The sequence below is a fragment of the Pristiophorus japonicus genome, chromosome 14 (assembly GCF_044704955.1).
Source record: "Pristiophorus japonicus isolate sPriJap1 chromosome 14, sPriJap1.hap1, whole genome shotgun sequence".
NCBI lineage: Eukaryota > Metazoa > Chordata > Chondrichthyes > Pristiophoridae > Pristiophorus > Pristiophorus japonicus.
In genome coordinates, this window is record NC_091990.1 from 119,323,732 (window position 1) to 119,467,910 (window position 144,179).

Here is a 144,179-nt window from a genome sequence, read left to right on the forward strand (position 1 = left end):
TGGGGAAGTCCAGAACCAGGGGTCACAGTCTAAGGATAAGGGGTAAGCCATTTAGGACTGAGCCATTTAGGACTGAGCTAAGGAGAAACTTCTTCACTCAGAGAGTTATGAACTTGTGGAATTCTCTACCACAAAAAGTTGTTGAGGACAGTTCGTTAGATATATTCAAAACTTGAGTTAGATGTGGCCCTAAAGGGATCAAGGGGTATGGAGAGAAAGCAGGAATGGGATACTAAAGTTATGCTCATATTGAATGGTGGTGCAGGCTCGCAGGGCCGAATGGCTAACTCCAGCACCTATTTTCTATGTGAATTTTAAAATTGGCAATTGGCAGCAAGAAGTGAGCATATTGCCTTGTCGCGTCTCCTGCATTCTAATAGTGATCACACTTAAAAAGAAAAAGTGTATTGTGTGGAAGACGTCCTGACGTGGTATAATCAAGGGGCTGTGGAAATGAAAGTCTTTGTGATCGCTTAATGCTGGGAGTGGCCGCAAGGCGGCCTGCTCAAGGTTCCAATTGTAACCGGTCGACTTCCGGCTCCCCCCACCGGGCATGTACCATCGGGCGGCGGGGGCGGGAGAAGAAAAGGAGTGAAGTTATAGTACATGAGCAGGAATAAGACAGCAAGTTAACGGTTATAAATCAAAAAGTAGATTTATATAGATAAATAAATCTGTGTGTGTAAGTGCGATTAAGTTTATTTTGCGGGTGTTTTTTTATGCGTGTTGCTAACCTAGACCCCTCCCTCCCGTCTGTCTGTCTGTGTGTGTGTGTGTGTGTAGGCGGGTAGCGTCGACGACGTTGAGGGAGAGACAAACGCAGCCGAACGGCAGCGCAGCGCGGCGATTGTGGGCCGCCACGGCGTCGTTGTGGTAGTGAGGGAAGTCTGACTGACCGACTGAGCAAGCCGGCGTCGCGAGGAAAGGAAGTCTGACTGACCGACCCGGCGCCGTGAGGATAGAAAGCCTGACTGAGCCGGCCGGCGTCGTCGTGGTGAGGAAAGAAGATCTTGAGTGTCCGACCCGGCGTCGTGAGGAAAGAAAGCCTCCCTCTCTCCCTATATCTGACCGAGTGGCTGAGGCGGCACTGGCCCGGCCGGATGGCACCATGGCGCCGCCGGGCTGTGTGAGAGGCCGCGCCTCGGCCGAGCGGCTGCGCTCCTGGTGGGAGGTGCCGGCCGTCGCGCACTTCTGCTCCCTGTTCCGGGCCGCCTTTGCGCTGCCCGACTTCGAGATCGAGGTAAGAGCTTTTTTTAACCGAGTGTGTGTGTGCGGGGATCGGGGTGTGAGGGGAGGATCGGGAAACTTCACCGCCTTGGCCGACCATCGTGTGGAGCATTGGCCGCCGCTTTCACGCTCTTCGCTCGGCCAGTGTTTGAAGGCCTGAGGCCCACTCTTTCTCCTTTCATCCGTTCTCCTCGAGGTTGATTTTTCACAGTCCAGATCCCCGGCCTGGCTTTAACGTATGCCGCGGGGTTAAATCGCCCTGCTGTGGGTGTTGGGGGACAAAGACCGGCCGCGCTTTCAAAAATAAAATTGAAAGGGGGAATCCACCCGCCTCCCCGGCGGGCTGAGGTTTGCGTGTCATTGTTTTCATCATCTCCCTTACGGTTTGGTTTCATTATATCCCCCTTCCCGGGTGTGGGTTTAATTATTGCCCGCTTCACTCTTTGGGTTTACTTATTGTACCCCGCCTTGGATTTGTGAGTTATACTCTTAAACCCTTTGGTATTTGTTGCTTCTTCTCTCCCCTCGCCCCCCCCCCCCACCTTTGAGTTTAGGTTTGTTTATTGTCCTCTTCATTCTGAGTTTAATTGTTCCCCGACCTTGGGTGTGTTCGGCTAATTAATGATACGACCCCCTTTCGACTTATTTGTTGTCTTGCCCCCCCCCCCCCATTTGGGTTTAATTGTCTCTTTCCCTTTGAGTTTGGGTTTAATTGTTTCCTTCCCTTTGGGTCTGGATTTATTTACTGTCCTCTAATTGACTCTTTCTCTTTCTCTCACCCCCCCCCCCCCCTTTGTGTTTAAATGTTGCCCCTTGCCCTGGTGTGTGGTGTTGGGTTTAAAATTGTTGCCCCTCGCCCTGGTGTGTGTTGGGTTTAATTGTTGTGCCCTTCGCCCTTGGATCTGTTGAGTTTAATTATTGCCCCTCGCCCTTGGGTGTATTAGGTTTAATTATCATCCCAATCGCTCTCCAGTGCTGGTTTTACTCTTTCCCCAAGTTTGCATTTGGTTCCAGTTTAAGTAGGTTATGAAACCCAGTTAGTTTGTTGACTAATCTGGGTGGGCCAAACCATGACCCAAGTGGATTGGAACCACTAAACTGCTTATTTTGAAGTCTTATTTACATTTCTTCAGTGTTGATCGGTTTTGTTTGGTTAGTGTCAGATTTAGATGGCGCATAATGGTGGTGGAGTTTATGAATGCTATAATTGTTTGTTTTTAAAAAAAAAACTTGCTAAGTAAATTGTGTTAAGTGTGGTATTGTTGTGATTGTTCCTTTTAGTTGTTTTTGTTTGGCTATTGAGGCTCAGTGACTCATCTCTCCTTAATGTAAAGCATTACGTTATTGGTTTTAAAATGTCTCTGTGTAGGCGAGCTGTGGGAAATGGTGAAAACTACCTTGAACCCGATCCAGTGACGCAGTAATGTTTCCTTTTAAGCAAGGTGTTGTTGCGTAGTCTTACAGACGTATGTGGCAGTGAAAATTACTTTCATGAGCCTTGACCTAGAACCAGCTTATCATTATTCTGTTGCATTCAATATGATGGCGAATTCCAAAGTGAAAGGGGAAAGCTGAATAATTAAACCAGAAACAGGAAGAAATTATTTAACTTAAAAAAATATATACTTTTGAGAGCGCTCTGAATAACATCATGGTTTAGGTTTCTAGACGGTTTGGTTTAGTTTATCCTGTTTGGAATTTTAAAAGTTTTCATTCAATGTGAAATCAATGTTACTGTATCCCCTGAGACACTTGTATCCCAGGACAGATTGTAAATCATTCTGGTGCTGTCATAACAATGATACCAGCCATCTGATTGTGCCCTCCTAATCAGCTCTTTATGTGGGGTTGCACATGACCAAGCATACTAGTTATGCTACTGTTGTGCTCCATATAGACTTGCATTTATACAGCGCCTTTCACAACCTCGAGTTGACTCAAAGCGCTGTACAACCAATGAAGTACTTTTTGAAATGTAGTCACTATTGTAATGTGGGGAACCCGGCAGCTAATTTGCGCACAGCAAGGTCCCACAAACAGCAATATGATCAGCTAATCTGGGTTTTTTTGTGGTATTGGTTGAGGGATAGATATTAGCTAGGACACCGGAGAGAACACCCCTACTGCCATGGGATCTTTTACGTCCACGTGAGCGGGTAGATAGGGCCTCGGTTTAACATCGTATCTGAAAGATGGCACCTCTAGGTTCTGCACTGAATTTTGTGCTGAAGTCTCTGGAATGGGGCTAGAACCCATAATCTTCTGACTGAGGCGCGAGTGCTATACCACTGGCCAAGGCTCAGTTCCTTCAACTCACTGTCATTATCCTGCCCAGAAGTACAGCTAAACTTCTTCACTATGACTCTTATTGCTGATTCACTCATTTGCTGACTCATTCCTATACAGTAATTGTGTTTTTCTGTAAATTTAAAGAGAAGTCTTCATGAAGGTTACTTCTAAAGAGGAGATTAAATAATCCCAGTGTTTCGTTTTGTAAATTTTTAATTTAAAGATGAGCTTTGAAATGTTGCATCTAGCAATTGATGCACACAATAATATATTTAAAGTCTTTTAATCACAGAATAGCAAAATAATACCAGTCTGGATTAGTGCACCTTAACCTCTGAACTGGGTTAGAATCCATCTCCGAATGATGGCATGACCTATGTGAACTTAGTTTGAAGTACATGAAACCAGTTCTTGGTAGGTAAGTATGCAGTGCCAAGTGCCATTATAATGCCAATTTTATAGAATTATAGAGTAGTACAGCATAGAAGGAGGCCATTCGGTCCATCGAATCTGCGAGCTCTTTCGAAGAGCTGGCAGTTAGTTCCACTTCCTTGCTCCTTCCCCATATCCCTGAAACATTTTTTCTTAAAAGTATTTATCCAAATCCCTTTTGAAGGCTACTATTGAATCTTTGTCACCACTCTAGCAGGCAGTGCATTCCAAATCCTAACCACTCATTTTTTAACTATTTTTATAAATGTTACTTCAGTAAGGATTGTCAATATGAGCAGTGTGATAGTGTGGATATCTGAACGGAATATATGGAATTAAGAACAGTAAAGTAAACGGGATATATGAAAATGTATAAGCCATGGAAGAATAGCTGGGAGAATGTCAGATTGCAAATAGTGCAACATCAGCTTAGCTAACAGTCTGTCTCAAGGTTTCAAGTCACTAATCCTGCCAATAATATATAATTGTAACATGAAATACATCTGCAGAATTGCAAGGTCTCAGTAAATAAATAGTCACACCATTAGATTGAAACATTTGGAGGCAATACTTGAGCTTTCAAGAAGAACATCTCATATGGATTGACTAATGAGTGGCTGAGTTAGACTGTCAATCCATTTGTATTTTGTTATCTGATTTCAAAACTGTATAACTGTTAACGCTTTACGATGTAACTTCACCTATCCGTAGGGAGTGTGTACGCTCTATCCAGAGAGTATATCTTCTGTCTGATAGGTCTTACTGGCCGGTAATAAAGACTGCTTTGTTCAAAGCACAAGAGGTATTCGACTCAGTAATTTTACTGAACCAGATTGAGGTAAAAGAATCCAGGAATTAACAATAGTGGTGCAGTAGGGCGTGCTCTTCTGTGGTATAGGGTTATGGCACATTATAAGGTAGATGCTATAAGCCCTGCTGGACCTGAGGGGCTTGATGCACTGTATGAACATACAAACATGAAAATGATGGAGAGTAAAAGACCAGTTGGTCCATGGAGACTGTTTCACACAGTCACGATGCATTAAGCGTCATGATTCACAACACCCCCACCTGCATGTAATCTGTGAGAGGCAAGATAGATTAAAAATACCACGTCCAATTTAAGGTGGGGGGTGTTATGTCTGGAAAATTCCTTTCCGACCCATTTTAGGTGATCAAAACCAGTTCAGAAGACCACATTGACCATCATTTACATTAGCTTTCGTATTCTGTTGATCTCCACCCCTGCCAAGAACTGGTTCAGCTCTCCTTTGAGAGAGTTATGCAGGCGATTACCACTCCACGCATGAGCAGGCAGTGTGTTCCATAGCTCTATTATCCTCTGGGTAAAGAAGACCGGCCAACATCTGATCTACTACTGCTCGTGAGTAACTTGTACGCATAACCACTGGTCTCATTGAACCTATTTCATTGATATAATTTGTCAATATAATCTTTTCATTTTAAACACTGCATCAAATCACACTGGAATCTACGCATCGCTAAAATAAATAGCATAAGAACAAGAATTAGGAGCAGGAGTAGGCCATATGCCCCTCGAGCCTGCTCTGCCATTCAGTAAGATCGTGGCTGATCTTCGACCTCTACTCCACTCTCCCGATTGATCCCCATATCCCTTGATTTCCCCTAGAGTCCAAGAATCTATCTATCTCAGCCTGGAATGTACTCAACAATTCCATATCCATAGCCCTTTGGGGTAGTGAATTCCAAAGATTCACAACCCTCCGAGTGAAGAAATTCTTCCTCATCTCAGTCTTAAATTGCCGACCCCTTATCATGGGGCAATGCCCCCTAGCTCTAGACTCTCCAGCCATGTGCTTTGAGATGAGTATCATTCTGGTGGCCTTCCTCTGAACCTTTTGTGTCAGCTGTGGCTCAGTGGGTAGTACATTCGTCTCTTGAGTCATGAAGATTGTGTGTTCATACCCCACTCCAGGGACTTGAGCACAAAAATCTAGGCTGACACTCCAGTGCAGTGCTGAATTGGTGTGGAAGCAAGTTATCCTCTATACGAGGGACTGTCTGAGAGGGAGTGCTGCACTGTCGGAGGTGCTGTTTTTTAGATGAGATGTTAAACCGAGGCCCAGTCTGCCCTCGGGTGGGCATAAAAGATCCCGTGGCACTATTTTGAAGAAGAGCAGGTGAGTTACCCCCGGTGTCAATTATCACATTGCTTTTGGAGCTTGCTGTGCGCAAATTGGCTGCTGCGTGTCCCACATCACAACAGTGACTACACTCCAAAAGTACTCAATTGGCTGTAAAGCACTTTGGAACGTCCGGTGTTCATGAAAGGCACTATATAAATGTAAGTCTTTCTTTTCCAAAGCCTCCAATTTCACCCACCATGTAAAAGGAATGAATGTTCCATTCTCCATTGGGATAAAGAAAGATAAGGGTAATTATTGTCACTCAGAAACTTCAAGTGTAATAATTCTGTTTGAAGAGAAATGGCTGTTAAAAAACCTTCTCTCCTGCACAAAATAAACAGCCTACCTCCATGCAAAATGTCCTATGCTGAAAACTCAGTAAAAAGATACATTTCCTATGAGTTGATCACATTAGCCTGAGTCTGTACCAGAACCTTGTGAATTGCCCATCCCAGCCAGAGAGAGAGCGCGAGCGAGTAGAAGCTCCACAGTGAGCTCTTTGTTCGCAGAAAACATGTCGGGGTCCCTGCTCCTGGTTGCTGCTCGATAAGCGCATGTGTCTATTCGTAATAGCAAATCACAGAATAATCATGTTTGAGACAATCTGAGTTTCAGAAACAACGAGAACCAGACGGCAGCATAGAATTTCAAAACAGCCAACTTCAAAGATGTGCTTAAACAAATTTATTGTTGATGGGGTTGTTTTAACAGCATTTCAGTGGAGGGTAAGGGGAACTCCTTTAAAAGCGTAATGCTGAATATGCAGGATCAATACATATCCTAAAAGAAACAAACGTATGCTGATGAAGTATGACCTTAAGTTGATAAAACAATTTCTACAATTCCTGCAGCAAGAAGGATTACGGGGTTCACTGAGATAAATGTAAGAATGATGCACAAACATATTGAAAAGGTGGTCAGAGGTTAAAAAGGGGGACCTGACACAGGGTGCAACTGCAAACACACAACAGCAAGACATTCTTTCGGTGAGCGGGCAGTCGGAGAGAAGTGGTGCGAGCCCCTAAGATGCAGGCTGAGCTGAAACCAAGAATAGGCACAAAATAATTAACATATACTAAATGATTGCATTGTCCAAGTATTCATTCGAAGCAATATGGCCTCCTCAAATTGAGTAGAATTAACAAGATTGTTTGATTTTTTTTTTAAGTAGAATTGACAAGGCATTGAGCGAGACTAGAGAGCAGGTTTGTGAGGTGCTAATGCGTACTGTGAGGACATTGATGAATATTGGAAATAGGCTTAACGTGGTGTGTATTTTCCAAAAAGGTGGCAAAAAGCACAATCGATTAACTGGTATGAAATTGAGGATTATTTGTGCAATAATTACTTACGAACAGCAGTCAGAATGTGTTTAGAAGCTGATTGATGAATTTCCATGGCCTTTTTGAGGAAGTGATAGCCCAAGTGAACTGTGAAAAAACCTTCTGGCATTGTGTGCCTAGACTTCCAAAAAGCATTTGACAATAAAATCTTAAGCTTAAAGCAGAGGTAAAATTTGGGAATAAGTAAGGAATTGACTGAAGGGCACTAAACAGCTCGCCACAGATCAGTATTGAGATCCCTTCTGTTTCTATCAATGAATTGGAAACTCATTGAAAATTGGCAAAATTCACATGATACCACACTGCAAGGGAAGGCTGATTCTGATGAGGCAGTTCCACAACTGCAAAAGGAGTTGGACCAAATATGCAAGTGGGCAGAGCAATGGCAGATCAAATTTGAGACGGACAAATCTAAATCACACAGGAAGAAAATATTGCGCACTATAAATACACCATGAATGGTGTCAAAATAACTGAGGGTGAAGTGGAATGAAAGTTTAGGGATCCTGATAGATTTGATGATGAACATGTCTAAGCACTGTTAAACCACAACCAACAATGTTAATAGGATGTGGGACTATATCGCCAAAACAAGAGGAAATGGCTTTCAAAAGCCTCTGGAATCCCTGCCTCTGCTGCCAGCCCTCCTTGCTGGGTTGCTGAGGTTGCCACTTTCCAGCTCCATTTTAAAATGAAATGTTAAATACTGAGGACGTGTTTGAAAAATGATCTGAAGACAGGAACATGTTTTGCTGATGCTGTCTGCTGCTTCTGTTCATTTTCTGTCGGGTGCTGTTAAATTTAATTCTGATAGCCGGGAGGCAGTTATGCGTTCACTTTAGCCGTTGTACCAGCCATCGCGTCCGTTATAAGCGGTGGGGACTCTACTGTGTTCAGTTCTAGAGACTGAGACACGGGGGAGACGTTCAGGCCCTGGTAGCAGTCCGAATAGAGCCACAAAGCTGATCTCTCGTGGCAGTGGATGAATTATCAGAAGCGATCGGAGAGAATTGAGCTTCTCAGCTTTGAATGGAGGCATCTGAGGGTTGACTTTGTAGAGTTATACAAGATAGTAAACAAAATAAGGAAAGGTAGATTCAGAAATTTACTTAAAAGCTAAACCATGAGAGTTAGGACAAGGAGCCACAGGTTGAAACTAGTATGAGTCAAATTTAGGACTGACATCGGGAAGATTTTTGCCCAAGATTATCATAGAATAGAATCATTAACATATGGAATGGGCTTCCAGGTAGGGTAGTGGAGGTAAAATCTCTGGAATCATTTGAGAAGCAGTTGGTTGCCATGATTGGAGAATGTAAGGTCTTTCCAGAAGGAGGAGCTAAAATGGCCGAAGTGGCTTTCCTTGCTTGCATTTATTTTGTTGTATGTGTAGGAACGGCTGTGATGGCCCCAGTGAGATGATGCTCGCTGTTCAGGCTGGTGGATAAAACAAAGATGGGTACTTGGGCATGGTACTGGAGAGGGTCCATCTTTTGTAACTGGGGTTACAGAGTCATTTTTATTCAGGGGAGAAGATTCAGAAGAAAGAAGTGGGAAGCCCCTAATCTTGCTGTTATATAAGAGCCTTGGAGTGGGATGGGAAGCTGGTGGTGGTAAGCTAAGACTCCCAGTAAAACTTCAAAATTGAAACAAACCTGTTCAAGGCTGCAAAACACACATGATTTAGAGGCCATGTTAGTAGCTAGAGCTTTCATCTCACGATTTATGATGCCATCTGGATCCCTTGTCTATGTCACGGCCTTGAACGCATACCCAAGCGCTCTTATTTTCTATACCGATCCTTTAATTTGTTTATCTTTCTGGAGCCTTGTAAAGTACCCGCAGTCATGTGTGTTCCTTGTTTTGTTAATTATGGTGTAGCATTGCAGTATGAGTCGCTTGAGATAGTCACAGCCACAGGTGCCTGCCTTTCTGCTCAATTCTGCTTTGATTTTTCATAAAACTAAGTGCATTTCATTTGGCATTCTCACTAAGTCAGATGATGCATTCTATCTTGGGGAGAATGGAACTTTGTGCCATCTAATGTATTTATTCCGTTGCTACGATGAAGCTGTATCCCTGTATGGTTATAAAGTTTGATACTAAGTAAACACTTGGTGAGCTTGTTGATTGCTGTTTGGGCTGTAGGTTAAAAACCCTGGCTTTGTTTGCAGGAACTTAATTAAGAGGCTACAAGGCCGTGTGGCTTTTGTAGTTTCTGTTCATGGACAGTCTGCATATTCCAATTGTGTCTACAATTTAAACTCGTGTTCGGATGATGTCGATAAGCTGCTCAGTCTGTGGCGAATGAGGTCATTTGAATCTTTTATTACATTCTACCCAGCCGCATATAATAATTATGTGGAAGTAGTCAGATGGAAATATTTTCCATGTTTCCACATTCATAATAGTCAAAATATTAAATGGTTTGTCTTTAAAACTGATTATTATTTTACGATAAATGGAATATTGTATGGGAAGGACTTTTTATCCACGCGTTTGGGAAAATGTACCTAAAATTTCATACTCCATACAACAGGCTTTATCTGTACTGTGCAACTAATCCTGCCTTGCTCATAACCTCACAATAGAGTTTTGCTGAAGTGTGGAGATATGTCATTACTGTGCATGATGTATTCTTTTGATCAAACATGTCTCCTCAGATTGATGTGGATGGAATTTTTATTCCATTGTTACTCAGCTCAGTTACTTTCTCCGCATTAACATTTTTGCAATGAGCTTTTTTTAAAAAAAATCTCACATATAATTTAGGTTTAACTGTATATAGTCATACATGTTGCATTTATAAGTTGACCCATTCATTTTGCAGCCAAACAACCTTTCAGACAGCAGCACATTCAGATTTCAACTGGTGCTGCGCTGTAGCTGTTATCACAACACTCAGTTCTCCCCTTTCTGGCCCCTGTTTTCCCCCCCGCTCCCCCACTCACTGGGAAGCCCCGGTCTCTGGTAATCTCCTTTCCAGGGACCTTCTGTTAATTGTATTGTCTATATTGGCAATATCTGCTTTGAATTCTCTGTTGTGCATTGCTATCTTCAATGATGTCAGCTGGCCTGAAACTGCAGTAGCACAATAATTAAAGTGCAACCATGGAGAATGATGCACGGTCTCATGGGTCATAAACACACCTTGGTACAAGCTAAAGATAGAGATCTCTGCAGCACACCTGGCGAATACAAATAGCGTGCAGTTATAGTTTTGAGATGAAGCAAGAAGAGCAAAGTTCAAGAGGTTTTTAAATGTTGGATGAACTCTGGGATTGAATGTTTAATTCTATTTAGGATTTTTCAGATATTACTGTTGGAGTATTTTCATTGTATTAAATTTGGTAATGCTTCATGTAAGGTCTTGTATGTCATCATCATAGGTAGTCCCTTGAAATCGAGGAAGACTTGCTTCCACTCTAAAAGTGAGTTCTCAGGTGGCTGTACAGTCCAATATGGGAATTACAGTCTCAACAGGTGGGACAGACAGTGGTTGAAGGAAAGGGTGGGTGGAGAGCCTGGTTTTCCTTCCGTTGTCTGCGCTTGGTTTCTGCATGCTCTCAATGATGAGACTCGAGGTGCTCAGCGCCCTCTTGGATGCTCTTCCTGCACTTTGGGCAATCTTCGGCCAGGGATTCCTAGGTGCCGGTGGGGATGTTAACACTTAATCAAGGAGGCTTTGAGGGTTGTCCTTGAAGCGTTTCCTCTGTCTACCTGGCACTCGCTTGTCTGTACTTGAAGCATAGTAGGTATTTTCAACTGTCATTTTGACTAGATATTTCTATCGTGTATGGCCAGCTAAAACTAAACTGCACTATAATCATGGAAATCTTATTGTGGGTCAGTTTTACTTCCCCTCTTATATTTATTCTCAGGATGTGGGTGACACCAGCAAGATCACAATTAATGCTCATCCCTGCTGGGCCTTTGGGAACTTGGCAGCTGGAGCATTGACTGAAACATGTGTGGACAAGAGTCTCTCTCTTAGGTCAGACCGGGTAGGGGTGGAGGATTCCCTTCTCTGCAGGACATTACTGCTCCTGTTCGGTTTTTAATGGCAATCCAGTAACTTTCATATCATATGGAAATGACGGACAGGAAAAGATAATCATCATGACCTTCATCGTCCCTACCAGCAGCCACCATAATCTCCTGGGAGAGGCAAATTTTCCTGAATTCCTCTCCAACTCCCGAAGGCAACTAAAACAAGTTCATAGTGTTTCATCACATCCGATGCTCCACCTACCTTTCCAATCCCCCACCTCCTACCTTTTGTTTATTATGGTATCGCCCACAACTAGGAAATTATCCTGCTTTCCTTTGCGTGTGTGCAGTGAATCTACGTTAACTGCACAAGCCTACAACTTGTTCCAAAGTTCAATGACCTCTGCAAAAAGAGAAATTTCCTGACATCTAACCTAGTTCTATGTTTACAGTACTTGTAGGCATATCTCCTGGTTCTCCCTAACCTATCTAACTCAAATCCACGTGACAAAATCTAGTCCTTCCATTTATTTTAAAGACCTCAATCAAATCTTCCTGTAGTCTACATTTGTCTAGCGTTAGACGATCCAACTAAGCCTATCATGATAACTAAGGTTCTTTATGCTAGGTATCAATCTCTAGTGGAGCTCATTTGTGCCTTATTCATCAACTCTGTACCATCCACCATGTGAGGGTGCCAAAACTGGATAAAATGTTCGATATGATGGACAGTGTAATACATTTTGTTTTGTATTGACTTGTCCAAGTAACACATCCTAATACTGCATTTGCTTTTTCTATCTCCTTGAGGCAGTGGTGAGCCCATAGGGAACACACAAGTCTTTTTCCTGCTCAACCATCTATAGTTCGGAGCCCTGTATGATATACATGTTCTTGATGTTGTTTGTATGACATCTATCTGATGTAGGCACCCATCCCCTGTCACATCCAGATCTGATTGTAGTTGTTTTTCTCATTTAAGGTCCTAACAAGTACATAATTTTTTTTAATCATTCGTGGACTGGCAGACTGTCTCCCTAATGTCTTCATCCAGCTCAGTAGTAAAAAATGTAAATCATTCCTTAACCAACCCAAGATCTGCCTGCCAGTTCCACAGGGCTCTATCATATAACTCTTCCTGTTGTTTGGCACCTTGTTAGAAGCTTTTTGAATATCCAGGTATGTGATGTCTGGGCTCCGTCTATCCACCAGCTTGCTCAAAAAATTTTATTATATTGATAAGACATGACATTCTGGAAGCTGCGTTGAAAGTTTCTAATAACCCCCTACTCTGTTCAGGTTAATTGCACATAATGGGCCCAAGTTTTGGGCCGCGCCTAGAACGGCGCAGCCCCGACCTGGACGCCTGTTTTTCGCGCTGGAAAGTGTGCCGACAAAGTACTTGCATATTCTCCGGCTCCCTGCAGGTCTTCAGCAGCTTGGCGTGGCGCACACAGAACAGCGGGGGGCGGCGCAACAGACTCGCGCCGATTCTACAAGTAGTTGGGGGGTGGGGCTAATTTAAATAAGGCAACATCGTGCCGGCAACCATGCGCGTTGGAGCACCGCACACGCGGAGTGGCACATAAACATTGGCACTCGGTCATTTTTAAAGGGACTAGAGGAAAAGTGAAGATTTGTCTCATGGACCCCTGGAAAGGCTTGTGACTTAATTTTGGGGTTCAATGCCGAATGGCCTCAGTCCCCTTCCCAGCTCGAAAGCTGCTTGATGTTTCCTCAGCTGCCGTCCAGCCACTGACGCCACCCCTATCGCGTGGCCGAATGGCCTCAGTCCCCTTCGCAGCTCGAAAGCTGCTTGCTCTTTCTTCGGCTGCCGTCCAGCCACTGATGGAAGGAAGGCCTGCCTGAAGCACCGCAGCTTGAAGGCTGCTGCTGCTTCTCACAGGTAGGAACATGAAATATTTAATCTTTGCTTTCTTTATAAATTTTTATTCAGGTTAGATCTTTATTTGTATAAGTATGACTGTTGAATGATTGTAGAATTTAATTACTTCCCTTCACCCCCTCCCCCCTCGTTCCCTACGCCTAATTTGTAACCTACGCCTGATTTATAAAGTGTAGGCAAGGTTTTTCTGAGCGTACAAAAATCTTCACTTACTCCATTCTAAGTTAGTTTGGAGAAAGTTTTCACTGCCTAAACTTTCAAAACAGGCGTAAGTGGCCGGACACGCCCCCTTTTGAAAAAGAATTCTGTTCCAAAGTGAAACTGTTCTAACTGACTAGAACTGGAGCAAACTAAATGCTGAGAATTGCAATTTCTAAGATACTCCATTCCAAACAAGTTGCTCCAAAAAAACAGGAGCAACTCAGGCCGAAACTTGGGCCCTATCTCTACTGATCCCTTCTAGAAATTTGCTTAAAACAAATTCATGTTAATGGGCCTACAATGTTGTCACTGGTTGCCCACTTTGAATAAAACCAGTGCCTTGGGATGTTTTATTACATTTAAATGTGCTATATAAATGCAAGTTGTTGAAACTGCTGGAAACACTCAGCAGGTCAGGTAGCATCTAGGGAGAAGGAAGGAGAGTGAACGTTTCAGGTCAATGAAGTTTAGTTCTGCAATATTTTGGGCAACCAGTCACAACATTGTAGGCCCATTAACATGAATTTGCCCTTCTTTAATATTAGTACCGCATGGGCCTCCAGTCATTCCATAAGAACGATCCCAGACCTAAGTGAGTTGAATGCATTCACCAGAGGGTTTTCAAATAAATGCAATCAAGATCAGTAGCCTGATCTGTTTTGTGATACCTAATTCTATCGAGGGTTATATCCGCATCCACTTTGACACTTAAAACTTGAGTCAACTCTGCACTACATGAATAATAACTGAGCATCGTCAACTGGAGTGAAGACTGATGCCAAATAGTGTCATTTAAAACCTCTGCTATATCTTTGAGAGTCTTCCTGAATCTGTCCTGCGGAATCCTTGAACGGCCCTATATAGTTCTCAATGGCCCTCTGACTCCCAATGTAGTTAAAACATTTACTATTGCTACTGTAATTAACAACATCTTGCATTTATATAGCGTCACAGGAGTGCAATAAGACCAAAGTTGACGAGTCAAGGAAGGACAGGCAGTATAAATAGTTTTAAAGGGGGTTCAGGACAGAGTGACTTGGGGTGTATGTATACAAATCTTTGAAGGTAACAGGACAAGTTGAGAAGGCTGTTAAAATAAAATCCCCAAAAAAGTATGGGATCCATGGTTTTATTAAGAGACATAGAGTATAAAAGGAAGTGATGCTAAACCTTAATAAAACATTGGTTATGCCTTAGTTGGTGTATTGTGCTCAATTCTGGGCACCACACTTTAGGAAGAACGTCAAGGCTTTGGAGAAGGTCTAAGAGATTTACTAGAAGGGATGAGGGACTTCAGTTATGTGGGGAGACTAGTGAAACTGGTGGTTCTCCTTCGAGCAGAAAGGGTTATGGGGAGATTTGATAGAGGTTCAAAATCATAAACAGTTTTGATAGAGTAAATAAGGAGAAACTGTTTCCAGTTGCAGACGGGTAACATTTTTGTGTCTTTCTGCACATGTGCGTGGCTGGCTCAACCCCTTTTTTATGCATGTGCACCCCATCCCCTTCTGCGCACGCGTGCTGCCGCCGAGGTCCAGCCGAGCCCGTGCAGTACCCTATAGTTGCAGCTGCTGTACAGTGCAGGCCACGCTTTCCTCCGCTCCGTGGGAGAGGTCCCCCTCTCTGGCTCCGTGGGAGAGGTGCCCCTCTCTGGCTCCATGGGAGAGGTCCCCCTCGCGCATGGATCGGAGTGACAGAGGGGTGAAATCAGAGGGGTGAGGGGTGCTGCAGAGAGGAGGTCAAGAACTCTGGCAGGGAGGGTGGGGTAAAGAGTACGGAGATCACATTGTGGATGGCAGAAAAACATGATAAGAACATAAGAAATAGGAGCACAAGTAGGCCATGCGGCCCTTCGAGCTGCTCCGCAATGTAATACGATCATGGCTGATCCGATCATGGACACTGGTCCACTTCTCTGCCCGCTCCCCGTAGCCCCTTATTTCCTTATCAGTTAAGAAACTGTCTATCTATCTTAAATGACAACTCTCTGAGGCAGCGAATTCTACAGATTTACAACTCTCTGAGAAGAAATTCCTCCTCATTTCAGTTTTAAATGGGCGGCCGCTTATTCTAAGATTATGCCCTCTAGTTCTAGTCTCCCCCATCGTTGGAAACACCCTCTGTATCCACCTTGTCAAGCCCCCTCATAATCTTATACGTTTTGATAAGATCACCTCTCATTCTTCTGAATTCCAATGAGTAGAGGCCCAACCTACTCAACCTTTCCTCGTAAGTCGACGCCACATTTCCGGAATCAACCTAGTGAACCTTCTCTGAAATGCCTCCAAAGCAAGTATATCCTATCTTAAATGTGGAAACCAAAACTGTACACAGTATTCCAGGTGTGACCTCACCAATACAACTGTAGCAAGACCTCCCTGCTTTTATACTCCATCCCCTTTGCAATAAAGGCCAAGGTTCCATTGGCCTTCCTGATCACGTGCTGTATGTGCATACTAACCTTTTGTGTTTCATGCACTAGGACCCCCAGGTCTCGCTGTACTGTAGCACTTTGCAATTTTTCTCCATTTAAATAATAACTTGCTCTTCGATTTTTTTTCTTCCAAAGTGCATAACCTCACACTTTCCAACATTATACTCCATCTGCTAAATTTTTGCCCACTCACTTAGCATATCTATACCCTTTCGCAGGTTTTTTGTATCCTTCTCACACACTGCTTTTCCTCCCATCTTTGTATCGTCAGCAAACTTGGCTACGTTACACTCGGTCCCTTTATCCAAGTCGTTAATATAGATTGTAAATAGTTGGGATCCCAGCACTGATCCCTGCGGCACCCCACTAGTTACTGATTGCCAACCCGAGAATGAACCATTTATCCCGACTCTCTGTTTTCTGTTAGTTAGTCAATCCTCTATCCATGGTAATATATTACCCCGAACCCCGTGAACTTTTAACTTGTACAATTACCTTTTATGTGGCACCTTGTCAAACACCTTCTGGAAGTCCAAATATACCACATCCACTGGTTCCCCTTTATCCACCCTGTTCGTTACATCCTCAAAGAATTCCAGCAAATTTGTCAAACATGACTTCCTTTTCATAAATCCCCATGCTGACTCTGCCTGATTGAATTATGCTTTTCCAAATGCCCTGCTACTGCTTTAATAATGGACTCCAACATTTTCCCAACCACAGATGGTAGGCTAACTGGTCTATAGTTTCCTGCTTTTTGTCTGCCTCCTTTTTTAAATAGGGGCGTTACATTTGCAGTTTTCCAATCTACTGGGTCCTCCCCAGAATCCAGGGAATTTTGGTAAATTACAACCAATGCATCCAACTATCCCTGCTGCTACTCAAGACCTTAGGATGCAAGCCTTTGGATCCAGGTCTAAAGGGGGCTTTTAGAGCAAGAACGTGATCCAAATGGCAAGACTGGATGAAATCCAGAAGTCATGACACTGTCACTATTCACTTCATGCCCAATAAACTTGTTAACATTCCGTATCCCACACACAATGCCCCATCTATGGCTTGGGGGAGGGGGTAGGTGGAGTAGATTGGAAACTTTGGCTTGGAGGTTGGGGGGGAGGGGTGCGGGTGGGTGGGGGAAGAGTAGGTCAGGAACTTGGGCGGGGGAGTAGCTCGGCTGGTGGGTGAGTGGGCCAGGAACTTGTTTGGGGGGGTGGGAGAAAGTCTTGACGTGTGAGTGAGCTTTGTTCTGTCTGAAGTCAGCAGTCCGAATTGCACTTTGCAAAGTCACTGATTCCGTAGGCAGGGCGGTTCAGAGAAACTGCAGGGTGTGCCTTATCCTCCAAGGGGTCCAATCAGCAGTCAGGTCATATGATCAAGGCGACTCGAAGAGCTTTGTGTTGCAACTACAGCATTAAAACAATAAACAATGATATGATGTGGAATACACTGGCTGAAAGTGTGGTGGAAGCAAATTCAATAGTAACTTTCAAAAAAGGAATTGGATAAATGCTTGAAGGGAAAAGTTTTACAGGGCTATGGGGAAAGAGTGGAGGAGTGAGACTAATTGAATAGCTCTACCAAAGAACCAGCACAGGCATGAAGGCGCCGAATGGCTTGCTTCAGTGCTATATCATTTCATGATTCTAGATGACTAAAAGATTGGTCGAAGAGGTAAGTTTTATGGAAGGTCTTAAAGGAGAAGAGCGAGGTGCAGAGATTAGGGCCTCGGCAGCTGAAGGCATGACACCCCTAACTTATCCAATGACCTTTTGGCTGTTCCGATGGCAGTTTTTGTTGCCTTCATCTGAGCTTGATACCTTATCCCTGCTCTTCTGAGAACTAGATTATTTTAATCTGAAAAGTCGATTTGTCCTTGTACATGACCAGCTAGCTACTTTTTATTTGTTTTCATCATAGGCGGTCCCTCGTATCGAGGATTCTTTGCTTCCACGCCAAAAAGGGATGTGTTCACAGGTGTTTCACTGAAGGACCTAATATTCCAGATCCCGAACTACATGTTGAAGGGTGGAAGATGCCTGTGCATGGATTTTTTTAATGTGCGGTGGCCACCACACAGGCTTGACAGAGCTGGGTCTTGGTCCAGTGGTAAGGATTACCAAGACGACTGGAGACCAGCTCTGCTGCATGGACCTAGTACGCACACATATAGCAATGTGGGCTGGCCCATGCTGCCCCTGGGCCCTTGCCTCTTCTGGGCCCCGAATTTGTGTCTCTCCTAGGCCCCGATCATGTTGCTCAATGATCACTCGCTGCCCCTGCGCCCCAACTTCGCCGCTCCTGCTGTACCTGCCCATGCTCTAATCAGCAACCTGGACCTTGGTGACATCTAGTCTAATCGCCCTCTTCACAGCCGTCGCTCTCCAGCACGCGCTGTACCTTGAAGTGATGTGCTCCTTTTGAAGGGTTCAAAAAGACTCTCATCTCTATTCTGTATGTTTCATACAGCTTCTATCACACTCTCTCAGTATGCCTATCCTTGTTTTATTCCATTTTGTATATGCATTTTTAAATATTTGCAATTGTGACTTGTTGGTTTTATACAGTGTGCAACATCTGTACGATAGCATGGTGGTTATATACAGGACTACAAATCCAGAGGCCTGGACTAATGATCCGGTGATGCAAGTTCAAATCCCACCATGGCAGCTGGGGAATTTAAATTGTTAATTTAAATAAATCTGTAATGGTGACCATGAAACTACCAGATTGTTGTAAAAACCCATCTGGTTCACTAATCTCCTTTAGGGAAGGAAATCTGCCGTCCTTGTCTGGCCTGTATGTGACTGCAGACACACAGCAATGTGGTTGACTCTTAACTGCCCTCTGAAATGGCCCAGCAAGCCACTCAGTTGCAACAAACCGCTACAAAGACTGTTGCGGTTCATGGCGCCGGCTCACCGCCATCTTCTCGAGGGAAATTAAGGATGGGTAATAAATGCTGGCTTTGCCGTGAACAGATTAAAAAATATATATGCTGTTCCTTGATCCATTCTCTTGGGTTGAGATCATTTTAAAATGATTTCATCTCCCTTATTTTCATCACTTAATATCAAAATTGATCAAATACCTTCCATCACCTGACGAAAGGTCATGGACCTGAAACATTAACTCTGTTTCTCTCTCCACGGATGCTGCCTGACCTGCTGAGTGTTTCCAGCATTTTCTATTTTCATTATAAAAAGAACTTAATGGACTGATTGCAGTCATCCACTCATTTAGTTGCCCCTCAGATAATACTAGCAAGCTCTTACTGTGGCCCAACAGTCAGAACTATTCTCCGGGCCAAACAATCTGACTCATGTCTGTCTGCTTACCGCCCAAATACACAGTTCAAAGAGTAACACACCACTGTTAGAAATGATAACCAAAGTAACAAATGACATGTTACACTCACCAAAAGATTGCATATTTCTGTACTTCAAGTAGCTCTGCATCTCTTCTCCAACACCCCTCCTCCACCCCCAAGAAAATTGTTCCTTTTTGGTGATGAAGAAAAATTGGCATCAAATGAATTTTCACTTCCAACATTCAACAAACGAATTTATATATAATCCACTTTTTTGAGTTTTTTTCCTAATTGTCAGAGAAAATTGTAAATAAGGTTTGCAGTACTTCTTATAATCGCAAAGTTAAACAAATTCGAGAGGAAAAGTTGTTAAAAGTATAACTACCACTTTTTAAATAGTAATAGGCAAAACAGTTACTTTGTCTTCTTACAAAGGCCTTCTAGTATAACTACATACATGCCCTTCACACATAACCTTTTGCATGAGGAGAGTTTTAAAGGTGTTAAATTTTTCTGCTGTACAGGTGATATTCCCACCCAAATCCTCTGCCATCTTGGAAAATCCAGCGCTCTCGAAATCTGGAACTAGCATAACATTTTCAGAAACTTTGGTTTGGCTGACTTAGACTCTGTGTGTCTCAGCAAGGAGAATTCAATCTGGTTGAAGAGGCGCACTGTTGCTTGTTCTGTTCACACAGGTCCAAGATCCCCTGTAAAGGGCGCCGCGCTGGAGCGGACTCCCCATAACTAAGATGCCGCGCAAAAGCCCACAAAGTCTGCGGGTAGCTCTAAGTGCAATGAGCGGCGAGCACCTTTGTAGTCACTGTTGCCCAGGTGTTTCCCCAGATGGAGATTTGGTACTGCAATATTAAAACAGTATTAAGAACTAAATCAAGTACTCAATTACCTATAGTTTTCTCTAACAATAATTTATGATATCTACAAATCTTTTGGCTGTCCGGCCTTCAATACTAGATGACTCAGCATCTAGATAAATTGCTTGAAATTTAAATCCTCCTCCTCCTGCCCCCCCCCCCCCCACCTTTAACACAGACATTACCTGATTCATTTGTATTTGGATGCCCACAGATTACCAGATTTTATTGAATGTTATTTTAATTAAATCTTATGATTTGCCATGGGATTAGAACACTCCACCTGTGGGTTACTAGTCCAGTGTTACAACCATTGAGTATATTCAAGGCTGAGGTAGATAAATATTTGGACTCGAGGGGAATTGAGGGATATGGGGATTGGGTGGGAAAGTGCAGTTAAGGTCGAAGATCAGCCATGATCTTATTAAATGGCTGGGCAGGCTCGGAGGCTGTATGACCTAATCCTGCTCCTACTTATGTTCTAACTGCTTTATGACCATATCCTATTTAGAGGTTGCCTTTAAAAGTGACCTTGTGATGATTTCAGTTCTCTGCAACATTAGTGTGCTGTACAAGTGCCATTGGGGTTAGCAGACACGTTTGTTTAATATCTGTCTTGCAAAACAAATAATTCTATAAAAGTGGGGCTGGTTCAGTGATATTCAGCTTGGCACTGGCTATACATCATGTCTCCCATAATGTCTCTCTGAATGATTTTTTTAAATGTATGAAACTATTCAAAACAATTGCAGCTGCTTTATGTTGGATGCCTGAGTCAGCATAGTCTTTACGATTAATAGCTTCTGTTTACAGATTGTGTATGTATTGCATATTTTATATTTGCAGCATTTAGATCATTATAAGGGTTCTGAGGTTTTTGCCATATTATAATGAGTAATCGAGGACGAAATCTTGATGGCATTCCGAGAGAGTAGGATTGGAATGCCTTGTGTGATGCGCAGAGGAGAGCAGTGGTTTTTGGGGAAAGCAAATCACAGGATGATGATGGTATTCTTAAATCCTGAATGGTGCAGGTGCTAGTACAGGTACTGATACCATGTTCTTTCAACAGTTGGGCCTTGGAGAGGGCGTGAAGGAGATTTACCAGAGATGTGGAATTTTAGTTATGTTGAGATACTAGAGAAGCTGCGCTTTAGAGCAGAAAAGCTTATGAGGAAATTTAATAGAGATGTCTAAAATTATGAGGGGTTTAGAAAGAAAGACTTGCATTTATATAGTGCCTTCACCACCTCAGGACATCCCATCTTTACAGCCAATTAAGTACTTTTGAAGTATAGTCACTGTTGTAATGTAGGAAATGTGGCAGCCTATTTGGATAGTGTAAATAAGGTGAAACAGTTTTCACCGGTGGGTGAGTTATGAAATTAAAGATGATTGTCAAAAAGAACCGGAGGGGGAGATGAGAAATTTTGCTGCAGTGAGTTATGATATGGAATTCACTCTAATTTTCAAAAGAGAACTGGATATATGAAAAAGAAAAAATTGCAGGTTTGTGGGGAAAGAGCAGGAGAATGGGACTAATTGGATAGCTCTTTCAAAGATCCGCCAGAGACACGATGGGCCATATGGTCTCCTGTTTTGTAAGATTCTGAGAGTTTAAAATGAACACTGGAGGCTAGTGGTTTATGGAAATCGAACTGCTGAGTGGTGCTGGTCAGGCTGCATAACGTTAAGTGCTTCAGGTTCTAGTCAATGAGGTTTCAGCTGTTGTCATTATTTTCCACAAAAGACCTAACCCTGCAGTCTGTAATTAGTAATATTTTTAAATACCTTGAAATTTGGCTAGTTTACAATGCCATTTGGAACCTGCATTCTATGTAGAGGTCTGGAGGATGCGGTGCATCTATGTCTAGTTGGAATCAGCAGGTTACAATTACGTATCTGAGTGCGGGGGCAGTCGGGGTTTAATTTGCTTCGTGTGATCGCAGTTGCATCATTGTTTTTGACAGATTTTGGAGTGGGCGGTGGATGTGTATATTTGCACGATGCAGGCACTACTTGCGGGACATATTAATCACTGATTTAAAGACCGCATGTATGAAACTAGTTCACACGAACAGGAGTTTGATGAAGGGTGACGGCTGTATTCTCTATGGGGCAGTATTCCCTCTGGGGCCGTATTATGAGTGAACAGAGGCCACAGGTGGTATAAGATAATGCTGTAGTGTTGTTGCTAGGATTTCTCAAATTAAACGGCTGTGTTAAGCTTTCATTAGCTGTGGAAATACGCCCAACTGGACAATTATTGATTTTTGTCCTTCCAAACTGAGACTTTGCAGAAGGCATTTGGAGCCGCAAAGCACCAAAGTGAAGACTGTGGTTATGGGTCTGTCATTGTGTTGGCCATGGCTCAGTGGGTAGTACTGTCTCCTCTGAGTCAGAAGGTTCTACGTTGAAGTTTCACTCCAGAGACATGAGCACAAAATCCAGACTGACACTCCAGTGAGGGAGTGCTTCACTATTGGAAGTGCTGTCTTTCGGATGAGATGGATGAGTCTGCTCTCTGATGTCGACGTAAAAGATCCCATTGCATTGTTTTGAAGAAGAGTTCTCCCCGGTCTCCTGGCCAATATTTTTCCCTCGATCAACATCATTAAGAAAAACTGATTATCTGTTCATTATCACAATCCTGTTTGTGGTAGCTTGCTGTGTGCAAATTGACTGCCGGATTTCCTACATTACAACAGTGACTACACTTCGAACAGTACTTCATTGGCTGTAAAACGCTTTGGGGTGTCCTATGTGCATGTCTTTTTCTTCTTTATTGATGTTCCCAAATTAAATTGCATGTATGCTGTGCCTGTTTTTAAAGAAAAAAATCTAATTTTAATTGATGGCGTGTGGCCTAAATGTATACCAAACACGAAAGAGTATTACACAAGAAGGAAATTGCACAACATTACGATGTTGACACTGGTGCCATTTAAAAGCAATCATATAGTTTTTTTTAAATTACTATTTTAACTGTTAATTCAGTCATAAATGCGCTCGTTCGAATAGACTTGTTTTAGTTGCCAATACATTTTGCAGATTAAACTAACATTTCTGCCACAATATTTGCTGATGAGTCAAATTGCCTAAATCCTAAGTCGAGCTTCCTGTTTGTATGGAAAGAATGTACCACACCACTCTGACCAGAAGTATCAGTGCATTTAAACAATCGTGCAGTAAAATGTGCTCATTCGTCATTGGAATGCGCTGGATAAGAACTTTTAACAGGAAAATAGGTCACAATGCAGCAGAGCTTCTCTGGTGAGCTGTGAGCTTTCAGTTTGGTCACAGCTTGTTAGCAGTGCCTGTACCTTGAGATCAAATCAACTGGCTGTGCTAGGACAGGGCGCAGGAGTTTAGATTTTGTTTCCCCCCCGCTGTTCCTACTATTACTTTGATATTACTAAATTCAGCGCAGATGTAGATTATACACTGGTGTCAACTGGGGCCTTTGTGCCAGCCCCGAACAGTCAATCACTATGATGAAACTTGTGCTGTGGCAAGTTTTTCAGTTACCTGGCAGCATTGATGCTAACAGATGGTGTCACTGACATCATTCAGTTGGTGTCTTACACATCTCACTTGGCACGGAGGAGGGTTGTGATTTTACATTCTTAGTTAAAATACTGGAGTTATGATCGAAGGTAAAACTCGTGTCTCTTACATGAACTGACACATCAAGTCCATAATATTCTACATTGAGACCTCTCACTGATGTGTAGAGATGTCAGTCAGAAACACGAGCTCTTCTTTCCCCAATTCCAAGTTTCATGGTTTTCACAAAAATACGGTTTAAAGTTGTGAAATATGTAATTTATTCTAGTGGCTACACTGTGAAACAACAAAGGTAAACTATCCTTCTCGACATGTCTGCAGCCTTTGACACGGTTGACCCCTCGCTCCTCCAATGCCTTTCCACTGTCGTCCAGCAAAGTGGGACTGCACTCGCCTGGTTCCATTCTTGTCTATCTAATCATAGCCAAAGAATCACCTGCAATGACTTCGCTTCCTAGTCCCGCATCATTACCTCTGGTGTCCTCCAAGGATCTATCCTTGGCCCCCTCCTATTTCTTACCTACATGCTGCCCCTCGGCGACATCATCCAGAGATAGAACATTGAATGATGAGATTAGTAATGAGTTAACTTCATTTAAAATAAAATGAGATATACTAAATAAACAAATGGAAACTGAGGATAAAACCTCTGGTCTGGACGGATTACATCCGCACAGTTTAAAAGAATCTAGGGAAGAGATAGCACAGGCTTTACTACACATATTTTATAATTCTTTAGAAAAAGGTGTAGTGCCAGAGGACTGCCGAATAGCTAACGTAATACCTATATTTAAGAAAGGAGATAGAACATATGCAGGGAACTATAGGCCAGTCAGCTTAACATTGGTGGTAGGGAAAAATAATGGAATACCAACTAAAGGAGCAAATGGAAAAACATTTAGAAACCAAAAATATAGTACTAAATGGTCAGTGTGGATTTCAAAAGGGAAAGTCTTGCTTGACCAACCTCATTGAATTTTTTGAAGAGGTAACAGAAAATAAACATGGGTAATGCAGTAGATGTAATTTATCTAGATTTTCAAAAGTCCTTCGATAAAGTACCACATAATAGACTAATGAACAAGGTCAGGGAATGTGGAGTCCGGGGACAAGCAGATTGGATAGCTAGCTGGCTTGAAGACAGAAAGCAGAGAGTAGGGGTAAAGGAGAGCTTGTTCAGAGGGGCAGATGGTGGGAAGTGGTGTTTTCACAAGGATCAGTGCTGGGACCACTTGTTCACAATTTATATTAACATATTAGACTTTGAAATCAAAAACATAATTTCTAAATTTGCGCACATCACCAAATTTGGGGAATAGCCAATACCGAGGAGACTGCACTAAATTACAAGAAGATATTAATAAACTTGCATATAATTTGGCAAATGAAGTTCAACACACAAATGTGAGATATTACATTTTGGTGAGAAAAATAAAGAGGTCACTTTTATTACTTGGAAAATAAGAATCTAAATGAGGTAGAGAACAAGGGAATCTCGCAGTACAAGCACACAGATCACTAAATGTATCGACACAGGTTAACAAGGCCATAAAAAAGCAAACCAAGCACTAGGGTTTATTTCTAGAGGGATAGAATTGAAAAGTAGGGAAGTTATGCTAACCTTATATCAAATCTTGGTTAGACCACGTTTGGAGTATTGTGCAATTCTGGTCACCATATTATAAAAAGGGATATAGAGGCACTGGAGAAGGTGCAGAGATGGTTTGCAAGGATAATACCAGAAATGCAAGGGTACACCTATCGGAAAAGGATGAACAGGCAGGGTCTCTTTCCCCTTGAAAAGAGAAGGCTGAGGGGTGATCCAATAGAGCTCTTTCAAATTATGAAAGGTTTTGATAGAGCAGATACAGAGAGTGTTTTCACTTGTGGGACGAGCATAACTAGAAGCCATAGTCACCAAGAAATAAAATGGGAAATTCAGAAAAAACTTCTTTACCCAGAGAGTGATGATAATGTAGAACTAGGTACCACAGGGGGTAGTTGAAGTGATTGGAATAGATGCATTTAAGGGGTGGTTAGATAAGCAATTGAGGGAGAAGGGAATAGAGGGTTATGCTGATTGAGTTAGATGAGGAAAGATGGGAGGAGGCTCGAGTGGCACATAAGCACCGGATTAGTTGGGCCGAATGGCCTATTTCTGTGCTGTATATCCTATGTAAAAACAGTGTCTGTTTCCACATACACGCTGATGACTCCTAGCTCTACCTCACCACCAATTCTCTTGACCCCTCCACTGTCTCTAAATTGTCAGTGTTTGTCCAATATCCAGTACTGTTTGAGCAGAAATTTCCTCCAACTAAATATCAGGAAGACCGATGCCATTCTCTTCAGACCCCACCGCAAACTCCGTTCCGTAGCCACCGACTCCATCCCTCTCCCTCACATCTGTCTGAGGCTGAACCAGACACTTTGCAACCTTGGTGTCATATTTGACCCTGAAATGAACTTCCGACCACACATCCGTGTCATAACTAAAACCACCTGTTTTCATGTCCGTAACATTGCCCGTCTCTGCCCTCTGCTGAAATCCTCATCCATGCCTTTGTTACCTCTGGACTTGACTATTCCAGCGTACTCCTGGCTGGCCCACTCATTCTATCCTGCGCAAACTTAGGTCATTCAAAACTCGGCTGGCCATCCTCTAATTTGCACCAAATCCTGTTTGCCCATCACTCCTGGGTTCGCTGACTTCGGTTAAGCAATGCCTTGATTTTAAAACGCTCTTCCTTGTTTTCAAATCCCTCCATGGCCCACCCTTTCCTATCTCTGTAATCTTCTCCAGCCCCACAAACTCTTTCTTTCCCCCTCCCCCCACACCCCCCCCCCCTCCCCCAGATAGCTGTGCTCCTCTGATTCTGGCATTTTGAGCATCCCTGATTTTAATCACTCAACCATTGGTGGCCATGCCTTCAGCTGCTTAGGCCCTCAGCTCTGAAATTCCCTCTGTAAACTTCTCCGCCTCGCTACCGCTCTCTGCTCCTTCATGCCGTTCTTTAAAACCTATCTCTTTGACCAAGCTTTTGGTCACCTGCCTGAATTTCTTCTTCTGTGGCTCGGTGTTAAATTTTGTTTTATAATGCTCCCGTGAAGCACCTTGTGACATTTTACTATGTTAAAAGTGCTATATAAATGCTGCTTGTTGCCTTTTATATAAATATTTCATGTCCTGTACTACTTTTTGTAAATGAGAATGTAAAATAAAATGATTTTTATTTCCTCAGTGATGCTTGGTCTGCTGTGCAAGTTTGCTAATATTGAAGAGTCCATGCTGAGCACTCACACTCACACTCAGTGTTACAGTTAACAGATTATATCTTCTGGATATTCTCATAACACTGCGGTAACTGGACGAAAAAAAGACTTGGTTTTATATAGCGCCTTTCACGACCACTGGATATCCCAAAGCGCTTTATGGCCAATGAAGTACTTTTTTTTTGAAGAGGCACATCAATTCGTCAGGGCGTAACATCTTCAGGTCCAAACACCACTATGGGTATTGGTCTGTTCCTATGATGAGGTGGCACCATCCTCTCTATGATAGAAGAGCTGTTTTGTATTAAAGTTTGCATACATCTCCTAATTTGCATGTACTTAACAACATTCTTACTCAGACATTTTCATTCCATTATTTTCCATAAGCCTGTGTTATAGTGCCAGCTGTGGCTTAGTTGGGAGCACTCTCTTCTCAGTCAGAAGGTTGTGGGTTCAAGTACCACTCCAGAGACTTCAGCACAAAATCTAGGCTGACACTCCAATGCAGTACTGAGGGAGGGCTGTATTGTCAGTGCCGTCTTTCAGATGAGAAGTTAACCTGAGACCCTGTCTGCCCACTCGGGTGGATCTGTGGCACTATTTCGAAGAAGAGCAGAGGAGTTATCACTGGTGTCTTGGCCAATATTTATCAACCAACATCACTAAAACAGATTGTCTGCTCATTATTACATTGCTGTGTGTGGGAGCTTGCTGTGGGCAAATTGTCTGCTGTTTTTCCCACATTACAACAGTGAATACACTTCAAAGGCTGTAAAGCACTTTGGGACGTCTGGTTTTGGGTCTGCCTCAGATACATTGGGTACATTATTGTCTAGTCACTCTCATTAGTGGTCGGAGCATGTTCAGTTCAGGAGTGTGTATGGACTGGTCAGCATCTAATTATACAATAGCATAACTAGGCGGTGTGATTTAATTTCTCTCAAAATGGGTCATGGGGAAATAATTAACCATGTGCCCTGTCCCTTTTGTAGGCTGACATACTTTTTTTGCCATTACCTTTCTTTCTAGATCAATTCTAGCTACATGGGGTCAGTACTTGGACCCTTGTTTCTCATTTACATAAATGACCTGGATTCTGAAACCAACTTAAGATTGTTAAATAAGTGGATGACACGGAGAGCAGTAAAAACTGAGATGGAACTGATCATTTGCAGGAGGCTTTCTACTTCAAACTCTAGTTAAACCTTGGCCACACAGTGAAAGCTAGAGGGCAAACATGTCCAGTATCCAGGGATCATGGGGCCCAAGTTTCGGGCCGTGCCTAGAACGGCGCAGCCCCGACCTGGATGCCCCTTTTTCGCGCCACAAAGTGCGCCTAAAAAAAAAACTTACAGATTCTCCGGCTCCTTGCTGGTCCTCTGGAGTAGGGCACGGTGCAGCATGAGCTGTAGGGGGAAGAGCGAGGTCCCTGCGCTGAAAACAGTGCCGGGATAACTGCACATGCGCGCTACAGTGGGCGCACATTTGCAGTAGCTCCAGGTGCCCAAAACTGTGTGGGAGGGGCCCGAAGCACGCAGCCCCTAACCCTGGCCGAATGGCCTCACTGGGGCTGCGTGCATAAGGCTGCCTCCCACGCCCAGCTCCTGCTTCCTCCTGACCCCCCCCCCCCCCGGACCCAACCTGACCTCCCTCCCCCTGCCCCCGAACCGCGCTCCCAATGCCACCTACCTGTAAATCTGGTGCTGGGGACGGGCCCTGCCCGAAGTCTTGGGCCCGGTCCGTTCAACCTCCCGCCCCCTACCTTCTCCTTTCCCTCCCCCCCCCTTTCTCCTTTCCCCTTCTCCTTTCTCCCCCCCCTTCCCCTTTCCCTCCTCCCCCCCCCTTTCTCCTTTCCCCTTCTCCTTTCTCCCCCCCCCTTCCCCTTCTCTCCCCCCTTCCCCTTCTCTCCCCCCCTTCCCCTTCTCTCCCCCCCTTCCCCTTCTCTCCCCCCTTCCCCTTCTCTCCCCCCATCTCCTTCTCTCCTTCCATCTCCTTCCCTCCTTCCCCCCCCATCTCCTTCCCCCCCCATCTCCTTTCCCCCCCCATCTCCTTTCCCCCCCATCTCCTTCCCCCCCCCATCTCCTTCCCCCCCCATCTCCTTCCCCCCCCCATCTCCTTCCCCCCCCCATCTCCTTCTCCTTCCCCCCCCATCTCCTTCTCCTTCCCCCCCCATCTCCTTCCCCCCCCCCATCTCCTTCCCCCCCCCCATCTCCTTCCCCCCCCCCATCTCCTTCCCCCCCCCCATCCCCTTCCCCCCCCCCCATCTCCTTCCCCCCCCCATCTCCTTCCCCCCCCCATCTCCTTCCCCCCCCCATCTCCTTCCCCCCCCCCATCTCCTTCCCCCCCCCATCTCCTTCCCCCCCCCATCTCCTTCCCCCCCCCCATCTCCTTCCCCCCCCCATCTCCTTCCCCCCCCAATCTCCTTCCCCCCCCCCATCTCCTTCCCCCCCCCCATCTCCTTCCCCCCCCCCCATCTCCTTCCCCCCCCCCCATCTCCTCCCCCCCCCCCCATCTCCTTCCCCCCCCCCCCCATCTCCTTCCCCCCCCCATCTCCTTCCCCTTCCCCTCCTTCCCCATCTCCTTCTCCTTCCCCCCCCCCATCTCCTTCCCCCCCCCATCTCCTTCCCCCCCCCCATCTCCTTCCCCCCCCCCATCTCCTTCCCCCCCCCATCTCCTTCCCCCCCCCATCTCCTTCCCCCCCCCCCATCTCCTTCCCCCCCCCCCCATCTCCTTCCCCCCCCCCCATCTCCTTCCCCCCCCCCCATCTCCTTCCCCCCCCCCCATCTCCTTCCCCCCCCCCATCTCCTTCCCCCCCCCCATCTCCTTCCCCCCCCCATCTCCTTCCCCCCCCCATCTCCTTCCCCCCCCCATCTCCTTCCCCCCCCCCCCCATCTCCTTCCCCCCCCTTCCCCTTCTCCTACCCTCTCCTTCCCCCCTTCCCCTTCTCCTTCCCCCCCCCCTTCTCTCCCCCCCCATCCCTCCCCCTCCCCTCGCTGTCAGAAACACAGACACTGACAGACAGAGAGTGAGAGACACAGACAGACAGAGAGATAGAGACACTGACAGAGACACACTGGAGGGGGGGCATCCCAGCATGCTGTTGGAGGGCTCCCGGTGCTGCAGTCGGTAAGTAGAAAATGTTTTTTTTTAATTATTTCTTATTAATTTTTTTTGATTGATTTATTGGTTGATTTATTGATGTTTTTATCATTTATTATTGATGATGGCTCTTTATTTGTAAAACTGAAGTGTTTAATGTTTGTAAACTTCCCTTTAAACCCCCCCCCCCCCCCCCCATTCCTTACGCCTGATTTTCTAAAGTGTGGACAAGGTTTTTTCGTGCGTACAAAAATCTTCACTTACTCCATTCTAAGTTAGTTTGGAGTAAGTTTTCACTGCCGAAACTTTGCATGTCCCCTTTTGAAAAAAATCCAAAGTGAAACTGTTCTAACTGACTAGAACTGAAGCAAACTAAATGCCAAGAATTTGAATTTCTAAGATACTCTGTTCTGCACCAGTTGCTCCAAAAAATCAGGAGCAACTGAGGCCGAAACTTGGGCCCATGGTTTCTCAGTACACTTGGTTGTCATGGTGTACACAAAATATCCCCGTTATATTTACAATACTTATTAAAATCAATGAATATCATAAGTTGAATTTATTACCTTACAGTAACTGCCCAATCCTACAATAATGACTCTTAAAATGTTACATAGAATATACAACACAGAAACCGATCACTCGGCCCAATTAGACTGTACTGCTGTTTATACGCCACATGAGTCTCCTCCCATTCTACCTACCTCATTTCAGCCTTTCAGCATATCTTTCTATTCCCTTTTTCTCTCATGTACTTGTCTTCGAAAGCTTCTAAGTAAGCTATTCGACTCAAACACTTCTTGTGGTAGTGAGTTCCACATTCTAATTACACTCTTTCTTTCTACAGTAAAGACATTTCTCCTAATGTATTTATTAGTAACTCATAGAATCATAGAAATTTACAGCATGGAAGGAGACCATTTCAGCCCATCGTGTCCGTGCCGGCCAACAAAGAATTATCCAGCCTAATACCACTTTCCAGCTCTTGGTCCATAGTCCTGTAGGTTACGGCACTTCACATGCACATTCTAGTACTTTTTAAATGTGGTGAGGGTTTCTGCCTCTACCACCCTTTCAGGCAACGAGTTCCAGACCCCCACCACCCTCTGGCTAAATAAATTTCCCTTCGAATCTCCTCTAAACCTCCTACCAATTACTTTAAATCTATGCCCCCAGATTGTTGACCCCTCTGCAAAGGGAAATTGGGTCTTTCAAATCCACTCATAATTTTATACACCTTTAAGTTGTGTTTATGGTCCCTGGCTATGGATTGTCCCACAAGTGAACACATTCTCCCCACATCGACCTTGTCCAACCCATTCATAATTTTAAAGACCTCTATCAGGTCTTCTCTTTTTTTAAAGAAAAAAAGTCCTCCAACCTGTTCAATCTTTCCCGACAGCTGTAATCTCTCAGTTCTGGTACTATCCTGTAAATCTTCTTTGTTCTTTCTTCAGTAGCTGTGTTCTGTCGGATAAATTCTAGTAAGAGTTAATTCTCATTCTGGCTGACTGATCTCTGGAAGATATCCTTGTCTCGTGTGAGCGTGTAACACGTGGGAATCTCTCTAGAATTCTCGAAGTGCAGTCACAAGGTGTACAAAGCTGTCTGAGCCACAGGACATTTGATATGGTGTTAGCTTTAAGTATCTTAAGGTATTTTATGGATCTAAAGAAAACATTATATGTTTTATCCACTTTGCTTTTAAACCTGGGAAAAATGTACTAGACGAATTAACCCGGGCAAGCTCTGACCTGTCCAGAAAATTGATGAGTAAGTGACAATGAAGACTGGAAGTGAATATCTGACTGCTGTTTTAACTATTCACAAATATTAATTATATCTTGGGAGCCAGTTTATGGATGCATAAATCTGGTTTCTGTAAACTGAAGGTGACAATGAAAATCCAGGCTGTCTCCCCCACAAGCAGTTTGAGCAGATCTTGACTTTTGCCACGGAAGGGAGGGGAAAAGAGATTGGGAGAGCATCCTACTAGCCAGCAGGAGAAAATGGTTTATATTTGGACTACTTGTCCAGTTACCTGAAATATTTTTTAATTTAGGCTAAAATTGACTTCTGATGAAAGTAAAAAAGATTTGTTGGTCATTTTTTATTAATGCTTGTTTTTTGTTACTCCAGGAATTCGAAGACGCATTGCTGGTCGATAACTGGGATTTCTTAGAGGACTTGGTTTCCAAACTACTTCGAGGATGTTACCAACGCAAAGATATTAGGTAAGGCGTGTAGCTCGGCCTGACTATGGTTCATTAATTGCATGCATTTTAATTTGTTCGTGTTGGGATAATTGAGTTAATTACTGCCAGTTTGGTGGAAATGAGATGTCAGGGTCGCAGTCATTTCATACTGGTGTACAATAGTGAGTTACCTCTCTGTTTGTATCTCCATAATTAGCCAGACAGGATTAAGACCAATGTTCTCTCTAAGCTGCATGGCCACTGACGTTGCCTGAATTGTTTGCAACAATAATAAGCGTGGTGGTACTGTAATACATTTCATGTTTGTTTCACAGCACTGTAGGGATAGACTTGTGTTTTAGTTGAAGCTGTTTTGTGAAAGAGCTAATTTTTTTTTTTCATATATTTCGACCCCCGTACCACACTGAGGGGCAGGAAAGCAACCTCTCCAATCCTTTCAGTGTAACCTTGGCGGGTGTGTGTGATATTTCCTCCCTCCCATGGGAGAGCGGCTGCTCTGACTAAGGTCAGCTCACCAGCAGCAGGATATCTGGCTCAGTCTCAAGGCCAGCTCCTCATGGACTCTATCCGCATCTGAATTTACTGCAATGTGGGAAGCTGTTAATTGAGACCAACAGATAATGGAGTTTGGTCAGTCCTGGATTACGGTGTTCGGTAAACTGCCTCACCTCCGGGAAAACATAGAATCCATCTATGTCATTGTCACAAAAATACTCCTGTAACAGCTAACTGTCGAGTGTGAAGGTACTGATTTCATATGTGCAGTGGGACTCTTGTCATAGAAAACTGGGGCAAGAACTAAAGCTGATTTTAAATGGACAACAGTGTAATGTGTTGTGAGCCGTGTAATCACTGATGTTTCTTAGGCTTCCACTGCTTTCTGTTGAAAATGGAAAGTCTCTCAGCACTTAGTCAACTCACTGTGGTATGTTTCACAACCTTTGTAATTTCAACAACTGTGTCAAATTATGTTTGTGATCCTGCGCCAAACAGTTCTAAGCTGGCACCCCTCTCTGGAAAATTGGCGTCGCTGTCTGACATCTCATTTTCCTGATGGCATTCTGTTCCTTGTCAGAAAATAAACAAACACTAGGTAGTGACTTTCAAGACAATACTGCTTTCACGTAGTCCTTGTAGCAGGACATACTTATTTAGCAAAATACTGGGATGGGGAGTGACTTTTTGTACTCTTACAGTTGTGGATGTTCCCATTTGTGCTCTTGAGTTGACAGGATTGCAGCATTTATCATCCAATAATAAATTGCATTTATATAGCACCTTTAACATAGTGAAATGTCCCAAGGAGTTCCATAGGAGCATTATCAAACAAAATTTGGCACAGAGCCATATTTTATTTGTTCATGGGATGTGGGTGTCACTAGCAAGGCCAGGATTTATTATCCATCCCTAATTGCCCTTGAGAAGGTGGTGGTGAAGCGCCTTTTTTAACCACTGCAGTCCGTGTGGTGAAGGTACTCTCTGCTGTTAAGGAGACAGTTCCAGGATTTTGACCCAGCACGCTGAAGGAACGGCATATATTTCCAAGTCAGGATGGTGTGTGACTTGGAGGGGAACTTGGAGGTGGTGGTGTTCCCATTCGCCTGCTGCCCTTGTCTTTCTAGGTGGTAGAGGTCACGGGTTTGGGAGGTGCTGCTGAAGAAGCCTTGGCAAGTTGCTGCTGGACATCTTGTAAATGCTGCACACTGCAGCCAGGGTATGCCGACAGTGGAGGTAGTGAATGTTGAAAGTGGTGGATGGGGTGCTTTGTCTTGGATGGTGTCGAGCTTCTTGAGTGTTTATAGAAAACAGAGAAACATAGAAAATAGGTGCAGGAGTAGGCCATTCTGCCCTTCGAGCACGCACCACCATTCAATAAGATCAATGGCTGATCTTATTGAAGCTGCACTCACCTGGGTAAGTGGAGAGTATTCTATCGCACTCCTGACTTGTGCCTTGCAGATGGTGGAAAGGCTTTGAGGGGTCAGGTGAGACACTCGTGGCAGAATACCTAGCATCTGAACTCTTGTTGCCACAGTATATATATATGGCTGGTCCAGTTAAGTTTCTGGTCAATGGTGACCCCCAGGATGTTGATGGTGGGGGATTTGGCGATGGTAATGCTGTTGAATGTCATGGGGCGATGATTAGACCCGCTTGTTGGAGATAGTCATTGCCTGGCACTTGTGTGGTGCGAATGTTACATTGCCATTTATCAGCCCAAACCTACATGTCATCTAGGTCTTGCTGCATGCGGGCATGGACTGCTTCATTATTTGAGTAGCAGCAAATGGCACTGAACACTGCAATCATCAGCGAACATCCACAGTTCTGACCTTATGATGGAGGGAAGGTCATTGATGAAGCAGATGAACTTGGTTGGGCCTAGGACATTGCCCTGAGGAACTCCGACAGCGATGTCCAGGGACTGTGATGACTGATCTCCAACCACCACAACCATCTTCCTATGTGCTAGGTCTGCCTCCAGCCAATGGAGAGTTTTCCCACTGACTTCAGTTTTACTAGGGCTCCTTGATGCCACACTCTGTCAAATGCTGCCTTGATGTCAAGGGCAGTTACTCTCGCGTCACCTCTGAAATTCAGCTCTTTTGTCCATGTTTGGCCCAAGGCTGTAATGAGGTCTGGAGCCGAGTGGTCCTGGCGGAACCCAAACTGGACATCGGTGAGCAAGTGCCACTTGATAGCACTGTCGACAACACCTTCCATCACTTTGATGATTGAGTGTGCTGTGGTGGTAACTTACCGATTTGGATTTGTCCTGCTTTTTGTGGACTGGACATACCAGGGCAGTTTTCCACATTGTCAGATAGATGCCAGCGTTGTAGCTGTACTGGAACAGCTTGGCTAGAGGCACGGCTAGTTCTGGAGCGCAAGTCTTCAGCATGATAGCTGATGTTGTTGGGGCACATTGTCTTTGCTGTATCTAGAGCACTCAGCCATTCTTGATATCACGTGGAGTGAATTGAATTGGCTGAAGACTGACTTTTGTGATGGTGGTGACCTCAGGAGGAGGCCGATATAGATCATCCACTCGGCACTTCTAGCTTAAGATGGTTGCAAACACTTCAGCATTGTCTTTTGCTGTGCTCTGCTCTGCCATCATTGAGGATGGGGATATTCATGGTGCCTCCTCCTCCCGTTACTTGATTAATGGTCCACCACCACATAAGGAAATGTTAGGTCAGATAACCAAAAGCTTGATCAAAGGAATTGGTTTTAAGGAACATCTTGGAAGAGAGAGAGGCGGAAGATTTTAGAGGGGAATTCCAGAGCTTAGGACCTAGACAGCTGAAGGCAAGACCGGCCGCCAGTGGTGGAGTGATTTATATATATTTTTTTAAATCAAGAATGCACAAGTGGCCTGAATAGGAGGAGCATAGAGATCTTGGAGGGTTGTAGGGCTGGAGAAGTTTCTAAAGATAGGAAGCGGCAAGGCCATGGAGCAAATCGAAAATAAGAATGAGAATTTTTAAAATACAGATGTTGCCGAACAGGGAGCCAATGTAGGTCAGCGAGCAAAGTCTAATCCAGTCTTAAGTTATTGCAGTATTTCTACCTCTTAATCCTGTAGTTGTAGCCACATAATGCAAACTTGTAAAAAACTGTTTTATGGAGCCATTTCAGCTGTTTTGGGTTACAATTTTTGAGGTTGATCATGGAGCTTTACAGATGCGATCAACCTGACATTAAAATTAAAAGAGCCTTGGGAGAATTACTTTAACATTTTTTATAATACTTATAGAATTACAATGCATGTTACCACTCCAGTGTCTGGTTTTAACTTGCTAGCCTCAGATAATTGGGTGGGAGAATTTGTTGAGCTTGGTCATGTGCTGCAGCTGAATTAATATACAGTTGAAATAACGACAAGATCAGTGAATTGATTTCTCCCAGCACTTCCTGTGCAGATGTCAACACTGCATTCACCATTTAATCAAGACTCACTGGTTTTGATCCTTATTCTGTTTCTTAATCTTGTTATTAAGGTTTTGGATGTAAAACATGAACATCTGTACAATTGGCATATATAAGCATCTTCTGCAGTTTATCAATGCCCTTTTGAAGCCTGGGCCCCCCCAAATTTTGTTGAACCTGATGCCTCTGAGTGATATATTTTCCATTCACTATCACCATGTTTTTAAAAATTATTTGTTCCTGGGATGTGGGTGTTATTGCCTATCCCAATTGCCCTTGAGAAAGTGATGTTGAGCTGCCTTCTTGAACAGCTATAGTCCATGTGGTGAATGTACTCTCATAGGTGTCAAATTTCGGCCTGAGTTGCTGCTTTTTTTTTGGAGCAACTAGTTTAGAATGGAGTATCTTAGAAATTGCAATTTAGTTTGCTCCAGTTCTAGTGAGTTAGAACAGTTTCATTTTAGAACAGATTTGTTTTTCAAAAGGGGGCGTGTCCGGCCACTTACGCCTGTTTTGCAAGTTTAGGCAGCGAAAACTTACTCCAAACTAACTTAGAATGGAGTAAGTGTAGATTTTTGTACGCTCACAAAAACCTTGCCTACACTTAGAAAATCAGGCATAAGGAAGAGAGCTGGGGGGTGGTGGAGGGAGTTTACTAACATGAAACACATCACTTTTACAAAGAGAGCCATCATCAATAATAAATAATAAATAAATAAATAAATAAAAAATTAAAAATTAAAAATTTAAAAATCAATAAATAAAAAATTAAGTTTCTACTCACCGACTGCAGCACTGGGAGCCCTCCAACAGCGTGCTGGGATGGCCCCCTCCCCCCAGTTTGTCTGTCTGTCAGTGTCTCTGTCTGTCTGTCAGTGTCTCTCGCTCTGTGTCAGTATCTCTCTCTCTCTCTCTCTCTCTCTCTGTCAGTGTCTGTTTCTGACAGCGAGTGGGGTGGGAGGGAGGAGAAGGGGGAGGCTGAACGAGCCCAGCCGACGAGAAGAAGCCAGGCCGAAGACTTGGGGCGGGGCCCGCACCCAGCAAGATGCCGGGCGGGCGGGCCCCGCCGAAGACGTGGAGAGGGAGCGGACTGGACCTGAAAGGGAGGGGGGAAGAGAGAAGGAGGGGGGGGGAGGGAGGAAAGAGAGCAGGAGCGGGGGGGCGCGGCAGGCAGCGGAGCGGAAGCTGAATGGGGGGGGGGAGGGTGGTGGTGGTGCGGGAGAGAGTGAGAGCTGGGGGGTGGAGCCAGCGCAGGAGCTGAAGAGGAGGGAGGTCCAGTCTGGTCTTCGCCGCCTCAGTGATCCCATTTGGCCAGGGCTCGGGGCGGCATGCTTCGGGCCCCTCCCACACAGCCTCAGGCGCCTGGAGCTACTGCACCTGCACGCACACTGTAGCGTCCATGTGCAGAGGTGGCTCTGCCCCCCACAGCTTGTGTTGCGCTGTGCCGAGGGCCTGGATCGACCTGAGAGAGGGGAGAATACCGAGGTAAGTTTTCGGCGCAGTTTTGAGCGCGGAAATCAGGCGTGGCTGCGCCATTATAGGCGCGGCCTGAAACTTGACCCCATAGTTCTGTTGGGGAGGGAGTTCCAGGATTTTGCCCCAGTGATTATGAAGGAACTGTGATATATTTCCATCCGGATGGTGTGTAACTTGGAGAGGAACTTGCAGGTGATGGTGTTGCCCTTGTTGTTCTATGTTGCCCTTGTCCTTCTAGGTGGTAGAGGTCGTGGATTTGGAAGGTACTATCAAAAAAGCCTTGGCAAGTTGCTGCAGTGCATCTGTACACTGCAGGCTCGGTGTGCCAATAAGGTGGTGGATGTGATGCAGATCAAGCGGGCTGTTTGTCCTGGATGGGGTCGTGCTTCTTGTGTTGTGGGAGCTGCACTCATCCAGCCAAGTGGAGAGTATTCCATTACACTCCTAACTTGTGTCTTGTAGATGATGGAAAGGGGAGTCAGGAGGTGAGACACTGGCAGCAGAATACCTATCCTCTGATCTGCTCTTATAGCCATAATATTTATGTGGCTGGTCCAGTTAAATTTCTGGTCAATGGTGAAGCCAGGATGCTGATGGGGTATTTGGCGATGGTGATGCTGTTGAATGACAAATGGCGGTGGTTACACACACTCTTGTTGGAGATGGTCATTGTCTGGCACTTGTGTGACGCGAATGTTACTTGCCATTTATCAGTCCAAGCCTGAATGTTGTCCAGGTCTTGCTGCATGCGAGCATGGACAGCTCCATTATCTGGGGAATTGCGAATGGCACTGAACACTATGCAGTCATCAGCGAACATCCCCACTTATGACCTTATGATGGACGGCAGGTCATTGATGAAGCAGCTGAAGATTGTTGGGCGGAGGACAATTCCCTGAGGAACTCCTGAAGCGACGTCCTGGGGCTGAGACGATTGACCTCCAGCAACCACAACCATTTTCCTTTGTGACTCCAGCTAGTAGACTTTTCCCTCTGATTCCCATTGACTTCAATTTTACTTGGGCTCCTTGATGCCACACTCTGGTCAAAAGCCACCTTGATATCAAGGGCAGTCACTCTCGCCTCTGAAATTCGGCTCTTTTGTTCATTTTTGACCCAAGACTATGAGGAGGTCTGGAGCCGAGTGGTCTTGGCGGCACCCAAATTGTCAACAACACCCACCATCACTTTGCTGATAATGGACTGGATTGGATTTGTCCTTTTTGTGGACCGGACATATCTAGGCAGTTTTCCACATTGCCAGTGTTGTAGCTGTACTGGAACAGCTTGGCCAGAGGCACGGCTAGTTCTGGAGCGCAAGTCTTCAGTGCCACAGCTGAGATATTGTCTAGGCCCATAGCCTTTTGCTGCATCCAGTGCGCTTAGCCATTTCTTTTTGTGTGGAGTGAATCAAATTGGCTGAAGTCTGGCTTCTGTGATTGTGGTTATGTTGGGAGGAGACCGATATGGATCGTCCACTTGGCACTTCTGACCGAAGATGGTTGCAAACGTTTCAGCCTTGTCTTTTGCACTCGTGTGCTGGGCTCCACCATCAATGAGGATGGGGATATTCATGGTGCCGCTGCCTCCTGTTGTTTAATGGTCCACCACCATTCAAGACAGGATGTGGCAGGACTGCAAAGTTTTTAATCTGATCTGTTGATTGTGGGATCGCTTAGCTTGGTCTATAGCTTCCGCTGCTTAGCATGTATGTAGTCCTGTGTTGCAGCTTCCCCAGGTTGGCATCTCATTTTTAGGTACGCCTGGTGCTGCTCCTGGCATGCTTTTCTACACTCCTCAGTGAACCAATGTTGGTCCCCTGGCTTTTGATGGTTTTGGTTGAGTGAGAGATATGCCAGGCCATGAGGTTGCAGATTGTGGCAGAGTACAATTCTGCTGCTACTGATGGCCCACAGCGCCTCATGGATGCCTTTTTTGAGCTGCTCAATCTATTCTGAATCTATTCCATTTAGCACAATGGTAGTGCCACACAAAACGATGAAGGGTGTCCAAAGTGTGAAGACGGGTCTTCGTCTCCACAAGGCCTGTGTGGTGGTCACTGACAGATGCATGTACGGCAGGTAGATTGGTGAGGACAAAGTCAAGTAGGTTTTTACTTCGTATTGGTTTTCTCACCACCTGCCACAGATCCAGTCTGGCAGCTATGTCCTTTGGGACTTGGCCAGCTCAGTCATTAGTGGTGCTACTGATGATGGAGGTTTCCTTACCCATGCTTGACCTGAAGCCCTGAGATTTCATTGGGTTCAGAGGATATTGAGGGCTCCCAGGGCCACTTCCTCTGACTGTATACCGCTGTGCCGCCACCACTGTTGAGTCTGCCCTGCCAGTGGGATGGTGATGATTGAGTCTGGGACATTGGCTGAAAGGTATGATTCTATGAGTATGACTGTCAGACTGTTGCTTGACTAGTCTGTGGGACAGCTCTCAATTTTTGCAGAAGTTCCAGATGTTAGTGAGGAGGACTTTGCAGAGTCGTCTGGGCTGGATGTACCATTGTCATGTACGAAGTCGGTGCCTAGGTCGATGCCGGATGGTCCATCCAGTTTTTTTATTATTGTTTTCTATAGCAGTTTGATACAACTGAGTGGCTTGCTAGGCCATTTAAGAGGGCAGTTAAGAGTCAACCCCATTGCTGTAGGTCTGGAGTCACATATAGGCCAGACCAGGTAAGGACGGCAGATTTCCTGCCCCAAAGGACATTAGTGAACCAGGTGGGTTTTTACAACAACAAGAACGTGTATTTATATAGCGCCTTTAAAGTTGTAAAACATCTCGGCGCTTCACAGGAGTGTTATAAGACAAGACAAATAAATTTGACACCGAGCCACACAAGAAGAAATGATGGCAGATGACCAAAAGCTTGATCAAAGAGGTAGGTTTTAAGGAGCGTCTTAAAGGAGGAAAGAGAAGTGGAGAGGTTGAGGAGAGAGTTCGAGTTTAGAGCCCAGGCAACAGAAGGCACGGCCACCGATGGTTGAGCAGTTATAATTGGGGATGTTCAAGGGCAGAATTTGAGGAGCGCAGACATTGCAGGGGGTTGTAAGGCTGAAGGAGATTAGAGGTAGGGAGGGGTGAGGCCATCGAGGGATTTGTAAACCAGGATGAGAATTTTGAACTCTGGGCATTGCTTCACCGGAAGCCAGTGTAGATCAGCGAGCACAGGGATGATGGGTGAGCGGGACTTGGTGCGAGTTAGGACACTGGCTGCCGATTTTTTGATGACCTAAGTTTATGTAGGGTAGAATGTGGGAGGCCAGCCAGGAGTGCGTTGGAGTAGTCAAGTCTAGAGGTAACAAAAGCATGGATGAGGGTTTCAACAGCAGCAGAAAAGCTGAGGCAGGGTGGAGACAGGCAGTGTTACGGAGGTGGAAAGAGGCGGTTTTAGTTATGCTGTGGCTATGTGGCCGGAAGCTCATTTCAGGGCCAAATATGACACCTAGGTTGCGAACCGTCTGGTTCAGTCTCAGACAGATGCCAGGGAGAGGGATGGAGTCAGTGACCAGGGAACGCAGTTTGCAGCGGGCACCAAAGACAATGGCTTCAGTCTTCCCAATATTTAATTGGATGTTAGACAAGCAGTGGGATTTAGATATCATGGAGGGGTCGAGAGAAGTGGTGATGAGATAGAGCTGGGTGTCGTCAGCGTACATGTGGAAACTGACTCTCTGTTTTCAGATGATATCGCCAAGAGGCAACTTGTAGATGAGAAATAGGAGTGGGCCAAGGATAGATCCAGAGGTAACGATGCGGGAGTGGGAAGAGAAGCCATTGCAGGTGATTCTCTGGCTACGATTACGTAAGAATGGAACCAGGCTAGTGCAGTCCCACCCAGTTGGACGATGGTGGAGAGGCGTTGGAGGAGGATGGAGTGGTCAGGCGTGTCAAGGGCTGCAGACAGGTCGAGAAGGATGAGGAGGGATAGTTTACCTTTGTCACAATCGGTACTTTGGCAGGGGCGGAAACCGGATTGGAGGGATTCAAACATGGAGTTCTGGGAAAGGTGGACACAGATTTGGGAGGCGCCAACACATTCAAGGACTTTGTAGAGGAAAGGAAGGTTGGAGATGGGGAGGTAGCTTGCAAGCACAGTGGGGTCGAGGGTGTTTTTTTGAGGAGAGGGATGATGACGGCAGGTTTGAAGGAGAGGAGACAGTACCCGAGGAGAGAGAACCGTTAACAATGTCCGCTAACATGGAAGCCAGAAAAGGAAATTAGGTGGTCAGCAGTTTAGTGGGAATAGGGTCAAGGGAGCAGGAAGTGGGTCTCATGGACAAGATGAGCGTGGAGAGGTCATCACAGAGAGAAACTGGAGAAAGATGTGAGGCTGGGACAGGGGGGGGGGACCTCAATCCGATAGTTTACTGGCTTTTTGATTCCAGATTTATTTAATTAACTGACTTTAAATTCCAAGCTGCCATGATGGGATTTGAACTCTTGCCTCTGGATCATTAGTCGAGGCCTCTGAATTGCTAGTCCAGTGACATACCCACTAGGCTACTGATCCCGCTATGTGTCCTCTGTCTCCAGAATAACATCAACCTCTGTAGAAATTCAAGCAATGTCATCGCAATTGTGCAATAATTTGACTCCAATTGCTACAAAAACTCTCGGCGCAGCATTTAGTAAATCCTACTGTGAGCTTAAAGCTTGAAGGATGGGAGATGGCACCGAAAGGCACATTTGTTCATTTTCTGACTTCAATCGACCACTTATGATTATGTTTATCTCCTCAGCATAGAGAATTTCCACATGTACCTTGAGGACATCATACGGCATCGATGGGAACTCGAAGAGGGAAAGGAAAACCCGCTGCAGGGAATACACTTTAGGGCTCTTTCTTCCCGATTAATTGTAGAAATTCTGCACAGACTCTGTGATTACCGTCTGGATGCTACAGATGTATTTGACCTTCTAAAGGTGAGGGATTTCCTTTTTCTTCTGCTGTTGGTTTATTTTTTAATCTCCTTAAATATATTATGGTACAAATGGTTTAGCTCTGTACGTTGGGTGGAACATTGTTGCATTTTGTAATTAAAATATTGACGTTGCTGTAAATGTAGCAATTTCGTGTACTGCCATATGGAATCCAGGTGTGTATTTACACAGAAGCTAGGTGTCGGGGCAAAGCACTTTCTGCTAATTGCTAAACTTGTGCAGTGTAAATTCGAGTTGCTGCCCAGCCCAACTCCGACGGGACAAGACTCCCTGCTCCAAGAAATCTCGTATTTTACTCTGTTATTTAATCATGCTATAACTCCAGATTTAGGCTGCATTTATGCTATAATTTCCTGACATCAAAGTTACACTTGTACACATTAAATTTTAAAACTATGCTTTTAATGTAAGAGCATAAGAAAAATCCAAGGACCTGTCTGGTCTGTTAAACTTGTCTCTCTTAGTATTTCAACTCACTCAGCCCAGCACTTGGTTTCATTTTAATTCTCTTAATATTTCTGATTCCAACTACCTTACCTAGTAAATTAATCCAAGCATGTATCTCCCTTTAATTTTTTTCTGAGATCTGTTTCAAATTTACTTTTCACTGGCCTGACTGACAAAGTAATATTCTGGGTTTACCTTGTCCGTGACATTTAATATTTCATATAGCTTGATGAGATTGTCCTTCTCCAGACTGTAGAATTTAAGCTCTAATCTTAAAATCATGGAATGAAATAGCACAGAAGGAGGCCATGTGGCCCATCGCACCTGTGCCAGCTCTTTGGTAGAACTATCCAGTTAGTCCCACTCCCCTGTTCTTTCCCCATAGCCCTGCAAATTATTTCCCTTGAAGTATTCATCCAATTATCTTCTGAAAGTTACTATTGAATCTGATTCCCATCACCGTTTCAGGCAGTGCATTCCGGATCACAACAAGTTGATGCATTAAAAAATGATTCTCATGTTGCCTCTGGTTCTTTTGCCAATCACCTTAAATCAGTGTCCCCTGGATACTGACCCTTCCACCACTGGAAACAATTTCTCCTTATTTACTCCATCAAAACTCTTCATGTTTTTTAAACCTCAATCAAAGCTCCTCCTAATCTTCTCTGCTCTAAGGAAAATAACGCCAGGTTTCCAGTCTCTCCACATAACTGAAGTACTGCATCTGTGGTACCATTCTAGTAAATCTCTTCTGTATCCTCTAAGGACTTGACATCCTTCCTAAAGTGTGGTGCTCAGAATTGAACACACTACTCCAGCTGGGGCCTAACCAGTGTTTTATAAAGGTTTGTACTGTGTTAGCTCTAGACTTGACTATTCCAACGCACTCTGGTTAGCCTCCTGCCACATTCTGTCCTACATATACTTGAGATAATCTGAAACTTGGCTGCCCATGTCCTAACTCGCACCAAGTCCCACTCACCCATCACCCCTGTGTTCGCTGACCTATATTGGCTCCCGGTTAAGCAACGTCTCTATTTTAAAATCTTCATCCTCCTTTTTAAATCCCTCCATGGCCTCACCCCTCCCTATCTCTAATTTCTTCATCCCCACAAGCCCCGTCCCTCTTTTTCAAGATATCTGCGCTCCTCTAATTCTGGCCTCTTGAGCATCCCCGATTTTAATTGTTCAGCAATTGGTGGTCGTGCCTTCAGCTGCCTAGGACCTAAGTGCTGGAATTCCCTCCCTGAACCTCATTGTGTGTCTACCTCTTGCTCCTCCTTTTAAGACTCTCCTTAAAACCTACCTCTTTGACCAAGCTTTTGGTCATCTGCCCTAATTTCTCAGTGTGTGGCTCGGTGTCAAATTTTGTTTTATAATACTCCTGTAAAGTGCTTTGGGATGTTTTCACTATGTTAAAGGCACTATATAAATACAAGTTGTTGTTGTAGCATAACTACTTTGCTGTTGTACTCTCTCTGCCTCTATTAATAAAACCAAGCATTCCACATTTTTTTCACAGCTTGTCCTGCCACCTTCAAAGACCCCAACTGTCTCTGTTCTTGCATCCCAGTTATAATTGTATCATTTAGTTTACATTGTCTCTCGTTCTTCCTGCCGAAATATATCATTTCACACTTCTCTGCATTAAATTTTATCTGCCATGTGTCTGCCTACCTCACCAGTCTGTCTTCTTTCCTCCTGAAGTCTGTTACTATCCTCCTCATTGTTTACTACATTTCTGAGTTTCATATCATCTGCAAACTTTGCAATTATGCCCTGTATACCCAAGTCCAGGTCATTACTATATATTAAAAAGAGCAGTGGTCCTAATACTGAACCCTGGGGAACACCACTGTATACTTTTCTCCTGTCTGAAAAACAACCATTCATCACTACTCTCTGCTTTCTGTCCCTTAGCCAATTTTATATCCACATTGCATCTGCCCCTTTAATCAAATGGGCTTTAAATTTGTTTACAAGTCTATTATGGTGGCGCTTTGCCTATATAGGCAATATCAACCGCACTACCCTCATCAACTGTCTCTGTTGCTGCATCAAAGAACTCAATGAAGTTAGTCAATCACGAATTGCCTTTAACAATTCCGTGCTGACTTTCGTTTATTTGCCCATGCTTTTTCAAAGGCTAATTAATTTTACCCACCACCAATGTTGGGCGAACTGGCCTGTAGTTGCCAGTTTTATCCCCCTTTTTTTTTAAAAACAGGGAGGTCACATTTGCAGTCCTCTGGAACCTCCCCCCTAAGGTGAATCTTGCTCCATACTTCAGGCCGTTTATGCCTGGGATCATTCTGTTCTTCCTGCACCCTTCCCACAGTGTGTGTATGTCCTTCTCGAAATACAATCAGAACTGCACACATTTTTACAAGTGATTTCTGATAAGTGTACCACAAAGCCTCAGTATAACCTCTGTTCAGTTGGGCAGCACTATTCCTGGCGATGTAGACCAACAATCTGTTAATTGCTTCTCCACATTGGCTTGTCATTGAACATGGTGAATTTGGTATGCTTCAGGGTCCCTTTCATTGTCTCACTTAGCCAGTTCTATTCCTTTCATTGTTTCCCATTATTTTCTTCCAATATGCAGCATTTTGCATTTGTCTGTGCGTGTAAATATATATACACGCACACATACGGCACTAAATCCACACTATTATTCAATTTAAATTACTGAATAATTCATTTTTTTTTAGGAGAAAACCACTTTTTGAATGATCAGGCTAGACTATGTTCCAGCTGATATTTTACCAAAAGATAATTTTGTGCGCTACCTAATTTTCAATGCCTAAATGTAGCCAAAAAAATCTACTGGCCTGCTGCAATGATTCTTGTAGTTTTAATCATTTTAATAGAATTGCCTCCTGAGTAATTACTTGACTATTTTTGTTGAGCAACAAGCATAGTTGCAACATGCTTGTAGCTTTCTTTGGAGACCCATAACTTCTGAAAGCAGAAAGGTACGTTTTGGTTACAGAACACAGTGAGGATGTGGGAGTGTGCACTGTGTTTTTAAAAACTCTGATTACTAAATAGCAGTCACATCAGTTAAGAATTGCTAAGCCAGTTCACTACTGATTTTAAGAGAACCGTGGGCATTTTGACAAAAGGCAAGATTGCACCAGAGATATATTTTCCCACTTCACATGAACCACAAAAGAAGCCTATTGTATTGAAATTCTAACCTGGAGTGAGATTGTTAATGGATTTAATTAGTCTTTTGCTGCACCATAGTGAGATGCCCAATCTTTAGTGGGTGGGATGGTGGCAGTTGTGTAGACATCAGACTCGCCCTGCTAGAGATACATGTCTGGCCAGCTAGTAATCGAGGAATGTTGACAGCAGTCATGGGGAAATCTGTAGTCTAGACTCTCCATTGAAATGAGGAGAATGTGTATGAGTTGGCAGCCTAGAAAGGAAGGGGAAAGGAATGTTTTTTATTCATTCATGGGATGTGGGCGTCTCTGGCAAGGTTACCATTTATTGCCTTGCGAAGGTGCTGGTGAGCTGCCGCCTTGAACTGCTGCAGTCCATGTGGTGAAGGTACACCCACAGTGCTGTTGGGTAAAAACTTCCAGGATTTTGACCCCCTGACATGAAGAAATGGCAATGTATTTCCAAGTCAGGATGGTGTGTGACTTGGTACCAATATATAAAGATTAGCACACTTAAATCAGTGGGGCCCAGTGCAAATACAGACAGTCCTGGGGACTCCTGTCTTAAATGTCAGAAGACAACACCAGCTGAGGAAAATTGTGCTATTATTGCAGAAAACTTGTTAGTATACAGCAAGCTAATATATTGCTAGCAAGTCAACAAATGGATTTATTTTGATAATTTCATAGAATCATTAAAATTTTACTGCATAGATGGAAGTTGCAATTAGCCCATTGCTCCTGCTGTCCACTTAATCCCATGTTCTTTCCCTTCAATTCTTTTGTTTCAAATATTTATCCACTTCACTTTTAAAAGTTATAATGGATTCTGTTTCCACCACGCTTTGTGATAGAGCAGTCAATTCTAACAGCCCTCTGCGTAAAATAATTCTAACCTTTACTTTCATATTTTTGATGACTATCTTAAATTGATGTCTTCTGGTTACTGTTTTGCTGAGCAGTTGTTAAAAAAAGTTTACTGTATCAACCTTGCCCTCCCCCCCTGCCCCGCCAATCCATAATTGTGAACACTTCTAAGATCACCTCTTAATCACCAAATGAAAATATTTCATATTTTGTTTCCAGTTTTTGGGAGATGGGAAGGAGAAGTTGGATTGTTGACCAATTTGGTTTTGGTCTGAATGCGTTAAACCAGTTTTGAGTCTCTTTTTAAAAAGTCACAGAATGTGCACACTCAGTTTGCAATGACCTTTACAATACCGACTTACTTTGCACATTTCACCCATTGTGTGAACGATTTACACACAGCTTAATTAGTTTAGTAACATTTCTAGTTGATGTGATTGTAGAAGCAAAAACAATCCCCATCGGCTTGAGGCACAGTGTTACAAAGCAGAGCTTTGAATCAAAGTCTTGGTGTCACATAACATTGATTTGTTTCAGGGTCTTGAAGCGGACAGCTTAAGAGTAGAGGCCCTGGGAGAGGACAGCATCGGGGCGCGATACTGGTATTTCTATGGCACCAGGCTGTACAAGGAGCTGCCTCCACCAACGACGCCAAAGGAGGAACCAAAACAAAAAGCATCAAAGAATGATAATAAGTAATGTAAATTCTGTATTGTAAATGCAGGTTAAAGCTGTTTAAGCACAAGGCTGGTTCTAATCTGCAGTGAATAGATAAACAATGTTAAGCTTTTGAGATTGGGCTGCGTATAATACTGTTTCCTAAATGTAATTTAGGACTAGGGGAGAGTCTGCATGATTCGAGAATATAAAACTCTTCAAACGAATGCTCTCCCAGTGATTTTTCTTCTCTTCCCCCCCCCCCCCCCCACAATCTCCCTGGATGGATAATCCCTTCTAAGGATAAAGATTGTGGCAGGTACAGCCCAACAACCTTGTGCATTAATAGCTTGTTATGACTCTAGTTGAAATTTGTGGCATTCTAAATATTCGAAGAAAGCAAATATTATTGCTGGGCTATGGCTTTGCCGCTATCCAAAATAATAGGATCACCCAATAGCACATTCAGCCTTCAATCCCCTTTGCTTTATTTCTTTATCCTTTTTCTCCCTTGCTTGTCAATCTCTTGTTGCATTGCACACAGGAAATCACAGCCAAGTGGTATTAGCAGGTGGGAAGGAGGAATCGTTGGACCAGGGTGTACAGGTGTAATTCAGCCCTCATTTTAAAATCGTATTTTCTATCCTTAATGTTGTAATGCAAATTATAAATTCCCATGTCCATATTTTTAATGGAAATCTTTCTACGTAAACTTGTCACTGTGATTACACCCTCCTGCCACTGGTTTCCATTATAAACCTGGACATTTATAACGGAAAATGTTGCTAAGTATGTTTCGTTGCAAGATAGTTAGTATATTATTAGTCAGTCACCTGTGGCACTGTACACGAGAATTCGAGATTAATTAGAATTTTTCAAATCAAGCAAGCTTAGGGGTTGGTGATAGAACCAGTGTAGGGGAGTGGATGGTGGTAGTGGAGTGGGGGGATGGTGGTGGTGAGGAATGAGGTGGGCAGGGGGAGAAGCAAAGAAGGGGTGAGAAGACCATAGTAAGGAAGGGGGAAAGGCAGGGACTTTTGGTGGTGGTGGGGGGGGGGTGCGGGGGGACTGAGGGACGTAGCAGGCAGCCATCGGGGGAGGTGGGTTGGAATAGGAAATACAACAAGGTCTCCCACTGCGAACTCCTTCTCTGAACCTCCGCGCTGTTCAATTCCTCGTCTCCCTCAGTCATTCATTCCTCCTGCAGTCTTTCCGAACCCGTGCTTGATATTGTGCAAGCACTAATTTACATTGTCTACTCATTTGTTCTTTTTGGCGACAGTGGTATTCTCGGCCTTAGCTTTTCATCTTCAAAAAACCCTCACCACTTCACTACCTTCCCAAGCTGTTCATTTTAAAACATTTATTTTTATGATTTCAGTGCATCACACATCTAACCATTGAGACCAGCCTTGTGACAACCTATTTAAACGTACCATTTTGGTGCATCAACTGAGGCAGTATTAGGAATTGAGTGGGATAGGAAATGGAAGCCTGTTGTACTATACATTTGGAAGTGGTTTTACATATATTTTATTAAACTGCGCTCAACAAATAACTAGAGAATCAGGTTGGTTGTAGTTCCCGAGAAGATCAGTTACAGATCAGTGTTCCCTCTAATTTTGGTGTGTGTGTGTGTTCCCTTGAAATTTGCTGTGCGGTATCTTCGAGAGGCAACAGCTTGAATGGTCTGTGCGGGAACTCCCAATTGATGCACACCTTAGAGGGAGCATTGGTGCAGACCAGACTACCACGTGTATCCTAGCAGCAGTATAAGGATTTACTGGCTATCTCCCAACTGCCAAAATAAAAATTCCAGAGAATTGGGTGAAGACATTGGGTGCACCTACCCTACCCAAGACCAGTGCAGGTAGCCAACATAATTGATCTGGCTCCTCGGCGCTACCATACATGTGGAAACAAAGTTTGGAACTGGTGCTAAATGGACATAATGTAGGCATTCGCCCCTGTTCCTAGCCCTGCATCAATCACTTAAATGAACAATTGTAAATGTTTTGTACACTGAAAGTAAGTGTTATCATAGATGTGTGTAATGGCTTGAAACATGAATGCAGCATAGTTTCCTCACTGCAGGAAGCCAGTGTCATGAAATGCTAAGTGTCTCAAATCTGTCAACATAATCTTTGCTTCCTAGGAAAGGAAAGAAACTTAAGGAAGAAGGAAAAATTACAAATTCCAGAGTCTTGCATAAAAATATAACAAAGAGCAAAGAGGAGAAACAAAAGAAAAAGTGGAAACTTCGTTATAGTTTATCTAAAGCAAGGTAGGTTTACATTCACATTTCTTTGAAGCATAGTGTATAACAATGTGCTGGAGGATTTTTTAAAGAACGAAGTGTGCTTTTTGTGATGTGCTTTTTTGTGGGTTATTTGGGTGGAAAGGTATCGTGAAGCCACAAGTGCTAATTAAAAGGGAAATAATTGACAACTTTTTAGTGTCAGCCATAGCTCAGTTATTAGCACTCTCGCCTCTGAGTCAGAAGGTTGCAGGTTCAAGCTCCATTCCAGAGATGCGAGTACAAAATCTAGGCTGACACTCGAGTGCAGTACTGAGGGCCTGAGGTCGTGAAAGATATTATATCAATGCAAGTCTTTTAAACTTAATTTGTTTAGCACCTCTCTTTCTAATTACTTTGGCATAAAGTCAACACAGTTATAGGCCTACATTTTCTTTCTTTCATATTCGATGTTGGAAAATCTAGCCCATGTTCTCTTCAAACTGTTCAAATATTGGATTGTTTGGTTGCAGAGTACACTGACGTAACTTTACCAGTCACGGTCATAAGATGAGTTTCAGGCTCATGATTTCCCATGTAATGGGTTACTAATTCCGTTTTGTCATAAGATGATGGCCCAATGTGGAAAGGAGATATTTCCCCTCTCTGCCTCAGAGAGAGAGAGAGTAGGGAACTAAGGAATATTGACAGGTCTGTGCAAGCTTGTGTTGTCTTGTCCTTTTGGCCAAGAGATTGAAGCATGGCACAGGAAGTGCACTTAGAAGGTTGAAGGTAAAATGGCGAGCGTTTCGCTGATAAGTTTAATAATTCTGTCAGTGTTGTTGTACTCAAATGTATTTTTGATGAGTGGTGCAGATTTTAAATGATCAAATATCCTATTTTAACAGTGGTAAGTTTGAGAGTGTTGAAAAGGGAAGTGGAACGCATGATGAAACCTCTGATGAAGACACTAATGTGCAGAAGGAAAATGATGCTGCTGGATATAATGGTAAGGACACATGATATAGCAACTATATTGGTATAACTTCTTGACAGTTTGAGGGTCATGAAATTTATTAGATGTATAACATTCAGTAAATTGAGAATTAAATATAGGCTAATATTGGAGCTGGAACAATTCAGTGTTATGTCATACTGCAGCTTCATTAAGTAGTAATAATAATAACTTTTATTTATATAGTGCCTTTAACATAGTAAAATGTCCCAAGGCGCTTCACAGCAATTTTACAACACGTTACATATTGACCATTGAGGGAAAGAGAGAAAAAGCGAGAGAAGGAAATGTAAAAAGAGGTTAAAGGCTCGGGTCCGAAGCAGCAGCCAAAACATTGGTTAAAAAAAACTTTTTAAAAAAGAAATTCAAATTACATTGTAAATAATGCAATAAGTAGTATACAATAGTAAAATCTGTATAATAAAGATTTATTATAATTAAACAAAATTAAATAATATATACCATAATTATAAATTAAGTTTAAAATTAGAAAGTCAGTAATTGAATCAAATTAAATCAGTTATTAGCTTTCTTTAAGATTCATTCCCTGTCCAGTGGTTCAATTAATATGGAAGAACCAATCACTGTCCTCCATCCTTGTGGTCATAATTTTATTACTTTTTATTTCTCATTTTGTCCTCTTGATAGGACATGTAATAGCTCCAGGCTCGAGCTGCCTCCGTTGTCAGGGAGATGCTGATGTTTAAAGTAGTGATACTATTAGCATTTTATAAAACACAATGTACAGAATCTGTTAACTCTCGAGAGAAAGTAATTCTAAGTTGAAGATAGAATTTAAGTCATAGTACCACAAAAGTTCTTCATTTACAACACCACATTACAAGGAGGAAAATTTGTTGCTAATTTGTCACCTCAGTAACTCCCATCAGCAAATGTTGCATGGTGTCTTCTATCGTTACACATTGAACACCTTCTGCAAATAGGTGGTGAACATCCTTGTATCCGATTCATACGAATATAATATCTCATGTTGCTGACATAAGCTAACCGACATTGACCATACTTGGAACAACTTGGGCCTGCTGGGAAGAATTTTTTTAAAATTAGTTCATGGGATATGAGCGTCACTGGCAAGGCCAGCATTTATTGTCCAACCTTAATTGCCCTTGAGAAGGTGGTGGTGAGCAGCCACCTTGAATCGCTGCGGTCTGTGTGGTGAAGGTACTCCCACCGTGCTGTTGGGGAGGGAGTTCCAGAATTTTGACCCAGAGACGATGAAGGAACGGCTATATACATCCACGTCAGGATGGCGTGTGACTTGGAGGTGGTGGTATTCCCATACACCTGTTACCCTTGTCCTTCTAGGTGGTAGAGGTCAGGGTTTGGGAGGTGCTGCCAAAAAAGCCTTGATGAGTTGCTGTAGTACATCTTGTAGCAGCCATGGTACGCCAGTAGTGGAGGAAGTGAATGTTGAAGGTGGTGGATGGCGTGCCAATCAAGCGGGCTGCTTTGTCCTGGATGATGTCGAGCTTCTTGTGTTGTTGGAGCTGCACTCATCCAGGCAAGTGGAGAGTATTCCATTACATTCCTGACTTGTGACTTGTAGGTGGTGGCAAGGCTTTGGGGAGTTGGGAGGTGAGACACAAATGGCAGAATACCCAGCCTCTGACCTCTTGTTGCCACAGTATTTATGTTGCTGGTCCAGTTAATTTTCTGGTCAATGATGGCCGCCAGGATGTTGATGGTGGGGATTTCAGCGAGGGTAATGCCATTGAATGTCGAGGCGGTGGTTAGACTCTCGTTTGTTGGAGATAGTCATTGCCTGACACTTGTGTGGCCCGAATGTTACTTGCCACTTATCAGTCCAAGCCTGAAAGCCATCCAGGTGTTGCTGCATGTGGGCATGGACTGCTTCATTATCTGAGGAGTTGCGAATGACACTGAACAGTGTAATCATCAGTGAACATCCCCACTTCTGACCTTATGATGGAGGGAAGGTCATTGATGAAGCAGCTGAAGATGGTTGGGCCCAGGGCACTGCCCTGAGGAACTCCTACAGAGATGTCCTGGGGCTGAGATGATCGACCTCCAACCACCACAACCATCTTCCTTTGTGCTAGGTATGAGTGGAGAGTTTCCCTCTGATTCCCATTGAATTCAGTTTTACTTGGGCTCCTTGATGCCACACTCGGTCAAATGCTGCCTTTATGTCACGGTCATTCACTCTCGCCTCACCTCTGGAACTCAGCTCTTTTGTCCATGTTTGGACCAAGGCTATACTGAGGTCTGGAGCCGAGTGGTCCTGACGGTACCCAAACTGGGCATCAGTGAGCAGGTTATTGGTGAGCAACTGCTGCTTGATAGCACTGTCGACGACACCTTGCATCACTTTGCTGATGATTGAGAGTAGACTAATGGGGCAGTAATTGGCCAGATTGGATTTGTCCTGCTTTTTGTGGATTGGACATACCTGGGCAGTTTTCCACATTGTCGGATAGATGACAGTGTTGTAGCTGTACTGGAACAGCTTGACTAGAGGCACGGCTAGTTCTGGAGCACAAGTCTTCAGCATGACTACCGGGATGTTGCCGAGACTCATGGCCTTTGCTGTATCTAGTGCCTCAGCCGTTTCTTGATATCACATGGAATTAATCAAATTGGCTGAAGACTGGCTTCCGTGATGGTGGGGACCTCAGGAGGAGGCCGATATGGATCATCTACTCGGCATTTCTGGCTGAAGGTGGTTGCAAATGCTTCAGCCTTGCCTTGGTCGCTGAGGCGTGAGTCCGGGGATCGGTAGAGGCAGCGGGAGTTCGTGGTCGCTGAGGCGTGAGTCCGGGGATCGGCAGAGGCCTGTAAAGGCCGCGAGAGGCAGCGGGAGTTCGTGGTCGCTGAGGCATGAGTCAGGGAATCGGCAGAGGCCTATAAAAGCCCAGCTTGTGCAGCTACAGGGAGAAGGCAAAAAAGAAGTAAAAAGAATTAGAAAGGTGACGTCACAGCCAAGGGGTAAGTGATTGGTAAGTAGCTTTTCTTTTCTTCTTTTCTATATCAGTGAGTAACCTTTAGCATTGTTGCCAATTTAAGTGTATCTCAGGGTTAAGTCATAGCAGGAGAGCTCGGACACATGTTACGCTCCTCCTGTACTATGTGGGAAAGAGGTGTCCCTGACGACTACGTGTGCGGGATGTGTATCCGGCTCCAGCTCCTGACGAACCGCGTTGCGGAACTGGAGCTGCGGGTGGATTCACTCTGGAGCATGCACGATGCTGAGAATGACGTGAATAGCACGTTTAGTGAGTTAGTTTTACCACAGGTAAAGGGTACACAACTAGATAGGGAATGGAAGACCAACAGGAAGTGCTGTGCAAGGAAGATGGTGCAGGGATCCCCTGCGGTCATCCCCCTGCAAAACAGATACACCGCTTTGAGTACTGTTGAGGGAGATGACTCATCGGGGGAGCAGCAGCAGCCAAGTTCATGGCACCATGGCTGGCTCTGCTGCACAGGAGAGCAGGAAAAAGAGTGGGAGAGCGATAGGGGATTCAATTGTAAGGGGAATAGATAGGCATTTCTGCGGCCGCAACCGAGACTCCCTGGTGCAAGGGTCAAGGATGTCTTGGAGCGATGCAGGACATTCTGAAAAGGGTGCATATAGGTACCAATGACATCGGTAAAAAAACAGGATGAGGTCCTACGAGGCGAATTTAGGGAGCTCGGAGCTAAATTTAAAAAGTAGGACCTCAAAAGTAGTAATCTCAGGATTGCTACCTGTGCCACGTGCTAGTCAGAGTAGGAATCGCAGGATAGCTCAGATGAATACGTGGCTTGAGCATGGTGCAGAAAGGAGGGATTCAAATTCCTGGGACATTGGAACCGGTTCTGGGGGAGGTGGGACCAGTACAAACCGTACGGTCTGCACCTGGGCAGGACCGGAACCAATATCCTAGCGGGAGTGTTTGCTAGTGCTGTTGGGGAGGAGTTAAACTAATATGGCAGGGGATGGGAACCTATGCAGGGAGACAGAGGGAAATAAAAAGGAGGCAGAAGCAAAATATAGAAAGGAGAATAGTAAAAGTGGAGGGGAGTGAAACCCAAGGCAAAAAACAAAAAAACCCACATTACAGCAAAATTCTAAAGGAGCAAAGTGTGTTTTTAAAAAAGAAAAACAAGCCTGAAGGCTCTGTGCATCAATGTGAGGAGTATTCGGAATAAGGTGGATGAATTAACTGCGCAGATAGCAGTTAATGGATACGATGTGATTGGCATCACGGAGACATGGCTCCAGGGGGACCAAGGCTGGGAACTCAACATCCAGGGGTATTCAGCATTTAGGAAGGATAGACAGAAAGGAAAAGGAGGCGGGGTGGCGTTGCTGGTTAAAGATGAAATCAATGCAATTGTAAGGAAGGACGTTAGCCTGGATGATGTGGAATCGGTATGGATGGAGCTGCGGAATTCCAAAGGGCAGAGAACACTAGTGGGTGTTGTGTATAGACCACCCAAATAGAAGTAGTGAGGTTGGGGACAGCATCAAACAAGAAATAAGGGATGTGTGCAATAAAGATACGGCAGTAATCATGGGCAACTTTAATCTACACATTGATTAGGCTAACCTAACTGGTAGCAATGCGGTGGAGGAGGATTTCCTGGAGTGTATTAGGGATGGTTTTCTAGACCAATATGTCGAGGAACCAACCAGGGAGCTGGCCATCCTAGACTGGGTGATGTGTAATGAGAAGGGACTAATTAGCAATCTTGTTGTGCGAGGCCCCTTGGGGAAAAGTGACCATAATATGGTAGAATTCCTTATTAAGATGGAGAGTGACAAAGTTAATTCGGAAACTAGAGTCCTGAACTTAAGGAAAGGTAACTTCGATGGTATGAGGCGTGAATTGGCTAGAATAGAATAGACTGGCAAACGATACTCAAAGGGTTGACGGTGGATAAGCAATGGCAAACATTTAAAGATCACATGGATGAACTTCAGCAAATGTACATCCCTGTCTGGAGTAAAAATAAAACTGGGAAGGTGGCTCAACCATGGCTAACAAAGGAAATTAAGGATAGTGTTAAAGCCAAGGAAGAGGCACATAAATTGGCTAGAAAAAGCAACAAACCTGAGGACTGGGAGAAAGTTAGAATTCAACAGAGGAGGACTAAGAGTTTAATTAAGAGGGGGAAAATAAAGTACGAGAGGAAGCTTGCAGGGGATATAAAAACTGACTACAAAAGCTTCTATAAATATGTGAAGAGAAAAAGATTAGTAAAGACAAACGTAGGTCCCTTGCAATCGGATTCAGGTGAAATTATACGGGGAACAAAGAAATGGCAGACCAATTGAACCAATACTTCGGTTCTGTCTTCAAGAAGGAAGATACAAATAACCTTCCGAAGGTACTCGGGGACAGTGGGTCTCGTGAGAAGGAGGAACTGAAGGAAATCCTTATTGGGCGGGAAATTGTGCTAGGGAAATTGATGGGATTGAAGGCTAATAAATTCTCGGGGCCTGATCGTCTGCATCCCAGAGTGCTCAAGGAAGTGGTCCGAGAAATAATGGATGCATTGGTGATCATTTCCCAACAGTCTATCGGCTCTGGATCAGTTCCCATGGACTGGAGGGTAGCTAATGTAACACCACTTTTTAAAAAAGGAGGGAGAGAGAAAATGGATAATTATAGACCGGTTAGCTTGACATCAGTAGTGGGCAAAATGTTGGAATCGATCATGAAGGACGAAATGGCAGCGCATTTGGAAAGCGGTGACAGGATCGGATCAAGTCAGCATGGATTTATGAAAGGTAAATCATGCTTGACGAATCTTCTGGAATTTTTTGAGGATGTAACTAGCAGAGTGAACAAGGGAGAACCAGTGGATGTGGTGTATTTAGAATTTCAGAAGGCTTTTGACAAGGTCCTGCACAAGAGATTGTTGTGCAAAATCAAAGCACATGGTATTGGGGGTAATATACTGACGTGGATAGGGAAGTGGTTGGCAGACAGGAAGCAGAGAGTCGGGATAAACAGGTCCTTTTCAGAATGGCAGGCAGTGACTAGTGGAGTGCCGCAGGGCTCAGTGCTGGGACCCCAGCTCTTTACAATATACGTTAACGATTTGGATGAAGGAATAAAGTGTATTATCTCCAAGTTTGCAGATTACACTAAACTGGTGGAATGAGCTGTGAGGAGGACGCTAAGAGGCTGCAGGGTGACTTGGACAGGTTAGGTGAGTGGGCAAATGCATGGCAGATGCAGTATAATGTGGATAAATGCGAGGTTATCCATTTTGGGGGCAAAAACACGAAGGCAGAATATTATCTGAATGACAGCAGACTAGGAAAAGGGGAGGTGCAACGAGACCTGGGTGTCATGGTTCATCAGTCACTGAAAGTGGGCACGCAGGTACAGCAGGCGGTAAATAAGGCAAATGGTATGTTGGCCTTCATAGCTAGGGGATTTGAATATAGAAGCAGGGATGTCTTATTGCAGTTGTACAGGGCCTTAGTGAGGCCTCACCTGGAATATTGTGTTCAGTTTTGGTCTCCTAGTCTGAGGAAGGACGTTCTTGCTATTGAGGGAGTGCAGCGAAGGTTCACCAGACTGATTCCAGGGATGGCTGGGCTGTCATATGAGGAGAGACTGGATCAACTGGAGTTTCGAAGGATGAGAGGGTATCTCATAGAAACATATAAGATTCTGATGGGTGGAGAGGTTAGATGCGGGAAGAATGTTCTTGATGTTGGGGAAGTCCAGAACCAGGGGACACAGTCTTAGGATAAGGGGTAGGCCATTTAGGACTGAGATGAGGAGAAACTTCTTCACTCAGATGTTAACCTGTGGAATTCCCTGTCGCAGAGAGTTATTGATGCCAGTTCACTGGATATATTCAAGAGGGAGTTAAATATGGCTCTTGCGGTTAAGGGGATCAAGGGGTATGGAGAGAAAGCAGGAAAGGGGTACTGAAGGAATGATCAGCCATGATATTGAATGGCGGTGCAGGCTCGAAGGGCCGAATGGCCTACTCCTGCACCTATTTTTCTATGTTTTGCACTTGCGTGCTGGGCTCCGCCATTATTGAGGATGGGGATATTCATGGAGCCTCCTCCTGCAGATAGTTATTTAATGCTCCACCAGCATTCACGGCCAGATGTGGCAGGACTGCAGAGCTTTGATCTGATCTGTTGATTGTGGTATTGCTTAGCTCTGTCTGTAGCATGCTGCTTCCACTTTTTAGCATGCATGTAGTCCTGTGTTGCAGCTTCCCCAGGTTGGCATCTAATTTTTAGTTACATCTGGTGCTGCTCCAGGCATGCTCTTCTACACCTCATTGAACCAGGGTTGGTCCCCTGGCTTGATGGTAATGGTAGGGTGAGGGATATGCCGGGCAATGAGGTTATAGATTGTGGTGGAATACATTTCCACTGCTGCTGATGGCCCACAGCGCCTTATGGATGCCCAGTTTTAGCTGCTAGACCGGTTCTGAATCTCTCCCATTTTAGCATGGTGGTACTGCCACACGATTGATTGTGTCCTCCGTGTGAAGACTGGACTTCATCTCCACAATGACTGTGGTCGCTGCTACCAATGCTGTCATAGATAGATGCATCTGTGACAAGTAAATTGGTGAAGACAAGATCAAGTAGGTTTTTCCCTTGTGTTGATTCGCTCACCACTTGCTACAGGCCCAATCTGGCAGTTATGTCCTTCAGGACTCGATCAGTAGTGGTGCCATCGAGCCGCTATTGATGATGGACATTGAAATCTCCCCACCCAGAGTACTCTGTGCTTCTTCCAAGTGGTGTTCAACATGGAGGAGTACTTATTCATGAGTTGAGGGAGGTCGGTAGGTGGTAATCAGCAGGGAGTTTCCTTGCCCATGCTTGACCTGAAACCTTGAGACTTCATGGGGTCCAGAGTCAATGTTGCGGACTCCCAAGGCCACTCCCTCCTGACTATACCACTGTGCTGCCAACGCTGGTGGGAGAGGACATACCCAAGGATGATGATGGAGAAGTCTGGGATATTGGCTGAAAGGTATGATTCTGTGAATATGACTATCAGGCTGTTGCTTGACTAGTCTGTGGGACAGATGTGCCAAAATTGGCACAAGTCCCCAAATGTTGGTGTGAAGGTCTTTGCACGGTCGACTGGGCTGGGTGTGCTGTTGTCACATCCATGCTCGGGGCTGAGGTCGATGCCGGGTGGTCCGTCCGGTTTTATTCTCATTATTGTTTTTCGTAGAGGTTGTGTACAACTGAGCGGCTTACTAGGCCATTTCAGAGGGCTGTCGGTCTAGAGTCACATATAGGCCGGACTGGGTAAGGACAGCAGATTTCCTTCCCTAAAAGACATTAGTAAACCAGGTGGGTTTTTACAACAATCCAGTAGTTTCACTGTCACCATTACTGATGTTACCTTTTTATTCCCGACATATTTAATTAACTGAATTTTAAATTCCCGAGCTGCCGTGGTGGGATTTGAACTCTCATCTGCCGGATCATTAGACCAGGCCTCTGGATGATTAATCCAGTGACGTTACCACTATGCTATTGTTCCGAAATTATCAAACATTGTTAAGGGAATAAAACATACTTCTTTTGAGTTCTGGAGGGCTACATTAAAGTCCAAGACATTTAAAAATATGGATTAATTTTTTTTTTTTACTTTTCAATTTACAGTATGTTTTGACTGATTTGTGATATTACATATGTGTCATTACTGATTTTTTGCATGTGGGGGAGCGGTGTGGGGTTCTTTAGCCATAGCATAACTGGGATGTGATTTGATTGTGGTCCTGAGATGTAATGATCACAACATTTCATAATGACCATCATTGCAGGCAATGCTAACTCCTATTTCTGTTTAATTTTTGCCACTAGTTTGTCCAGTGAAGATACACCTGGAAGAAAAGAGCACATGGGGTCTTGTGTGTCACACTTTGGAAGAGTGGCAGCATCTAGCCGATTGTTTTGGAGAGAGCCAATGTTCAAAAGAGCGGAAGCTGTACAAAATTTTGACTGAGAACTTCATCCCTGAAATCAGCAATCTGATTGCACAGAAGGTTAGTTATGAAGTTGGTTCTTGTTTCAAACGGTAAATTGTTATGGAGTTAGGAAGCTAATTTCTGCTTGGGTTATCCCAGGTGACATCAGTGCAGGGGTGGTCATGGCCCCAGGACAATCAGTGGGAAGTCAGCAAGACCCAGTAAAGAAAGAAAATAAATTGGTGTTTCTGACAGTGCATATTTTTTTTTAATTGGCACATTTATATTGACAGCGCCGTCAGCTGCGCAGATTGAATTGTCGGTGCCAGCAGCCAAAGAGCAATGTAAAGGCAGTTTTAAGTCACTTTATACATGATGACAAATCACATAGAAATCTACAGTGCAGAAGGAGGCCACTCCGGCCCTTCGTGTCTGCGCCAGCCGACAAAGAGCCTCACGGCCCTTGGTCAGCAGCCCTAAAGGTTACATATAAACCTATGAACAATGATGGAAAGGCAAAGAGCACCCAGCCCAACCAGTCCGCCTCTCACAACTGTGACAACCCTTATACTCAAACATTCTACACTCCACCCCAACCAAAGACATCTGATCTCCTGGGAGAGGCAAAAACCAGATTAAAAACCCAGGCCAATTTGGGGAGAGAAAATCTGGGAAAATTCCTCTCTGACCCATCCAGGCGATCGAAACTCGTCCAGGAGATCACAATGGCCGTATTCTATTCCCTGCAGTACTTACCATTATATCTGCTCCGTCCAACAAAAGGTCATCCAGTCTAATCCCAATTACCAGCTCCAGGTTCGTAACCCTGCAGGTTACTGCACTTTAAATGTCCATCCAACCATCTCTTAAAAGTGGTGAGGGTTTCTTCATCCACCACTCTTCCAGGCAGCGCATTCCAGATCCTCACAACCCTCTGCATAAAGAAGCCCCCCCTCCCCCTTAAATCCCTTCCATTAGCCACCTTGAAACTATGCCCCCTCGTAATAGACCCCTCCACCAATGGAAATAGACCCTTACTATCCACTATGACCAGGCCCCTCAATATTTTGTACACCTCAATGAGGTCTCCTCTCAACAACCTCTGTTCCAATGAGAACAAACCCAGCCTATCCAATCTCACAACTAAGATTCTCCATTCCAAGCAGCATCCTAGTAAATCTCCTCTGCACCCTCTCTAGTGTAATCACGTTCTTCCTATAATACGGCGACCAGAACTGCACGCAGCACTCCAGCTGTGGCCTAACCAAAGTATTATACAATTTAAGCATAACCTCCCTGCTCTTGTATTCTATGCCTCGGCCAATAAAGGCTAGCATTCCGTCTGCCGCCTTAACCACCTTATCCACCTGGCCTGCTACTTTCAGGGATCTGTGAACAAGCACTCCAAGATCCCTTTGTTTATCTACACTATTAAGTGGCCTACCGCTTAATATGTATAACCTTTCCTTATTAGCCTCCCAAAGTGCATCACCTCACACTTCTCTGAATTAAATTCCATTTGCTACTGCTCTGCCCACCTGATCAATAGATTGATATCCTCCTGCAGCCCATGACTTTATTCTTCATTATCAACCACACAGTCAATTTTAGTGTCGTCTGCAAACTTCTTAATCATACTCCCGATATTCAAAATCTAAATCGTTGATATATACCACAAAAAGCAAGGGTCCCAGTACTGAGCCCTGCGGAACCAGGAAGAAACCAGACAATCTGTTCGGTTTATTGTATCTGTGTTACTTGAATAACTGCTCAGCTTATCTTTCTCTCGCCACAAAAGCAAGTTCTTTTAATCAGCTTGCAAGATCAGGGTTTGGATTCAGTTTCTTTATTGAAAGAATTAATTTCCGTTTCGACTTTTAAAAAGTTAACAAAAGAAAGGCATTTATCTTTCTCCATTGGTCGATCACCCATGGCACTGCACACGAGGGAGTCGAGACTGAAGTATAATCTTTGGAATTAGAAGGTGGGAATAAGTTGCAGCGGTCTGGAGCTCCCGCACATGCGCAAAAATTTGAATGGGCTGCGCACCCAAAGGAAATTACAGGGAACATTTCACAGATGTAATTCAGTCTCTATTTTAAAGTCATTTTTAAGTTTTTAAGTTATGCTTTGATTTTCTATTATTTGCTGCTGAACAGCAAAAATTGTCAAGCCGAGAGTTAGTGCAGTTGGTTGGAGCCGAGAAGCTGGTGCAGTACAGGCAAGCTGGGAAATGTAACACTGAGGTGGTACAGTGCCACCAGTGGTGGTAGGGTGTAATTACAATATGACAGTCTTCATTCCAAAGTAGACATAGGAATTTATATTGGGAAAAAGTCAACAGGAAATGCAAGCAGACGTAAGATTTTTAATCCAAGTGTGTATGTAAAAATAATCAGTGATCCCACTCTCTCTCCCACACCCTGTCTGTTGAGAGATTAACAGTTATTTTTGTGGCACTATGAAATCTTGCAATTATTATAGTTGCACGCTTACATTTTTTCTGTCCTCAGGAGAGGCAGTTACAGAAGAAATTTGCAGAAATTGTTCCTCGCAGAGCCTCTGATCGTCTCCTTGTGAAACGTACTCAGCAGGAAGAACTGGTGAGTGATCTTTATTGTTTCCACCGTCTCTTTTGAAATCTACAGCCAAGAAAGTGAACAAGTCACCTACACCCATGCCTGTGCCAAGTCCATTATCCTCAGTAAGTGGATATGTGTAAGGGTGTCCTGGAATGATCAGCTCCCTAATTTTCCTCCCCTGCCCGCACTTCCTATGCTTGTGCTTTGGGTCCCTTCCCAAAGTGGCTTGGTTATGATCAGGACCTTCCTGCGTCCTGTCTGCTCGCTGCATAACCCTTTGGAGATTCGTGGCCAAGTCCCAAGTTGGGAAATAATATTCGACTGATATAAATGTCAGGCAAATACTGATGCTAGTATCAAGATTACCATGTCCAGATATTCCAAATGTTGCAGATTGTAAGCACTATGACATAGAAGTACCCTACCTCCCCTCAGAAAAGCCGCCAATTAATTAAGGTTGTGTGAGCTGCATGTAAAAGTGTTGCTTCTGACCTTGTACCGTAGCCCAACTAATGAGGTTTTTCTAAATCTGTCCTGTATCGTGTGTTTTTGACTCAAGACTTCTCCGATTTTCCAGTTTTCTTTTCTTTTGAAGGAGAGGCAGACTGTGTTTGGCAGACTGGGGGGAAACCGAATGAAAGATGGGTACTACTTTGCAGGAGAGCGGCTATATACACCACAGGAAATTAAACACATTGAGGAAGAAGGAAGAATTCTTGCACGAGAAGGTATGCATTTACACCTTGTGGTCATTTGCTTCTATTAAGTTTGGTGGAAAATTATATTTGAAATGCATCTCTAAGCCAGAGCAGGTCCATTTTCTCCTTCCAAAATTGGAGACTTTAAAAGGTAACAAGAATCGCTGAGCTCCAGCATACAATGAGCATGCAGCATATTGGCAAATATGCCGTTTTTTAAAAATACACAACAAAATCACATTTCTATACCAAGTACAGACCGTTTACAGTCTGTTCAGATGGTACTTCTGTTCAGCACCTTGTAACCATTCCCGTAAGTGAGCTCTCGCTCCTTGCAAACCTGCCTTTTATCTGCCTAATATCTAGGTAATTTGTAGTTAACCCAGATGGTCTGACAAAAAACTCTTGTTGTATTCCAGCTATTAATTATGTTACATACCCTGACTTGATTTTTCTGAACTTCGGAAGGTAATAAATAAACCCTTCCTGAAACAATAGCTTAGACTATAAACTGCCAAATAGATCTATTGAACAATAAATGAGTAACTTAGCAGTAGCAATGACGCACTAAATTTACAGGCTTGACTTACTCCTACATCAAGAAGATGGAAAATAATGAATAATCATGTCTGCTGTGCTAAATTACAGTGTAAACCAGCCCCTGAATATTATCCTTACGTGGCAGGTCATTGCTGGCCGACAGAGTCTCTGGCTTATCTGCTGCTCTCTGGTTCCACTCAATTGGAGCAAGAGAGGTGGAGAGATGTTGCTCAAAATTTGCTTGGGTACAGGAATTTTAAACATGTGCCGTCTAAATGTAAAAAGCTATCAAAAATGTATTCACATATATGCTTGTATTATACTTGATTGGTTGGATGGCTTGGTTGTTCCTGGTCTTTGGTACAAACTATATCAGCTCTGGGATATTATGTCTCAAAACATGCTGAGGCATCTGAGAGTAAGAATTTGGTTTAAACCCCGTACTTGCCGCTAAGTTTGAATTCAGTTTATAAAAAACTGGTATCAATAAAAGTGACCATGAAACTGTCGGATTGTCGTAAAATTCCAACTTGTTCACGAATATTCTTCTGGGAAGGAAACCTCCTATACTTACCTGGTCTGGCCTATGTGTGACTCCAGTCCCACAACAACATGGTTGTGTCTTAACTACCCTCTCAAGTGGCCCAACAAGCCACTCAGTTGTATAAAACTGCTACTACACCTTCACCACACAGACTGCACGGTTCAAGAAGAATGCTCACCACCACCTTCTCAGGGCAGTGAGGGATGGGTAATAAATGCGCCCTTGCCAGCAGTGCCCATATCCTGAGAGAATTTTTTTTTAAATAGATAAGTGTTTCACTTTTGTTACACTTCGTATTGATGTTTTTTTAGTATATAGTTAAAATTGTGGAGTCAGGTGTGCACTTTAAAACTGTTAACTTTGTAATTGGCTCAAATACTTGCAATCGTTCGTTATCCATGTCAATTGGCTCAAATAAAACATTGTCCAAAGGCAAAACAATTGAGAGCCATGTCCTAACTTCATTCACTAGAAGGGTAGGAAACGTTCCAATCTGCAATTAGCAACCACCACAAAAGACATCCATAGAACCATAGAAATTTGCGGCACAGAAGGAAGCCATTCGGCCCATCGTGTCCATGTCGGCTGACAGAGCTACCCAGCCTAATCCCACTTTCCAGCTCTTGGTCCGTAGCCTTGTAGGTTATGGCACTTCAAGTGCATATCCAAGTATCTTTTAAATGTGGTGAGGGTTTCTGTCTCTACCACCCTTTCAGGCAGACAGTGAGTTCCAGACCTCCACCAGCCTCTGGGTGAAGAAATTTCCCCTTGTATCTCCTCTAAACCTCCCCCCAAATACTTTAAATCTATGCCCCCTGGTTGTTGACCCACTCTGCCAAGGGAAACGGGTCTTTCCTATCCACTCTATCTCGGCCCTTCATAATTTTGTACACATCAATTAGGTCTCCCCTCAGCCTCTGTTCCAAAGAAAACAACCCAAGCCTATCCAATCTTTCCTCGTAGCTAAAATTCTCCAGTCCAGGTAACATCCTCGTAAATCTCTTCTGTACCCCCTCTAGTGCAATCACATCGTTCCTGTAATGTGGTGACTAGAACTGCACACAGTACTCTAGCTGTGGCCTAACTAGTGTTTTATACAGTTTAAGCATAACCTCCCTGCTCTTGTATTCTATGCCTCGGCTAATAAAGGCAAGTATCCCGTAGGCCGCCTTAACCACCTTATCTACCTGGCCTGCTAGCTTCAGGGATCCGTGAACATGCACTTCAAGGTCCCTCTGTTCCTCTATACTTCTCAGTGTCCTACATTTATTGTGTATTCCCTCACCTTGTTAGCCATCCCCCCCTCTTCATTATCAACCACACGGCCAATTTTTGTATCATCTGTAAACTTCTTAATCCCTACATTCAAGTCTAAATCATTGATCTGTACCACAAAGAGCAAGGTATCTAGTACTCAGCCCTGCGGAACCCCACTGGAAACAGCCTTCCAGTCACAAAAACACCCATCGACCATTGCCTTTTGCTTCCTGCCTCTATGCCAATTTTGGATCCAACTTGCCACTTTGTCTTGGATCTCATGGGCTTTTACTGTCATGACCAGTCTGCCATGTGCGACCTTATCAAAAGCCTTGCTAAAATCCCTATATACACTACATCAAATGCACTACCCTTGTCGACCCTCCTGCTTACCTCCTCTCAAAATTCACTCAAGTTAGTCAGGCACGACCTTCCCTTAACGAATCCATGCTGAATGTCCTTGATTAATCAGTGTCTTTCTAAATGAAGATTTATCCTGTCCCGCAGGAAAATGAGTAGCAAAAATTCTACCACCGAGGTTCGGCTGACTGGCCTGTAATTTCTTGGTCAATCCTTTCTCCCTTTTTAAACAACAGTACAATATTTGCAGTCCTCCGGCACCACACCTGTACTCAGGAGATTGGAAAATGAAATTAAATCCAATTAAATAATTTTTAAAAAATTAATTTAGTTGTCGTACCACAAAACAAAACAATCTAGTTGCTCAAATCATTTCTTAATACTTTTTTTTAGCCCACATTTACCTTCATTTGCACGGGAAGAGGGTATTGGGGGTGATTGAGAAGTGGAGCAAGCTGTCATGGAGGGAACGTTTCCTTCGGAATGCAGGGATGGGAGGGGAAGATTTATTTGGTGGTGGTATTACGCTGGAGGTGGCAGAGGATGATCCGTTAAATGTGGTGACTAGTGGGGTTACCGGTGAGGACCAAGGGAACTCTATTGTGGTTCTGGGAGGGGATGGAAGTTATAAGAGCAGAAGTGTAGGAACTGGGACAGAGCCAGTTGAGGGGCCCTGTCAAGCACGGAAAAAAAAGGCACTGGTTTGGAAGGTGGCATCATCAAAACAGATGCGACGGCGAAACAGCAAGAAAGGAATAGTCCTTATAGGAAGAGGGCTGGAAGAAGAGTAGTCGTAAGCACATAAGAAGCAGGAGTGTGGGCCATTTGGTCCCACGAGCCTGCTCTGCCATTTAATACGATCATGGCTGATCCGATCAATGCCTCTGGTCCACTTCCCTGCTCGCTCCCCATAACCCCTTATTCTGGGGATGAGGGGATTGACTTATGAGGAAAGGTTGAGTTGGTTGGGCCTCTACTCATTGGAATTCAGAAGAATGAGAGGTGATCTCATCGAAACATAAGATTATGAGGGGGCTTGACAAGGTGAATGCAGAGAGGATGTTTCCACTGATGGGGTAGACTAGAACTAGAGAGCATGATCTAAGAATAAGGGGTCGGTCATTTAAAACAGATGAGGAGAAATTTCTTCTGAGGGTTGTAAATCTGTGGAATTCGCTGCCTCAGAGAGCTGTGGAAGCTGGGACATTGAATAAATTTAAGACAGAAATAGACAGTTTCTTAAACGATAAAGGATTATGGGGAGCGGGCGGGGAAGTGGAGCTGAGTCCATGATCAGGTTAGCCATGATCTTATTGAATGGCGGAGCAGGCTCGAGGGGCCGTATGGCCTATTCCTGCTCCTATTTCTTATGTTCTTATCAGTTAAGAAACCCTATCTCTGTCTTAAATCCATTCAATGGCCCAGCTTCCACAGCACTCTGAGGCAGCGAATTCCACAGATTTAAAACCTTCTGAGAGAAGAAATTCCTCCTCATCTCAGTTTTAAATGGGTGGCCCCTTATTCTAAGATTATGTCCCCTATCAGTGGAAACATCCTCTCTGCATCCATCTTGTCAAGCCCCCTCATAATCTTATACGTTTCAATAAGATCACCCCTCATTCTTCTGAATTCCAATGAGTAGAGGCCTAACCTACTCAACCTTTCCTCATAAGTCGACCCCACATTTCCAGAATCAGCCTAGTGAACCTTCTCTGAACTGCCTCCAAAGCAAGTATATCCTTTCTTAAATATGGAAACCAAAACTGTACACAGTATTCCAAGTGTGGCCACATCAATACCCTGTATAACTAACAGGACTTCCTTGCATTTATACTCCATCCCCTTCGCAATAAAGGCCAGGATTCCATTGGCCTTCCTGATCACTTGCTGTACCTGCACACTAACCTTTTGTGTTTCATGCACAAGTACCTCCAGGTCCCGCTGTACTGCAGCACTTTGCAATTTTTCTCCATTTAAATAATAACTTGCTCTTTGATTTTTTTTTCAGCCAAAATGTATAACCTCACACTTTCCAACATTATACTCCATCTGCCAAATTTTTGCCCACTCATTTAGCCTGTCTGTCCTTTTACAGATTTTTTGTGTCCTGCTCACACATTGCTTTTCCTCCCATCTTTGTATCATCAGCAAACTTGGATACATTACACTCGGCCCCTCCTTCCAAGTCATTAATATAGATTGTAAATAGTTGGGGTCCCAGCACTGATCCCTGCGGCACCCCAGTAGTTACTGATTGCCAACCCGAGAATGAACCACTTATTCCGACTCTCTATTTTCCATTAGATAGCCAGTCCTCTATCCATGCTAATATATTACCCCCAACTCCGTGTACTTTTATCTTGTGCAGTAACCTTTTATGTGGCACCTTGTCAGATGCCTTCTGGAAGTCCAAATGCACCACATCCACTGGTTCCCCTTTATCCACCCTGCTCGTTACATCCTCAAAGAATTCCAGCAAATTTGTCAAACATGACTTCCCCTTCATAAATCCATGCTAACTCTGCCTTACTGAATTATGTTTTTCCAAATGTCCTGCTACTGCTTCTTTAGTAATAGACTTCAACATTTTCCCAACCACAGATGTTAGGCTAACTAATCTATAGTTTCCTGCTTTTTGTTTGCCTCCTTTTTTAAATAGGGGCGTTACATTTGTGGTTTTCCAATCTGCTGGGATCTCCCAGAATCCAGGGAATGTTGCTAAATTACAACTATCCCTGCCGCTACTTCTCTTAAGACCCTAGAATGCAAGTCATCAGGTCCAGGGGATTTATTCGCCTTTAGTCCCATTATCTTACTGAGTACCACCTCCTTAGTGATTGTGATTGTGTTAAGTTCCTCCCCTCCCTATAGCCGCTTGACTATCAATTGTTGGAATATTGTTAGTGTCCTTTACCGTAAAGACTGATACAAAATATTTATTCAGAGTTTCTGCCTTCTCCATGTTCCCCATTACTAATTCCCCGGTCTCGTCCTCTAAGGGACCAACATTTACTTTAGCCACTCTTTTTTTTTTCCTTTTTATATACTTCCGGAAACTTTTGCTATCTGTTTTTATATTTCGTGCTAGTCAAGGTAGCTGTGGGAGTCAGTGGGCTTATAGTGGATATTGGTCGATAGCCTATCCCCAGAAATGGAAATCAAGAAAGTCGAGGAAGGGAAGGAAAGAGTCCACGTTTGGATCATGTGAAGGTGAGGGAAGGGTGGAAATTGGAAGCAAAGCGATTGGAATTTTTCCAGTCTGGGACAAGAGCAGGAAACTGCACCAATATGATCATCATTGTATCCGAAAAGAGATGAGGGAAAGGACCTATGTAGAATTGAAACAAAGGAATGTTCCACGTATCCCATGAACAGGCAGGCATAGTTGGGACCCATGTGAATTCCCATAGCAACATCATTTATTTTGAGGAAGTGAGTGGAGTCAAAGGAGAAGTTGTTCAATGGTGGAGGAGGGTGGTGGCGGACAGGGACTGGTTGGGCCTGTGTTCAAGCAAGAAGCGGAGGGCCCTCAGGCCGTCTTGGTGGGAGAATGGAGGTATCGAGGAATTGGACGTCCATGATGAAATGGAGATGGTTGGGGCCTGAAACTGTTAGTGGCGGAGGGTGTCGGCTCAGTCGCGGATGTAGGTATGAAGAGACTGGCAAAATACTGAGGATGTTGGAAATCAGAATGAATAATGAAATACTGTTTATATGAGTCACTGAGACTGAACCATACAGTTGCAACCTTGGTGTCTAATTTGACCCTGAGCTGAGTTTCTGACCCCATATCCTTTCCATCACCATAACCGCTTACTTCCATCTGTTACATCATCCGTCTCCGCCCCTGCCTTAGCTCATCTGCTGAAACTCTCATCCATGCCTTTGTTACCTCCAGACTCTCCTGGCTGGCCTCCCATCTTCCACCCTCCATAAACTTAAGCTCACCCTAAACTGCTGCCCATATCTTAACTTGCAAGGAGTCCTGTTCACCCATCATCCTTGTGCTCACTGACCTATACTGGCTCCCGATCGAGCAACACATTGAATTTTAAAATTCTCACCCTTTTTTTCAAGTCCCTCCACAGCCTCGCTCTGCCCTATCTCTGCAACCTCCTCCAGCCCTACAACGCTCTCGAGATTCCCCCATTTTCATTGCTCCACCATTGACGGCTGTGCCTTCAGTCGCCTAGGCTCTAAACTCTGGAATTCTCTCCCTAAACCCCCACTCCACCTTTAAGACGCTCCTTAAAACATACCTCTTTGACAAAGCTTTTAGTCGCCTGTCCTAATATCGCCTCATATCCATTTTTTAAAATATAACACGTCTTGGGAGGTTTTTCTACGTTAAAGGCGCTACATAAATGCAAATTGTTGCATGGTATTCAGAAAAGTTATTATTACCATCAGGTTTACTTTGTTTCTCTCCCTCCCCAAAACAGAACGAGCAAGGCGTCGCCAACTGCGAGAAGATAAAACAATGCTGATGGCCAGTGTGAAAAGTACCCTGAAGAGAAAACATAATCAGACAGCTCATTCTCCAGACAAACTGGAGGAACCTGATAAGAAAAAGCCTGAAGTGTAAGCAGTCTTCAGCTCTGCACTGTGCTGCTGACAATTTTACAAGCCGAGGGTTGACATTTTAATTCTTGATACCATTCTCATTTTATCCTTTCCTTTTTGAGTGTTTTCTTTCCTCCAAGAGGTTCCTTGATGGCTTCATGGGTAAATTCACTCCTGTTGGGATACTGACTGTAGACCAGTACGGACTCCGGTTCCATCCCTGGACTGTGCCGAGTTCATTGGTCTCGGCCAAAAGCTACAGTTGGTTTCAGCACCCATAGGATGTGGGAGGGGAAAATCAGCTGGAATTCCTGCTCCTGATTGCTATCCGCCCAGTTGGTGAGAAGAGGATTGCGCTCAGCTGCGGTGCCTGGTTGAATAGGCTACCAACACTCACTGCCTGGCCCTTATGTGGAACGAGCCACCTCGATGCAAGATATTGACAGGCTGATAACACCTGTGTAATGGTACTCTAATGGAAGTTGGCACCTTCGAGAGAAGGGAATTAAATTGGGGAAACCAAAAAGAAAAGTAGGATATTAGCAATTCCTAGTGATTTTGCCACAAGGTGAGTCCCTGATCTCAGCCACCTGTGGGAGATGTTTCTTCACAAGGAGGAAAAACTTGGATGCTTCTGTGGTCTCCTCGTTGCAAGGTGATTTTCTACCATACAATCACCAGCCTTCCATCACTTGGGAAGTTCAGCAAAGGGGAGGAGAAATGCAGTACTTTTTTTTTTAATCCATGAATAATGCAGTACTTTGATTTAAAAATGTTACATTTTCAGCACCAGAATTTCTCTTAGTTCATGACTGAACACAGAGTTTTATGTTTATTTTCAGGCATTATACAGATGATGAAGAGTATGTTTCTATGTATAAAGGTTGGTAATTGTTTCTATAAACACTGATACTTCAATAATATCTGTTGACTTGTTGACGGTGTAAGGACAACTTTGTTCAAGCTTCTACAGTAACCTGAAGCTTTTTGTTATCTATTTCAACAGCGAGTATCTTTGCATTGTGAAAGTTAACGCTGATTCTACCAGAGCCTTCGACTTCAGTTAGGACCTTGTTTGAATCCTAGTTTTGACTGGCATTTGTATTTGGGCTTTTTCCAGAAGGGAGATATGAATGACCCAGAGGGTGATGCGGTCTGGAACTCACTGCCTGAAAGGGTGGTAGAGGCAGAAACGTCCATCACATTTTGAAAAAGTACTTGGATATGCACTTAAAATGCCGTAACCTACAAGGCTATGGACCAAGAGCTGGAAAGTGGGAGTAAGCTGGATAGCTGTTTTTCGGCCGGCACAGACACAATAGATCGCACGGGGTTCTTCTGTGCCATAAATTTCTATGATTCTATGGTGTCGAAGATGGAGAGGGGGTGGAGAGCAGCCCGACTTGGGTGGTGGTGGTGGTTTGTTCGCCGATGAAAAGGCTCGATAGTGTACATAAGAATGTGGAGCAGGAGTAGGCCATTTGACCCCTCAAGCTTGCTCCGCCATTTAATAAGGTCATGGCTGATCTGATCTTGTGCTCGGCTCCACTTCCTTGCCCGCTCCCCATAACCCTTTACTCCCTTATCGTTCAAAAATCTGTCGATCTCCACCTTAAATATGTTCAATGACTGCTCTAGGGCAGAGAATTCCACAGGTTTACAATCCTCTGAGAGAAGAAATTCCTCCTCATCTCAGTTCTAAATAGGCGACCCCTTATTCTTAAAATATGCCCCCTAGTTCTGGATTCCCCCACTGGTAGACTTAAAGATGTGGGGGAGACCAGAACTAGACTAGAGACCATCATTATAGGATAGTCACAAATAAATCCAATAGGGAATTCAGGAGAAACTGCTTTACCCAGAGAGTGGTTAGAATGTGGAACTGCAAGGAGTAGTTGAGGCAATTAGCACATATGCATTTTAGGAGAAGCTAAATAAACACATGAGGGAGAAAGGAATAGAAGATTATGCTGATAGGGTTAGATGAAGATGGGTGGGAAGTGGCTCGTGTGGAGCATAAACGACCTGTTGGCCCGAATGGCCTGTTTCTGTGCTGTACATTTTATGTAATGTCCGTATTTGAATGCATTTTCATTGTATTGGCTACAATGCTGAGATAGCTTTAATTATAATTTCACTCCATTATAATTTCACTTAATTTTGCAATATATATGTTTACTTGAACCAACGGACATTTTGTTGACGTCTTGCAGTGCTGGATACTGTAAAAGTTCACAAGGATTCCTGGCCCTTCAATGAACCGGTGGATGAATCCTATGCACCAGATTACCACAAAATCGTCGAGGTACGTCCAATTTAAAGGAGCCATTTCTTTAAGCAGCAATGAATTTAGCTTTGTTGTTTACTGTTCTATAAATGTAATTTTTTGGGGAGTATAACTCATTAGCATGTACATCTAGCACTGCCCAGAGCACCAGTGTGACTTTTAGTGAAGTTTATGACTCAGAAATTGAAGTTTAAAACTGACATTGTATTACACCCAGTAATGATGCTGACTGACTCAAATGCAGTCCGTAGCAATTGGATTATAAACAAATTTTAAGTGTATACTGATTTAATTGGGTGCCCGGGGTTATTAATCTTTTAAATTGTTTTGATTCTCTCAGTTTCAGCAGCTTGATTGTGCTGTGAATTTGTTGTGCGGCCCGGTCAGTCGGTTTCAATTAGATTATTTTCTGATGTAAAATCTTCCTTTGCTGCAGAGCTTAAAAGTCTGTCAAATATAATGTAATGCTAAATTTATTTCAACATGGAGAAGAAATTCAATGCAGTATCTAGTTGCCTTTTTTTTATAAATATGAAATTTAAATTAGAATAGTCAGACAAGTTAGAAGAGGATAATTACAAGAGGGACTTTCCCTTAATGTCGTTTTGGAGTGTTTATGGAAATCTAACTTTAGAACAAGCTACTGAAAACCATCTAAACAAGATATTGGAATGTGGCAATGCACAGACCGGTTGTCCCTTGCATATATTTAGATCATGCTGTGTGTTGGGCCAAGTGATTTTATGTTTTATTTCTATAGTAAATTTTCACACACATTGTATTTGAATAACTAATAGTACGGTTGTAATACAAATGTGACTGTTAAATAATTTGTTGCAAAAACTGGGAAAGTTTATCCAACTTGTATATCATTTGACTCGCTTGCAATTATGTGATCCCAGAGTTCAGCAATTTGTTTTCATGAAAAAGCTCCCTTCTCTCGTCTCCCTTCATCAACTAATATACAGAGATGTGCAAAATAATTTTAATTGGTATTAAGGCACTGTTTATCCAATGCAAATGAATGCATGTACATTTTCCTCTTTTTAATGGGAATGGGGTGGCAAATAATAGTTGACTGACTTTTGCCTTTTGAAAGTAAAATACTCTTCCTATCTCTGGCAAAACCTCCAGTGCCATGATTCTCTAATTGTCCTTAAGTGGTAACGTTTATTTCTATTTATTCATTCTGCTATTCATAGGAACCAATGGATCTTTCGACTATTGAGAATAAGCTAAGCGAAAAGAAGTACAACAGCAAATGGACTTTTATATCCGATTTTAGACGTATGTTTGACAACTGTGAGCGATACAATGGGAAAGGAAATGGTTAGTTTGATATCTAATCATTTTAAATAATCGCATTAAATTCCCAGTTAACCTGAGAAAAGTGTTCACCTTTTGAAACTCAGCTGCTCCTAGATACTTTATATTGTTTTTCCAAGAGCCCCCGAGCGAGACTGGTGCTGAGACACAATGCACGTTTAATTCCCCAGTCCGAGTCTAGCCACGCACGGAGGGAAAGGTCTAGGGCAAGCATCCTCAATGACATGCTGCTGTGTGTCCCTGAACAGCCATTCCTATTGATCTGGGATTGACCACCTCCATTTCAGAGATGCATGACAAGGGGGATGTTAGGGAAACTAATTTAAGGCTGCATACTCTTCCCCGAAGGGCACACATACCCTCAGACTTCAATTTTTTAAAATGTCAAAAATGAGTTTTAACTAAGTTTCCTTTGATAGCAGTGTTGTGTTACAGTTGCTGTATAGTCCTGATCAATACATTACACAGGAGAACTCAGTGGTTTGGAATTAGCTTCAGGAACCAGATAATGCAAATATTGAAAGGTTGTCTCAGTTACCCAAATTTTGTCTTGGAACAATGAAAAAATTTAATAAAAACAGAAAATGCTGGAAATACTCAGCAGGTCAGGCAGCATCTGTTGCGAGAGAAACATGAGTTAACGTTTCAGGTCGATGACCCTTCGCCAGACCCGAAACGTTAACTGTTTCTCTCTCCACAGATGCTGCCCGACCTGCTGAGGGTTTCTAGCATTTTTTGTTTTAATTTCAGATTCCAGCACCCGCAGTATTTTACTTTTGAATTAAAGAAATGTTGCTGGATTATTATATAAAAAGGTTTTTACTTCATGCTAAAAGCAAACTAATTCATTCTGCATCCTGAATAATGTTTTGATATAAGTATGACATTGCATTCCACAAGAGGAAGAATTGTACTATTTCCGTTGTGTTTTGAAAATCTTGATTTTGCGTGATACATTTCCAACATTTTAATTTGAGAATCGCTTTCCAACCATACATGAACTCTTATTTAGAATACACCCTGATGGCCCGAGCTGTAGAGAGGTGCTTCAGCAAAGCAATGGCCAAGTACTTCCCCAAGGATGAAGTGGACAGCGATGATGATTTCCAAAATAAAATTATATGGGAGAAGAAAGACAAGCACAGGAGCAAGCCCAACCACGTGGCGAAGGATGAAACGGAGATTCTGACTGCAGCAACTGATCATGTTCTTGGAATGCAAAAAGTCAATGGTTTTGTCAACAGTCATCCAGCCAATGATGTCCCGCAGGTGATTGCTGGTCCAAAGAAGGAGGGAAATTCTCAACAGCAGCCTTGCAACAAGCTACCTTTGCCAGGTCAAACGCAAACTATGGAGGGAAAGGCAAGAACATTTTCTCGTCAAGACTTTTCTTAAGTAATATTATATTTTGCCTTATTTATCCCTCCCACTTGCTTCCCTGAGCTGTCCCATTCAGTGAGGAAGACGAGTGGTTCATGCAGTAACCAACAATACAACTCTGTGATTGACTCCTAATACCTTCAAGTGACCTAGCAAGCCAGTCCAGTGTGAGGAGTGTGGTGGGGGAGAAAGAGATCGCAATGAAAAAGGCCCATCGACACCTTGAGGCAGCTAAGGCGTGTGGCCTTGTCAGCTTTGCCCTCATCCCAGTAATAAACAAAAAAAAAACATGCTTATGAAAGAAAGAGGTAGGGTTCCTATATTTCCCCCTCTCTTTCTTGCCAGTTCCTCCACCCATCGGGACTGCTACTTTTGTGAGGTGCTTATTTCAGACTTCCGGCTGGAAGATGACCAGGCCCGCTACTATGTTAGTGAAATTCAGGAAATGCAGAACTTCATAGAATTCTACTGCACAGAAAGAGGCCATTCGGCCCGTCGTGCCTTTGCCCATGCCCCAGCTTCTTCCCCGTGACCTTGCAAATTAGTCCTCTTTCAAGTACATTTCCAATTGCCTTTTTGAAAGTTCCTATGGATCTAATTCCACCACCCTTTCAGGTATTGTGTTTCAGATCTAAACCACCCTCGGTGAGTGGTTTGATTGAACTGAAGGCCTGTACTCATTCAGCTTGTTTGAACTGAAGACTTGTACTCCGTTTGTTTTGTAACCTGAAGACCTGGACACACTCGATATTTGAGGGCAGTTATACTGTTGGGGAGTTGAATTGATGAATAGTTTCCCACTTATTCTTTTATTCTCCCCCTCCTTCTTTATCCTTTATTACACTCACTTAATTGGTGTCTTTAGGGGCAGCTCTGGACTGTCGGGCCAACTTCCCCAAGAACATTAAGTGCTGCTTTTTATTCAGCTGCTGAGTGGGTAGACTTACTCTGCATTTTGTTTTTAAATGTCTTATCTTTCATCAGCACCCTCCCTCTCCCAACTCCAGCACCTGGTGCCTCATTGCTTGGTGTTTCAAACAAAATGAGCAAATTACCACTAATCGCAGCATGGATGTTCCTATTGGCTGACAATGGGACCCGGGTCTTCAAAAGTACATTACCGGCTGTCCCAAAGCACTTTACAGCCAGTGATGTACTTTTGAATTATAGTCACTGTTGCAGTGTAGGAAACGCAGCTACCAATTTGCACACAAACTGATATGATAATGACCAGGTAATTTGTTTTTTCTAGTGATGTTGATTGAGGGATAAATATTGGCCAGGATACTGGAGAACTACCCTGCTCTTCAAAATAGTGCCATGGGATCTTTTATGTCCACCTGAAATCGCAGACGGGGCCTCATGTTTAACGTCTCATCTGAAAGGCGGCACCTCAGACAGTGCATCAGTGCCTCAGTACTGTACAATAGTGTCAGCCAAGATTTTTTTTTTTGTGCTCAATCTCTAATGGGATGGCTTTTGGGGTACAAAAAAGTAAGCTTGTTTGTTAGATTGTGCCAACATCACACAACAGATAAAATTGGGGCACGTTATTGCAGATTGGCTAATGACTGAACAAGACCCTGAAAGGAGGTGGAAGGTTTCCTGTACTTTAGCTACTGATCACTTATGCTTGATTTCATTCAATCTGATTACTAAATTGAGTTATCTTTTTCTCAACATGCAGCAAAATTCCACCAGTGGCCCTCGCCCAAGTTTTGACGTCGTTCATCAGCCGCGGCCTCCCGCCGTATCAGGACGGCCTGTTATGGAACCAATCCGGAAACGGTTTCAGCAGCAATACCGGATGCAGGTATTCTGAAGCATATTAATATTAAAAGCATCATTGCTGATCTACAGTGGCTTTAAAAAAAAATACATAATTAATTGTGAAGTAGCATATTTCCATTTGAAATAATTTAATAAGTCGTAAGCTATTTGTCGAAACTGTCGACGTGCCACCAAATTATTTTGTCATCTTGTTGCTATCCCATGTGAGTTGTACATAAATGTCCATGACTGAGTGACGCAGTGGATTGGCCACTGTTACTTCAACTCGTGATTTCATTTTTAATTTATGCCAGTCTGATTTGGATAGAGCTGCTCTTCCTGTTGGTTTTTGGAGTTAGGGAAATCTCACCCAAGTTTGCTGTGGGTGCAGAGGCACAATTCAGCACTAATTGGCAAGCTCATTTAGGTTGTAATGAAGACTGCTGTGGTAAATGGAAAGGTTCACACCGTCACAGTTAAGGGGTGTTCTTCCGATGTTCGTATTGGAGACACAATGTTGGGGCAGAGTATTGGGAGCTTAACATTGCATCTGTTGCCTGCTACAACTGATCTATAAGATGGAAAGTTTTCCATTCCTGAGAGCTGACATCCTTCGCTTTCATAGTGATGAGTATGTGAATATACCAGCAAGTAACTGTTTGTTTAAAAAGAAAAGTACCGATTTATGGTGTGAAGAAGAATTAGGAACCTGAAAAAGAACGAAAGAAAGATTTTGTATTGGGCATTGTTATAATTGAGAACAAGATCTGTCTGTCTGTTTCTCTCACTGAACTGTATTATTTCAGGGTGAGCTCCTTCTGTTTTTGTCTGAACTGTATATCAAGGGTGGCTGTGAGGGTGGATTAACGGATAACTTGTTCTTGGCCTTCCCACAATACAGATCTGAGATATCCACTAGTTCAATAATGGCCTGGGGATGGTTCTTTAAAAAAGCTTTTCAAAGTAATGCAAAAGTTGTGAACTAGATAGAGGTATTTTAAATACTGTCACATATTGAAGAGGAGTTTCTAAGTCATCTGAAATGACAACATATTCAAGTGTTTTTCTAGTGGTGATGGATAGTGAATAATATTTAGTTAACTTTGCTTCGAAAGGTGGTACGTAATCTGTATAAAGGAGAACAGTGCTGACATACCAATAGCATCAAGTGCTTTCCACTTTGGTGTGTCTCAAAGCATTCGGGTTTCATAGACTTCTCTTGCAGAATTCGAGTGAGTTGAAGGATGTCTCTATAAAACCTAGGAGGTTAAGTCTTTCATCCAAGCAATGTATTCCACTGACATTCAGGTGCATTTTACAGTTTTTCCTCTGTTCCTAAGTAAAGTTTGTTGAAGACAGAGGTAGAAGGGAATACTGGCTTGATCGTCTGCCTGCTCAAAGATTGCACTATCTGATAGCAACCAAACTCAAACAGGAATCTATGTAATAGTCTTTGAACTAGTCTTTTTTCTGCAACCTTTGAAAATGCTTGTGCCCTGAAATTTTCAAGTTGTACTTATTTTCCATTTCATAAATATTCTTTTTTTTCCTTTTTAGCAACAAATGTTAATGAATGGGCCAGCGGCACCTGCTTCAGCTGAATGTAATTCTGCAAGTTTGCAAAAAGCCAGTCTTTCATCTATCAGTCATGGAGCAGCACCACCTCACACTGGCATGCCTGCTATCCCTACCACTGCCCAGGAACCAATACATTTCCCTGTCAGTCAACCAAATAGACCGACAAATCTGAGCCTTCCACAGAATGAAACAGAAACTCCCAGTTCCCACTCGGCTACTGCTGTCCCCGCGACACAGGGAAACAGAGAAGCGACTGCACCGCCATATGCGCCAAGTGGTGATTGTCATGTGACAGATTTAAATCAGACTAAAGGACCAGAATGGCCTGGATATTTGTACCGTTCCATTCACCACCCTCAACACAGACTGCCAGCAGGAAAGCCTAATCCTGTGCCATCTCGGGGCATGTCAATGGAACATACAGGACCTGCTGTGCAGAACCATCCAACAGCAACCAACATCACAATAACTGGAACTGGAAGCCCTGTTAAAAACGAGACTCTACCTAACACTTGTGGAACATCTGTTAAATACAGCGAGCCACTCCCAAGTCAGCCTCCGATGCAAACTTCAGTTTTTAACACGCTTAAACCTTTCCACAATCCTCTTGAGCAGACTTCTCAAAAAGCGCCTGTTAAAGGTAACCATTTTAATGCCATATACTGTTGTAAGAATTGGACTTTATAACTCAACATTTTGTTGTCGTCTGATTTTATTTTTGTCTTCACCGTAAAATGTGAAGTTTCTTCGATCACTTAATATTTCCAGATTTGTGCCCCGCCTGCTAAAATACAATAAAGTTTATTGGGTGTACAGTGAAATGTAAAAATTAGAAGTGGAATAGCAGGGGGAAGACTGGCTACAGTCATGTTCTGCTCAGCTGCCATTTGTTGGGTTGGAAGGGAGTGGAGGCTGCAGCATTTCCTGGGGAGGGGAAGGGACAATAGGGGAGAGCCGCTCTTGTGCGCTCCCTGGTGTCGCCTCTTGGCTGGGATCGGCTGCAAGTTTCATTACAGCAGAGACTCTACCCAACATTTGTGGGAGAACACAGCAGGCCACTCTCTAGTTGAGCTGAGTAGAATAATGTAATTTCTAATTCTCGTGTTCAGACTGCTTGGTGACAGAAAGGTGCAATCTAGCCAGTATTTCCACGCTACCATTTCTTTAGCACTAATTAGTGTGTTTGACAGTTGCAGTACCTAATGAAAGCTTAGAGATGATACTCCTTTCTTGCTGCTGAAGCCTGTATTCTCCTGAAGAATGGGACTTTAAAAATAAAACGACACTGGTGCCTGTTCCTTTATAAAGCATACCCAGTCACTCTTGAGTTTTATACACCAACTGTCCTAATTACATAAAATGTACAACATAGAAACAGACCATTTGGCCCAATGGTCTGATTTTGATGCGCCACACGAGCCTCCTCCCACCCCTCTTCATCTAACCCCATCAACATAATCTTCTATTCCTTTCTCCCTCGTGTTTATCTAGCTTCTCCTTAAATGCATCTATACTACTCATCTCAACTACTCCTTGTGATAGCAAGTTCCACATTCTCACCGCTCTCTGGGTAAAGAAGTTCCTCCTGAATTCCTTATTGGAATTATTAGTGACTATCCAATTGAATTTTTTGATGAAGTAACCGAGAAGGTTGATGAAGGGAATGCAGTGGATGTTGTCTGTATGGATTTTAAGAAAGCATTTGACAAAGTACCACAAACGGCTGGTTAACAAAATTGAGGCTGAGGAATAGGAGGGTCAGCTTAGATAAGAAATTGGTTTAAGAACAGAAAACAGTAAGTCGTGGTGAATGGTTGGTTGTTTTTTTAAACTGGAGAATGGTGTTCCCCAACAGTCAGTCCTAGGACCGCTGGTTTTTTGATATAGATAAATGACTTGGATATTGGAATACAGAGCAAAATTTCAAAATTTGTCGATGATACCAAACTTGGAGGTGTGGCAAACAGTGAGGATGATGCCAATCGACTGCAAGAGAACATAGGCTGGCAGAATGGACAGACAAGTGGCAGATGGAATTTAATAGAGAAGTGTCAGGCATTTTGGCAAAAGGGATAGGGAGAGACAATATAGATTTAATGGCACAGTTCTAGAGAGTGCGCAGGGATCGAGAGACCTGGGGGTTCATGTGCATAGATCTTTGAAGGTGGCAGGACATATTGAGAGAGTAGTTGGCAAAGCATATGTGATCTTGGACTTCATAATTAGAGGTATTGAGTACAAAAGCAGGGAAGTTAGGTTGAATCTTCATAAAACTTTGGTTAGGCCAAAACTAGAGTATTGTGTCCAGTTCTGGTCATCACACTTTAGGAAGGATGTGAAGGCCCTTGAGAGGATGCAGAAGAGATTTACCAGAATGGCTTCAAGGATGAGGGATTTTAGCTACAGTGTTAGGTTGGAGAAGCTGGGTTGTTCTCTTTGGAGCAAAAGAGGTTGAGGGGAGATTTGATAGAAGTGTACAAGATTATGACGGATTTGGATAAGGTGGGCAGAGGCTGTTCCCATTAGCTGCTGGTACAAGGACTAGGGGACACAGATTTAAGCTTGTCGGCAAGTGATACAGGGGAATGTGAAGAAGAACCTTTTTCCGTAGCGAGTGGCAATGACCTGGAACTCGCTGCCGAAGAGGGTGGTGGAAACGGAAACAATCAATGATTTCAAAAGGAAATTGGATAGGTACTTGAGGGAAATAAATTTGCAGGGCTATGAGGTAGAGCGGGGGATGGGACTGACTGGATTGCTCTACAGTGGGCTGGCATGGACTCGATGGGCCGAATGACAACGACCTGTGCCGTAATGACTCTGACTCATATTTATGATCCCTAGTTTTGGATTCCCCACAAATGGAAACTGTTTTGGCTTTGTTAATACATAAATGGAGTACAAAGGCAAGAAAGTTATGCTAAACCTTTATAAAACAATGGTTAAGCCTCAGCTGGAGTATTGTGTTTTGTTCTGGGCACTACACTTTAGGAAGGATATAGGTTGTGGGCCTTGGAGAGGGTGCTGAGAAGATTTACTAGAAGTGAGGAAACATTTTTTTACGCAACGAGTTGTTGTGATCTGGAATGCACTGCCTGGAAGGGTGCAGATTCAATAGTAACTTTTTTTTAAAAAGAGAATTGGATAAACACTTGAAGGGAAATTTTTTTTACAGGGTAATGGGGAACGAGCAGGGTAGTGGGACTAATTGGATAGTTCTACCAAAGAGCTGGCACAGGCACGATGGGCTGAATGGCCTCCTGTGCTGTGCTATGATTCTATCTTCTCTACATTTACCCTATCAAACCCTTTCATAGTCTTGAAGACCTCTGTAAGGTTATCCTTTCTAGCGAAAAGAGCCCCAGCCTGTTCAGTCTTTCCCCTCTGTTCTGGTATTATCCTCGTAAAAGTGATGTCGCCAAGTGAAAGGTAACGTCGCCAAGATCCAGGTCGGTGATCGGAGTGTGGGCAGGTACAGCAGGAGCGACAAGGTCGAGGCGAAGGAGCGGCGAGGATGGGGCGAAGGAGCGGCGAGAGATTGTAAAGGGACGTGATCGAGGCCCAGAAGAGGCGAGGACACGGGGGGCAGCACGGGTCAGCCCACACTGCGATATGTGTGCGCACTAGGTCCGTGCAGCAGAACTGGTCTCCAGTCGTCTTGGTTAATCCTTGCTGCTGGACCAAGACCTAGCTCTGTCAAGCCTGTGTGGTGGCTGGTGTGCAATGGTCACCACAGTTTAAAAAAAAAAAATCCAAGCACAGGCATCTTCCACCCTTCAAGATTTAGTTCGGACCTGGAATTTTAGGTCCATCATTGAAACACCTGTGAACTTTTTGACGTGGAAGCAAGTCATCCTTGATTCGAGGGATTGCCTATCTTATCCTCGTAAATGTGGATAGGAGCAGGAGATTCCATTCCAATGGCTGAGGCACTGCCAGAATGTCACAAATTCAACCATGATCTGAGCTGAGATTGCTCATCTCATCTGGGACGGAATTTGTAACTTCAATTGGCCTTAGCAGCCCTGGACCAGACGAGGGGGGAAACTTGCTAGGGTTGCTAATTGCTTTCCAATGACCCCTACTGGAAAGTGAGTATGGGGGCATCTGACAAGGCTTGATTGGGCTCTAGTATGGTATTCTCAACTTGCTGTCTCAGATCACAAATGGAGAATGCGAACTGTATGCCAATGAAAGTCCGGGCTTTCAAGAGTTAATGGGAGAAAATTGGAGAATAATTTTTATAAATAGTATGGCCTCTCATGTCTGTTCAGTTCACTGTGCAATTCCTTTGGGAGATTTTACAGGTCAGGGTTCAGATCGAACAGAAAACTCAAACTATTTATTTTAAATAAACATTTAGATGTCCAATTTCTGGTAAACTGCCTGATAAGTATTTAGAGCTTCAGAGTCCCATTATGATATTTATACTTTCACTTTATTCCACTACTGTATAGTTTCTCCCTCATAACAACAATTACTTGCATTTATATGGTACCTTCAACATAAACTTCAAAGATGATTTACAGGTTGGGGGAATAGGATTAGATAAAAGAATGGACGGTAAGCTATACCGTGAGTAATTAGGAGAGGTGACCAAAATCTTTGTCAAAAAGTTGGGTTTTTAAAAAGTAGTTGGAGGGTTCTTGGGGAGTTGCAGAAAGAAGAGTTGAGGCATCTGATAACACTAATGATGAGGGTCAAGGTCTCCTATCAACCTGGGCTGAATAGAACCTAGTTCAGAGAAAAAGGCAGTCCACCTCGCAGTCCCCAGACAATAGTGAATGTATTAAGTAAATTATTTTTTTGTAGTATAAATGATATTTAAAGCTTTATTTTGTTGCAGTGCATCTCCATTAGAATTTTTTTTACACCCTACATAATTGGCTACAATAAAAGATGCAATACAGTGTACTGAATATTTGATTAACTTTGAAGTAAAACTTAATAGATGCAGAGTACAAAAGCAAGGAAGTTGTGATGAAGGGACTAATTGGGCAGCTCCATCAAAGGGCTGGCACAGGCACGATGGGCTGAGTAGCCCCCTTCTGTGCTGTAAGATTGTATGAAAGCTAGTATACCAGCTGATATTTCAGCGGTGTGTATGTATTTTCAATCTTCAATCAGTGGTTTGTCTCAAATTCAATGAAATAATGTGAAATCAAAATGCCTGCTTTGTAGAAACATTCACTGTGTAGCGAATTCCTTACTCTGTTTAAAAATCTCACATCTGATTGACCTGGTGGTTCTCAACCTGTATGTATGGATTCTCCTATAGGCACTGATTAACAGAACATTTTTTTACACATTTTTTATTCATTTACTGGATGTGGCTGTCACTGGCAAGGCCAGCATTTATTACCCATCCTTATTAGCCCTTGGAGAAGGTGGTGGTAAGCCGCTGCAGTCCGTGTGATGAAGGTACTCCCACAGTGCTGTTAGGCAGGGAGTTCCAGGATTTTGACCTATTGACGATGATGGAATGCCGATATATTTCCAAGTCAGGATGGTGTGTGTCTTGGAGGTGATGGTGTTCCTATGTCATGGGTTTAAATTACAGGAAAAAAGTTGTCTTTTATTGAAGGTAGGGTACATCCCAGATGCATATAAGTTAAATGTTTTTAAGTGCTGTGAATTTATTCAGCATAGCTTTTGTTTTAGTTTAGATGTCTGAACGAGCTTAAATTTACATTCCTAGAAATACCTTTTTCTTCCTTGGCTGCAATCATTGGTGTGGAGTAAATTTGGCTGCTTTGATTTAACAAGATATAATTGTCGTTTCTAATTCTTCTGTGCTTTAAATCTCTGCAGGTGCACCTCTAGACCAGGCTGCCTACAGCAAGGTGTTTTCTACAGATCAACATCTTGTAAAGAAGGAGCCTGTTTCTAATAAAGTCACTCCTCTAAATACCTCAGCAGCATCTAATCTACTTCAGCAAGACACTACAGGGAAGAGTGCAGAGTCTGAGAGACTTGGTGGAAATGTAGCACTTAAAAAGGAACAGAAATTATTCAAAAACAATGCAGTTGGAGAAAAGAACTCTGAAGATTGCAAATTAAGGGAAGGGTTGAATTTGGTGCTGTCAAAGGTAGAGGATTGTGTGAAAAGGCACCCTTACTCAGATGTACAGAAAGAGCTGGTTAGAACTGAAACAATGCAGAGAAGCAACAACCTCTTCGATCAGAAGGTGGAGAGGCCCAGGCTGGCTTCTGAGAAGTGCGAAGCCACATATCTGCAAAAGAATTTAACCTCCGGTGGAAAGCATAGCGCGAAAGATCCCAAATCAACAGAAAATCTGAGTCTCAAATTAGCAAGTGGTGCAGACGCTCTTACAGATCTGCCGAATGATAGCGGTGTTCAACATAGGAACCCTGCTATACTTGTCGCTCACCCCGAGACGCGGCATCAGTTCGGGCCAGTGTCGGCGTACATGCACTACCTGGGTTGTAACCCTGAGAACCTGCCGTCGGCTCATTCGTTTGTCCCACACGCCCCCCATCTTATGGTGGTTCATCCAATGCCGGGGCAGGCCTCTCATTTTTACCAGCACCCAACACAACAGCAGCAAATCTCTTCCCAAATGAGCAATCTTGGCTATCACCCACAGCAGTCGATTCAGTCCGCCCTGATGCCCGATCGGGGTTATCTTGCCGGGCAGCCTGGCTTATACAGCCACTCACCACTCATGTACCTAAGAGAGGGCAGCAGGCATTCACAGGCAAATCTGAGGGACAGAACTGATGCATTTTCTGAGCAACTAATACCAGAAGGAGATGAGTGCAAACCTTTGCAAGAAACTTCGGTAAAGAAGCAGAAAAATGAGGCGGAAGAGAGGAGAGTTACAGCTTCCAAGATGGAAAGCAATGATGAAATGGCTAGTAAACATGGCAGACAGCAAGACTGTTTCGATCTTGATGGCCAAAATGCAACTAAAAGGCAAAAGATTATTCATGCAGCTTCTGCAGCTTATAATCCTAGTCAACTGACCAGTGGAATTTATTCGCATCAAATTCCACACCCTGCACTTTATGCTAATGCCCCATCCCATAATGTACAGAGACTTCCTTATGGCCAGCCGTACAATCCACAACTACTGCGAGTGCATTCAGTGATAACGTCAACTTCCAACCACATGATACCCCATCAAGTGATGACTCACAGTCCGATCGGAATGCAATTGTTCAGTCACTCAGATGTGAAACCCAGCCCGTACCCTGGAACTGTAATTGTACAGAGACCACAGTTCAGTACAAGTGGGGATCTCTACATGTTGAGAAAGTGAGTATAATTTATGATTTCTTTGATCTATAGTGAGCATTGTTGTAATAGTGCCGAAGGCTTTTGTAATGTATTCACCTGATGAGAGTATGCTCACAGGTTTGTAGAGCTGTTAAGTTGGGAGTGGTTTAGCCAGTCACATGATGTTCACAAGACTCAATAAAACCCCAGCCAGTTGGGTTCAGGGGATCCACAATGAGACAGGTGGTTGTGAACCTGGTGGATGAACTGGTAATGTGTAATGTGATTGAGAACTGATTTATTAGTAAAGGTTTAACAATGTGCTGCTATGAACTCTTAAGCAAAGAACCCATGAAGCAAATACATTACAGCTTTGGAGAGGGTACAGAAGAGATTTACTAGAATTGTTCCAGGGATGAGGGATTACAATTACATGGATAGACTAGAGAAGCTGGGATTGTTTTCCTTAGAGTAGAGGTGTTTAAAATCATGAAGAGTTTAGACAGAGTAAATAAAGAGAAACTTTCCAATGTCTGAAGGCTCGATAACGAGAGGGCACAGATTTAAGGTGAATGGCGAAAGAACCAAAGACAACATGAGGGGAAACCTTTTTACGCAACGAGTGGTTAGGATTTGGAATACACTGCCTGGTTGCGTGGTGGATACAGATTCAATAGTAGCCTTCAAAAGGGAATTGAATAAATACTTGAAAAGAGAAAAAATTGCGGGGGTATGGGGAGAGTGGGACTAACTGGATTGTTCTTCGAAAGAGCGGCACAGACTCGGTGGCTGAATGGCCGCTTTCTCTGCTGTGCTCTTCTATAATTCTATGGAGAATGGAGTATCTTCGCAGGAGCAGTTTCTTGAAAATAAATGTCCTGTCACAAATTGATTGTATTTATAAAGAACTGTTTTATTTTCCCGACTTACAATTAAGAATGTTTTACAAGGTTCTGCAAAGATCATTTGATTTGCCGGTAATGTCATCACCATGGCAACGAGGTTGAAAGAATCCCACTTGCCATGTTTGTACCATTGTGCTACACTCGATTCCTTGTGTGCTTTATTGTTGTGACCTAACCTTCCTCAAGGGGCCTTCAATTTGTTTTCTGCTAAAGTTGTCAGAAAATGCCGATTTAACCCCATCCAAATTTACCCACAGACATATAATATGAAGGTTGCCACAGGAATGATTATCCTCTACTGTGGAATGATGAGATGGCTTGATTCTTTGATTGGATAACAGGAAAGGAAATTGTATTGAAGAAAGTAACTGGACCAGTTATTTTTTAATCCCCCAGCAGCTTTGGTTGTCACCAGCAGTGCTAGACAATTCACTCGTCGTGTCTCAAGTGCTCCCTGTATTGTGTGCCATTGCTCTCGGTTCAGGTTTTTCTAATGTTATTGTTCAGCCATTCACTTAGAGGCACTCAAGATTGACAAGGTGCCTTGCCCTTTTGATTGTGTTCTCTATCCATATTGGAAGTGCCGATTTGCCATCTTTAGACGTTATGCTGCAGATAGTCAATGTTGGAGACCAATGTCTTACACTGCATGGTGTAACAGATTAAGTTTCCAGGAAGTTAACATTAACAACTGTGCCATTTGAACTCCACGCCATAGTGTTGTGTAAATATTCACATCCGGGTATGCAATCTACTGTATTGAATGGGCCAGCTTCCCCAGTAATGCAGTAAGAACAAGGGAAGAGAGTTGGCCTCATCTAGCTCTTCAACTATGATCTGGCTTCTCAACTTGTGTGCCAGAAAGATTACATTGCTACCCTGGAAATAGTGAAACTTTACTTGGCAACTCAGTCTGCTATTAATTCATAGAATAGAACAGCACAGAAAGCCACTTGACCTATCGAGTCTGTGCCGGTTCTTTCAAAGAGCTATCCAGTTAGTCCCACTCCCTACTCTTTCCCATATCCCTGCAATTTTTTTCTCCAAGTATTTATCCAATTCCCTTTTGAAGGCTGCTATTGACTCTGTGTCTACCATCAGGTAGTGCATTCCAAATCCTAACCACTCGTATTAAAAATGTTTTTCCTCATGTCGCCTCTGGCTTATGTCATTCTTTGTTCCAAAGAACATTTGAATTATCCATTAGTTGGAACTAAGTAATTTTAGTAAACCAGCACAGGAGGTGTTGCTTTGTGCACAGAGATGATTCAAGTGAAGAGGAGTAAACTGCATTGCCATATTCCGAATCCTGTGCGAATATAGTGGAGCTTTTTGATAGCAGAATCTCCCAGACTGTAGTTTGGACACATGCGGAGTGAACTGCTCAGTATGTGGCTGAATATGTTTCAAGCTTTATTAGACATAAAATGGAAATGACACATTTCACTGCAGTGTTGTTTCTCCCATTTGGCCCCAGTATAATTAGACAATAACCGCAGGTCCTCCTGTGGTTGTGCCTCGGACGCTATGTTGTTGTATAAAGACGATGCCATGCAAGACCGTGTATTATTCTGCTGCTAATGGGCAGTTGTGTCTAACCTTGCCTCCTTTAAAGCAACAAGTTCTGATTATTATTGCATCCTGTTGTCACTTGGAGGATAGGTGTGTATGCAGATTTCCTGATTCCTGGTGTCTATTACAAGGCGTTTGCTGCTATTGGGAAGTTTAGAGATGGAAATGATTGGCTCTTGCTTTCATTTTAATTTTATTATTTTCTGTGTGACACAAACTTGTCCAGTATGACTATTTAAGACACATGCTAGATGCGGTATATAATAGTTTCATTTAGATGAGGGGAAGTAATATTACAACAATCCTCAAAAGTGGAGTAATTTTGATATAAATTCATTAAGATTCATAGATCAAATCTCTACATTCACTGATGTAAGCAAATACAGCAAATTACACCTAGCAATATTGAAACCCATAAAAATGATAGTGCAGAAGGAGTTTGTTCTGTCACAGCACCTGTGCTGGTGCTCATTCTTACAACTCTAACCTCATGTCCTTGCGCTGTCCATGTATTCTTTGAAAATACAACCAAAGCATTGTTGAAGATGAAAAATTAAAGAAAGTGGTATGCATAGTTTGTCTTTTCAGTGCTGTTTGTAAAGAAGTTGAAAAAAGCAATTGAAACAAGGTATTCTGTTTGTTTAGCCTGCTGCCTGATTATCCAGTGCTCAAACAGATGGGGAGAAGGGATCCTGATACAATGCCACAGCCTCAAGATAATACAGCACCCCCTCTTTGTATGAACCAGGTATGTTTCAGATTTTTCTTGCAGATAAACCTCGTCTGAATCATTTGTTCTAAGAATGAATAGAATGGCCCATTCCTACACTGTAACATTCAGCCACCAAGTCTGCACCAGTGTTTCTTTCCATATGAGACACCTAGCCTAATCCCATGTCAGTTTGACTCAGTGGGAGCACTCACTTCTCAGTCTGAAGGTTTTGAGTTCAAGCCTCACAACCAAAGTTGACCACATTATCAAGACTAATGCTTCAGTGCAGCACTGAGGCATTACCAGATGTGCTGTCTTTTCGATGAGACATTAAAACCAAGCTCCTGTCTGCTGTTCAGATGGAGGTAAAAGATCCAGTGGCAGTATTTTAAAAATGGGGTGGTGGGGGGAAGGGGTTCTGCTGGTGTCCTGCCCAATATTTATCTCTCAATCTACACCAGATTAACTGGTCACTTTGTGATGTTGCAGTGCATATATTAGTTGCCTACATAAGAACAGTGACTGCATACATTTCATTGGCTGTGAAACACTTTGAGACATCCTATTGATGTGGAAGACACTAAAAATGCAAGTTCATTCATTCACACTTTCTCACTAACATAAATATTACAGAATGTAACAGTGAGCACATCAAGTCCTATTATCTCACGACTGCTAGATCTGTTTAAAAAATATTCTACAGAAGTATAGCACAAGGGACCCAAGTTTCCACAAGAAAAAAACGGTGCCTAAAAAAATCCTCGGTATTCTCCACCTACTTACAGGTCCTCTGGCCCTCGGCGCAGCCAGCACGAGCTGTGGGGGGGCGGAGCCAGATCCCTGCGCTGAAAACAGTGCCGGGACCTGTGCACATGCGCGCTACAGTCAGCAAGCAAGTGCAGTAGCTCCAGGCGCCGAACTGTGTGGGAGGGGCCCGAAGCACTCAGCCCCTAGCCCTGGCCCAATGGCCTCACTGGGGCTGCGTGAATAAGGCTCCTCCCACGGCCAGCTCCTGCTCCCCGCCCCCGACCAGACCCGACACCCGTTCCCCCCCTCGACCAGACCCGATCCGACACCCGCTCCCCCCCCGCTGACCAGACCCAACCCGACACCCGCTCCCCCCGCCAACCCGACCTGACCCGACACCCGCTGCCCCCCCCCGCCGACCAGACCCGATCCGACACCTGCTCCCCCCCGACCCGACCCGAGACCCGCTCTTTCCCCCCCCGACCCGACACCCGCTCCCTCTTCTCCCCCCCCCCCCCCCCCCCGACTGACCCGACCCGACCCGCGCTCCTGTTCCCCAACCCAACCCGCCCCCCCTCTCTCTCTCTCTTCTCCCCCCCCCCCCCCGCTCTCTCTCACGCTCTCTCTCTCTCTCTCTCTCTCTCTCTCTCTCCCTCCCTCTCTCCCTCCCTCCCCCGCTCTCTCTCTCTCTCTCTCTCTCTCTCTCTCTCTCTCTCTCTCCCTCCCTCCCCCGCTCTCTCTCGCGCTCTCTCACTCTCTCTCTCTCTCTCTCTCTCCCCTCCCTCTCTCTCTCCCCTCCCTCTCTCTCTCTCCCCTCCCTCCCTCCCTCCCTCTCTCTCTCTCTCTCTCTCTCTCTCTCTCCCCCTCCCGCCTCCCGCTCAGCGACACGAACGGCTTTCTTTTCCCCCCTCCCGCTCAGCGGCACGAACGGCTGCAGAATTCTCCCTGGCTGAAGCACTTTCACACAGGTAGGAAGATGGTTTATTTAATCTTTTCTTGGCTTATAAATGTTTATTCAGGTTGGATTTATTTGTAGAAGTATAAATAAGGATTTATTGTCGAATTTAATGAGTTCCCTTCTCCCCCCCCCCCCCCCCCCCACCTCGTTCTGGACGCCTAATTTGTAACCTGTGCCTGATTTTTTAATGTGTAGAACAGGTTTTTTCAGTTCTATAAAAATCTTCACTGGCTCCATTCTACTTTAGTTTGGAGTACATTTTCACTGTGGAAACTTTCAAATCAGGCGTCAGTGGCCGGACACGTCCCCTTTTGAAGAAAAAATTCTGTTCTAAACTAGAACTGTTCTACCTGACTAGAACTGCAGAAAAAAAAATGTGGAGAATTGGGATTTCTAAAATAGTCCGTTCTCCACCAGTTGCTCCTTAAAAAAAAAATCAGGCGCGAATCATGTGGAAACTTGGGCCCAAGGTGTTGGAGCACCAATATATGAGCCAACATATTCTGTACCTGAGCTCTCCCAGCTCACTAAGATCTTGATCTGGTCCCTGTTGCTGCAGGGAAACCTAGGATGGGGCAGAATAAAAAGGGGAGAGTGTACACTAACCCTCAGTCATTGTGCTGATCAATTAGCAGCAGTGGCACAGGTGGGGCAAATGGCCTCCACACAGTCACACATACCATCGTGCAACAAAAACCGGAGTCATAATCTCATGGAGCGTATTTAACTTTTTTTAATCATTTTCAAGATAGTTAACAGTTGCCCGAACAACCTGCTTTGAATTTTAATGCCAATTATAATAAGGTTGAAAGAGGGGGGTGGGGTTGGGGAATATGGAACCCATGGAATACTACTTGTGTCATGTTGTAACCAATGTCCCCTTCAATTTTTTTTTGTGGGGGGGGGTGCATGGCCCCTTTAATGGACTGTGTGGCCCATTCAAGTTTCCACGCGTGAGCAGCTTTTCCTATTGTAAAGCAGCCTGCACGGGACCTCCAGCTTAACGCGAACATTGGTTGCAACAAATCTTTTACAGTAACCAGAATTAGGGAAGTTAAACAGTCCCTTTATTTTCTCCACCTCCCTCGCCATTCTTACCCGTGTATTTTATGCAGCGAGTGGTTAGGATCTGGAATGCACTGCCTGAAAGGGTGGTGGAGGCAGATTCAATCATGTCTTTCAAAAAGGAATTGGATAAGGAAGAAAAATGCAGGGCTACAATGAAAGGGGAGTGGGACTAGCTGAAGTGCCCTTGTAGAGAGCTGGCACGGGCTCGATGGGCCGAATGGCCTCCTCCTGTGCTGTAACCATTCTATGATTAGGAGGCACACAAAAGCAGATTGGGGTGACTCCAGTTAATTTCTCATCTATTTGTGCAGATATGTCTGGTCTCTGGTGTTGCACTATGGCAGTCCAGATTAAACACAGCGAGTGGAGGGAGATGGTAGACACAATGCCATGTCACATAAGCTGGGGTCACTGGGGAGATAATGCCATGTCACTGAGCTGTTTAAATTTTAGACCTGTACCAACATGGTTGCTGCCTCAAAAATTTACGCTGATGAAGGGTGATACTTGGTGGCTCAGAATCAGCAACTGTTTACTCTCCATCTACTCCAAGCATTTTGTATGATCTGTCACATAATGTTCGGTGACATGCCATTATTTTTAATCTGTCATTAGTTTTGTTTGCAGTGCTTTTGGAATCTTGAGTCCACTCACCAACTTCATATACAACAGATACATATTTCAGCCAAACTTTCTACCCAGGTAGTTTAATAAAATATGTAATATAAAATAAAGTAATCATCTGGGTAAAGCAATTTTGGCACTGAAATGTTTTAAGTATTCTTTTACTATAGGGTGTCTTTCATGTGATAAACTATTTTTCAGTGATTTTTGTCTGTATTGTTTACAAAATATTTTATATCCACTAAATACATTTGATGTGAATTTTTTTCTCTTTTTTTTCTTCCTCTTTCCCACAGCCGTGAACAAACATCTTGGCATGGCAACTGGATGTGGCTCAGGAAGCTCATTTTAAAGCACTGAAAATACTGCAGTAGTATTACAGCTGATTAACTGTGAATTGTAGCCAAGGACCATTTCTGTAGTGGGAGCTTAAACTCAGGTTTACATAGTGTGAATAGAGAATTTTCAATAATAAGAATTTGAAATAAAGTTAACAGTTTGTTACACATTTATTTTGACCTGAAAATGTTTTGTAAACTGCCTTAAAGAGACTATGTAAATTGTATATAGAGGTTGCATCACCTTGCTTGCAAACTTATGAAAATCATAAGTGAAAAATAACCACAACTCTTAATTTATTAATTGTATACGCTGTTCATTCCGACTATTAAAGGTGTGGTTGCCACTGGAAAGCAAAATGATGATAAAGGTGTGTTTAAACGCACTGTGTCGTTGGCAAACAGCTGCTAAACTGTGACATATTCGATTTTTTTTTTCTTTGTGTTTACTTTAGTATATGGATTCAGGAAAGGTTTACAATTAGTGTTGTATTCACTGTACTTTATTACCTTGTCTGCTGTGAAGCTGCATTTGGAATGCTTTTTGCAGGAAAGACCTTTTGAAAAGGTGGCCTTTCGTTCTCAATTTGCCTAGCTAGGACTATTAATGGATTGTAGAGGTATATGAATTCTATTTTGTTATTTATGTATTAAATGTTTAAAAAAAATGATCTGAGGAGTACACACAGCTAATGTCAAAAACAGATGTTTTGTAAACTTTAGTGTAGAGTACTGCTGTCTGTCTCTGTACCAGCTGCACTGTGTTTAAATGGCTCTTCTCAGGAATAAATAAAACTATTTGTGTATTCCACCTGTTATACAACATGGATTTTAAGCACACATCCTTCACTGTAAAGAACTGAGGTATGATGGGATTTATTTCTAAGAGGGAAATATTGTTCATTCCACTTTGTGGACATAAGAACTAGGAGCAGGAGTAGGCCATAAGGTCCCTCGAGCCTGCTCTGCCATTCAATAAGATCAGGGCTGATCTCCAACCTCGACTCTACTTTCCTGCCCTATCCCTTGATTCCGCTTGAGCCCACAAATCTATCTATCTCTCAGCCTTGAATATACTCCACGACTGAGCATCCACAGCCCTTTGCATTGAAAGATGTGCAGTTTATAATAAGACAACGAGCGGAGGGTTCTGTGGAGCTGCAGGGCCTGGGACACCACAGGCTACTTATCAGAAAACTGCAGGTGCTCTGCCCGTGATTTTCTGTTCAATGCATGGAAATTCACGAAATAAAGCACCAGTGGTTTCCGGTAAGCATCCTCACTGCATTTGAGGTCCCACCCAAGGCAGAAAACTCTGTCCATATCATTATTGGTCTGTTGCAGCTGTTTTGTTGCGGCTGTTTTGCAGCCTCTGCGTACTTTGGAAAAGAGCACACCTACATCCATGCAGTCTAGTAAATCACATGAGCCTGTTTTACAGGCATCCCAACCCAACCCACCTCATTCCTGGTCGGTACAGTTATTCCATGGATGCCATGAGACTGCGTGGATGGTTCTTCCTCCATGTGAAATTTCACACCTGTGGTATATTACAAAGGTACATGTGAAACAAATGCAGCTCAATAAAGGTGGAACTTTGTGCTGCAGTAAAAGCTGTTGAATGAAAGGTTGGAGTGAAAAGGCTTTGAAGAATGCTGTGTTCATCAGTAGGTTGTGGTGTGAGGAAGATGTAGTCATTGGGTTTGATTTTACCCTACACCTTAACCTCAGGGAATACAAGCTTAATTTATGTAATTTCTCCTCATAATCTAACCCTTTGAACCCTGATCCATTCTGATGAATCTGTGCTGCGGTCCTTGCAAGGGCAATAGATCCTTTCTAAGGTGCAGTGCCGAGAACTGCACTCCGTACTCCAGATGTGGTCTTTGCTGGGCTTTGCATAGCTGTAGCATAAACCTTCCTTTATATTCTAGCCTCTAGTTATAAAGGATAAAATTGCATTGGCATTTTAGATTTTTTTTTGTACCTGCCTACCAATGTTACCTCTAATTGTCTTTGTAAAATACCACACATGCGGGGCTTTTGCATTGAAAAGCCGACAAGCTAGCTTTGCAGGATCCCTGCGAGCGCGCAGCTTAAAGGGAAAGTTGATTACTACATTTGTGATGTGTCCATGGACTATAGCGAAAACTAATAGTGTATTAGAAGATCTAGCTAGAACGATACAGTACATGAAATGAAGAGCACCAAAGTGTCCTTGTACAAGATCTTTATTGGGACCCCATCTAGAATACTATGTCTAGTTCTTGTTCTCTTGCATGGGAGATGTAGAGGCCCGAGAAACGGTTCAGAGGAGGGCCACAGATTAATGCCTAGTTTAAAAACCCTTGGTTATCATGATAGGCTCGGGGAGTTGAGTTTCTTGATTCTAGAAAAGCATAGACTTTGGGAAGCCTTGTTTGAAGTATTTAAAATTATGAAGGAACTAGAATGCAGACACATTACTTGAATTAAATAAGTTGGGGAGAATTTGGGGACATATGTACAAGCCACGTAAATGTATAACTCGTTTAGATGTCGGGAGCTTTTTCCAGAGGATTATTGACCTTTGGAATAGGTTGCCAACTTGTGCAGTGGGTGCAGAATTGCCGCAATCGTTCAAAAGGGAGCTGGTCAAGTTCCTGGAGGTGTTTAAGATCGCGGCACACAGAGGTTAAATGGGATGTTGAATAATGTACAGCGCGTGGCCATTGTGTCCTGGAAATTGTTTTTAGATTCCCTTCAGAGGTTCGAGAAGGAATTTTGTGGAATTCCTTTTCCCTGAATTTTCCATGGGCTTTTTTTTTAATACAAAAATATTTTGAGTAAGAAAACAAATGCTTCAAGGCTTTCTTTACTGATGTTTTTAACTGAACTATTTAAACATGGTGCCATCATCACAAACAGAAAGTTAGTTGTGTCTCCTCTGACTTAGCATCCTTTCTTGCCATAACACAACCTCTTGTTATGTTTGTGCAAAGCAGCACTGGAGATAGAAATAACTGGTTACATTGAAACATCACCCAGCTGTAAGGCAACCAACGTTTTGTATTTACTGTTAATTTTCTAAACAAACTCCTTTGTGCCTATTCCAAAGGTCAATAATCCTCTGGAAAAAGCTCCCAACATCTAAACGAGTTATACATTTACGTGGCTTATACATATGTCCCCAAATTCTCCCCAACTTATTTAATAAAGTGGAAAGCCTTGTTGGCAGGAAGTAGTCATGGCCTTCAGCTGAGCCCTTTCCTGTTGGTTAATTGGAGAAATGTGTTTCAATATTTACATTTGCCAGTGTTCACAGACATTTAACACCAGTAATCATTCTCCCCACTGGTGTTGAAAACAGATGCAGATACCGGGTTATGGATTGCATAGAATTGACAGCACAAAAACAGGCCGTTCAGTCCAACTGGTCTATGCCGGTGTTTATGTTCCGCGCAAGCCTCCTGCCACTCTACGTTATCCAACCCTTTTGGCATATTCTATTTCTTTCTCCCGCATGTATTTAATCTAGCCCCTTAAATGCATCTGTGCTAATTGCCTCAAATACACTGTGGCAGCAAGTTCTACATTCTAACCACTCTCTGGATAAAGATGTTTCTCCTGAATTCTTGTATTTATGACCCTTGGTTTTGGACTACCCCCACAAGTGGAAACATCATTGGGAGTAGAATGAGGGACAAAATTCCACATCGGTGAGAGCACAAAATGGGTGGTAGCAGATTATACACCCATTGTGGAAAGGAAATTTGCTGGGGTGTATAATGAGCTACTGCCCGTTCTGTGCCCCACTGAAGTTTAACTTAACCTCCATAGATTGCTTGTTTTCTTAAATAAGATTGCCCAATTGATGGGAGAGAAAATGCCTCGTTTAGAAGAAGCCATTAGTTTCTGGGAGGAACTTTTTAATTAAAAAAAAATAGATTCATAATGTTAAAAGATGGTTTGAATTTGGCCTTAACATGTTCCAAAATAAATTACAGAAAATCTGGAGTGATTTCGTCAGTAAACATGGTGCAACAGTAGTGCTAGACCTGTGGTTACATAGTTAATTGGTGTGAGTGGTGGGCATGTACCACCTGGTATAAACAGGGCAGTAAACTTACCATCACCTGTCGACAGATGTTCTTTATGTATTATTACACCAAGCGAGTGTGTATATTGGCACCATTATCGGCCATTGAGTTGGAGGCAGGGTAGGACTCTCAGCAAAGTCAATTTAACAGCAAAGTCTCTGCTGAGTAAACAGTTAGTTTAAATAGTGCATTACAACGAACAGTCTACAGGGTCTATTTAAAAGAGTCGACAAACTACAGCAAACCGAACTTATGACCGAAACTCCAGCAACGTCTCCCAATAAAAGCAGGATGATTTTGCCAGCGAAGTGCAGTGAGTGGAAGATAGTTACAAATTATAGATACATAGAAATAGATACATAGAAAATAGGTGCAGGAGTAGGCCATTCGGCCCTTCGAGCCTGCACCGCCATTCAATGAGTTCATGGCTGAACATGCAACTTCAGTACCCCATTCCTGCTTTCTCGCCATACCCCTTAATCCCCCTAGTAGTAAGGACTACATCTAACTCCTTTTTGAATATATTTAGTGAATTGGCCTCAACAACTTTCTGTGGTAGAGAATTCCACAGGTTCACCACTCTCTGGGTGAAGAAGTTTCTCCTCATCTCGGTCCTAAATGGCTTACCCCTTATCCTTAGACTGTGACCCCTGATTCTGGACTTCCCCAACATTGGGAACATTCTTCCTGCATCTAACCTATCTAAACCGGTCAGAATTTTAAACATTTCTATGAGGTCCCCTCTCATTCTTCTGAACTCCAGTGAATACAAGCCCAGTTGATCCAGTCTTTCTTCATATGTCAGTCCCGCCATCCCGGGAATCAGTCTGGTGAACCTTCGCTGCACTCCATCAATAGCAAGAACGTCCTTCCACAAGTTAGGAGACCAAAACTGTACACAATACTCCAGGTGTGGCCTCACCAAGGCCCTGTACAACTGTAGTAACATCTCCCTGCCCCTGTACTCAAATCCCCTCGCTATGAAGGCCAACATGCCATTTGCTTTCTTAACCGCCTGCTGTACCTGCATGCCAACCTTCAATGACTGATGTACAATGACACCCAGGTCTCGTTGCACCTCCCCTTTTCCTAATCTGTCACCATTCAGATAATAGTCTGTCTCTCTGTTTTTACCACCAAAGTGGATAACCTCACATTTATCCACATTATACTTCATCTGCCATGCATTTGCCCACTCACCTAACCTATCCAAGTCACTCTGCAGCCTCATAGCATTCTCCTCGCAACTCACACTGCCACACAACTTAGTGTCATCCGCAAATTTGGAGATACTACATTTAATGCCCTCGTCTAAATCATTAACGTACAATGTAAACAGCTGGGGTCCCAGCACAGAACCTTGCGGTACCCCACTAGTCACTGCCTGCCATTCTGAAAAGTACCCATTTACTCCTACTCTTCGCTTCCTGTCTGCCAAAAAAAGTGGAGGTTCTAACCCATGGATTTTACAACCACCATTTTCCCTGAATGGTCAGTCAAAAGACTTCTGACAATTAACTCAGAAAACAAAGGGGGAGAAATTCAATTTGCGCCAAAAACAAGTGGAGAATTGACATCGAGACCAATACCCACGCCCGATGGCATTGCCGAGAGGCACAAGCTAAACTAATGGAGATGCCTCATTTGATTATGGGGAGCCAATTGGAGGAGCTGGAAATCAAACGGCGGTGACGCCATTTAAACTCAGCCTTCTACCTTTAAAGGGGAGGTGTGCTTGGGCTCTTTTGAATCATAGCTGTCAGTTACTGGTGTAAATGGCAGCTAGGAGAAGGATGCGCAAGTTTCAACCACTGCTCTGGAGGTCCACATGGAGGAGGTAACCAAGAGGAGGAAGCTGCTCTTTCCAACAGATGAGAGAATTGCCAAGGGAATTAGCCCAGCAGAAGTGGTCAGAGATGGTAAAGCGGGTTAATGTGAGGGGCACTGCACCCAAGTCCTGACTGCAACTCAACAAGAAATTTAATGATCTGAGCAGAGCTGCTAAGGTAAGACTAGTACTCACATTTCACTACTCTTTGCATAGGCCTGCACAACCTATAGCCACAACACTCGCAAGCCTTCATTCCCACACTTCCTATTACTTTCTATCACAGCTGCACACTTCACTGAATCTCCTTCTGCTCCTACTTATACAATCTGCACCTGTCCTCACAATTACTTCCCTCACTTGCCCCCAAGTGTGCCATCTTTGTATTATGCACACAATACCAGGGAGAAGACAAGGACAGGAGAAACACATGAATAATGACGGACAGGAAATAAAAACATTGGTCCAATAAGCCTGTCCCACATATCTGCAATGCCTTGTGCATCCCAATATATACACTCCCCATCCGGGAGGTCCACCCGTACAAATCATACAAGTCCTGTGTCCATTGGAAGAAGCTTCACTGGAACCAGTGGGCAGTGGTCATTGCAATTGGCGAGGCTGGAGAAAATGCTCCAGTGTATTTGGAAATCTTACCATCCTTTTCTCTTCTCACTGAACCCTCTCCCTCACATACTCTAGATGACAATGTGCTGCTGCTTTGAGCTGTCATTCATCTGTCTCTCCTTGGCACCACTGCTAACACTTGTCCCTCTCTTTCCACATCCATGATAATTATGTGTAAAATCAATCCCAGTCCAGGCGTGACTGACTAGGGAATTAGCCAATCATCTCTATTCTGGTGGGGACTAATGGTGTCACTATATACAGCCATTGTGATATGTGACAATTAGAATGGCTTCAGCAAAGAGGCTTTTGGGGTGCAACTTACAAAATTTTCATCACAAAAGTGTGCTAGATTTCATGCGACTGAAAAAGTGAGAATGGATCCCACTGTGTGTGTGTGTGGGGCACCGGGGGGCGGAGAGGGGAAGGCAATCAAGCCTTGGGAAAGATCCGCGTCCAAAACTGCACCATGAATTGTCTTCTGGGAAATGTCTCAAAATCTGTCACATACAGTGAATTGCTTTGAAATGCAGTGACTGTTGTTATGGAAACAAACAACAATCATTTTGTTCGGTGAGGTCCCACAGGTATAAAAGCATAGAAAATAGGTGCAGGAGTAGGCCATTTGGCACTTCAGTGCCCCATTCCTGCTTTCTCTCCATACCCCTTGATCCCTTCAGCCTAAGGGCCACATCTAACGCCCTTTTGAATATATCTAACAAACTGGCCTCAACAAATTTCTATGGTCGAGAATTCCACATGTTCACAACTCTGAGTGAAGTTTCTCCTCATCTCGGTCCTAAATGGCTTACCCCTGCGATGAATGAACAAATATTCAATTTTTGTTGGTGTTGATGGAAGGATTTGTCCAGGAAATCTTTGTCTCTCCGAATAACAGCTGAACTCTTTTAACTTCCAGCAGAACAGACAGACAAAGCCTTCAACAATTCAGGACTCCTATCAGTAATGCACTGAAATATATAAACTAGGTTGACAGTTTGACACACGTGTACTGGAGTGGGGATTAAACTCTCAACCACCTAACTTGGGAGCAAGAGTGTGAGCTATGCTGAGCGAAGCTGACATTGGCCCGGATTTCGCAGTGCCGATGACCGCATACGTTGCCCTCAGAATAGTCCCACAAGTTCCCGTTTTCCACGTGCAGGAAAATCCTGATCTTGCGATCTGTCCAGTTTCTCGACAGATCATCTGCATGCGCCCCAAGAACACTTTCGCTAGCGCAGAGTTGGGTTATTTGTCCCATTACTGTCCAACAAATGCCCACGGAACTCGTGCATGGTGAAAGCAGGGCAGCTTCTACCAGCATACAAGTTAAAATAAATGTTACATTAACATTTATTAAATGATTAATGATCTTAGATTTGGTCCTGTGTAATGAGACAGGAATAATAAATGATCTCCTAGTAAAAGATCCTCTCGGAATGAGTGATCACAGTATGGTTGAATTTGTAATACAGATTGAGGGTGAGGAAGTAATGTCTCAAACGAGCATACTATGCTTAAACAAAGGGGGCTACAGTGGGATGAGGGCAGAGTTGGCTAAAGTAGACTAGGAACACAGACGAAACGGTGGCACAATTGAGGAACAGTGGAGGACTTTTAAAGAGCTCTTTCATAGTGCTCAACAAAAATATATTCCAGTGAAAAAGGAGGGCGGTAAGAGAAGGGATAACCAGCCGTGGATAACCAAGGAAATAAAGGAGAGTATCAAATTAAAAACCAATGCATATAAGGTGGCCAAGGTTAGTGAGAAACTAGAAGATTGGGAACATTTTAAACAACAACAAAGAATGACTAAGAAAGCAATAAAGAAAGGAAAGATAGATTACGAAAGTAAACTTGTGCAAAATACAAAAACAGATAGTAAAAGCTTTTACCGATATATAAAACGGAAGAGAGTGGCTAAAGTAAATGTTGGTCCCTTAGAAGATGAGAAGTGGGATTTAATAATGGGAAATGTGGAAATGGCTGAGACCTTAAACAATTATTTTGCTTCGGTCTTCACAGTGGAAGACACAAAAACCATGCCAAAAATTGCTGGTCACGGGAATGTGGGAAGGGAGGACCTTGAGACAATCACTATCACTAGGGAGGTAGTGCTGGACAGGCTAATGGGACTCAAGGTAGACAAGTCCCCTGGTCCTGATGAAATGCATCCCAGGGTATTAAAAGAGATAGCGGAAGTTATAGCAGATGCATTCGTTATAATCTACCAAAATTCTCTGGACTCTGGGGAGGTACCAGCGGATTGGAAAGCAGCTAATGTAACGCCTCTGTTTAAAAAAGGGGGCAGACAAAAGGCAGGTAACTATAGGCCGGTTAGTTTAACATCTGTAGTGGGGAAAATGCTTGAAGCTATCATTAAGGAAGAAATAGCGGGACATCTAGATAGGAATAGTGCAATCAAGCAGAAGCCACATGGATTCATGAAGGGGAAATCATTAACTAATTTACTGGAATTCTTTGAGGATATAACGAGCATGGTGGATAGAGGTGTACCGATGGATGTGGTGTATTTAGATTTTCAAAAGGCATTCGATAAGGTGCCACACAAAAGGTTACTGCAGAAGATAAAGGTACGCAGAGTCAGAGGAAATGTATTAGCATGGATCGAGAATTGGCTGGCTAACAGAAAGCGGAGAGTCGGGATAAATGGGTCCTTTTCCGGTTGGAAATCGGTGGTTAGTGGTGTGCCACAGGGATCGGTGCTGGGACCACAACTGTTTACAATATACATAGATGACCTGGAAGAGGGGACAGAGTGTAGTGTAACAAAATTTGCAGATGACACAAAGATTAGTGGGAAAGCGGGTTGTGTTGAGGACACAGAGAGGCTGCAAAGAGATTTAGATAGGTTAAGCGAATGGGCTAAGGTTTGGCAGATGGAATACAATGTCGGAAAGTGTGAGGTCATCCACCTTGGAAAAAAACAGTAAAAGGGAATATTATTTGAATGGGGAGAAATTACAACATGCTGCGATGCAGAGGGACCTGGGGGTCCTTGAGCATGAAACTCTTTTAGGAGCAAACAAAAAACATTAAACCGTGCCCCCCGATCTGGGGAATCCTTGTGCATGAATCCCAAAAAAAAGTTAGTTTGCAGGTGCAGCAGGTAATCAGGAAGGCGAATGGAATGTTGGCCTTCATTGCGAGAGGGATGGAGTACAAAAGCAGGGAGGTCCTGCTGCAACTGTACAGAGTATTGGTGAGGCCGCAACTGGAGTACTGCGTGCAGTTTTGGTCACCTTACTTAAGGAAGGATATACTAGCCTTGGAGGGGGTGCAGAGACGATTCACTAGGCTGATTCCGGAGATGAGGGGGTTACCTTATGATGATAGATTGAGTAGACTGGGTCTTTACTCGGAGTTCAGAAGGATGAGGGGTGATCTTATAGAAACATTTAAAATAATGAAAGGGATAGACAAGATAGAGGCAGAAAGGTTGTTTCCACTGGTCGGGGAGACTAGAACTCGGGGCACAGCCTCAAAATACGGGGGAGCCAATTTAAAACAGAGTTGAGAAGGAATTTCTTCTCCCAGAGCGTTGTGAATCTGTGGAATTATCTGCCCAAGGAAGCAGTTGAGGCTAGCTCATTGAATGTATTCAAATCACAGATAGATAGATTTTTAACCAATAAGGGAATTAAGGGTTATAGGAAGCGGGCGGGTAAGTGGAGCTGAGTCCACGGCCAGATCAGCCATGATCTTTTTGAATGGCGGAGCAGGCTCGAGGGGCTAGATGGCCTACTCCTGTTCCTAATTCTTATGTTCTTATATTCTTAAAACATTTAAAATTAGTTCATTTAAATTTTGGGTCGGATTAAAATGGTTTTATTTTTCAGAAAAGTTTTTATTTTAAATGCTTAATCAAAGGGACGTTTAATTAATTTTGAGCATGGGAATATTTTTTATTAGATCTGTGCTTTATTTGAGGATTTCTCATAAGCTTAGGGGGATTCTGTTCGTAAATGAAATCCCCCTAAGTTTATGATGAATCCTCCTTTCTTATTGGTTGGCCTGGCCTACGTGAACCCAGGGACGGTTCCGAACCGCCGAGTCCCTGGGATTCATGAACTTTTACGCAGGCATATGACTGGAGGCCCAGAACCCGAAGGCACCACTTTCCACTTTGCTCACTAGCACCCAAAAAATGGGCGATGTTCCAGCCTTCATGATCACTGGACCATCGCCCATTTTTTGGATAGCGACTTTCGGCTCGGCGATAGCCCAGCGATGTTAAATGGGCGAAGCGAGAGCCCAGCGATGTGACATCGGCCAGCGATAGCGCAGCGATGGTGAAGGCAAAAGCTTCCCTAGCAACGGGCTTCTGCGCATGCGTGGTTTTTTTTGGTGGACATGTTTTCCCGCGTTTTGGAATGTCGGGTCATTCACACATGCGCAGAAGGGGGAGAAAGATCGAGAGAGGATAGAGGAGGAAGACAGAGAGGAGAGACAAAAGAGAGATAGAGGTAAAGAATATGTCTGACAGTGATGAAAGTGTTAGAGATGTGGAGACTGGGAGGAAGAGGTCCAAACCCTTTTCGGATGAGGCCCTCATCGCGGAGGTCCACTCCTGGTGGGCCCAATTGACCGGGGGGGTGAGCATGGTGGAAAACCAGCACCACGGGCGTACCGTCAGATATGGAGCGAGATCGCCGCTGTCGTCTCGCCTGCATCCCACAAAGCCAGGGGATCTGACCAGTGCCGCAAGCATTGGAACAGCCTTGTGGCACCAGCAAGAGTAAGTACGATTTTATACTGTAATAATGCAAATTCTAAGTATAATTTTAATTATCATAGTCAATCTCCTGGATTGAATGTAATCTTATTATTCTAACATAGACACGATATATCATCCCCGCTAAGAACTGGACAAGGCTATCTGACAGTACGCCCGTGGATCCATCCTTTCTGGAAATCTGTACCAAAGGATAAATACCCCAACATCAGAGGTGCAGCCCTAAAATTAAACTCGATGTTTGCTTCGACCTAACTTTGTGAGTCTGTTTTCTCGACACTTAAACTTGTGAAATTCAAGCACCGATCAATTTTGATGGACAGCCACTTAGGAGAACTGCTGTGTGTGAGCACAACTGAACACATAAGAACATAAGAAATAGGAGCAGGAGTAGGCCATACGGCCCCCGAGCCTGCTCCGACATTTAATATGATCATGACTGATCCGATCATGGACTCAGGTCCACCTCCCTGCCCGCTCTCCATAACCCCTTATTCCCTTATCGTTTAAGAAACTGTCTATTTCTGTCTTAAATTTATTCAATGTCCCAGCTTCCACAGCTCTCTGAGGCAGCGAATTCCACAGATCCACAACCCGAGAGAAGAAATTTCTCCTCATCTCAGTTTTAAATAGGCGGCTCCTTATTCTAAGATCATGCCCTCTAGTTCTAGTCTCCCCTATCAGTGGAAACATCCTCTCTGCATCCACCTTGTCAAGCCCCCTCATAATCTTATACTTTTCAATAAGATCACCTCTCATTCTTCTGAATTCTAATGAGTAGAGGCTCAACCTACTCAACCTTTCCTCATAAGTCAACCTCCTCATCTCCAGAATCAACCTTGTGAACCTTTTCTGAACTGTCCAAAGCAAGTATATCCTTTCGGAAATATGGAAACAAAAACTGCACGCAGTATTCCAGGTGTGGCCTCACCAATACCCTGTACAACTGTAGCAAGACTTCCCTGCTTTTATATTCCATCCCCTTTGCAATAAAGGCCAAGATTCCATTGGCCTTCCTGATCACTTGCTGTACCTGCATACTAACCTTTTGTGTTTCATGCACAAGTACTCCCAGGTCCCGCTGTACTGCAGCACTTTGCAATCTTTCCCCATTTAAATAATAACTTACTCTTTGATCTTTTTCTACCAAAGTGCATGACCTCACATTTTCCAACATTATACTCCACCTGCCAAATTCTTGCCCACTCACTTAGCCTGTCTATGTCCTTTTGCAGATTTTTTGTGTCCTTCTCACACATTACTTTTCCTCCCATCTTTGTATTGTCAGCCAACTTGGCTACGTTACACTCGGTCCCTTCTTCCAAGTTGTTAATATAGATTGTAAATAGTTGGGGTCCCAGCACTGATCCCTGCGGCACCCCACTGGTGACTGACTGCCAACCCGAGAATGAACATTTATCCCGATTCTCTGTTTTCTGTTCGTTAGCCAATCCTCTATCCATGCTAATATATTACCCCCTGTGAATTTTTATCTTGTGCAGTAACCTTTTATGTGGCATCTTGTCAAATGCCTTCTGGAAGTCCAAATACACCACATCCACTGGTCCCCCTTTATCCACCCTGTTCGAGGGAATTGTAGCAAGCAAGGATTCCCAGAAGTCCCACTAAGTAAAAAAAGTAAGTTTTCATTATCATAATTCAGTATAATATGTATAATATATATCATAATATACATTATAAATGTGTAAATATACATTATCATTTATATATATATAATCATTACATATTACTGTGGCTCTTTGGCCATGTACATTTGTAAATTCTGGTTCCTTGTCAGGCTCAGGTTGGCCACTCCTGCGCTATATAAATGCAAGTCTTTTTCGGGTTGGAGTACTCCAGAGGTACGCCTCCAACCACAAATTTCAGCTCAATGTTTTCATTTTTTCATCATCCACATATAAATGAAGACTTTTCTAATCAAATGGGTCATCACCAGATACTATCTTTTCAAAATAATTCATCTTCATTAAACTGAAACTAGATTCTCTCCCAATGGCAAGGATGAAAAATTGGAGGTAGAGTCTTCCCTAGGCTGTTGGAAATAAAACGTGTATTTATATAGTGACTTTTCACATTGAAATGTCTCAAAGCTCTTGACAGAATTCATTATTTTTGAGTGCACTATTACAACAGCAAATGCAGTCAATATGTATCAGCAATGACTCAACACCTATCAGCCAAATGACTGGATAATCTATTAAGTGGCAGTGGTTGATGGAGGAATGTTAGCCAGGATATCAGGAGAACTTCCTGTTTTTTGAACTCTGTTATGGGACCTTTGTGACATTCACCTGGAGCATCAGATGGGACCTCGGTTTAGAGTCTCATGTGAGTCTGCATCGCTTACCAATTGGTTCAGAGTTGCAGGGAACGAGCCATTGGCTGGCCTGTCCTGGGGCATAATACGGAACAAGCTCAAGGGGTTGAAGTAGGCCATTCAACCCCTTGAGCTTGTTCCGCCATTCAATTAGATCATGGCTGGTGTAAAGGTCAACTCTATTTACCTGCCTTTGTTCCATATTCCTTGATACCCTTACCTAACAAAATCTTTCGGTCTCAGTTAATTTAAGAACATAAGAAATAGGAGCAGGAGTAGGCCATTTTGCCCTTCAAGCCTGCTCCACTATTCAACAAGATCATGGCTGATCGTCTCCCTCAACTCCACCTTCCCGCCATATCCCTTAGTTCCCAAAGATTTATAAGAACATATTTACTCAACATCCACAGCCTTTTGGGGGAAAGGAGCTCCAGATTTCAACTCCTGTTCCGATAAAAAAATGCTTCCTGATTTCACTCCGAAATGGCTTAGCTCTAATTTCAAGATTGTGTCCCCTTGTTCGGGATTCCCCCAGCAAAGCAGAAAGTTTCCCTCTAACTACCTTATTGAATGCCTTTACCATTTTAAACACCTCAAACGCTTCCAATCTGGCCTCATAATTTAACGGTCTAAACCCTGGTACAATTCTGGTGAATCTGCACAGTAGCCCCTCCAAAGCCAATATACCCTTCCTGAGGTGCAATGGCCAAAACTGAATAGAGCACTTCAGATGAGGTTTGACCAAGTCTCTCTACAACGGAACCATAACTTCCCTTTGTATTGCCAACAAGTGATGATCTGGGAGAGGTAAGGTAAGGGGGTACATAAGAACATAAGAAATAGAAGCAGGAGTAGGCCATACAGCCCCCCGAGCCTGCTCCTCCACTCAACACAATCATGGCTGATCTGGTCATGGACTCAGGTCCACCTCCCTGCCCGCTCTCCCTTAGTAGTTAAGAAACTGTCTATTTCTGTCTTAAATTTATTCAATGTCCCGGCTTCCACGGCTCTCTGAGGCAGCGAATTCCACAGATTTACAACCCTCTGAGAGAAGAAATTCCTCCTCATCTCAGTTTTAAATGGGCGGCCCCTTATTCTAAGATTATGCCCCCTAGTTCTAGTCTCCCCTATCAGTGGAAACATCCTCTCGGCATCCACCTTGTCAAGCCCCCTCATAAACTTATATGTTTTGATAAGATTACCTCTCATTCTTCTGAATTCCAATGAGTAGAGGTCCAATCTCCTCAACCTTTCCTCATAAGTCAACCCTCTCTTCTCTGGAATCAAGCTAGTGAACCTTCTCTGAACTGCCTCCAAAGCAAGTATATAATTTTGTAAATATGGAAACCAAAACTGCACACAGTATTCCAGGTGTGGCCTCACCAATAACCTGTATAACTGCAGCAAGACTTCCCTGCTTTTATACTCCATCCCCTTTGCAGTAAAGGCCAAGATTCCATTGGCCTTCCTGATCATTTGCTGTACCTGCATACTAACTTTTTGTGTTTCATGCACAAGTACCCCCAGATCCCGCTGTACTGCAGCATTTTGCAACTTTTCTCCATTTAAATAATCACTTGCTCTTTGATTTTGTCTGCCAAAGTGCATGACCTCACACTTTCCAACATTATACTGCATCTGCCAAATTTTTGCCCACTCACTTAGCTTGTCTATGTCCTTTGGCAGATTTTTTGTGTCCTCCTCACACACTACTTTTCTTTGTATCGTCAGCCAACTTGGCTACGTTACACTCAGATCCTTCTTCCAAGTCTTTAATACAGATTGTAAATAGTTGGGGTCCCAGCACTGATCCCTGCGGCATCCCACTGGTGACTGATTGCCAATCCGAGAATGAACCATTTATCCCGACTCTCTGTTTTCTGTTCGTTAGCCAATCCTCTATTCATGCTAATATGTTACCCCCAATCCCGTGAACTTTTATCTTGTGCAGTAACCTTTTATGTGGCACCTTGTCAAATGCCTTCTGGAAGTCCAAATACACATCCATTGGTTCCCCTTTATCCACCTTGTTCGTTACATCCTCAAAGAATTACAGCAAATTTGTCAAACATGACTTCCCCTTCATAAATCCACGCTGACTCTGCCTGATCGAATTATGCTTTTCCAAATGTCCTAGAAACATAGAAACATAGACAAATAGGTGCAGGAGCAGGCCATTCGGCCCTTCTAGCCTGCACTGCCATTCAATGAGTTAATGGCTGAACATGCAACTTCAGTACCCCCTTCCTGCTTTCTCGCCATACCCCTTGATCCCCATAGTAGTAAGGACTTCATCTAACTCTCTTTTGAATATATTTAGTGAATTGGCCTCAACAACTTTGTGGTAGAGAATTCCACAGGTTCACCACTCTCTGGGTGAAGAAGTTTCTCCTCATCTCGGTCCTAAATGGCTAGCCCTTATCCTTAGACTGTGACCCCTGGTTCTGGACTTCCCCAACATTGGGTACATTCTTCCTGCATCTAACCTGTCTAAACCCGTCAGAATTTTAAACGTTTCTATGAGGTCCCCTCTCATTCTTCTGAACTCCAGTGAATACAAGCCCAGTTGATCCCGCCTTTCTTGATAGGTCAGTCCCACCATCCCGGGAATGAGTCTGGTGAACCTTCGCTGCACTCCCTCAATAGCAAGAATGTCCTTCCTCAAGTTAGGAGACCAAAACTGTACACAATACTCCAGGTGTGGCCTCACCAAGGCCCTGTAGCAACACCTCCCTGCCCCTGTACTCAAATCCCCTCGCTATGAAGGCCAACATGCCATTTGCTTTCTTAACCGCCTGCTGTACCTGCATGCCAACCTTCAATGACTGATGTACCATGACACCCAGGTCTCGTTGCACCTCTCCTTTTCCTAATCTGTCAACCATTCAGATAATAGTCTGTCTCTCTGTTTTTACCACCAAAGTGGATAACCTCACATTTATCCACATTATACTTCATCTGCCATGCATTTGCCCACTCACCTAACCTATCCAAGTCACTCTGCAGCCTCATAGCATTCTCCTCGCAGCTCACACTGCCACCCAACTTAGTATCATCCGCAAATTTGGAGATACTACATTTAATCCCCTCGTCTAAATCATTAATGTACAGTGTAAACAGCTGAGGCCCCAGCACAGAACCTTGCGGTACCCCACTAGTCACTGCCTGCCATTCTAAAAAGTACCCATTTACTCCTACTCTTTGCTTCCTGTCTGACAACCAGTTCTCAATTCATGTCAGCACACTACCCCCAATCCCATGTGCTTTAACTTTGCACACTAATCTCTTGTGTGGGACCTTGTCGAAAGCCTTCTGAAAGTCCAAATATACCACATCAACTGGTTCTCCCTTTTCCACTCTACTGGAAACATCCTCAAAAAATTCCAGAAGATTTGTCAAGCATGATTTCCCTTTCACAAATCCATGCTGACTTGGACCTATCATGTCACCTCTTTCCAAATGCGCTGCTATGACATCCTTAATAATTGATTCCATCATTTTACCCACTACTGAGGTCAGGCTGACCGGTCTATAATAGTGGGGTTACATTGGCTACTCTCCACTCAATAGGAACTGATCCAGAGTCAATGGAATGTTGGAAAATGACTGTCAATGCATCCGCTATTTCCAAGGCCACCTCCTTAAGTATTCTGGGATGCAGTCCATCAGGCCCTGGGGATTTATCGGCCTTCAATCCCATCAATTTCCCCAACACAATTTCCCGACTAATAAGGATTTCCCTCAGTTCCTCCTCCTTACTAGACCCTCTGACCCCTTTTATATTCGGAAGGTTGTTTGTGTCCTCCTTAGTGAATACCGAACCAAAGTACTTGTTCAATTGGTCAGCCATTTCTTTGTTCCCCGTTATGACTGCAGGGGACCTACGTTTGTCTTTACTAACCTTTTTCTCTTTACATATCTATAGAAACTTTTGCAATCCGTCTTAATGTTCACTGCAAGCTTCTTCTCGTACTCCATTTTCCCTGTCCTAATCAAACCCTTTGTCCTCCTCTGCTGAGTTCTAAATTTCTCCCAGTCCCCGGGTTCGCTGCTATTTCTGGCCAATTTGTATGCCACTTCCTTGGCTTTAATACTATCCCTGATTTCCCTTGATAGCCACGGTTGAGCCACCTTCCCTTTTTTATTTTTACACCAGACAGGAATGTACAATTGTTGTAGTTCATCCATGCGGTCTCTAAATGTCTGCCATTGCCCATCCACAGTCAACCCCTTAAGTATCATTCGCCAATCTATCCTAGCCAATTCACGCCTCATACCTTCAAAGTTACCCTTCTTTAAGTTCTGGACCATGGTCTCTGAATTAACTGTTTCATTCTCCATCCTAATGCAGAATTCCACCATATTATGGTCACTCTTCCCCAAGGGGCCTCGCACAACGACATTGCTAATTAATCCTCTCTCATTACACAACACCTAGTCTAAGATGGCCTCCCCCCTAGTTGGTTCCTCGACATATTGATCTAGAAAACCATCCCTTATGCACTCCAGGAAATCCTCCTCCACCATATTGCTTCCAGTTTGGCTAGCCCAATCTATGTGCATATTAAAGTCACCCATTATAACTGCTGCACCTTTATTGCATGCACCCCTAATTTCCTGTTTGATGCCCTCCCCAACATCATTACTACTGTTTGGAGGTCTGTACACAACTCCCATTAACGTTTTTTGCCCTTTGGTGTTCTGCAGCTCTGTCCATATAGATTCCACATCATCCAAGCTAATGTCCTTCCTAACTATTGCATTAATCTCCTCTTTAACCAGCAATGTCACCCCACCTCCTTTTCCTTTTATTCTATCCTTCCTGAATGTTGAATACCCCTGGATGTTGAGTTCCCAGCCCTGATCATCCTGGAGCCACGTCTCCGTAATCCCGATCACATCATATTTGCTAACATCTATTTGCACAGTTAATTCATCCACCTTATTACGGATACTCCTTGCATTAAGACACAAAGCCTTCAGGCTTGTTTTTTTTAACACCCTTTGTCCTTTTAGAATTTTGCTGTACAGTGGCCCTTTTTGTTCTTTGCCTTGGGTTTCTCTGCCCTCCACTTTTCCTCATCTCCTTTCTGACTTTTGCTTTTGTCTCCTTTTTGTTTCCCTCCGTCTCCCTGCATTGGTTCCCATCCCCCTGCCATATTAGTTTAAATCCTCCCCAACAGCAGCACTAGCAAACACTCCCCCTAGGACATTGGTTCCGGTCCTGCCCAGGTGCAGACCGTCCGGTTTGTACTGGTCCCACCTCCCCCAGAACCGGTTCCAATGCCCCAGGAATTTGAATCCCTCCCTGCTGCACCACTGCTCAAGCCACGTATTCATCTGCGCTATCCTGCGATTCCTACTCTGACTAGCACGTGGCACTGGTAGCAATCCCGAGATTACTACTACTGCTTCTTTAACAATGGCCTCCAACAGAGTTGAAATAGCTAGAAGGTGACATGCCCAGCGATGGAACTCTGGAACTAAGTCAACCCTTCATAGCAGGCTCTGTAATCTGGTACCTGAGCCAAGAAGATCTGCAATACTCCACAGCACTATTGATGACCAGCCAGGCTTGCTTATTGTTGTTAAGCAAGGGGTTAGACCTTTTCACTGGAGCTAGAATTCTTCACACTCAGCTCCCGATAACCCTGCAAGCCAAAGCCTTAACGGCTAGTGTTCTCAGCTGAGCACGCTGTGGACCTTGCCGGTGCTCAGTGCTGGTAGGTTGCACCGTTTTATATGGTTACTCCTGCATGGGGTTCCTAAGCCTTGGCTCTTATCAGTCCGTACCTCAGCTCTCTCGACTTCCTTTAGTGCAGTGTGTTAAGTAAAAGTGTGCACTCAATAATCAGATAAACAAGAACCCTACTGTCATGTATTCAACTATCATTTAACCCATGTATAAGCTGACCTAAGTTGTACACCTTGAGAACATTGACCACAAGGGGTGAACTTGTGGGAGACACACCTAACCTGGACTTTCAGGTATAAAAGGGGAAACTCCACCCACCTTCATCGCTTGAGGTCTTGGTAATAAAGGTAACTGGTCACAAAGTGACCTTCTCTCAAGTATGGGCCTCGTGTGCATTTATACTGTATAGTAAGGACATATTATTGGCGATGAGAAACTGGGATTTAAACCACGCGAGCATGGCCACTAGCAGCACAGGAGAGAGGTACTGTGTTGGTGATGATTGGGATGACTTTATTGAGAGACTTCAGCAAAGTTTTGTGACTAAGGAATGGTTGGGACAAGATTCGGTCGACAAACACAGGGCTCATCTCCTGACAGTTTGTGGATCCAGAACGTACTCCCTGATGAAGGACCTTCTAGCGTCAGAGAAGCCGACGGACAAGACGTTCGAAGAGCTCAGTAAGTTGATCGGGGAATACCTTAAACCGGTGAGCAGCATGCACATGGTGAGACACCAGTTTTACATGCACCGGCGGCGAGAATGGCAAAGCGTTCCAGACTTCGCGACAGACCTCTGCCGACTGGCGAGCCTATGTAAGTTCCCAGATGCATGCAGAGTGGAGATGCAGTGAGACTTTTTTATTGAGGGCATCAGGCATGCTGGGGTTTTCAGGAAACTGCTTGAGACCAAAGACTTGACCTTGGAAGCGGCGGCTCTGATAGCCTAGATATTTATCTCAGGAGGAGGAAGAGACCAGAATGATGTATGACAAAAATCTTGGCTCAAATGCGGCAAACGACCAGGGAGTCAACATTGTTAACGCGGCACACAGTTCTCTAGGCAGACAAGGGGAATTGGACATGCCCCATCATGCAGTCGAACCCAAAGGGGGAATTCAACAGAGACAATGGCTAGCTGAACAGCGATTCATGCCATCGCAATGGACAATGCGGCCAGTAATGGGGCCATCAACACCTGTTAATGGTGTGCTTAAGGACAGTTACAGAGGCAGTCAGAGACGATCAACTGGTAATGGACCTTTTGTTTCCAACAACGGGGCCTTCAGCTCATGCTAGAGGTGTGGAGGCAAACACCCAGGCCAGAGCTTGCAGGTATCAGCAATATACCAACAGAAACTACAACATCAGCAGTCACTTGGCGCATATGTGCAGGAAGCCTGCAGCCAGGTTGATGTACGAGGAGGACGGGCCCGATGTAAGCCCTACGAGGCCAAATGAATACTGGGGGAAATCGCTGGAAGCTGAAGTTCAGTGAGTTCATGTGGAGCACATATACAGTTCATATACCAGGACGCCACCGATAATGATGAAAGTGCTCTTCAATGGCATCCCAGTATTAATGGAGCTAGACACGGGGGCCAGCCAGTCCCTGATGAGTATCAAACAGTTCGAAAGGTTGCGGGTGTCCAAGGCCAGGAGGCCAAAATTATTGCCGATTGACGCACAGCTACGGACATATACAAAGGAGATCATTCCGGTGCTAGGCAGCGCACGGTAGTCGTGACCCACAAAGATTTGGAGAACAGATTGCCACTCTGGATTGTCCCGGGGGACGGTCCCGCACTACTGGGGAGGAGTTGACTTGCTGTCATGAACTGGAAATGGGGCGATGTCAATACAATTTCCTCTGTGGAGCGAGTATCATGCTCACAGGTCCTGGACAAATTTGACTCACTATTTCAACCCGGCATCGGCACTTTCATGGGGGCCAAGGTAGTGATTCACATAAACCCGGACGCCAGGCCAGTACACCACAAGGCCAGAGCGGTGCCGTATGTGATGCGGGAAAAGATAGAATGCAAATTGGACCACCTGCTGAGGGAAGGCATCATCTCGCCGGTCGAATTCAGTGACTGGGCGAGCCCGATCGTGCCGGTGCTCAAGGCGGATGGGTCGGTCAGGATATGTGGCGATTACAAAGCCACCATCAATCGGGTGTCACTCCAAGACCAGTACCCGCTACCGAGAGCGGAGGACCTCTTTGCGACGCTATCCGGTGGCAAACTTTTTTCAAAATTGGACCTGACCTCAGCTTACATGACCCAGGAGCTGGCGAGTGAGTCGAAGAAGCTGACCACCATCATGACACACAAGGGGTTGTTTGAGTATAACAGATGTCCGTTCGGGATTCGTTCGGCCGCCGCAATCATTCAGCGAAATATGGAAAGCCTCAAGTCGATTCCAAGCACGGTGGTTTTTCAAGACGACATCCTCATCACGGGTCGCGATACTGAAGAACACCTCCACAACCTGGAGGAGGTGCTACGCGGACTGGACCGGGTAGGGCTGCGATTGAAAAAGGCGAAGTGCATCTTCTTAGCTCCAGAGGTAGAATTCCTGGGGAGGAGAGTAGCAGCAGACGGGATCAGACCTACTGCGTCCAAAATGGAAGCGATCCAGAGAGCACCCAGACCCCGTAATACGACGGAGCTGCGTTCGTTCCTGGGGCTCCTGAACTATTCTGGTAACTTTCTTCCAAAATTGAGCACTCTGTTAGAGCCGCTACATGTACTCCTACGCAAAGGTCACGATTGGGTCTGGGGGGACAGCCAGGAAAGGGCTTTTGATAGAGCACGCAATTTGTAATGCTCCAAAAAACTGTTAACATTATATAACCCGTGTAAGAAACTTGTTTTAACGTGCGATGCGTCGTCCTATGGGGTCGGGTGTGTGTTGCAGCATGTGAATGCCGATGGTCAGTTACAGCCAATAGCTTATGCCTCCAGAAGTCTGTCCCAGGCAGAAAGGGGCTACGGGATGGTAGAAAAGGAAGCGCTAGCATGTGTATATGCAGTAAAAAAAATGCACCAGTACCTGTTTGGCAGGAAATTTGAGCTGGAGACAGATCACAAACCCCTAACGTCCCTTTTGGCCGACAACAAGGCCATAAATGCGAATGCTTCGGCCCACATACAGAGGTGGGCACTCAGGTTAGCCGCCTGTGACTACACAATTCAGCACAGACCGGGCACTGAAAACTGCGCCGATGCACTCAGCAGGCTCCCACTAGACACCACTGAGGGGGCAACTGAGCATGATGCTGAGATGGTCATGGCTGTTGAAGCTTTCGAAAGCGAAGGCTCACCTGTGACAGCCCGTCAGATTAAAGTCTGGACAAATAAAGACCCGCTACTGCCTTTAGTTAAGAAATGTGTCTTAGGGACAAAAGGGACGTTAGGGGTTTGTGATCTGTCTCCAGCTCAAATTTCCTGCCAAACAGGTACTGGGCAGCCACGTACGGGGGATGCTTGAGGAATTTAAACCGCTTCATTGGCGCAAGGATGAACTCTCGATTCAGGCCGATTGCCTACTGTGGGGAAACCGAGTAGTCATACCTCAGATGGGCAGAGAGGTGTTTATCAGAGAACTTCACACTGAGCACCCGGACATTGTCATGATGACGGCAATTGCCAGGTCACACGTTTGGTGGCCAGCGATAGATGCAGACCTGGAACTTTGTGTTTGCAGGTGCAACACGTGTGCTCAGCTGGGCAACGCACCCAGGGAAGCCCCCCCTTAGCCCCTAGTCCTGGCCCGCCAAGCCATGGTCACGCATCCATGTGGACTACACAGGTCCTTTCATGGGAAAAATGTTTTTGGTTGTAATAGATGCCTATTCCAAATGGATTGAATGTGCCATTTTAAATTCAAGCACATCCTCTGCCACGGTAGAAAGTCTACGGGCAATGTTCGCCTTTCATGGTCTACCAGATGGCTTGGTCAGCAACAATGGCCCGTGCTTCACAAGCACTGAAATGGCAGGCAATGGAATCAACCATGTCAGAACGGCACCGTTCAAGCTGGCCTCAAACGGCCAGGCGGAATGAGCAGTGCAGATAATCAAATAGGGGATGCTCAGAATCCAAGGGGGTTCCCTACAAAGCCGCTTATCACGCCTCCTGTTGGCCAATAGATCCCGACCACACTCGCTCACAGTAGTTCCACCCGCAGAGCTGCTAATGAAAAGGACGCTCAAAACCAGATTGTCCCTTATACACCCTACTATGAAAGAAATTGTTGAGAGCAGGCGTCAGTCACAATGACAGGAATGCGAGGGCGCAATGTATTGATGTCAATGACCCTGTTTTTGTCCTTAATTATGCTGCAGGGCCCAAATGGCTTGCAGGCACCGTGATTGCCAAAGGGGGGAATAGGGTTTTGGTAGTTAAACTTACCAATGGACAAATCTGCCACAAACACGTGGATCAAACTAAAAGGAGGTTCAGCAACCCCATAGAAGAAGCAGAGGAAGAACACGACGTAGAGTTTACTCCACCACAGGTGACCAAACACCGGAACCAAGTGGAGGAGAGCCCAGTCACTGTGGGCAGTCCGGACAGGCCTGAGGCACCACAAACAGCAGACACTCAGGCGCTTTACAAGGGAGCGTAAATCACCGGAGAGACTTAACCTCTGATCCCAATAAGACTTTGGGGGGGGGAGGTGATGTCATGTATTCAACTGTCATTGTAACCTATGTATTAGCTGACCTAAGTTGTACACCGTGAGAACACTGACCACTAGGTGGTGAACTTGTGGGAGACACTCCTAACCTGGACTTTCAGGTATAAAAGGGGAAGCTTCACCCTCCTTCATCACTTGATGTTTTGGTAATAAAGGTAATTTGTCACAGTGACCTTCTCTCAAGTATGAGCCTCGTGTGCATTTATACTCTATAGTAAGGACATATTACCTACTTGTGCAAATTTCTCAGTAGCTTGGTCTGCATACCTTTAAGTATGATTGGTTTGTATGTGTCAGACTCAGCTAACTAAAACAAAAGGCCATGGGAGACCAATAATTCAGGAAAAAAGAGGAACGGGGCAATTAGAGGATAACATATTCTGAAAGAGCTAAAATCACCATTTATATAGATACTTCGAATCCGTTGTCAACGAATCCAATGCATGTTAGCTTTCGAAGGACAGTATTTCCAAGGTTACACGTTAGCCTGGAATTTCCTGTGACTCCAACGCAAGGGCAATGTGACCCTCAAAGCTGCGCGGCCGTCCGCATGCGCAGTGTCGGTGAGGTTCCCCGCAGGCATTGTCAAAACCGCGCAAAATTTGAATGAGCCACGCAGCAATTTAAAGGGACCACACACGAAATTTAAAGAGACCGTGCACGAAAAAGCAATTAAAGAGAACATTGATGTAACCCTGTTTTTTTTGCAAGGAACTTTGCTGACTTACACTGTAACATCGGTACACGTGAATTTCCTCGCTCGTTCGGGCCTCTCCCACACTATGCCTCCCAAGACTCTCTGCCGCTTATTTACATAGCTCTGGCCCCCATGCAAAAGAGCAGCTCGTACGAGTTCCCTGCATTTCTGGCAGGAATACGCTGGTGAAGATGATATACCACCATATATTTCGGCTCAGCACGGCCCGAAGTCACCTGATTATCAGCGCAACTCAGATTTCTGGAGTTTCAGTGTGACTTTCTTCGTGATTTTTTTTTTACCGGGACCAGCACTATAATTAACTAAACGCTGTCAGTCACAGCGCTTCCGAAATTTTTAAGGACTTCTAATAGTGGTCTTATAATAATGGAAGAGGAGCAGGAGAGTTTAGGGACTGTGAGAGTGAGACGCCATTGCAGAATACAGCAGCCCACTTGCTATTCACACGCCTCGACTGGCGAAGTTGCATTTGCACTTGTTTTGTGGCGTTTTCTACGTTCCCTTAGGAAATTTGGATGTGTCAGTCAGCAAGCTCTCCATAGAAACTGGCGTAAATGGAATTGAGGACATTCCACGCCACTGTAATTATGCTAATATTCTGGACCATATATTTAGTTGATTGGCCACTTGCTTTGTTTCAGTGGTGCCCTCCTCTCGGGCAAAGGGCACTTGTAAAATGCCTTTGTTACCTCTAGGCTCGACTGCTCTCCCGGCTGGCCTCTCATTTTGCACCCTCCGTAAACTTGAACTCAGCCGAAACTCTGCTGCCCATACCTAACGTGCACCAAATCCCGTTCACCCATCACCCCTGTGCTCACTGACCTACATTGGCTCCTGGTTTGGCAACTCTACGATTTCAAAATTCTCATCCTTGTTTTCAAATCCCGCCATGGCCTCGCCCCTCCCTATCTCTGTAACCTCCTCCAGCTGCACAATGTTCCCTTTAAGCTGCGTGGCCGCGGAGCTCTTTGAAGATCCTGCGCGACCGACTTTTAAATAGAAAAATGCTATTTTGAATGGGCGGCACAGCCCCCCCAAAAAATTACAGGACACATTGCCTACAACCCTCCAAAATCTCTGCACTTCTCCAATTCTAGCCTTTTGCGCATCCCTGATTTTAATCGCTCCGCCATTGGCGGCTGGCCTTCAGCTGCCTAGGCCCTAACCTCTGGAATTTCCTCCCTAAACCTCTTTGCCGCTCTCTCTTCCTTTAAGGCTCTCTTCTCCTTAAAACCAATCTTTTTGACCAAGCTTTTGGTCATCTGTCCTGATATCTCATTATATGGCTCGGTGTCAAATTACATTTATAACGTTCCTGTGAAGGGACTTGGGACGTTTTACTACGTTAAAGGCACTATATAAATGCAAGTTGTTGATGTTTTCTGAGTTCTGGGCTGGCCCGCCGCATGTTGCTCTATTTAATGGCCCTCTATGATGGTCCCGGCCTGCAAGAGGTCATTAGAGGGAGCAACGTGTGGCGGCATGCCCCTTCAGGGAGCAGCGCATGCTGCTGCAGGAGGGCGACGGCTGATTGCAGTACGGGCAGGTACAGCAGGAGCAGCGAGGTCAGGGCGAAGGAGCGGCAAGAGTTCGTAGAGGGATGTGATCGGGGCCGAGGAGAGGCGAGAGTTCAGGGCCCAGAGAAGGCGAGGGCCCGGGACAGCACGGGTCAGCCCACACTGTGATATGTGTGCACACGAGGTCCATGCAGCAGAGCTGGTCTTCAGTTGTCTTGGTTAATCCTTGCCACTGGACCAAGACCTAGCTCTGTCAAGCCCGTGTGGTGGCTGGTGTGCAAAGGCCACCACACGTTAAAAAAATTCACCCACGGGCATCTTCCACCCTTCAAGATGTAGTTCGGGATCCGGAATATTAAGTCCTTCGTTGAAACACCTGTGAACTCATCCCTTTTTGGCGTGGAAACAAGTCATCCTCGTTTTGAAGGACTGCCTATGATGATGTTGGTGTTTGTAGAAATATTTGTTGGTGTGAGATTGGATTCTCTTGCCACATACAAAATGGAGCCTAGTTATCCTGCGTTTTGATGCATTAATGCAGAATTATCCTTGCGATACAATTGTGAGTGGTGTCCATCGACACACTTGAGACCTTCCGCGACCGGTGGGTACTGGAGGGACTGGAGTCCTTCATCATCCACCTATCCACCCCCCTCCCCAAAATAGAATCTTGATTTAATTTGTTAAATTTTCTTAAATGTTGGTTTAAGTTCCACTTTTGTTGGTTGTGTCCCTTTAAGAACGGGGTACATGCTATTTCTTAATTGGTGATGGCAATTAAAAAGCGTTGCAGTGCAATTGGTCAGACTGACAAGTGTTCAAATACAGAGCTGGAGCGCGGGTCCAATCAGCAACGGCGGCTCAGGTGATATAATGCCGGGGGGTGGGTAGTGGTGTCTGCTCCCAGGCCCATGGCAACAGTGCGGGGGATTCCCGGGCCCATGGCAACAGTGCGGGAGCGAGCCCGCTTCATGAGCCTGAACCTGAACCCCGCCGCTCTCAGCCCGGCGCGCAGAGCAGGTATTAAGTCCAGGGGTAATAGGAGAAATGCTGGGAACACTCAGTGGTTCCGACATCATCTGTGGAGAGAGAGAAACAGTTAACATTTCAGGTCGATGTATTAACGCCAGTGTCATTTTGCTAATAGACCTATTTCCCCTCTATTGCAAAAAGCCAGATCTCGCAATCTGTTAACTGTCTTTTCCCTCCCTCGGCTATTGCATTGAGTTTTCAGCCGCGCTCTTGCCACTGCTACCGACTATCTTGGTGTACTTGTGCCCCTTTCTGATGTTGCGCAATGCAAGTTTTTTGTGTGTAGCCGTTCAAGGTTAATGTTTAAATGCAAGGGGAGTACGCAGTGAGTTCTTGTGCAATCTGCCCCTATCCATAAAGCCATTTACACACACACACACTGACCCTGTCCCACTCCATACCAATCTCTCGCTGGCGTGCAATCTTGCATTCCTCCTCCCTTTGCATCTGTTTGTCCACGCCTTGTATTTACATCAGACTCTAACCACATTCCCCGAGGTGTGGGGCATGGCTCCAAGTAGGAGCAGTTAGTTCCCACACTCACTCTGCAAATCTCCAATCACTCGCACTATTGGCCTGTCCCGCGCTCTCTTTTTAAATGATGTCCGTTTCGCAGAATGGCTCATTCAGGTAAGCGGAGCAGCAGTTCAGAAAGTTCTGCAGCGACAACTTCAGTCCTGGAGTGTGGGAGTGTGCGCCCGCGGGTCCTAGCGCCTGTCCCCCCCACCCCCCCCCCCCCCTTGAAGAGCGACCTGGCGCTATTCGGATACAGAAACGGCGCGGAGTCAATCTGGGAGAGACTCCGCCGCTCATTGTCAGCGACGCGTTTGCTCACTGGCCTCCACCTTCCAGCGTTTGTTTGTTAGCGATGTTTAGCAGTGGAAATAGGCGCGGATGACTGGTTCCCAGTGAAACATAGAAAATAGGTGCAGGAGCAGGCCATTCAGCCCTTCTAGCCTGCACCGCTAGGAGAGGGAAAGAGATGGTTGGGGGACAGAAAAGTTCCCAGTAACAACTTGCATTTATAGCGCCTTTTAACATGATAAAAAAACGTCCTTAGGTGCTTAAAATAGCTGAGTATCATTGCAATATTTAACGTTTTTTTTAATATAGAATATCCCGAAGTGTATGTTTCAGAATGTTTTACCGTGTGTCGCGGTTCCCCTGCCCTGGAGCTGAGGTTGTTACGCGTTTGATCCAAAGATTATTTATATAAAAGCTTTCCTATTCAGTTTCTTTTTACCATCGCCAGTTACTGTGTGTTGTATGGGGAGGTGCCAGAGAAAGGGAAGACTTAATCCAGAGGTTTCTACCTGCATCAATGCTTTTCAGCTTTCAATGGTTCCAACAATAGGGATTGGGGGAGGGTAGGGGAAAGAGAGAAGACACTGACGTTAGGAGGATGCATATTGGAGCAGTGAGCTGGGTGCACTGTGATGACTGGTTAAGGAAACACACCCAATCGACTGGATCTGCTAGTTTTGAGTGTTTTGTCTTTAAGTAGCTTAATATTGAATGTGTTTTGACACATGAGCTTTATTTGATTCATTTGGTTTCGATAGCTTTGTGTTATCCACTTTAATCTAGAAGATTACAGATTTGAGCATTAGATTGAACAGTCAGGGACAAAAAACACTTCCTAATGTTACTCACTAATGGTAAGTTGCTCATTCCATCAAGTTTCCCCCTAATGCTGCTGTTGCGCCACGAACACGACTCTGAATCTATGATGGGCTAGCAGGCCAGGGCCATTAGAGGGAGCTACGTGTGGTGGCATGCCACTTCAGGGAGCAGCGCGTGCTGCTGCAGGAGGACGACGGCTGATTGCAGTGCGGGCAGGTGTGGCGAGGTCAGGGCGAAGGAGCGGCAAGAGATCGTAGGGGGATGTAATCGGGGCCCAGGAGAGGTGAGAGTTTGCGGCCCAGAGGAGGCGAGGGCCCAGGGGCAGCATGAGCCAGCCCATGCTGCGATATGTGTGCGCACTAGGTCCATGCAGCAGAGCCTTGGAGAGGGTGCAGAAAAGATTTACAAGAATGGTTCCAGGAATAAGGGACTTCAGTTACGTGAATAGTTCTCTTTAGAGCAGAGAAGGTTGAGGGGAGATTCAATAGTGGTGTTTAAAATCATGAGGGATCGAGACACAGATGCTACTCCCATTTAAGAGTTGAGAACCAGAGAACCCAGATTTAAACTCATTGGCAAAAGAGCCAAAGGCGACATGAGGATAAACTTTTTTTATGCAGAGAGTGGTTAGGATAAAGAATTCACTGCCTGAAAGGGTGGTGGAAGCAGACTCGACTAGCTTTCAAAAGGGAATTGGAGAAGTACCAGAAGGAGCAAAAGATTGCAGGGATACGGGGAAAGGGTGGGGAGGGGGACTAGCTGAAGTGTTGTTGCAGAGAGCCGGCACGGGCTCGATGAGCCGAATAGTCTCCTCCTGTGCTCTAACCATTCTATAATAGAGCAGTGCTCAGCTGTACTGGGGGTGGGTCTTGTGGCACTCTTGATCGCCTGTTTGGAGTTGCTCTGCTTTCTTGGTGGTTGATTTTGTTTTTAAAGGACGCGGTGTGGGCAGTAATTTTCAACATTTAGAGAGAAAAAAACTCCATACTAAGTTTAGGGTGCAGGAGGGTCCAATATTGATTTGCCCCATGCTAGAAGCAGTGATAACTGCAATTTGATGCTCAAGATGTGACCCTTGCCCAGTAGTCTTGTCTCCTGGCTTCAGTGCAAGTGGGACCTGACTGATTTATACTTTTGCTTTCAGATACTAATATGGTGACAGCCTAAAGATTCAATCTCTGCCTGTGAGCTATTTCCTATTTGTGATTGACTCATTTGCTTGTGTAGCAGTGACTACATTCAAAAATAATTAATTACCTACTTTATTACAACAGTGACTATGCTTCATAAGGACTCCATTGGTTGTAAAGTGCTTTGGGATGTCCTGTGGTTGTGAAAGGTGCTCTGAAATGTCTCTGTTTTATCAAAGGCGCTCGAGTTGCTCACACATTGGGAAAGTTCCACTGGTTGCTTGTGAAAGTGTGAACCTATTCATTATCAAAGTTTGGCTTCCAACGCTCCCAGAATTAGATTTATGTTGTATTTAAACTACTTTGTTTTTTAGAAAGTGCTATGTAGCATGTACTTAATACCATTATCTGAAATCACAATTGAAAAGCCCGTTGGAAATTACCTGAAGGATCATGCACCTTACCGACAATAGTTTTGAATGATTATCTTAAGGTAGATTGCAGGGCTTAACTATACGGTGTACATCTTCTATTTGAAACTTGTTATAGCTGAAATAGGCCATCAAGGTAGTACTCTCTTGGAGCGAATCAGTTAACAGCAGGGTAATATTGTTACAATTATAATCTAATCCCTATTTCGTCCGAATTGTCACATATCCGCAGCATAACTAAGACTACCTATTTCTATCTCTGTAACATCGCCTGTCTCCACCCATTCCTCCGTTCATCTGCTGCTCAAACACCTCATCCATGCCTTTGTTGCCTCTAGACTTGACTAACCCAATGCACACCTGGCTGGCCCCTCTCATTCTACCCTACGTAAACTTGAGGTCATCCAAAACTTGTTTGTCCATGTCCTAACTCTCACCAAGCCCCATTTACCCATCACCCCTGTGCTCGCTGACCTACATTGGCTCCCGGTTAAGCAACACCTTGACTTTAAAATTCTCATTCTTGTTTTCAAATAGCTCCATGGCCTTGCCCCTCCCTATTTCTGTAATCTCCTCCAACTCCCACCCCCCCAGAGATGCCTGCGCTCTTCTAATTCTGCTCTTGAGCATCCCTGATTATAATCACTCAACCATTGGTGACCGTGCCTTCTGTTGTTTAGACCCTAAAATCTGGAATCCCCTGCCTAAACCCCTCTCCTCTCACCTCAGCCTCTCTTTCCTCTAAGATGCTCCATAAAGCCTACCTCTGTGATTAAGCACCTGCCCTAATTTCTCCTTATGTGGCTTGGTGTCAAATATAATACTCCTGTGAAGCACCTCATGACGTTTCACTGCGTTAAAACCTCCTATATAAATACAAATTGTTTTTGTTCTTTCCAACGCATTAGGTACAAGGTGTTCTTCAATTACTTAGACAAACTAACAGATTGCATATTTAGTCTATGGGAAAACATTTGTTTAACATGTTAATCATTCTTTGTCTCGTCTTATTTAAATCTATGGGGAAAAAACCTGCTTTAATCATAAAAAAAAATAACTGCTATTTTCAAATTGTTTTTGTGGAGAAATGGTCAAAAATCTTGTAACTTTTGAGTGCTTGTGAAGATGGCCAAAGAATATGTTGGGTACCTCTCGTGCATTCAGTTTCTCACAATTAGTGACTAGGGGCCGAAATGGTCCTTTACTCACGGCCTCAACACCAGAAATTCCGCTGTTGCGGTGACCTGCTCTCTTTCTTTCTTCGACCCCCCCCCCCCCAACTGCCAATCCATGTTAAGTGCATCGTCAGTGCACACCGCCGATCTACCCCTGCCCCCCAAACAGCGAAATACCAGCTTGAAAATCTTAAGCCTGCCCGGCAGTGCCAAAGCCTGTTTTTTTTCCCCAGTGTGGCTAAGTCCTTCTGCAGCAGCAATGTGGCTTCCCTTAAAGGGAGAACCTACTGTTGCTTCCACCATGTTTTTTTTTGTCGGCTGACTGCCAGGTCGGGCCAACAGTTATGCCCTTGGGTTCGGCTGGGCCGCCAACAGGCAGCCTGGCACCTCCCCTTGGGTGCCAGGCTGTTGGTCCGGCCTAAAACCTCCCTGGTGGCTCAGTGGACCAAAGTTTAAAGATTGCACAGGCTCTCCCCTTGAAGTGAAGCGGAGAGCCATGGTAACGTGGCGCTGTGATGTCATCGCGGTGGCCACTCTGCACCGCCCCCAACTTACGCCCCTCTAGTGTTGCCACCGCTGCATAACCGCCCCCAATAAGATTGACTTTTTCAGATCCGAATTTAAAAAAAAACACAACAGTGGAATTTTGCTCAAGGCAATGGCAACCACTGCGACGGTAAAAGCACTCAAAACGGGTTGCATGTGCCCCATTTCGGGAGCGGGCAATTTCAGCCCCCAAGCGTTTTACAGCACTTGAAGTCCTTTGGCCCTTCATATCTCTACTAGCTCTCTGAAAGAGATGCCCACTTAGTCCCATTCTTCTGCACTTCCCCCATAAGCTTTTTTTTTAAAAAAAAATCTTTCAAATATTTATCCACTTTACGTTGGTAAAACAATTATAGATTCTGCTTCCTGAAACACTTTCTAGTAGGCCAGTCATACCCTAACAACCCTCTACACTTTAAAAAAAAACTCTTTGTTCATTTGGTGGAGTCTTAATTTTATGCCCTGTCTTGCTGACTCATCGACCATTTTCATCTATTTTGAAAACTATTTAATTAGATTTCTTAATCTTCTTTGTTTTAATGTAAAAACCCCAGTTTCTCTTTATTTTCAGAGCTGAGGTGCCTCATTGCTGGGGTCAGAATGAATCACTCCATGGCCTTTATACCTTCCTGAAGTGAGGGACCCAAAACTGAAAACAATATTCCAGCTGTGGTTTAACTAATGATTCACATGGGTTTAACATTATCTTTGACTTTGTACTATGTCTCTTTCAAAACTGCTCACTGTTTAGGATCATCGTAGAATGCAAAGGTAACGCCCAGCCTCCCTTCTCCACTGCAAATCATCTTCTTAAATCCTCTCCCCTGCCTCCTCCACCCACAGTGCCAGCTCTGGCTCAGTGGGTAGCACTCTCACCTGAGTCAGAAGGTTTAAACCGAATCCCAAACCGAAGCGATTCGCCTGGCACCCAGGCCTCGGAACTGCGCGTCTTTCTCGGGCTACTCAATTACTTTGGGAACTTTATGCAGAACTTGAGCACGCTGCTGGAGCCTCTCCTCGTGCTACTCAAAGGGGTGCGATTGGTTTTGGGGGATGCCTAAGAACGCGCCTTTAATAAGACACGCAACCTTCTATGTTCCAAGAGTGTTAGCCTTTTTTGATCCAAGTAAAAAGTAGATTCACTGATAACACTGAAGAACCAGAGGCAGACTACAATGTGGAACTCGCACCACACCTGGTGGACCGACAGGTGGAACAATCTGAGGAAAGGGCAGTCTCATCAGATAGCCCAGGCGAGATACCAGCAATCACACCGAATGGAAAAACAGGCACCAAGGCAAACAACTGAACCACAAAGACGCTCCACGCGAGAGCGCAGACCACCTGAGAGACTGAATCTATAAAGGCAATAAGACCTTGGGAGAGGGTGATGTCATGTGTATCTCATTACTGTATATAATTATCTTACCATGCTATACATGACTGTAACTGGATATGACCTGTAACAATAAGCATACCTTGCCACCAGCGGTGCACTTGCAGGCGACACTCCATACTTGTCCTACTGAGTTATATAAAGGGAGGTCTCAGGCAAGTGCAGCACTGGAGAGCTGGAATTTAAGGTGCAGGTCCTGAGTGACCTTGACTTCAGCATGTGTCTCGTGTAAGTCAGTACATTAAAGCCAGGACTTAACAGTCAGCACGGATTTGTTAAGGGAAGATAGTGTTTGACTAACCTGATTGAATTTTTTTGAGGAGGTAACTAAGAGGGTCGATGAGGGTATTGTGTACAATGTTGTCTATATGGACTTTAGCAAGGCTTTTGATAAGGTCCCACATGGTAGACTGGTCATGAAGGTTAAAGCCCATGGGATACAAGGCAAGTGGCAAGTTGGATCCAAAATTGGTTTGGAGGTAGGAAGCAAAGGGTAATTGATGTTTTTGTTCCTGGAAGCAGGTTTGGCTGTGTTTGATAATGAAGAGGAAATTCATGAGCTGCAGGAGAGCATCAATCTACTGGTCAGGTGGGCAGAGCAGTGGCAAATGGAATTTAATTCTGAAGTGTGAGGTGATGCACTTTAGGAGAGCTAATAAGGAAAAGGTATACACATTAAGCAATAGGCCACTTAATAATGTAGATGAACAAAGGGACCTTGGAGTGCTTGTCCACAGATCCCTGAAAGTAGTAGGCCAGGTGGATAAGATGGTTAAGAAGGCATATGGAATGCTTGCCTTTATTGGCCGAGTCATAGAATATAAGAGCAGGGAGGTTATGCTTAAATTGTATAATACTTCGGTTAGGCCACAGCTGGAGTACTGCATGCAGTTCTGGTCGACGTTTTATAGGAAAGACGTGATTGCGTTAGAGGGTGCAGAGGAGATTTACTAGGATGCTGCCTGGAATGGAGAATCTTGGCTTTGAGGACCGATTGGATAGGCTGGGTTTGTTCTCATTGGAATAGAGGAGGTTGAGAGGAGACCTCATTGAGGTGTACAAAATATTGAGGGGCCGGGACATAGTGGATATAAAGAGTCTATTTCCATTGGTGGAGGGGTCTATTATGAGGGGGCACAGTTTTAAGGTGGTTGGTGAAGGGATTTGAGGGGGGGCTGCTTTATGCAGCAGGTTGTGGGGATCTGGAATTCGCTGCCTGGAAGAGTGGTGGATGCAGAAACCCTCATCACTTTTAAGAGATGGTTGGATGGGCATTTAAAGTGCAGTAACCTGCAGGGTTAGACTGTGATTAGACTGGATGACCTTTTGTTGGACAGTGCAGATACAATGGTAAGTACTGCAGGGAATAGAATACAGCCAAGGTGATCTGGACTAGTGTCGATCGCCTGGATGGGTTGGAGAGGAATTTTCCCAGATTTTTTTTCTCCCCAAATTGGCCTGGGTTTTTATCTGGTTTTTGCCTCTCCCAGGAGATCACATGGCTCTGGTTGGGGTGGAGTGTAGAATGTTTTCAGTGTAAGGGATGTTGCAGTTGAGAGGCGGACTGGTTGGGCTGGGTGCTCTTTGCCTTTCCGTCATTGTTCATAGGTTTATATGTAACCTTTAGGGCTGCTGACCAAGGGCTGTCGGCAGGCGCAGACACGATGGGCCAAAATGGCCTCCTTCTGCGCTGTAAATTTCTATGTTTCTATGTTCTAGATTACCTAACGAAGTTAAACATTGTCTTTGCATCTACCTCGTTAAGCCCCCTCAGTATCTCATACATTTCAATAAGATCACCTCTCATTTTTCTAAACTCCAATGAGTATAGGCTCAACCCTTCATCATATCTCAGGAATCAACCTAGTGAACCTTCTCTGAACAGCCTCCAATGCAAGTATATCCTTCCTTTTAAATGAGACCAAAACTGTACAGAGTGCTCCAGGTGTGGTAGCAGGACTCCCCCACTTTTATACTCTATCGCCCTTGCAATAAAGGCCAACATTCCATTTGCCTTCCTAATTATTTGCTATACCTGCATGCTAACTTTTTATGTTTCATATACTAGGACCCTGCAGATCCCTTTACTGTGGCATTTTGTAATCCCTCTCCATTTAATAAAAAAATTTGCTTTTTTATTTTTCCTACCAAAGTGGATAACCTCACATTTTTGCCCACTCACTTAGTCTATCTAGATATACTGCCTGTCCTCTATTCTGCTACCATACGTGCACTGATGAGCTCCTGAGCCCATGCCAGTTCTAAATTAGCTCCTGGGACGTGAGTGGCCTGAATTGTCATTCATGTTGCCTCCCCGTAGGCGTAAGCTCTGTGTTGTCCAAAGACTCTGTAGATCCCAGACTTTGTCGTGCAGTAACAAAAAGACTTGCATTTATATCGCACCTTTCATGACCTCAACTCATCCCAAGGCGCTTTACAACCAATGAAGTACTTTTGAAGGGTAGTCACTGCTGTAATGTTGGAAACATGGCAGCCAATCTGTGTACAGCAATGTGATCATGACCAGATAATCTGTGTTTAAGTGATGGTTGAGTAATAAATGTTGGACCAGCACAACAGGAGGACTCTCCTGCTCTTTATTTTATTCGTTCACAGGATGTGGGGGTCACTAGCGAGGCTGACATATAGTGCCCTTCCCTAATTCCCTTCGAGAAGGTGGTGCTGAACTGCCTTTTGAAACACTGCAGTCCATGTGGTGAAGGTACTCTCACAGTGCTGTTGGGAAGGAATTCCAGGATTTTGACCCAGTGACTATGAAGGAACGGCGATATATTTCCAAGTCGGGATGGTGTGTAACTTGGAGGTGATGGTGTTCCCATGCGCCTGCTGCCCTTGTCCTTCTAGGTGGTAGAGGTCGTGGGTTTGGGACGTACTGCTGAAGAAGCCTTGGCGAGTTGCTGCAGTGTAGATGGTACACACTGCAGCCATGGTGGAGGGAGTGAATGTTGAAGGTGGTGGATGGGGTGCCAATCAAGTGGGCTGTTTTATCCTGGATGGTGTTGAGCTTCTTGAATGTTGTTAGAGCTGCACTCATCCAGGCAAGTGGAGAGTATTCCATCACACTCCTGACTTGTGTCTTGTAGATGGTGGGAATGCTTTGGGGAGTCAGGATGTCTGATGCTTGCCGCAGAATACCCAGGCCTCTGACCCGCTCGTGTTGCCACAGTAGTTTCTGGTCAACGGTGACAATCAGAAACTTCTTCACAATAGAGCCATGGGGTCTTTTACATCCAGCTGAGATGTCTCATCTAAAAGATAGCACCTTCAACAGTGCAGCACTCCCTCAGTACAGCACTGGAGTATCAGCCAAGGTTATGTGTTCAAGTCTCTGGAATGGGGCTTGAATACACAATCTTATGAATTTGTTATTCGTTCCTGGGATATGGACGTCGCTGGCAAGGTCAGCATTTGTTGCCCATCCCTAATTACCCTTGAGACGATGGTGGTGAGCCGCCACCTTGAACTGTTGCAGTAGCAGTTTGTTGCAACTGAGTGGCTCGCTAGACCACTTCAGAGAGCAGTTAAGAGTCAACCCCATTGTGGGTCTGGAGTCACATAGGCCAGACCGGGCAAGGATAGCAGATTTCCTTCCCTAAAGGGCATGAATTAGTGAACCGGATGTGTTTGTGCTTTTACCACAATCCGCTAGTTTCATGCTCACCATTATTGGCACTAGCTTTTTTATTTCACATTTAATTAACTGCATTTAAATTCCCCAGCTGCCATGGTGGGATTTGAACTCTTGCCTCTGGATCATTAGTCCAGTAACATAATCACTATGCTACTGTACCCACTGAGTCCAAGGCTGACACTTTGGGATAACAAGGCTTTGTGCTTCAAGAGACTATAATTTTTTGGTACTTTCATTTTTTTTCTTTTTCAGGATTGCCGACTGTTAAACCATTTAGGGCAACTCGTATTTGGTGCAACATCATTATTGCCCTTCAGTCAGAAGTGGAGGTGAAACGTCGCAGACACAATCTAAAACATCACAATGACTGCTTTCTTGGTTCTGATGCCGTGGATCTCATTCTGAGTCACCTTCTGCAGAATAACTATTTTGGTGAGGCTGAAATCTCTCGGGCAAAGGTGGTGCGACTTTGCCAGGCTTTGATGGATAACAAGGTGTTTGAAGGAGTTGGCACAAGACTTTTTGGCAAAGATAAGGAGTCTACCTTTGAGGACAGCAGCTGCAGTTTGTACAGATTTACCACGACGCACAGCTGGGTTGATGCTGTGAGAGAGAACCCCAACATAGGCCGGTCTCCCAGAGCTCCACTGAGTCCTGGGTTCAATGGATTGCATAGCAGGTAAGGTCATTGAAGATCTTGATTGTGACATTCTTTCACTTGTAGAGTTGGCTGCTGATTGCAGTTGTGGGACCTGCCCACTGCAGTATGAAAATAGTCCTTGAACTTTACCAATAATTACAGCTCAAGACTGGTTTGGACTTTGTAATTTTGGAAGCTATTTTTAAGCATGCCTCTTGTGTACAGCAATATGCACAGTGTCCTTAATAAAACAGGGAAGCTGGAGGCAATCGTGCATTGTGAGGAACTGGACATAGAAGGGATTACTGAGACACGGCTAAAGAAAAATCAGGACTGGGAATTAAACATTGCAGTGTATAACATATTTAGAAAAGATAGAGGGGAAAAAAGGGGACGTGGCATAGCTGTACTTATTAGGGATAACAATGGCAGTAGAAAAAATCAAATTGGCTGCTGCGTTTCCCACATTACAACAGTGAATACGCTCCAAAAGTACTTCATTTGCTGTAAAGTGCTTTGAGACATCCGATGGTCATGAAAGGCGTAATATAAATCCAAGTCTTTTCTTTTTTAACTCCCTCTACCTGCCTTGGTTCCGTAACCCATGATACCCTTGCTTAACAAAAATCTATCATTCTCTGTTTTGAAATTTTTCAATTGATCCCCAGCTTCAACAGCTTTTTGGGGCGAGTATTCCATATTTCCACTGCACTGTGTGTGAAGTGCTTCCTGAAATCACCCCAGAATGGCCTAGCTCTAATGTTAAGGATATGGCCCCTTGTTCCAGACTGACCTACTAGAGGAAATAGTTCCCCTCTCTTTACCTGATCAAATCTTTTAATCATCATAAACACTGCAATTAGATCAACCCTTCATCTTCTATAGTGAAGGGAATATTAACCTAGTCTATGCAACCTGTCTTTATTTAAGACCGATAGACAGTTTCTTAACCGATAAGGGGTTATGGAGAGCGGGCAGGGAAACGGACCTGAGTCCATGATCGGATCAGCCATGATCATATTTAGTGGCGGAGCCGGCTCAAAGGTCTGTATGGCTTACTCCTGCTCCTATTTCTTGCGTTATTATTTAACCCTTTTATCTCCGGTATAATTCTGGTGAATCTGCGCTGCTCCCCCTCCAAGGCCAGTATATCGTTCCTGAAGTGCAGTGCCCAGAACTGTGTGCAGTTCTCCAGATGGGGTCTAACCTGAGCTTTATACAACTGTAGCATAACTTCCATCCCTTTGTATTCCAGCCCCTTGAGATAAAGGCCAACATTCCTTTAGCCTTTTAAATTATTTTTTCACCTGTCCACTAGCTATTAGTCATTTCTGTACCTGGACCCCTAAATATCTCTGCTCCTCACAGTTCCCTAGCTTCTTGCCATTTGGAAAATACTCTGATCTATCTTTCTTGGGTCCAAAGTAGATGAACATTGACTTCACCACATTGAACTCCATCTGCCACAGTTTTGCCTACCCACTTAATCTATCAATGTCTTTTTGCAACTTTCTGCTGCTATCTACACTATTTACTATGCCGCTTGTGAATTGTGCTATTCAGTGGCACAAGATGAACTGTCTAGTGTTTTTTCATTGGTTCTATGGATATGGGTATTGCTGGCAAGACCAACATTTATTGTCCATCCCTCAATGCCAACATTGTTGGAGTGGTTCGATACGACTGGTTTGCTAGGCCATGTCATTGGGCAGGTGCAATAGGGCTGGAGTCTCTCTCAACAACAACAACTTGTATTTATATAGCATCTTTAATGTAGTGAAACATCCCAAGAAACTTCAAGAGCATTATGTGCTTAAAAAAAAAAAAAAAATTGACACTGCCGCATAAGGCGAAATTAGGGCAGGTGACCAAAAGCTTGGTAAGAGGTAGGTTTTAAGGAGTGTCTTGAGGTGGAGAGGTTTAGGCAGGGAATTCTAGAGCTTAGGGCCTAGGCAGTAGAAGGCACAACCACTAATGGTTGAGCGATTTATAGTCAGGGTTGCTCGAGGACAGAATTACAGGAGCGCGGACATCGGTGGGTTGGGGCTGGGGGGGAGCAGGGAGCTGGAGGAGATTGGAGATTGGAGATGGGAAGGGGCGAGGCCATGGAGGGATTTGAAAACCAGTATGAGAATTTGAAATCGAGGCATTGCTTAACCGGAAACCAATTGTAGGTCAACAAGCACTGGGTGATAGGTGAGCGGAACTTGGTGCAAGTTAGGACATGGGCAACTGAGTTTTTGGATCATCTCTAGTTTACATAGGGTCGAATGTGGGAGGCCAGTCAGGAGTGCATTGGGATAGTCAAGTCTAGAGGTAACAAATGCATAGATGAGGATTTCAGCAGCAGATGAGCCGAGGTAAGGGTGGAGACGGGCGATGTTACGGAGGTGGAAATATGCGGTCTTAGTTATACTGTGGGTATGTAGTCGAAAGCTCATTTCAGGGTCAAATATGACCTCTAGGATGCGAACAGTCTGGTTCAGCCTCAGACAGAAGTTGGGAAGAGGAATGGAATCGGTGGCTAGGGAATGGAGTTTGTGATGGGGACAGAAAACAATGGGTGTGAGGGTGTTTGGTTTTCTTCAGGCATTGGGTTTTTACGACAATCTGACAGTTTCATGGTCACTTTTACTGATACCAGCCTTTTTATTTCCAGAACTGTCATAGAAACCTAGAAAATAGGTGCAGGAGTAGGCCATTCGGCCCTTCGAGCCTGCACCACCATTCAATAAGGTCATAGTGAGATTTGAACTCTTATCCTCTGGATTAATGAGTCCACTAATATAATTGGTGCAGGCTGGAAAGAGAATGGAAGTTGAGCACCTTCACGCAAGCTTGAGGCTGGCAATCTGGAGATGGAACCCTTTCCTCCTGCCCACATGCTGCTCACCTAGTTCCTATGCCCAGTCTTTGGCTCGAATGATGAAATATAGTTGGGAAATGTGATCAGTGGTGTGCTTTTTCAAGGTTCAAAGCTCTCGAGCAAAGATGGCTCGTTGAACAAAATTAGCCTTTAATGTCTAGAAGTAACTAAGGGAAAATCTAAGCAATGCTATGGTCATAAATGTCAATATAATTGGTTTATCTTGGTGGTTGGACTAACGATCCTTCCAATTATTTAAAAAAAAATAACTTGTATTTTCTTCTTGCTAGGCAAGAACCAACTCCTTTTTCCACATCTGCAGATTCCAACCCTGCCGACAGCTCATTAGAAGAACTGCTCGTTAACTTGAGTTTAAAACCTGTAATTTCTTGCATCGAAACGCCACAGTTGCCTCAGACGGGTAAGTGTTGGTCATGTTGAGTGACCTGCACTTTAGACTGCACCTCTTAATTACAGGTTGGCCGTTCAACGTGGACTAACTCTTCAACTTGAACAGGAGTTGCACCTGTTCTCGGGCTCGCCTACTCTTGATTAGATGCCTGAACCTACTGTCTCAGTCGAGATGCATGGCTATCACCTGATTGTGTTTGTCCCCTCCTGAAGGTAGCACACTGACTAACAACAACTTGTATTTATACAGCGCCTTTAACGTAGTGAAATGTCCCAAAGTACTTCACAGAAGTATTGAGATAAAAATGTGACACTGAGCTGCATAAGTAGAAATTAGTGCAGGTGACCAAAAGCTTGGTCAAAGAGGTAGGTTTTAAGGAGTGTCTTGAAGGGGAGAGTGAGAGGTAGGGAGGCAGGGAACCTTGGCAACAGAAGGAATGGCCTTCAATGGTTGAGTGATTTTATAATCAGGGATGCTGAAGAAGGCAGAATTAGAGGGGTGCAGACATCTCATGGGAAGGGTGGGGCTGGAGGAGATTAGAGATGGGGAGGGGTGATGACATGGAGGGATTTTAAAACCAGGATGAGAATTTTGAAATCGAGACGTTGCTTAACTGGAAGCCAATGTAGTTCGGTGAGCGGGACTTGGTGCCAGTTAGGACACAGGCAGCCGAATTTGGATCATCTCTAGTTTGAGTAGGGTAGAATGTGGGAGGCCAGCTAGGAGTGTGTTGCAATAGTCAATTCTAGAGGTAACAAAGGCTTGGATGAGGGCTTCAGCAGCAAATAAGCTGAGGCAAGGGTGGAGATGGGCGATGTTACGGAGGTGGAAATAGTCGTTATGCTGCGGATATGTGGTTGAAAGCTCATTTCAGTGTCAAATATGTCACCAAGGTTGCGAGTAGTCTGGTATGTTTTCATGGCAGCTCTCTGGTACCTTTCCCAAGCAGCTACTTGTATGCAAGCTTGAACAGTGAGGGTTGGTAGGCTGTTGGACCTCATCATTGTAGATGAGCCCATTCCCAGGTATGTCAGACACCCACACATGAGCACTTTCAGCAGGGGCTGATACAGAAGCCGCCCTCCCAATCGAGGGAGCAAAAATCAATTGTATTGCAGAGTTAAGATCGGTTAATTCAACATGGTCACCAAGGCTTCTTTGGCAGCACCTCCCAAAACAGTACCTCCACCACCTAGAAGGACAAGGGCAGCAGGCGTGTAGGAACACCATCACCTCCAAGTCACACACACCATCCCGACTGGAACATGTATTGCCGTTCCTTCATCGTCACTGGATCAAAATCCTGGAACTCCCTCCCGAACAGCACTATGGGTGGGAGAGTACCTTCACCACATGGACTGCAACGATTCCAGTCGAAGGCTCACCACCACCTTCTCGAGGGTAATAAATGCCAGCGATGTCCACATCATGAAGAATTTACAAAAAAAAAGTCACATATTGAGCCGTCTCTCTAAACCACTTCCCTAAGCTGTTGAAGCCCAACATTCATTTGACTATGTCCTGACTGTTTTGAATTATTGCTGTATTTGAATTTTTTCCACTGGTCTCTTACAGAAAATATGAGTACAATTTCTTAAAATCTGTGAAAAAGTTTGTCAACTATTGGAAAGTTAAACTTGGTTTCAACAAACTTTTTCTATAATACTGATGCATACCAGTGTTGGTTTATTTTACTGCATAAATGTGTAATATGAAGGATCATTTCACAATGGTTCAATATCTGCAAAGACAAGACATGCAAAATAATTATTGCAAATTATTAAGCCCATAACTGAAAAATAGCATTTTGCAGCAGATCATAATGGACCTTTTATTAATTCTGGGGATGTGGGCGTTGCTGGCATGGCCGGCATTTATTCCCCAGCCCCAGTTGCCCTCGAAGGTGGTGGTGAGCCACCGCTGCAGTCCATGCTAGGAATGAGCTAAACTACTTTTACAAACTTTCAAATAATGAATCAAATTAAATAACCTTTCCATGTTGATATTTGACTGCGTTTAAATCCTTTCATGCTGGCAGATACAGTACCTGGTCAGTGTTACGACAAATAATTAAAAAAAAAAAAAAAAAATCTCCAACATTAAAAATAATTCTGCATTATCTCTCTGGAAAGTATTCTAAACACTTGCAGCCTTCTCTACCCACTTCAACAATGAGCCTTTGCAAGCTTCTTTTGTGTGCGATGAATAGTTCTGCTGTAAAACATTATGTAGTCACTCGAATACAAACAACCAATTTAGCATGTGATTGCCTGGAAGATTATTGCAAGACCTGTCTTTGGATGACGTGGGGGCTGTTTCTCAAACTATTCTGTCGATTTAGGCCGAGGAAAATCTGATGACTCTACCATAAACTATTTTCATTTCCTTTTTTCAGTTGTTAGTGAGGTGTGGCAGGAACAAACAGTGCTGCGTCTGCTGCAGCTGATCGACCTGCCGATCTTGGATTCCCTACTGGATAGGAAAGAGAATCGGCCGAAAGCACAGAGTGCAAGCTCCAGCACAGACGCCATTACAAGTAACTTTCTGGACCGAGAAATCCTGAAGGCCTTTGGCGATTCTCGGTATGTATGTGTAGGGCTGCCTGTCGAGTGTTTCAGCCCCTTGGGTGACTTGTAACTGTCTTCATAAAGCTAACTAGCTTTGTGTGTGCCATTTTGCAAAGAGCATTCGAGCATCTGGTCGTTGAAAGAGCAAAGAATGGCACTAGAATAAACTGAGCCATCAAGTCCTTTTCTTTTGCTGTACTTGTATAATTTGGCTGATTTGTGTACTGTCCCCAACTTGGCTTCTTGAAGGTTCAGCAAAATTCAACCCCTCACCTCCAGGTCAAGAAAGATCGGTATTTATATAGCGCCTTTCACGACCGCTGGACGTCTCAAAGCGCTTTACAGCCAATTAAGTACTTTTTGAAGCGTATTCACTGTTGTAATGTGGGAAACGCAGCAGCCAATTTACACACAGCAAGCTCCCACAAACAGCAATTGTGGTGATGACCAGATAATCTGTTTTTTTTTAATGTTGATTGGAGGATAAATATTGGCACAGGACACTGGGAATAACTCCACTGCTCTTCAAAATAGTACCATGGGATCTTTTAGGTCCACCTGAGAAACTGAGGCCCCGTCTGTTCTAACATCTCGTCCAAAAGACTGCACCTCCGACAGTGCAGCACTCCCTCAGCACTGCACTGGGAGTGTCAGCCTGGATTTATGTTGCCAATTTAAGTGCATCTAAGGGTTAAGTCATGGCAGGGGAGCTCTGTCACGTGATATGCTCCTCCTGTACCATGTGGGAACTCGGACGGTTCCGGTGTCCCTGACGATTACGTGTGCGGGAAGTGTATCCGCCTCCAGCTCCTGACTGACCGCGTTGCGGAATTGGAGCTGAGGGTGGATTCACTCTGGAGCATCCACGATGCTGAGAACGACGTGAGTAGCACGTGTAGTGAGTTGGTCTTACCGCAGGAGAAGGGTCCACAGCCAGCTAGGGAATGGAAGACCAGCAGGAAGAGTAGTGCAAGGAAGGTAGTGCAGGGGTCCCCTGTGGTCATCCCCCTGCAAAACAGATACACTGCTTTGAGTGCTGTTGAGGGGTATGACTCATCAGGGGAGGGCAGCAGCAGCCAAGTTCATGGCACTGTGGCTGGCTCTGTTGCACAGGAGGGCAGGAAAAAGAATGGGAGAGCGATAGTGATAGGGGATTCAATTGTGAGGGGAATAGATAGGCGTTTCTGCGGCCGCAACCGAGACTCCAGGATGGTATGTTGCCTCCCTGGTGCAAGGGTCAAGGATGTCTGAGTGGGTGCAGGACATTCTAAAAAGGGAGGGAGAACAGCCAGTTGTCGTGGTGCACATTGGTACCAACGACATAGGTTTAAAAAAAGGGATGAGGTCCTACGAAACGAATTTAAGGAGCTAGGAGCTAAATTTAAAAAGTAGGACCTCAAAAGTAGTAATCTCAGGATTGCTACCAGTGCCACGTGCTAGTCAGAGTAGGAATCGCAGGATAGCGCAGATGAATACGTGGCTTGAGCAGTGGTGCAGCAGGGAGGGATTCAAATTCCTGGGGCATTGGAACCGGTTCTGAGGGAGGTGGGACCAGTACAAACCGGACGGTCTGCACCTGGGCAGGACCGGAACCAATGTCCTAGGGGGAGTGTTTGCTAATGCTGTTGGGGAGGAGTTAAACTAATATGGCAGGGGGATGGGAACCAATGCAGGGAGACGGAGGGAAACAAAAAAGGAGACAAAAGCAAAAGACAGAAAGGAGATGAGTAAAAGTGGAGGGCAGAGAAACCCAAGAAAAAACAAAAAGGGCCACTGTACAGCAAAATTCTAAAAGGACAAAGGGTGTTTTTAAAAAAAAAAAACAAGCCTGAAGGCTTTGTGTCTCAATGCAAGGAGTATCCGTAATAAGGTGGATGAATTAACTGTGCAAATAGATGTTAACAAATATGATGTGATTGGGATTACGGAGACGTGGCTCCAGGATGATCAGGGCTGGGAACTCAACATCCAGGGGTATTCAACATTCAGGAAGGATAGAATAAAAGGAAAAGGAGGTGGGGTAGCATTGCTGGTTAAAGAGGAGATTAATGCAATAGTTAGGAAGGACATTAGCTTGGATGATGTGGAATCTATATGGGTAGAGCTGCAGAACACCAAAGGGCAAAAAACATTAGTGGGAGTTGTGTACAGACCTCCAAACAGTAGTAGTGATGTTGGGGAGGGCATCAAACAGTAAATTAGGGGTGCATGCAATAAAGGTGCAGCAGTTATAATGGGTGACTTTAATATGCACATAGATTGGGCTAGCCAAACTGGAAGCAATATGGTGGAGGAGGATTTCCTGGAGTGCATAAGGGATGGTTTTCTAGACCAATATGTCGAGGAACCAGCTAGGGGGGAGGCCATCTTAGACTGGGTGTTGTGTGATGAGAGAGGATTAATTAGCAATCTCGTTGTGCAAGGCCTCTTGGGGAAGAGTGACCATAATATGGTGGAATTCTGCATTAGGATGGAGAATGAAACAGTTAATTCAGAGACCATGGTCCAGAACTTAAAGAAGGGTAACTTTGAAGGTATGAGGCATGAATTGGCTAAGATAGATTGGCGAATGATACTTAAGGGGTTGACTGTGGATGGGCAATGGCAGACATTTAGAGACCGCATGGATGAACTACAACAATTGTACATTCCTGTCTGGTGTAAAAATAAAAAAGGGAAAGTGGCTCAACCGTGGCTATCAAGGGAAATCAGGGATAGTATTAAAGCCAAGGAAGTGGCATACAAATTGGTCAAAAATAGCAGCGAACCTGGGGACTGGGAGAAATTTAGAACTCAGCAGAGGAGGACAAAGGGTTTGATTAGGACAGGGAAAATGGAGTACGAGAAGAAGCTTGCAGTGAACATTAAGACGGATTGCAAAAGTTTCTATAGATATGTAAAGAGAAAAAGGTTAGTAAAGACAAACGTAGGTCCCCTGCAGTCAATCGGGAAGTCATAACTGGGAACAAAGAAATGGCAGACCAATTGAACAAGTACTTTGGTTTGGTATTCACTAAGGAGGACACCAACAACCTCTGGATATAAAAGGGGTCAGAGGGTCTAGTAAGGAGGAGGAACTGAGGGAAATCCTTATTAGTTGGGAAATTGTGTTGGGGAAATTGATGGGATTGAAGGCTGATAAATCCCCAGGGCCTGATGGACTGCATCCCAGAGTACTTAAGGAGGTGGCCTTGGAAATAGCGGATGCATTGACAGTCATTTTCCAACATTCCATTGACTCTGGATCAGTTCCTATCGAGTGGAGGGTAGCCAATGTAACCCCACTTTTTTTTTAAAAAGGAGGGAGAGAGAAAACGGAATTATAGACCGGAGAGCCTGACCTCAGTAGTGGGTAAAATGATGGAATCAATTATTAAGGATGTCATAACAGTGCATTTGGAAAGAGGTGACATGATGGGTCCAAGTCAGCATGTATTTGTGAAAGGGAAATCATGCTTGACAAATCTTCTGGAATTTTTTGAGGATGTTTCCAGTAGAGTGGACAAGGGCGAACCAGTTGATGTGGTATATTTGGACTTTCAAAAGGCTTTCGACAAGGTCCCACAAGAGATTAATGTGCAAAGTTAAAGCACATGGGATTGGGGGTAGTGTGCTGACGTGGATTGAGAACTGGTTGTCAGACAGGAAGCAAAGAGTAGGAGTAAATGGGTACTTTTCAGAATGGCAGGCAGTGACTAGTGGGGTACCGCAAGGTTCTGTGCTGGGGCCCCAGCTGTTTGCACTGTCCATTAATGATTTAGACAAGGGGATTAAATGTACTATCTCCAAATTTGCGGATGATACTAAGTTGGGTGGCAGTGTGAGCTGCGAGGAGGATGCTATGAGGCTGCAGAGTGACTTGGATAGGTTAGGTGAGTGAGCAAATGCATGGCAGATGAAGTATAATGTGGATAAATGAGGTTATCCACTTTGGTGGTTAAAAACAGAGACAGACTATTTGAATGGTGACAGATTAGGAAAAGGGGAGGTGCAACGAGACCTGGGTGTCATGGTACATCAGTCATTGAAGGTTGGCATGCAGGTACAGCAGGCGGTTAAGAAAGCAAATGGCATGTTGGCCTTCATAGCGAGGGGATTTGAGTACAGGGGCAGGGAGGTGTTGCTACAGTTGTACAGGGCCTTGGCAAGGCCACACCTGGAGTATTGTGTACAGTTTTGGTCTCTTAACTTGAGGAAGGACATTCTTGCTATTGAGGGAGTGCAGCAAATGTTCACCAGACTCATTCCCGGGATGGTGGGACTGACCTATCAAGAAAGACGGGATCAACTGGGCTTGTATTCACTGGAGTTCAGAAGAATGAGAGGGGACCTCATAGAAACGTTTAAAATTCTGACGGGTTTAGACAGGTTAGATGCAGGAAGAATGTTCCCAATGTTGGGGAAGTCCAGAACCAGGGGTCACAGTCTAAGGATAAGGGGTAAGCCATTTAGGACTGAGATGAGGAGAAACTTCTTCACCCAGAGAGTGGTGAACCTGTGGAATTCTCTACCACAAAGTTGTTGAGGCCAATTCACTAAATATATTCAAAAGGGAGTTAGATGAAGTCCTTACTACTATGGGGATCAAGGGGTATGGCGAGAAAGCAGGAAGGGGGTACTGAAGTTGCATGTTCAGCCATGAACTCATTGAATGGCGGTGCAGGCTAGAAGGGCCAAATGGCCTACTCCACCTATTTTCTATGTTTCTATGTGCTGAAGTCTCGAGTGGGACTTGAACCCACAACCTTCTGACTTAGAGGTGCGTGTGCTACCCACTGAGCCACAGCTGACCCATTGCAGGGAAAGACCGTAATATTTAACCTTGCAATCTGTTATCCATCATCGACTGATTGTTTTCATATGATGCTAACAGCTCGGGAATCGTTCAGTAGCACACCTCGAATTTAACTGGTTTGAGCCAGATATTTATCCAGCATTTTTTTTATTAAGGAATTACTTAACTTGCATGCCACTCTTCCCGAGAGTCATTCTATGTGGCTGTTGTAGAGGAGGGTGTGTAGAGAATGGGGAAGGATTCTCTGCATGTTTAGTCCTGTACTTGTCTCTTACTTTAATGACCTGGATTAAGTCCTCCACCTCTGAAAGCTTTCATTTCTGTGAATCTCGTAACTTAGAGCTCCAAGTCCCAGAGTCACCAGTACTGCTCTTCTCTTAACCTACTCCCTTTCATCGGTTGCTCCTGTTGAAGATATGTGGAACTTTTATAGACTGCATATTACAAAAAGAATGTCGAAGTACTGGAGAAACTGCAAAAAAGATTTACAAGGATGATGCCAGAACTGAGGGGCTATAATTATCAGGAAAGGCTAGGGCTCATTTCTCTGGAGGCTGAGGGGTGAGCTAATTGAGGTCTTTAAAGTTCTGAAGGGGTTTGATTGGCTGGACGTAGGGAAGATAGTTCCATTTATGGTGGAGTCCAAAACTAGAGGACACAAAAGCAAAATACTGTAGATGCTGGAAATGTGAAATAAAAGCAGAAAATGCTGGAAACACTCAGCAGGCCAGGCAGCATCTATGGAGAGAAACCGTTAATATTTCAGGTCGATGACCCTTTGCTTCTGCCCTCACCCCTTGCAGACCATGTTGGGGTTCCCCTTGTCCTTGCCTTTCACCCCACCAGCCCCCACATTCAACGGATCAGCCTCCACTATTTCCGCCACCTCCAGCGTGATCCCACCACCAAACACATCTTCCCCTCCCCTTCCCTTTCAGCATTCCGAAGGGACTGCTCCCTCTGTGACACCCTGGTCCACTCCTCAATCACCAACACCCCTCCCCTTCCCACAGAACCTTCCCGTGCAAGCGCAAGAGATGTAACACCTACCCTTTTATCACCTCCCTTCCCACTGTCCAGGACCCTGAACACTCCTTCCAGGTGAAACAGCGATTTGTACTTTTTGCAATTTGGTGTACTGTGTTTGCTGCTCATGATGCATTCTCTTCTACATTGGGGAGACCAAATGCAGATTGGGTGACTGCTTTGCAGAACACCTCAGTTCAGTCCGAAAGCTTGACCCCAAGCTTCCGATCGCCTGTGAATTTACTTCTCTGCTCCACTCCTACTCTGATATCTCCATCCTCAGCCTCTTGCACCGTTCCAACAATGCTCAACGTAAGCTCGAGGACCAGCACCACCTCTTTCGATGAGGCATTTTGCAGCTTTCTGGACTCGACATAGAGTTCAACAATTTCGGATCATAACTCTGCCCCTATTTTTTTTTCACATGGCAGCCGTTGATGATTCTGCCATCTCCATTTACATCTTATCTAGACTAATCTTTTGTTTCTTAACTTGTTCCACTACCATCTCCTTTTGCCTTGCACCACCATCCCTTTTGTTGTCTCATCCCTTCTGCCTTCTGCCCTATCACAGATCTTCCCTTTTTGTTCTTTCCTCCCCTCCCCCTTTCCCTGCCCTTGCACTTGCCTAACAATCTGTTACAGCTGACTTTTTCCAATTCTGATGAAAAGTCATCGACCTAAAACACCAACTCTGGACACCAATATAAGATAGTCATTAATAAATCCAATAAGGTATTCAGGAGAAACATCTCTACCCAGAGAGTGGTTAGAATGTAGAATCCTCAATGGAATAGTTGAGGTGAATCAGAGATGCATTTAAGGGGCAGATAGATAAATACATGGAGGCAAAGGGGATGAAGGGATATGTAGATGGGTTTAGATGAAGTAGGGTGGGAGGAGGCTCATATGGACCATATGCTAGTTGGGCCAAATGGCCTGATTCTGTGCTGTGAATTCTATGCAAGACTAAGTTGAGGATGCCCAAAGCTACACCAGATTTGGGCATCCTATACAAGTTAACTATAATTTATAATTTTTCATGTGCTGCTCCTAACTTCTAAATAGGCCTTATTGACATCTTCACATTGACTGGATGCTTTGTGATTTTAGTTATACCAAATCTCTTTCTGACATGCTAACTTTTACACCCTCAGGATTGCTCTTGGCCACAGTTGCATTTTAATTTAGAGATGGCCATGGGGAGGGATTAAATGTGTAGTGTTGTGATATTGCACAGCATGCCAACAAGATCCCAATTCCAATCCCTTGTCTATGTTGGAGAGGATAAGGTTCAGCAAGGGTCCCTTCCTACTGTGTTCCTCAAAAGTTCATGTGGATTAAAAAAAATCATGCTTGAGATATAGATGTCGCTGGCAAGGCTAGCATTTACTGCCCATTCCTAATTGCCCTTAAAGTTGATGGTGAGCTGCTGCCTTGAACCGCTGCAGTCTGTGTGGTGAAGGTGCTCCCACAGTGCTGTTAGGGAGGGAGTCCCTGAGGATTTTGACCCAGCAATGATGAAGGCATGACTGATATATGTCC

At 44.3% G+C, this 144,179-nt stretch overlaps 2 protein-coding genes across 4 annotated transcripts in view; both read left to right on the top strand.

Annotated features, from left to right (window-relative positions):
- The first annotated feature begins 773 nt into the window (after positions 1-773).
- On the top strand, positions 774-93,887 carry LOC139280069 (chromatin remodeling regulator CECR2-like). 2 transcript variants are annotated; one of them, XM_070899555.1, is made up of 19 exons: positions 774-1,240; positions 32,251-32,345; positions 42,491-42,674; positions 47,717-47,874; positions 49,992-50,120; positions 50,981-51,081; positions 59,924-60,105; positions 62,541-62,630; positions 63,187-63,337; positions 70,451-70,589; positions 71,414-71,454; positions 72,785-72,876; positions 74,061-74,187; positions 75,197-75,546; positions 77,252-77,377; positions 78,892-79,552; positions 84,724-86,191; positions 89,275-89,377; positions 93,035-93,887. In XM_070899555.1, exons 1-19 carry the CDS (start codon positions 1,109-1,111, stop codon positions 93,038-93,040), a joined length of 4,335 nt encoding a protein of 1,444 aa, XP_070755656.1. In that variant the 5' UTR covers positions 774-1,108; the 3' UTR covers positions 93,041-93,887. The 2 variants fall into 2 exon arrangements, with proteins under 2 accessions (XP_070755656.1, XP_070755657.1); XM_070899556.1 differs by having other exon boundaries at positions 63,205-63,337.
- A 26,328-nt stretch (positions 93,888-120,215) lies between these two features.
- Positions 120,216-144,179, top strand: part of depdc7a (DEP domain containing 7, paralog a) — a 52,990-nt gene continuing 29,026 nt past the window's right edge. Inside the window, exons 1-4 of one of the 2 annotated variants that reach the window (XM_070898603.1) lie at positions 120,216-120,364; positions 130,582-131,008; positions 134,126-134,256; positions 136,643-136,829. In XM_070898603.1, the coding sequence (XP_070754704.1) occupies positions 120,256-120,364; positions 130,582-131,008; positions 134,126-134,256; positions 136,643-136,829 (854 nt within the window). In that variant the 5' untranslated portion in view covers positions 120,216-120,255. Of the gene's footprint in view, positions 120,365-120,886; positions 121,007-130,581; positions 131,009-134,125; positions 134,257-136,642; positions 136,830-144,179 lie in introns of those variants that run through there. The other variant, XM_070898604.1, reaches the window with a different exon arrangement.

Bases quoted from the DNA above. Each gene is read 5' to 3' on its own strand.
- LOC139280069 (XM_070899555.1), top strand. From the start codon at position 1,109: ATGGCGCCGCCGGGCTGTGTGAGAGGCCGCGCCTCGGCCGAGCGGCTG. The intron at 72,877-74,060 runs GTACGTCCAATT...TGCTATTCATAG, and splicing joins ATTACCACAAAATCGTCGAG to GAACCAATGGATCTTTCGAC. The intron at 86,192-89,274 runs GTGAGTATAATT...CTGTTTGTTTAG, and splicing joins GATCTCTACATGTTGAGAAA to CCTGCTGCCTGATTATCCAG.